This window comes from Syzygium oleosum, unplaced genomic scaffold, assembly GCF_021117445.2.
Source record: "Syzygium oleosum isolate NSW1041296 unplaced genomic scaffold, Sole_v2.1 Sole_v2.50, whole genome shotgun sequence".
Taxonomy (NCBI): domain Eukaryota; kingdom Viridiplantae; phylum Streptophyta; class Magnoliopsida; order Myrtales; family Myrtaceae; genus Syzygium; species Syzygium oleosum.
Window position 1 is genome coordinate 799,673 of NW_026607534.1, and position 129,746 is coordinate 929,418.

Sequence of the window (129,746 nt, forward strand, 5' to 3'; positions counted from 1 at the left end):
CCGATTCGACGAGGGTCCAGCCCTCGCTCCATTCGGCGAGGGCGGCCCTTGCCTAGGTTGCGAGGGTCCAGTCCTCGCCCTCGCCCTCGCTAGCGAGGGATACCACGCCCTTGCCGGCCCTGGCCTGTGGCTGATGACCTGCCACAGCCCCAAGAAGGAGAAGGAAGAAAAAAAAAGGAAAAAAAAGAAAGCATATTGAAAAATTCAAAAAAATATTGAAATATTATTAAAATTTGCCACATCAGCGCCGGTCGTGCCACGTAGGATGGCCGGCGTCCATGTTAGCAATTTCCGGCCTAAACTGGCCATATGGGTTGAATTAGTATCAAATGCAAAAGATTTACGACTAAATTGATCCAATTAAAAAGTTTAAGACTGAATTTGTATCAATATAATAGGTTTATGACTTTTTTGGTACTTTCCCCTGCAAACAGCTAGGTGCCCCTTATAAAATCTAAAAGGAAGTGGCAATCTACCATTGATAGCAAAATTGTTAGTTCATTGGTAACTTACAAATAATTGACTAGACTCACAAATTGCGGGTCACCTTTTACGGCCCTTTCATTTACCATCGATTCCAAATTTGCTGTTCACATTATATATTTACCATACACGGAACAAATTGCTTCAATTTTAGAAATCTGCCAAATCAATATATGGACTCAATGCCAAACTGCTTGAAACATCCTGCAATTTTGTTAGTCCATCCAAGTATATCCGTGTGACGTGCTTCCTACAATCATCCTATAAACATTCGGAAATCGTAATTGATGGTCTCTGCTTTGCAGCAAGAGACGGAGAGTGACAAATGACAATAGACTAACCAAGAGGGCTGGTTACAGGTCGAGAGTTGCAGAATATAATGTACAGCAGTGCTATACAACATGGAGACAACAAAATCTTCACTCTATAAAAGTCCTAGAGGAACAGAATGACAGGCCTTTCTTTCATCAACTAAAAGGACCTTGTTGCGCAGAAGAAAAAATCTGAACTGAACTCATAATAAAACTCTCAGAAATCACAACTGAGGCTGCAAGGTGCGGTGGGCTTGCTTTTCAAGGTTGACAAAAGGGCACTTCAATCCTGTCAAAGGCCCTTCCGTTTCGCTCGAACCACAGCATCCACATAATGCAATGCTGTGTATCACATCACATCTCAGCTTATCAGTAATTTTACCTCAGCTTATCTTCACCAGCGTCCTTGATCTTCTACTCACACATCGTCCTGAAGAAGTTCCAAACCGAACTCACCCTATCCAATCCCGGAGTGATCTGAAGAAATGTTGATTCTGAATTATGAAATAATTATCTATTAGGAACGTGAGCTACCATTCAGCAAATGGACACCTAATAATCTAAATATGTTGAAGTAACACAATCTCCTCAATTGAGTTACCATCAATCAAAGTACCGACTAATCAGTATGACACTAATAGCAAGTAATGGCTCATTCAATCATGGATAGTTGTTGGCATATGACGAATTTCATACTTGCAGGAAAATTACTTATGTATTTACGCATCACATGCATGTTTTCACTTTTAGTTTCATGGAAATCTTAATGTGAACATGATACTATATCATGCAAGGAACTGTGTGCCTAAAAATATACAAATGGGGACGTTTTCAACTGCCAACTTATCAATTCAATATGTTGTGTTACTTATTAACTAAACCATCTTTCAGTTATTAATTGGCTTTCATGTTTCCTCTCACAGTTTTATTTTACACAGTGGATCTGTCTGACTCTATCATGAGAATTAAATTCTCAAAAGAATCCTTGATCATGAACAACTTTGTTAAACAAGTATCCTCAATGAAACATCAAAACAACAAACTTAGACAATTTGGATACGCTTGCTTATGCGATTGGTTCAACAATTACATCTAAAGATAAGATATGATTTTCAAACTGCGTTTAAACACAATTTAGACCACTATGGCATAGTTTGCATGAAATAACAAAAGTTCACTTGGGGCAACTGATTGGGTATGACATGTCTGAACACATCCCTAGTTTTATAGGCACCAGGTTCTCCTAGAAGGTTTGGAGACACAGAGCTATAAAAGTACTAGCATGTACATTCCTATGCCTTGAAAATTTACCAAGTCCTGCTTGGTGAATCCATCAACTTGTAGATCTCTGTTTTTTGCAAATAGTTTTTGCTCTCAACAGAAAAAGAACTGCTATAGTTTTTTTTTTTGGTCAAAATTGCTATAGTTGGTTCATGCTGATGGTTTATAGAACAATGAGGAATCATACAATGCATTAAACCAAATACTTCAATACCAACTACTTCTTCACAGTCCATGTGATGATTATTTCTTGAATCTCATTGTTACCCAGAAGAAGCACAGATTAAGTAGAGTATGACAATGGGAAAGAGAAATGTTGCAGTAAGAAAATAGCAAAAAAAGAAATAAAGAAAAACAACAAAGTTTGAAATATTCAACTTGGAGAGACTGTTGAAAATAAGGTCTACCAATTGTAGTTACAGAGAAAAAGTGCAGTACCTACCTTGGAGAACGAAATAAACTCCAACCTCTTTCAATTGGAATCGAGCAGCTTGCTGTTAAGATCGCAACATGCATCAACCATCACATTGATATTGGTACGGACAATCACAGTGCCCCGAACATGACCCCCCACATCGCAACATGTGTCAACCACCACATTGAATGTTACCAAAGTCTATTTCCTTAATTTCCAGACTTGCGCATTTTGACAAGTCCGGCATCCTGTTAAGAGAATAGCATTTGGACATAGAAAACCTTCTCAATTGTGATGCTCGTTCGAGACCATCAAGGTTCTTAATATTGCAGCGAGATATCTTCAATACTTGCAGGAGCCTCGGGTTTCCAAGACCAAGAATTTCCAATGCATTGCAGTCACAGAGCTCCAATTCTTAAAGAGTTTCCAGATTATAGAAATCCAACCTCTGGATCTGGCAATTCTTGAGAAGCAGTTTTGATAAGCTTGAGGGAAGTTGTGGGAGGTCTAGCAAGTTTATGCAGGACAAATTAAATTTTTTAAGTTGAGTAAGAGCATTAAAATCTTCTGGTAGACTAGTTACATTTGGAAGGCACAGCTTTAGGGTTTCTAAGTTGGATAAACTTGATATCCAGGCAAAGCTTTCAGTTTGGGACAGGTCAGAGGAAGATATCTTCTTCTCATCGGGATCATTAACTAATTCCAAAACTTTCAAATCTCTCAGATATGAAAGACCCTGAACGATCCTCATGATTTTGGTTCCCCAGCGCAAACTCACTAAACTAGATGGAAATTTTGGTAGAATCTGAAGTTCATCAAATTGGAGCAAGTGGATTGTCTAGAGATGAAAAAAGCTGACAAATGCTCTCGGGTAGGCTAAAAATCAGGGTAAATGATAACTTCAAGATTCTCAAAGATGATAACCCCGAAATATCACACGGAATTTTCCCATTCAAAGGGCAGCCAGAAATTGTTATGACTTCCAACTTCTCTAGATTTACATTATCTTTAGGAAACTTTCTTATGTTAGTATTCTTAATTCTTAGCACCTCTACTCTATCCAAATTTTTTTATCGATTCTGGCAATATCTGATTTCTGGTGTTTGACAGATCCATTTTCTGTAGTGACGTAAGCTTCCCAATGGAGTCCGGAAGTGCAGTCATCCGCTGAGAGTCTCTTAAAGACAGCTCCACAAGTCCCTCCAACAACTTAACAGAATTTGGGAGTCCTGTGATAATGGCTTTATCCAATGCAAGATATGACAGGGAACTTAAACAACCAATAGACTCGGATATTTCAGCCAAATTTTTTGCAGCCGGAAGCACTAAGAGTTTTAAGTTGTTGGATAGAACCTCTTAAGAAACGAAGGTGACATATGGAAGTTTCATCAATCAGAAGCTCTTCCAAATTATCCAAGGAACCCATCTCTTCCGGCAGCAGGGCAATCGGAGTGGACTTCATGTTCAAAGACTCTCAAATATTTCAAATTACCAATGGATTTGTCAATAAGTGACAAATGAGAACATCGTTCAAGAATCAGTCTTTCTAATTTGCTACCAGCTGGGAAGCATGGCGTTTTACATAATTGACCGCAACCAGTTAGGTCTATAACTTTCAAGTTGTTTGCCTTCTGTGTAACAAAGACAAAAAAGATTCAGTTTCCATTAGCTATTCATCACAAAAAGTCAAAAAACGGAAATTGTCTTGTACCTCCAGTATTTGTGTTGAACCTTCCCAGTCATCTGCCACTACGCTCCAGGATAGATCAAGAATGACCAAGTTTTCTAGGTTCAAAACAAGAGGCTCAGAGCTCTTATGGCAACCTCGCCAATGAAGCCACCTGAATTCTAAAAGAAAACTAGTGAAGTTTCCTCTCATATTAGTCGATCCAAGTTTAGGAACCTTAAATTCGATAGCACGCCAAATTCCTCAGATGTGAAACAGTCATCAGAACCTTTGTCAAAGGTGAGACCAAGGGCTTGAACATTTCAAGCACCCTACCAATTTGAACATAAAGGTAAATGAATAGGAATTGAACTTTGCCATAGAAATGCCCGTGAAAGTTGAATAAATATGTAAACTGAATGACAATAATAGGAGCTTCAACATATCTGTTATACTTGATGGGGTAGAAACTTTATATGAAATAACAAAGAAGTGATAATTATACAACTTCAACTAATGCCTCCAGAGGTAAAAAAAGTAAAAACCAGCAAAACCATGTTGAGTTGATGGCAACAAGCAAGGATGATCTCCTGCAACGTATAAAATATACAAGGACATCGAAGAGCATCTAAGCCAATCAAAGCACTCTTTGCAAAGACAATAGATGCAAAACCCCAAAGTTGGACAAACGATCTCTCTTATTCATCTTGAACGAGAGACATGACTGTGAGTTAGCATTTTGCTCACATATTGTTATTTTTGCGAAGAAGTTTGAAAAGTAGATCTTCAGAATTGTATCTTGGAAGCAAAGTACAAAGGTCTTACAAGCTCTCCTAGAGCTCAGAATCGAATCTGATTATGTTATGCGCCACCCGATACAGTAAAAGACAGATGCATCAGTTTCTGGAGATTTGAGATTTATTGCAACTTGGAGGTGTTGGAAAAATTGGTCAAATGTCCCAATGCCGAATCGGAAGCTAGTTCTGAGGACCCGGGATTTCCCGTTTGATAGAATGTTGCCCGCTGTTAGAGGTCCTAATGAAGTTCAAAATGGTAGTGGTGTCAAGCTTTATGCTGACGATGCCAAAGTGAGTGAGTTTGCTGTGGATGAAATTCTACTTCTTATCATCAGATATAGCCGAGAAAGTATTCGATCTGCATGATGTGCCCTCAAAGTACATTCTTTTATGTGTACAGGACAGTTGAGAAACAGCTAGAGACATTTTCTCACCGCGAGAGATAGAAGGTACTTATATACTCAAGAAGGTTGTTATATGTATGACGTAATGCTTTGAAATGGTAAGCATAGCTATGATGTCCTCCTTCGTGGCCCAGATTTCGGATATGCTGAACTGGTTTGGCTGGGGTACCTGGGATGCTTTCTATACAGACGTCACAGCTGAGGGTGTGAAGCGAGGATTAGAGAGGCGCTAATGACACGAAATATTATTGAAATCGGTTTACTAAAATAGTGACAAACTTTCAATGGTCATAAATTAGTGGGACTCAGGTACAAGGTGGTTGGCCAGTTTGATTACCCAATACGATTTTAGCATACCACTCTACTTAGTAAACGACCCTTGTTAATTTTCCTTGATATCTCTAGTGGCATTGAATTCAGAGTACAGGTTCTCATGAGTTGAAAGTTATTGACATCAACTTGCAGCTTCAAGAAAGATGGAGTACCTCCCAGGTTTGTCATAATTGATGATGGATGGCAATCTGTTGGCATGGATCCCGCCAGCAAAGACAACACTGCTAAGGAAGTGGCAGAATAATTTTCACTTTCTGCAGTTTTGGCTGCAATGCATTTGGTTGACACTCAGTGTCTTTGTTGTATCAGCTTTGTAAACCGATTAACCATATCAAGAAGAAACATAAGTTCCAGAAAAATGGCCAAGAGGGTAGCAGAGTCGATGATCCGGCATTGGGCCTTTGTCACTTCGTTACTGAAATCAAAGAAAAACATGCCTGGAATTATGCATGTGTTATATATAGATTCTGCCTCAAACTCAGCTCAATTAAGTAGTTGCTCCAAATTCTAATGCCAGAAACTTGTCCCTAAAATTTTAGGGATGCATATGTGCGGCTTGCGGTCACAGGTTACAGGGGTGGAGCCAGGCCTGGTGTTGATGGAATGAACATTATGAGTCCAAGATGGCGTACCCTGTCTCATCTCCAGGAGTTCAATCAAATGAGCCTTGTTATGCTCTCAATAGCATCACTACTATTGGCCTTGGCCTTGTCAATCCTGAGAAAGTTTTCAGCTTTTACAACGAACTCCACTCCTATCTTGCGCTGGTATTGACGGTGTTAAAGTCGATGTTCAGAATATCCTGGAACATCCGGGGCAGGCAATGGTGGAAGAGTGAAACTTGCTAGGTGCGATCCGGTTCGGTCCAATTCCCGGATTGGACCAGGACCGATGCACATGCCTAGAACGGGTAAAAGGTCACAACTCTTGGTGGTCCTTTGACGCTCCCGCAGCCTTCCACTTCCAAACCTCTGAGTTGCGATTTGCTCTGAATTCTTTGCTTGGTGGGAAAAGTGTGGTGCTCCTCGAATTAGCTTATACGTAAAATTGGATCACTATCTTCACATGCTCGGTATCACCAATCACAAATGGCGATCACAACATAACATACAAATTGATTCAACAATTAAAGAGAAGATAATAATCAGTTTCCTAATGGTTTCATACTGATGAAACAGACGGATACATCTGAAATGTTTAGATATTATATGTTGATAACAATGGATCAGAAGGGAAGCCTCACTTCCTTCCTCACATACTTTCTCTTAGGGTACAAGGAAACTTCTGCACAAACTTCGCACTCAATGATAACCTCGGTTGTTCTTACTGACTAATTAAGCTCGCTAGCTGTATCATCACCGAGTTTCTCAGATTCACTGGAAGGATATCAACTTTTAGCTGGAAGAACAAGAACAGTCTTAGAACAAACCAGAAACTGGAATCATGAAACTATCGAGTCATGGAGGAAAAGAAATGCACAGAGAACAGATCTGGCAAACAAATATTCAGATAATTTTCATTTTATGCACACTTCATTAAAAGTATGCCTTCTGTTCTGCACATACTTGAATTGGAGCATGAAGATCAATTTAAAGTAGGATGGACCAATGATTGTGGAAGCTTATCTAAGAAGGAAATTCTGTAATTGCTCTCATTCGCCACAACATCCTCACAGACTTACCTCAAGCACAAGACTGGCCAGGACTTTGCCATTTAACGTGGTGGCATGGGCATCAACTACAGTAATTCCCAGTGATTTCATCCCCTCCATCATCCTAGAAAGCCATCATCCTTGCTTGTTCAACGATAATATCTTGACCAGAAAATCTCGTTTCCCAATCACCTCCACATGCGCCTGAAATCGTTACTTCCACAAAGTCAAGGTCCAATACGAAACTGACACGCTCAGTCCACATTTTATGAGGAACAATGAGATAACAGTTGAGCTACAAGCTTGACTTTGTTCACCTCCGTGTCCGTCTTTGGGTCAAGACAGGAAGACTCTGCGTTATCGCGTAGTCTGGCCAAGCTTTTGCCATGTTCCTCCTTGAGGTTTCTCACCTTCATTTGTAAATCCTTAATGTAATCAACAGCGTCCCCCAGGATTGAATTCTCGTCCATCTAGTCAATACAGGGAAGGATGGATATTCATATTCTTCAAGTAAAATAACAAGCAACATGACTATGAAAGAATTTGTTACTGCATGTAATTCTTAAAAGATGACAATCTTCAAGTGCATGCTTTCCTGAATAAAAAATTGTGCTTGTGTGAAATAGAAATTGATGTTGACCAGAGGAATTCCTCAATACTGCAACACGCAGTGAAAGACTGCATCAAAGAAAACAGCTTTGAATGCCAAACAAATGGATTACTTTCCAGAGTAAAGCAACGAAAGTTCAGTGGACCTTGGATATCTTTGGGACAAGTGAACGGAGAGCATGGATCTGGTCCCTATACATGGTCCTACTCTCCTGCTCTGCGATCAGTCTCTTTGAGCGACATTCACCTCCTTCCTGTTTGCGAATGGCTTTACCCTTCGCAGCCGCAGCACAAACCGAGAAATTTGGCTGTTCCGACAAACTTTTGGAATCTTCGGACCTCGTGGATCCGATAACAGACTGCTTCATCACTCGAGCTTGGGAAAGATATCCCAATGATCCTTCAGGATTTTTGCTACTTCATGTTCCTATCGGAAGTTGTTGTAGTCCAGAGTCCAAACTCGAAAGGTGGGGCGGCAAAAGACAGGAAATCAAGTACTCTTGGATCAGGAATTCGTTGGTCTTTATATCCCAGGGCCTGAGATTCATGGCTTCTTTGAAGAAGTGACCCCAATGAATGATCATTTCTATTATGTGGGGTTCTTCTGGCGTCTGACGAATTTGAAAGTAAATGGTCACATTTGCAACTTTTGAGCAAACAAGTAGAATAACATGCAAGAGCCAATGCTACTTTGGAAGTGCATCTTACAGGCTTTGCGCTGAAGAGCTCAACAATGCCGCTACCAACAGGGACCAGAACGATTGTTCCAGTGCAGTCCTGTCAAAAGTTTCTTCTACTCTTAATTTTCAGATATAATCACACAAAGAAAGGGTAAACCACGTGATGCGAGTAAACACCGGCATGAAAGTTCAAACGCACAATCACATAATTGAATAGATAAATAGTATGAGGCAACAAGAATACACACGTTTCAAGCAATCTAATGCATTGTTCTGTTGATTGAACGTTTATCAAGTTACAGAGCACACAATACTGAGGACTACGAGCTCCAGAGTTGGCAATACAGCATTGTTACTTGACTTGAGATTCACATGTGAAGCTAAATCAAACATTCCCGTGTCCTGACAGTAGGTACTAAATGACAGCAAGGCACCAGAGTATCAACCAAAGGACTAGAGTTCATAAGACAATAATAATAGCCCGATCTTCAGCAATTTTGTCCGAGCAATTCAAGAGGGAGCAATGCGGAAATATGCAATGATCACAAGGAGGAGATTAAGAACGGATCACGTGAATGTCCGCGGCGCTTGTGTTGTGAATCCACTTGGACCGGGTCGAATTCATCACATCTACATAATTCCTGACCAAAGACACCATAAATTTTTCTAATGTTCAGTGACTGAAGAAACTCAATCAAACATTATTGATTCCATTCTTCGTTCCTAAAAATGCAAAGCGACATTTACCAAGAAGTGAGAAGAGTAGGGTAAAAGGTCAGGGCTTTGCAAGCTCTCGTCCTCATCGGGTGCTGATTACCAGGTCTCTGTAAGGCACAGTAGTTAAATGGTCGAGCTGTTCTTCTTGCCCATCCAATCTCCATCCCGCAGCAACACCCAACATTTTCAAAGATCTTACAAAAATAATATAAAAAAATGGGCAATGAAAGGGTAGCCAAAAAAAAAAACTACTTTTTGAATTTATCTAGAACTTTAAGATTTTGCATTTGAGTTAGTAAATGGGTTTAAGACTCATTTTGGCAAGTTTAACGCAAAACACGATGAGTGTGCGTGCATGGAGGAGGTATCGAAACGCTTCCACATGATCAAGTAATCCCATCCCACCAGAGGTCTAAGCTTTTCCACCCATTTCATCGTTGGGAAGAACTATTAAGTACTTCTGCGAAGCTCTCACCGTTCCTTTGTTGTTTGTTGTTTTTTAAGTTGGGGGAGTTCGGAACATTTTATAACAGAAGAGCTTGGTTTTATGTTTTTCCTCTTTATTCTCTCAAGGATATCGGCAAAAGGGGGAAATCTCACAGACACAGCCGCAGGTTGCACTTTCCTTGCTTCTTGTACTTTGAATAAAGTAGTTAGAAAGCTTATGATTGCAAGAAAGGGAGTATAATGTCCTTGTTTTTTAAGACACCTTCCAAAACTTAGAAAGGTAAGTATCGAGAAAGGTTTTCCCATTCCTTTCTAAAGGGTCTTATCTGCAGCACCTGTACCTCTAACTTGAAGCATTGAAATAAAAAAAAATAAAAAAAGATGCTTAAACTCCACCGCCAAGTGTTTAAACAAACAAAAACCTGTGCTAATTTCGGTTGTTAGTCTGGGGTTTGATCTGGCTTATTTCACCGGGTTAGCAGGTCAATCTTAGTTTACCTGCTTTCCAAACCCCAGATTGGTGAACCCATGCCATAGTTACCCCCGAAATTTCCCTGATAAACGTGGCGCACGTATACTAGTTTGGGATACATATGGCACGGATGTACCAGTTTGAAATTTTTTATGACATAAAACTTAGTTTGAAGTAATTGGGGTACATGTGTACTAGTATGGAGTTTCTAGTGTTATTAACCCTAAAAGAATATGTAGAGATTTTGATTCACTTTTTTTTAATATAATTTTACTTGCTGCAAAAGTAATGATAAGAGATTTATGGAATCTGGACACTTGTTTTAAATTCATATTAGATAAGAAATTCGTAGATCACTTATCAATCATCTTGATTGTGGTCAAATGAGATGGTAATCAATGAATCTATCCCATTGATAAGTAATACAACCACCCTAATAGCTTGAGGGGGGTTGTATAGATTTTGAATGTTTGGTAGGGTGGCTGAATAGCATAGAATCTAAGAAATTAACTTCTTAATTAATGCTCTTGTCCTTAAATGAGAGAGGAAAATTTACCAACTCACAAAGAATTAGGATAGTATGAGCAACTATTTTTAATGTTTAACATTCGTCCATTTTCACTATCCACATACAAAATAAGTTACATACCTATTGAATAGTTATAATGTAAAAGAATTCAATTACAAAACCAACTTCAAATGTACATTTTACTCATCCAACGGTGAATGTATATATTGTTTTATACTGACGATTGATCTAATAATTATTCAACTTTGAAATACAACGATTCACTTGCCACAATCATTTTAGCAATTATATAAGATTGAAAGTTTAAAAATTACAGATTAGGCTTAGGCACCACTGGTTTTGGGGAAAAAGAAACTTAGGCTCCTCCTGTAGGCAAAAAGCCCTAGAAGTGACTGCCTCTATAATTGCAATTCATGGCCTAACCTCAATATACGAGCCACTTTAGACAACATAAGTATGATGTATTTATTCTATGACTTTAGACTTTATTAAAGGGTCATTACTATTGTGTCGAATTTTGTCCATATATTTATATAACATTCTTCTCAAAAAGGGTCAGTTGCACGTTGAATAATTTAACAATATGTTTGGTGAGAAGGAATGAGACCAGAAAGAAATCTTTATTCTACTTCTCATTGCCTTAGGGTTCGTCCAATAATACTAAAAAATAATTGTTGAACATTTAAGTATTTAATGTTAAGTGCTGAAAATTTTGAGTACCCAAAATGAAAATAAAACTTTGTTTGAGTATAAATGAAAATAAAATGATAAGCTTTATTACTTGCTATCCAATCTTGAATAGTGAGTATTATTCGAAGGTTTTAGCAATATAATCGGTAAGATTTTGATTTCTATTGAATATTATTATCACGTATTCAACTAAGTAAACCCACTTTCTCAAATTTAAAAAAAAAAAAACCTTCGTTACTTATCTCATTAAGTGATGTTACACTTAAAACAACCAATTTTGTTCAAGAAAGAAATTTAAATAATTATAAAATGAGAGAGTTATATGATTTTGGAAAGTAAAAAATTTGTCGAACTAGTGGAAAATCATATTGACCATTTTAAAGCATGTTTTTTTTTTTGTCAATTTTGTGATACCATCTCATTCGATACATCTCAAAAACAGATATGGAAATCTTATGAAGTGTAAAGAGATAGTGAAGAAGATAAATTAGAAATATAATAAAAGAAAAATGTAGAGATTTGATCTGCTTTTTAAATATAATTTTACTTGTAAAAGTAAATATAGAAAATTTATGGAATACTTGACAATTAATTTGGATTCGAATTTATTGAGTAGAGATTATTTGACTAGTTGTCAATCATTTTGATTATTTGAATGACTTATTGTCAATTACAGTTTCGTCCATCTATAGAATGTGCGGTTAGATTTTTTTTTTTTTGGTCGGTCCTACTCTATCTCTCACTCACGATACACACTCAGACTTGCGCCCCACCTCTTGCAGGGCGTAGGCGTTGAAACCCACATCTTAAACTACGCGGCCCCACCCCTACCCCCTTGCGAAGGTGGGGATTCGAACTCCCCACCTCCCCCTTCGCAAGTGAGAAGGGTGGCCACTGGGGTAAACCCCCAGTGGTTAATGTGCGGTCAGATGACAGAATAGATTTTGAACATTTCTTAGGGTGGTTGTTATGGGATAAAATTAAGAAATTAACATCTTAATTAAGGCTTTGTCCTTGAATGAGAGGGGAAAATTCACCAATTCTAATTAATTAAAACAGTATGAGTAATTTTATTATTGGCTATTTTTCTAATAGAAAGGGAAAGTACCATGAAATTTTGAAATGGTTTTTTTATTAGATTTGTTGTAATAAGATTTTTAAATAGACAGATTAGGCTTAGGCATCACTAGTTTTGGGGAAAAAGGAAGGAATAATAATACAGATTGTTCTTAAACTTTGACCCAATGTGCAATATGGTCTATAAAACTTTTAATTTATTCAAAATCAGTTCCTGAATTTTAGCTCAATGTCAATGCGATCCTTGAACTTTAAATTTGTTTAATGTGGTATATGGTCTTTTGATATATGTTCAATGTAACCCTCGAACTATATGAAACTATTCAATGGTATCATTTTATTAATTCAAATTTAAGAACAATATTGAATATTTTTATATATGTTAGGGATTAAATTCAACGTGTATAAAAAGTTCAAGGACTATATTTAAAAAATTAAAAAATTCAGGGACAATATTGAGCTTCAATTTAAGGACTACATTAAATAAATTAAATATTTAAGGATGACATTTTATATTTGGTGAAAGTTGAGAGATATGTTTAACTTGGCACCTCGAAAGCCCTTGAAGTGGCTGCCTCTATATATAGTCTCGTGAGGACGTCGACGAGACTCCTCACTGCAAATTAAAGCCCTTATACACGAGCCGTTTCGCCCTCAACGAACATCCCATCCATCGAAGCGGTCGAGAGCACCCCGTCGATCTCAAGCCTCAGTCATTTTGCTCAAAACGGAGAATCCCGGATCTACTTCACTTCCTTCCGCAAGCAGCGAACATTCATCGCACGAGAAGATGCGAAGAGACGGCAAAATGTGATGCTACTAACGCGTGTCTCGCTTTTGGGAGTAGTGGATTGGGATTCCCGTTCTGGGCAGAATGTCGGAGCTTCTTCCCTTTTCGGGTCCTGAGGTCGATGGGGCGATCTTTCGAACGCTTTGATGGATGGGTTCTTTCTTGGGGGGCCGAAACTGCTCGGGTGTCGAGGTTAGTCCATGGGTTACAGCGAAAAGGCCTCGCCTCGGCGACCCACATGAGAAATTTCAGCAGGAGGGGAAGAAGCCTGGGGTGATGTTCTCTCAAAGGGAAGCCACTGTTTCGTCAGATCAGTAGCTTTATTTTTGCTGATGGAAGTGTCTTGTGCGACCGCCATTGTTTGCGTCTTTGCCCTTTTCAGCATTTTGTCCCTGGTTCGACCAAAGTTTGCTGGGTCGGATGTCGTTGGGTGTTCGATCGAAATCGTGTAAAAATCTGTAGGGAAAATGACACAAACAGTCCATGAACTTTGGCTCAATGTGCAATGTCGTCCCTAAATTTTTGATACCTGTTCAGTTTAGTCCTTAAAATATATGAAAATGTTCAATATAATCATTCCATTAATTTAAGTTCAAGGATTACATTAAACATGTATAGAACAAATTAAAAGTGCAGGGACCATATTGAACAAATTAAAAGTACAGGGACTACATTTAACAAATTAAAAGTTCATAAATCATCATATTACACATTAAGCCAAACTTCAGGACTGTTGGTATCATTATCCCAAATCTGTAAATGAATACAAGGAATAGGCTGTTGTTGTTCTGCCGAACCTTTCTTGCACATACAAAGCTCCCCTTCTCATATTCAAAATATCGTTTCTTTTACTTTTAAAATTTTTATTAGATCAATTGTTGGTGTAAAATTGATTTTTATATTTCATGTTGGATGAGTGACGATTACCCTTTTCATTTTTTGGTAAAAACCCAATTCATAGGAAGCCCAATAATGAAAGGAGATTGAAATTGGCGCTGTTAATTATAGTGAATCTAGAAAATGTGTAGTCATATTAGAGTAATTCGAGCAATTTCCAAATGAAGCTGTCTATAATCGTTTAAGGATGATCTGACGCACAATTTGATGTATCACATTTAGGACAGGCATGTAAGGGAACTTAACATAATTTTCATTCCACTTGGAAATTCAGAACTACATAACAATCAGAACGCAAATCATTATTTCCAAGAACTTTCTACGAAAGTTGCCATAGGATAACTAAACTAAGAACTAGGTTCATCTTCGAGGTTAATAGGTTCGGCTTGGGAAAACCGGAAGGAATAGGATGAGGCGGCACTGGAGGCAGCGGTGGCGGCGATGAAATGATCGGATAGAAGTATAGTGGACCAAACCAGTGCCCCTCGTGATGTCTTCCAATGTACAGAGCAAAATGCATTATAAAAGCAGTAGACTCATGCGATAACTTTGCCTCTTAGGCCATATTTTCGCAACTCAGACTTAGTCACAACATGCAAGTACTTACTTGATCTTGGCAGAGAAAGCCGCGCATAGGAGAAGTCAAATTGAGAGCACTATTTGCCACATATCTTCACATGGTGGTAATTGAATTGAGAGCTCTATTTGTAGACCCTGGAAAGTCGCAGCTAAAAAGAGACTCTTGTGCATGCAAAAGGGATCTCAAGCCCACCAAAGGTAGTCAAAGCAGATGAGCTCATAAAGAACCTAAATAAGTTCATTCGGAAACATAAATAGAGGAACGGAAGGACATTGAGAATGATCATTTTGGTAACTAAAATCTGTACAAGATACCGCATAATGCTATCACCATACAAGGTCGTATTTACCCAGCCAATCATAACAGGTGGCATGTGTAGAAATTCCAAGGCGAGTCCCCGATTCTAATATCCAGCAAAAATGAAAAATGTAGACTTGTCTCAAACAGGAGGTGAATTGAAGAGCATAATGTGGTTTGAGCGGGGAACTTCAGAATCTCAGATTAGCTCATGAATCCCCCACCGGGAATGTTCGGCAGCCCTTGCGATGAAACAGGTCCCTGTGACATCAACTGTGAACGCCCTGGACCTTGGACATAGCCTTGCCCCATTCCGGTCCCCATCAACTGCTGCGGTGCATGTTGTTGCAGCTGCTGAAGTTGCTGCTGCTGTGGGTGTTGCGGCTGCAGCTGTTGGAGGTGTTGCTGTGGCTGCTGCTGCTGCTGCTGCAGTTGTGGCATCTGCGGCTGGAGCTGCTGCATCTGCTGCTGTTGTTGGGGCAGCATCTGCATCTGTTGGTGCTGGGGCTGCAGCTGTTGAGGCATCTGCTGCTGCTGCATCTGGGTAAGCTGTTGCTGCTGCATCTGCGGATGTGGTGGAGCCTGCAACTGCTGCTGCATCTGCTGCTGTTGTTGCTGCATCTGCTGCTGCTGTTGTTGGCTCGGTATTTGCGGCTTGAACACAACCATATCCTGAACACATTCGGAATCTATGATTCGACACTTCGGAATATTTTTTAGGGGGGAAAAAGGAGTAGTAGTTGCTTAAAAGAAGAATCCCCTCCTTGAATTTTGAAACATTCTTTAAAAATGGGTAGGTAGTTTTGTTTTGTTTTTTTTTTGTTTATTTGGCCACAAATCTAATATATCATACTAAATATATAGTTACAGATCTTTGCAAAAAACAAAAAGAGAACAATTGCTTAAAAGTAGGTATCCCAGTTTCTTTGATATATTAGTATAGCATAGATTATCATTAGTTAATTATAAGAGCCTTCATATAGGCTATGCTACCAAAGACTTTTGGTGCTGGCACAATTTCACTGATATAGATTATGCAGGACCTGTTTATCGGAGTGTTTGAAGAAGAAATCATTTAGTTCTAAGAAGTATGTATGTTGCTTTTAGTCGTGGTATATTTTCATTGCACAAGAAATGATTATACCTACCTTAAATGTTGGGATAATAGATCTCTATCTCTTCCTAACCAATTCTTGAAGACTTTTTCAAGTCTTAATGCCTAGACGTACAACCTCTTTCTGTTTTCTTATGATTTTTATACATCTTTGTAGGTCCAATCCTCCCCCTTCTCCAGCCACTGTATGATTCAACAAATAAATAAAATCTGTGAATTTGTCCCACATCTAACCCCTGTATTTTGTGGTAAGTTGTCATAAGGCTTTCCTTCGAAGAATATTTACAAGTTAATCTTTTAAGCAGTTCAGCGCATTGACTCATTTTCTTTGTTTTCTTCCTCTTCTTTCAAATACATGGGTAGGGCAGAGACTGTATTTATGATAATGACATGTCCGATATATATTAGTTTGACAAATTTGTCTACAGAAATTAACTCTATTTTTTTTTTTTTGGGTCAAAAAATTAAGTCTATGTTTATACAACAGTTTTATCCTTCTCTGTTGTAGAAGTCAATAATATGATTTTATATGTATACATCTACATGCACGCAAGTGCACACACACACATTACAAACATGACTCTACTGATGGCACTATTCTAAGCCAACTGTTTTCTTTGACTCTTTGCTTTTGCTCTTTGCAAAGTAAAGTCAAATAGCATTCTACAATAACTGGAAGTAAATTGTTGTTTGTGACAGATATGTAACTTTCATTCTCTCCTGTTGCAAATAATACTCTTATTGATAAGGAAAAGTCTAATGATAAGCATATTCTTACTTATTGTAATGTTTTCTTGTTATAGTATTTTGACATAACTCTTGAGAATGAACATTTGGCATTAGAAAAAGAGTGATACCTATAATTTTGTCTTTTATTAACCATATAGTAGAACAAGTGCAGAAATATGAAAATATAGGATGGCAGAGAAAATGTAAACTATATAAGGAACTATTACCTTTTTTCTTCCTATAAATTTTACACAGATGAATTTCATTTAAAAGCCATTTCTTAATTGTCCTTGCATTGCGCAGGCAAGAAAACTAGTGTAGAACAAAAACATTTTGTCTGGTCCCATTGATTTGAGCCTGTCGACAGTAGATGGATTCAAGTTCAGACATGACTCACCCCAGGGAAAAGCATTCCAATCAAGCGGCATGCCTTGTCTGACACAGAGAGCAGCAGTGTCTGAGACGGTAATTGAATGACTGCACACTACACAGAGAGAGAGAGAGCCACAAGCTCAAAGTCAGAAGACTGGATCAGGTCAACATTGGAGAGCCTGTTAGTAATGCTGCCTTACACAACCAAGCAGTAGTCAAAGCAATTCTTTCGCACATGCACACTGTTGGAACTGGGAAGCCTGACCCATTTTTACTTGTTTCTTAGAAGAACCGCCTCTTTAACATGTTGCTTTAGATTTACATATCTATAAGTAATGGCCCAAAATAACCTAATTTCATAGGAGCACCATAAGATCATACGTATTTGCCAACAGTGAGGGCTCTGACACTGTGCATGTTCATGTAATTATACCACTTTAATATTTGTATCTATCCACTTTGCAACAAAGATCTATCAAAACTATTACATCAAAAGAATAAAATGAATTCTCCTAGATTACTATTTCATTTCAAGCTCAAATGATCCGCAGTCCGGGCTGCTGACCGGTAGCTGGCACTCGCATATTGGTTCGTCCCATTGTGTATTTGGGCATACAATTCCACATGAAAATAGCCTGGACCCAGTCAACTCTCTTCCCATCTCTCCTCTCACAGCTAATCACTTAATCTGAGCAAGGCCTGGCACCTCCTCACCTACACCTCGGTCTCAGATACCCCTGCTCGTGGCCAACGTTGCTCACGGTCACTCCCACTAGCTGCCTTCCTCGACGACCTCTCTCTATCTAACAGTCGTGTCACTAACAAACATGACCGGTACAGATTCATTGCCAACATGATGCCCCCAGCATGCAGCCATCATTGTGGCCTCAAATCACCACAACTCATTCACACACCATCAATGTCGCACATATCTACGGTCTCTGGAGGTCCACGACCTCAGGTCGGGCTCTATCTGAGGTTATGGACCTCAAATCACTCGATTATAGGACTCAAAGAGGCAACCGTGGGCATGGCGACCAAGAGAGACAGAGAGGGAAGCCTGGAGGGAGGGGGGAAGGGGGGCACGGCTGAGAGCGATCGTGGTGGTGGTTGTGTCGCTTGCCATAGTGGCCGTGTCAAGCTGCCTGCGGAGAAAAAGAGACACTGCGGTGGCTCTGCTCCTGCACGGGTGAAAGGGAGAGGTAGGGGAGCAAGAAGGATGAGAGTAGGGTTTCTTAGTCTTCGTAATTTTAAATCACATGTATGCAGGTTTAGGGAAGTTCATTCCACTAATGAGAAAATGGGCAGCAGCCATGTCTGCAGCTAATTTGTGCCCAAAATCCTTTGCAGTTTTCCGCTTTTTAACTCTCCTTATCTAGCTTGACCTCCTTTATCATTTTCTTTATTAGCACCAGGTGAAGCGGGAATGGGGTTGGGGTTGGGGTTGGGGTTGGGGTTGGGGTTGGGGTTGGGCATAGAAGTAAACATGTAACAAATTGGAGCATTACATACTCCAATTATCACCATATACTCCAAATATGGAGCAGGACAAGCAAAACTACCTTATGCATCGCTCCCTAGCATAGCAATGCTCCATGGATATAAGCATATTAAAGTTGCAGCAGAAGATCATCATACAGGACTTATAACCTATATAAATATACTTCTGGATCTGCTTTCCATCCAAGACCAATGTGTGATACGGTAGAAAAAATAACACTTGCACTATAATACTGACATAGTGGATAGATTAAAAATAATAGAAGGACATAGGGAATCGGTCGACTTACGAGTTTTTTCTCTTGGAGCTGCCCAAGAAAACCATGTTGATTCATTGCCCGAAAAACCAGGAAATCCGCCTTCCCAACGTATTGCCTGCACAAAGTTCTAAGTCAGCAAAGTGCAGCAGTAACCTGCTCGATCCAGTATAAACAATGGCAATGAAAATTCCAGAGGACAAGGTTGGATTTCCATAAGTGGAATTACTTGTTATTCATGTGGTCCTGAGATATTAGACGAACTATCTGCATGGTTGGAGGCCAGTTATCTGCAAGCCTGAAAGAAGCAAAAGAATGCTCATGCAGTGAAAGATTAATCTTGAGACAAAATTAGTGAGATTCAAGATGCAGCTGACAAGAATGAATACGTATCCAGATCTTATCTAAATGACTAAAAACTGGAAAGGCAGATGAAAAACAAAAGCAATTTCACAATACTTGCGTTTTCAAGAAACAAGATATTGGATACAAGCTTTCTCAAAGTGACAATAAGATCACGATCGGCATTTCAATAACTGATTTGACACCATATAAGAGGATTTTATAAGTACTGTCAGATAAACAGCCATCTGGAGAAACAAATGCCACAGCAAATCTTTTGGCATTGCTCCAATCAGTAATTCAGACATGAATGATTAAATGAGAAGATAGTGAGACTGGAAAACTTGATGAAGGGCATCAGGTATATAATGAGAATGCAAAATAAGGTTTCCACAAAAATTATGCTATGTTTGGGAGACCAAAGGGAAAGGATAATGTGATGAAAACCGCCTATAACTATAGAATTTGTCCCTCATTTTCCTACTCACAAAAATTTTAAATTTTCAAAACTTTCCACTCAAATTTTATCCTCCCCACTTTCCCCAGTTCCACAAACATAGCCTTAGTGATCTTCCCCAAAACCACAAGTCCCTATTGCTAGTGCATCCACAATTTTTAGCCATAACTGCACTGCCCCTAATACGCATGTCATTATCCACCACTGCCCCTAATATGCATGTCATCCTCCACCACTGCCCCTAATACGCATGTCAACATATAAAAAAGGAAAAAAAAAAACCATAATAGCATATCCACATTTTTTTAGTGGAGAACTCCAGAGGGCAGAAGAAATGTACATAATCTACACTTATTATATAGCACAAGGAACATGGAATTGCCATTCTATCTCTCCCTGGCTTATGCTACTCTAACCATTCTTATTAGTGTTGGATTTATTTTTATCAGCGTTCGATTTGAAGTGATCATTTACTAGCAATGCACAGGGCACCAAATGGCAGGAGTAAGGCTTCTGGAGGTACATAATTTAATCTACTTTTCTAACCTCCAGTAATCTATCTTCTTTTCTAACCTTCTCTCTGTGATCTTGTCTTGATTTATCATGAAGTTAATTTGGTGAAAGATTCCTTTTAAGTATTCTACCCTACATCTCAATGAGTTCATAACATCAGCTTAAGGCAGACAAGGGAGCCTCAGGGAATTCCAGTTTTCAACACATTTTCTTCAATCTTTAGCTCCCACAAAATCAACCTTTAGATAAGTTTTATGCATAATTTAAGATACTTCTCCCCTCCGAATAATGGAAAAAATATGCCTACTCTTTCTAACAAAGAAAGAGCAAAAGAGTATTTCCTTACAAGGGGTTTATCTTAATGACCTCGGAAGAACGCCATCCATGTCTAATTCTCAATAGACCCTTTATGTAATTGATTGGACCAACTAAGAAAGTTAAAATTAGACATCTGCGTATTGCAGGGAGACAGTGATTTAATTAATACAATTAAAAAAGAATCATCTATCCATTCTCTGTTGTTGTCATAAGTAAACTCATAGACTCAATGAAGCATAATTATAGCAGATATGTTTGTGGAAAAAGGAACAGAAATGCCGGAATCACCAAATGGAGCAGTATTAGACAATTTCTATTTCTAATTTCTAATAAATATAGAAAATTTTAGCTGTTCAAAAACAAAATGCCATATTAAAACGAATTCTTTCTATATTTCCACTCTAAAGGAAAAATAGTTTGAGACTTACGACTCAGAAGCTGATGCACTCCTATAACCCTGCCACAAAACAAGTACAGCATTAAGGATTGCAAAAAATAAATAAATAAATAAACTTAGTAACAAGTAACGGGCAGGAAAAACCATAACGTGGGTGCTCATTTTACACAAACTCATCAGAGATTGAATACATACCTCCAATTTGGTGATTAAGACAGGCTGTCCTTGTCTTTGCCCAGATAAATTTCCCTGCTCACATAATTTCAATGAAGATAAATCTCAGTCAGTGATCTTTGACTTTATAACAGTCAGCATTTTGCAGGGCTAGAGAAATTATTTTGGACAACCAGGTAAATAATAAAAAATAAATAAACAACTGATGAGGACATTCTCTATTCGTACGCACTGGCGACAGAGTATTGGTTTCCTTGCAAAGATCATATTTTTGGCACATTATCAATTGGGCTATCGAGTTTACTTTTGATAACGTGCCACGGTTATAAGAAAAAAGGCTCGGAAAGTTCTGTAAATTTCACTCCACTTAATTAGACCTTTTCATGCACCCAAATGCCCGCAACCCAACCATCTTGGGAGACAAGATTTGAAAAAGAGTTTGGGTAAGAACCTCTGAGAGAACACTAATCTAGGCTAAAGAGGCCAGATGATTTGCTTGGCTAGATTTGGCCACCAATTTTGAGCTAGTCAGCAGCAAGTATTATGCTCAAAGCTCATCCTCTGGAGAGAGTGATATCCATCGCACTTATGAAGAGAGCCCCCATAGAGCTTCTATTCACTCAATCTTAAAAGAAACCATTAACAGATGATTCCCCCAGATAGAGGAGCCAATCATCATACCTATATATTTAGACAACAAATGCAGACCAGACTTTGAATGATTCTTCCCGCTCTATGTTAAAGTGCACGCTATGTGAAAAAAGACCATCATTTGAAACTACCAAAGAAGAGCCATTGTTGACTTGCAGTTCAGAATCATGGCAAACAAAAGGAAAGGTTAGGATCCTAACCGAATCACAGTCAGTTTCTTTTCTAGAGGACTAGTTTTAGGAAAAAGGCTTTTGGATCATATCTGGAGAGGAACAGTGAACCATAAGCTCCAAACACATCGAACAGCAGAACACTAAAGTGGAACTGCGAACAAAAATAGAACAGCCAAGAAAGAGGACCAGTGTAAAACAAAGACCCAATGCCTTATCGTGTTGTAAGCAGATAGAAGACAAAAGTTAAGAATTACAAAGAAGGAATGACATATTGCAGATAAATGATCTTAGTGAGATCGCTAACATGTCATACTCCATATCAGGGATAGCCATCACACAAATTAAATGTACTGACAAAGATAATAATAAAAATACTGATAAAGAAATGAAATGATGATAAAGAGAAATCTCAGCAGCATGCGATGGAAGTTGACCACATGAAATTCATAAACTTGTTGTGAACCAAACAAAAATTAATCAAGAACCTGAGATCATCCAGCAACAATCAATGAAGAATGCAAACTGCAAAAGGTTTGTAATCCCGTTGTCAATATATAATTTCCTAGAAAGAACATATGCTTGAGTTCATACCTCCCAAACTTTCACATATTTAGACTGTGCACTTTGCAAAGCACTTGATGATGGCTGTGACAATGGCATACTTGCTCCTGGATTGTTGTTACCATTAATAGATTGCATGCCAGATTGTCCTTGTGAAGGCATTCCTGGAGTAGGTATCATTGTGCCAGTTCCGGAAGAGGGAGCTGTTGGACCCAGGGCACTCATCATATTAGGATTCATGCCAACTCCATTCTGCACCATTTGTGATCCTGATAGGCTTCCTTGGGTCATGCCCGGAGAAGTTTGACCCATACCAGGACCAACTTGAAGATTGCCAGTTGGTTGGGATATTCCAATGTTTGAATTTCCAGTAATGTTGCTAGTTGCTGGAGCAAATGAACCAAGGCATGGGTTTTGTGCAGTTGGTATGGTCCCCGAGAGAGTGCCAGGACCTGTCACTGAGGTGATGCCCGATTGGGCTGAAGAATACCCTGTTTGAGCTGCAGGCACAGTAGACTGCATCCCAGTAGAAATCATATTTGACATATGCATGGCCATTGGATTTTGACCCATAGATTGAAGCCTTATTGAAGTCCCTCCAGTCAATGCTGCAGAATTGACCACTTGTCGCGCTTGAGAGATGTTGTTTAGTATGCTTGAATTTACAGGACCTCCAGGTCGTTGTGAAATGCCGCCACTCACCACTGGCTTCAAATCCGGTACGCCTTTATTGTTTGTTACCATGTCTTGAGATACAGAAGAAGGTGAGGAAGTCTGCAAGGCAGAGACTCCTTGAGTCGTAGGACGCGGAACTGATGAAATGTGAGAAAAGGTGGGGCCAGCTACCATAGAAGGCACTGTGGTTGGTTCCTGGAAAAGCAACATCTAAGTCCATGCAGCAAAAGACAAAAAGTAACCTTCATTTTGCAGAGGCATTAGCCCCTAACATTTAACTGAAAAGAGATGGGAAGACTCACAACTTTGACAATGGCAGGAGGGCCATTTCCTGCAGAAACTGCTTGTCTGTTCAGTAAGAGTCCATTTACAGCAAACAAATTGTAAGGAAAAATCAAATTACCATTGTGACCTAATTGTCCTGCACTTATAACTCAAAATACAAGCTCATACAGAGAGTAGACTGCATTCCTAACATTAAGATACACCAAAGACATTGCCCCTGGTGACATTGAGCTCCTTTCATCAACTGAAAATCTAGAGAGTTTCGGACTCACTCACTGACAGCGGCTCCTTCCTCATAACTACATTCTGGGCAGGGACAAGTATCACCAGAATTACAGTCTAATTACTGAACAATCCTATAATCTGAGAGAGAGAGAGAGAGAGAGAGAGAGAGAGAGAGAGAGAGAGAGAGAGAGAGAGAGGGAGGGAGGAGAGAGGGATATATGTATAGCAACTTCCGACCTCCAGAAACATAAGCATATTTTTAAGAGTATCGGACTCCTTTATAGACCAATAGTATATCTACTACAGATGCCATGATTCAGGAGTTTGTCCCGAAACATGCAAGCTCTACAAGTGGCTAGGGACATATGGTAATAACAAGCTACAGAAAGAAAAACGCATAAAATAACTAAATCTTCGGCTAATCCAGCAATAAGGCCTCGTAGATGCAAGATAGTATATTTATTCACGATTTATCATCTACTGAACAGACTGCAGTGAATTGTATTACCATAACTTTCATTCTGCTACAAATCTAGTTAAGTATTGTCCAAAGAAAGATAAACAGTTCGAAAAAGGATACTGCGATGGCAATTAAGGTGCATGAGATTATAAAAAAACAAGGGGAAAAAATAATTAAGGAGTGGTAGTCCATAAAACACCTGGTGGAACAGAAGTAGGAGGTTGTGCCGTGACCGAATTAACTGGAGGTGGAGCTGTGTCCATCTTGACAGGACTCTGATTCGAGGGCAAACTAGATGTTCCAGGACGACTCAAAGCTCCCCGCGCCTCAAGGAAATTCTCCGCAATTAATACAAGGAAATGGGGATTCTTTACATTATCAACCGGAGGATCTGCTGCACGTGGATTGCGTTTTCCCTACAATTTTTAATAACTCGTGAGCACCATGAACAAATTCAAATGGGTGGTACAAGCTATAAAGTCAGTAATTTTCTCAACTTCCATAGAGAATGCATGCATGCATTGTAGTGAACATACATTTTGTAACCTATGAGACATCACAATTATCATTGTTGTATGTTTTTGTGTATGTAACTTAGTCACTGTTCATTTCATGGTAAAAGGTGACCTAATTCGAATTCTATAGACCACACTAAAATCCAGGGTCCTTGTCTGAAATCCCATTTTAGCAGCAAAATATGTCCTTCCTAGAACTTGAGAGAGCACCAGTTGAACAAGAAAGAGCTCAGAACAAACAACTATAGCACATCAAATAATAGAAGTAAAGCAACTTCCTTACAGCATTGTAGATTGCCCGAAGTTTTGGAAGCTGCTTTGGGCAAATAACTGAGAGAGAAACACAGCACTGCATCACAGTAAAAGGCCAGTCATATGGGAGTGTATTTTGCTCGGAAGACAACACAAACCCAACCATCGACTACTGAAACTAGAAAAGTACCTGAGGGAAAAATTTCACAACACCCTCAGCATCACATAAAGGTCCTCCAGTGTAAGTTTCAACATATGCTCATTTTCCAGCTGAAAAGTTGGTCGATAAACTGGAGTTGACAAGGGATAAGGATTGGTTGCAGCAACGAGAACACAGTGCCTTTTGCCATCTAGACTTTGTGGAGGTAGGTTTCCGTCCGGAGGAATGGGAAACATCTGAAGAAGAAGAAGATCAGAGTCAACATGAGTCCTCTGGAACCAAACTTAATTTACTTATTGCTCCAAGTATAGCAGATTATATGAATTGTCACTCCTAGTAAACCACAATTACCTACATAACTAAAACATTTGAAGCACAGTAATTACAGATGAACTAATACATTTCAGGGTCACATGGACAACAATGGAACAAAAGTTCGCTAACTATGTCTACCCCCATCCGCATGGCTCCCCTAAAAAAGGGATAGAGAGAGATAAGAAGAAGAAGAAGAAGAAGAAGAAGAAGGCAGAATGAGTAAAAGCTACAAAAACATGAATTGGATTCGCTTGAATGGTACCAATGAAATCGAGTGCTAATTACCATTTCTTATTGAATTAACCAATCAATCAACTTGATATCCAACATTTTTTTTGGATTCAACAATTTTCCATAGCTTTGATCATCTGTACATCTACAGGCATAAAGTCGAGATGAGGCATTCTGTCCAAATTGTATGGCTGCCATAACTCTCAAAGACTTTTTTCCAAAACATAATGTGGGTAGAAGAAGAAGAAGAGCACCAACTACTGAAGGTATAGGTGATAAACAGAAGATAAAGAACCAACTCTATGAACATATCTTACTGAGAAAAAACTGTCTTCAACTTGCATCAGTTGTGCCATTTAGCAGCCAAATATAGACCATGAAATAAATTGCCTGCCATTTAGCAGCCAAATATAGATCATGAAATAAATTGCCTTAGGCTTTATAAAAAATCAATGGCCGGTACAATGAGGCCTAAAAAGTTGTTTCATTCCAGTCAGTGCAAAACTAGGCCATTCACAAGCTCTCCGAACACTCTACATCAGGCTAATATTTGGAGCCCATGCTTAAACCAAACTGATAATCAATCAGCTACATAGCCAGCTTGGGCCCACATATCCAATGAGGTAGTATACTAAATCATTCAAATTAGGTATACACAAGTAGCGCAGTATACCATCAAAGCTTCAGAAAGACCTTCTGCAATAGCAGCATCATTGAAACCACCACCACTAAAAGACATTGCTGAGAGCCAATCTAGGAAACGGCTGACATCTTTTGTCCAGGCACTTCGCTGAACCATGCAAGCTGGAAAAGGATCACAGACAGAAAACCTCTTTTATTTAACTGTACAGAAGGAAAAAAACAACCATCATAAATCACAATAGCAATCACTGAAGTTACTACAAGAAACTTTTCTAGCATTATAATAGCTCCAAAAATACATTTTATCTAGACTTGATAGCCATATTCTCCACTCTCTACAGATCACTTTTGTTGACAAGCCAATGGTTGTCACAAGAATGCAACGCAATGATAAAGCAAGCCATTTGAAACCATTGCTTCAACTGATGCTTATTTTCTTCAATTTCACAATCCGCAGCAGTTTTGACATTAAACTCAATAGTTACGGCAGGTCCACGGAGCATATCTTTTCAGGGAAACGCAATGCCATTTGTTCGACACAGTGTGCGAAAGAACATACCAGACAAATTCCCATGAGAATTGAACATGACCAGAGAGAGATCACAATTGGATTTCTGCAGGGAAACACAAGCCGAGAAAACAGTTTCAGAAATTCCGAAAAATTATGCGGCTGCGATTGGCAACCAAAAACAGGACTCCAGCAGAAGTCACAGTGCCAATTCATCATCACATACAGTACCAGTGCTTCTAAACAAACGCATACCTGTGCGGGCACCTCGTTCCCCACGAAAGCCCTGCGCAAAAACCCATCTCGTCAAATTAAGCACCCGCGATATTGCGATCGACGTAACATTTATCTCAGCTACAAAGCAAATAACGAACTTTTTTCCCAAGTAACGTGGACTCGATTCATCATATAACGAGTGGGATAGAGGAATCATCATCGTTAGTACAAAAGAGGGTGCGCGGATGGACCTGACGATCTTCTCGAGGTAATCGGAAACGACGGTTTTCCAGTACGGCCCCATGGCCGCAGTGCCGTCGACGGCCACGATCAGCGACCTCTCCGTCGACATGGGGATGATCGATCCCTTCGCGAGATCGCCGAGCGCCATATCAGGGCTCAACGATTGCACGACCATCTCTCTCGGGAGGAGGAGGAGCGGGGGAAAAGGCTGAAAGCAAAAATATGCACATAATAAACAAAAGGGGAAACAAGAATATATAGGGTGCGCATGAATACCATTATGTGCCCGGGCGCTATTTCTGAACACAAATGATTTTTTTTTATTCTGCTGGAAACAATTTCGAAGTATTTGAAGGCGTTTGATAAATGTCCAAAATTTCTATTCCTAGAGTAGAAAAGAACGAAATGCGTTTAGTAACTATACAAAATTTCGTTCCCAAATAATATTTTAATAATATTTTGAATTGTTTAAATTTTTTTTTTCTTTTTACTTTCTTCTTTGGCCATGGCGGTCAGCGGTCGGCGACCAGCACGCCCGTGGCCGGCGAGGGCGTCACGGACCTCGCCGGCCGCCGCAGAGGCGGAGGTCGCCCTCGCCGGCGAGGGCGAGGGCTGGACCCTCGCCGCCCGGGCGAGGCGGCCTCGCCCGAGACGGCGAGGCTCGGCCTCGCCCGGATCGGCGAGGCCGAGCCTCGCCGTCGCGACCCACGGCGAGTTCGGCCGCCGTGGGTCACGACGGCGAGGCCGAGCCTCGCCATCTCCGGGCGAGGCTCGGCCTCGCTCGATCCGGCGAGGCCGCTCGCCAGCGGCGAGGTCCGCCTCGCCCTCGCCGGCGAGGCCGTGACGCCCTCGCCGGCCTGGGGCTGGCTGGCGCGGCCGGTCCGGCCGGCCGGCTGGTCGCCGGCGGCCGGCTCACCAAGAACAACACCACAAAATAAGAAAAGAAAAAAAGAAAAAGAAAAAAACGATTCTCAAAATTGTGTCGAGAAACAAGAAGCAACTTTTTTTTACTTCTTGTTTCTCTTCCAAAATTGTTTTTCGGCACAAATTTTTGCAAAAATGTGCCGAGGAATAAAAAGTTTACCAAACGCATTTCTGTTCCCAAACTATTTCTGGGAACAAAAGAACAGAAATTTTCACTATTTGGCACGTTACCAAACGGGCCCATATACACGTAAACAAAAGGGGAAACTTGCGGCCGAGTTAGGGCGACCCCCTGGAGGAAAGACCCCTTCACACTACAGACGGTTCGATTCTCAAAGACTATGAACCGTCGGTTCGATTTTCGTTCCATATCTTGAACTGGTTGAGAACCGAACCGGTTTTGAAACCGGTCCTAAGTCGAGGTATATCTAAATCTATATTAAATAGATCTCACGATTGAATTCTCTCCCTTTTTAGGGGGAAAGACCAATACCCTTATCTAATTGAATTTAAGCTCATGGTGGGAGTAGATGTACGACGACCGGTTTAGCTCCCCAAAACTGAAAATCATTCTTGATGGGTTCGGTTTCCGTTCTATGCCCTGAATCAATTGGTTCTACCCGAAAAAGGCCTGCTCCGCATAGAATCGAGAACCGAAACGGTTTTGAAATCAATCCTAAGTCGAGGTAAATCTAAATTTATATTACGGAGAACTCGCAATTGACTTCCCTCCCCTTTTGCAGGGGAAAGATCGGTACCCTTTATCAATTGGATATTAAGGTAGCGCATGATAACCATTCTGGTTCTGTCCAGAACTGGTTTTCTGTTCCCAGAAATAGCTTTGGACCAGAAACCCGTTTGGTAACGCAATTTCATTTTTCTATTTCTGGAGCAACTTTTTATTCCAGAACCGATTCTGAACCAGAAATCAGAACAAAAAAAAAGTAGGTTTTCTATTTCTAGACAAAAAATGAGAATCATTTCTGAGAGAACTCTTTCTTCAAAACACATGTTCATCTGGAAGTCACGATCTTTGATGTCGGAAAAAAAAGCAAAAAATCAAAAATTTCAAAACTTCATAGAATCGTTTAGAATCTGTGGCTACCCACTTTGAGCGAAATATAAATTTTTTTAGGTGCCAAAAAAAATAAAAAAAATCAAAAAATCAAAAATTTCAAAATTTCACAAAATGGCTTAGAATACATATGGCCACCCACTTTGAGCGAAATTTAATTTTTTTAGATGTTAAAAAAAATAAAAAATAATCAAAAAATTAAATTTTAAAAAATTCACAGAATGTCTTAGAATACCTGTGGCCACCCAATTTGAGCGAAAATTTAATTTTTTTTAGGTGCCGAAAAAAATTAAAAAAGCAAAAAATAAAAAATTTCAAAACTTCATAGAATGGCTTATAGAATACCTGTGGCGATCCACTTTGAGCGAAATTTAAATTTTTTTAGGTGTCGAAAAAAATAAAAATAATAAAAAATTTCAAAACTTCACAGAATGGCTTAGAATACCTGTGGCCATCCACTTTGAACGAAATTTAATTTTTTTAGATGCCAAAAAAATAAAAATAAGCAAAAAAATAAAAATTTCAAAATTTCACAGAATGGCTTAAAATACCTGTGGCCACTCACTTTGAGCGAATTTTTATTTTTTTTAGGTGCCTAAAAAAATAAAAAAGCAAAAAATAAAAAATTTCAAAACTTCACAGAATGGCTTATAGAATACCTGTGGCCATCCACTTTGAGCGAAATTTAAATTTTTTTAGGTGCCTAAAAAAATAAAAAATTTCAAAACTTCACAGAATGGCTTAGAATACCTGTGGCCGTCCACTTTGAACGAAATTTAAATTTTTTTAGATGCCAAAAAAATAAAAACTTCAAAACTTCACAGAATGGCTTAAAATACCTGTGGCCACCCACTTTGAGCGAATTTTTATTTTTTTTAGGTGCCTAAAAAAATAAAAAAAAAACAAAAAATCAAAAATTTTAAAACTTCACAGAATGGCTTAGAATACCTGTGGCCATCCACTTTGAGCGAAATTTTTAATTTTTTTAAGTGCCGAAAAAAATAAAAAAATAAAATATTTCAAAACTTCACAGAATTGCTTAGAATACCTGTGGCCACCCACTTTGAGCGAAATTTAATTTTTTAGGTGCCGGAAAAAAATAAAAATAAGCAAAAAAGCAAAAATTTCAAAACTTCACAGACTGACTTGGAATACCTGTGGCCACCAACTTTGAATGAAATTTTATTTTTTTTAGGTGCCGAAAAAAAGAAAAAAAAGCAAAAAATCAAAAATTTCAAAACTTCACATAATGGCTTAGAATACATGTGGCCATCCACTTTGAGTGAAATTTAATTTTCTAGGTGCCAAAAAAAAATCAAAAATAAAAAAAAAATCAAAAATACCATTTGGGCACCTAAAAAAATTAAATTTCACTCAAAGTGGGTGGCCATAGGTCTTCTAAGCCATTTTGTGAAATTTTGAAATTTTTAATTTTTTTATTTTTTTATTTTTTTCGGCACCTAAAAAAATTTATATTTCGCTCAAAGTGGGTAGCCACAGATTCTAAACCATTCTGTGAAGTTTTGAAACTTTTGATTTTTTGCTTTTTTTCACATCAAAAAATTAAAATTTCACTCAAAGTAGGTGGCCACAGGTATTCTAAGCTATTCTGTGAAGTTTTGAAATTTTTGAGTTTTGAAATTTTTTTGGGCACCTTAAAAAATTTAAATTTCACTCAAAATGGGTGGCCACGTGTATTCTAAACTATTCTGTGAAGTTTTGAAATTTTTGATTTTTTGATTTTTTTTGGGCACCTAAAAAATTTAAATTTTACTAAAAGTGGGTGGCCACAGGTATTTTAAGCCATTCTATGAAGTTTTGAAATTTTTGATTTTTTTTGAAAAAATTCAACAAATTTCCCATTTTCCAGAAATATGAATTTTTTTTTTTTGGAAATTGTGATGAATTTTTCTAGAATTTTTCAATTTTTTTTGGATTTTTTGAATTTTTTTTAGATTTTTAGGAATTTTTTGGATTTTCTAATTATTTTTATTCCATTTCTAAAAAAATGGAATTTTGTTCCTGGAAATAGAATTTTGTGTTGTTTATCAAACGAGTTTTTGTTTCAGGAAATAGAAATTTTGTGCTGCTATCAAACGGGTTTCTGTTCCAGAAATAGAAATTTTTGGTCGTTATCAAACGGGTTTCATTTCTCAGAAACTCATCTTGGAACCAGAAATAGAAAAATCTATTTCTGTTTCAGGAACTCATTCTGGAACAGAATGGTTATCATTCGCTACCTAAGCTGTTCGAGCTCATGGTGGGAGCAGATGATGATTAGAAGTTCAGCTTTTGTTTATGGAGTGTGGCTATGTACTCGACAAATTTATCGAAGTCTAAACTTTAGGAAATCATGTTAACTGACTTTCGCTCTCATCTAGGTTACTGCTGCAGATGATTCACGCTCTGGACAAACCTCCAAATTATTGCCTAGAATATGTTTCAGAAGAAAGGTTTCCCTCGTATGAAGATTTGCAAGATAGATCGCTTTGAGGTAATACCGGTACTTGAGTGTGAAACTTCATAATTTCACGTGTTTAGGATGTGTTTATTTTGGAGAAAACTTCGTGATAAAGGAAAATGATTTCCAGGAAAATGTGTTTCCCATTTTTAGGTTAAGAAATTCATTTTCCTAACTTTATGCATGCATATTTTCTTTGATCATAAATGGTTTTTCATTGATTAATCATTTTGAGCAAACCCAATGCGTGAAAGTTTAGAATACTAATTCACAAAAAATTATTTCACTCAAACAAATGTAACCTTTTCGCGAAAAATATTTTCCTCATTTTTCAGTATTTGGATTGCTTAGGAAAATGAGGCAATGGAAAACATTTTCTAAGTTAGTAGAAAATGTTTTCCTACAAAAACTTAAATTCAGGAAAAATGATTTCCTCTTTAAAATATTGTAAATCATTTTCCAAAATATGACTAGGTATGGACGTTTGTACCAAAAACTATGCACTTAGGCACATGAACCCTAATGCTTGTTCCTTGGCCCTTGGCAATGGGGTTGGGTCCCCAACGCCCTGGCCCGGGTTCATCTAGGCCATGCCCCAGATCCATCGAGGCCAGGCTCGAAACACTAGTGCCCGTACCCAGGACGCTAAGCCTGGAAATATTGAGGCCGAGCCTAGGTTTCAGGCGCTCATGCCCAGATCCATCAAGATTGGGCCTTGGACCCAACGCCCATGCCCATGTCCCCAACTTCCAAGCCCGAGTCCATCGAGGCCGAGCCTGAGACTCCCATGCCCGCGCCCTTGGTCTGGGCGCCGAGGAACGAAGCCTGGCCTCAATGGACTTAGGCATGGGCGCCAAGGTCCCGGGCTCGACCTTAATGGACCTGGGTCCAAGCACAGGGAACCAGGTCTCGAGCATCGGGGTTCGAGACCCAGCCTCAATGGACTCGGGTGCAGGCACTGGTATCGGATCTCGGGCCAAACCTCGATTGACCTAGGCCCGAGTGTTAGGGTCCCGATCCCAAGTACCAAGGACTTAGGTCCGGCCTCTATAGACCGAGGCTTAGGCACCAGGGAGCCAGGCACAAGCATCAGGTTCTCGAGCTCAGTTTCAATGGATCCAAGACTAGTGTCCATAATCGTGCTTGAGAGTTGGGGATCTGGGCTTGAAACCATGGTGCTCATGCCGAATTCCTTGGCTACCCATACTCAAGCCACTAGCGCCCAAATAGTGTACATCTATTTAGGAAAATAATCTCACCAAACGACGAAAAGTATTCTACAATTCATTTTCAAGTCTGAGCCAAATATTGGGAAATGACTGTACTAAAACATTTTTCAGAAATGTCACATTTTTCGCAAAACAAACGGAGACTTAATAATGTATTGCTTTTCCATTTGATGCTCTCACTTTTAGTCAATTAAAAGAACTTCATGTTCTTACTTGGACTTAAGTTAGAAAATCACAGTATCTCGCTCCCCCTTACCCTTCCTCTCCAGGATGAACACGAGGCACCAACCTTAACCAAGAGGTTTCAAGAGTTTTTTGGTTTAATTCAGACTTTAAAAGTCTATTGAAACCTACTTACCAAAAAAAAAAAGTCTATTAAAACCGAGTATACTTGACACGGTTCCTCTAATATAAAGTAGTGCATCCATGTTTAACACAATGCGTTTTGTATATAAAATAAAATAAAACATAAAAGGCCAATCCACCTGTTCTTGAGTTGACTCTAGAACTGGCCAGTCCAATTCTAGGCCAATTGTAGAGTCAACAGGTTCAATTCCCAATTTCAAATATTAGGAGCCAACCTCATAGGGTAGGTTCCATATTCCTAGTCAGAAACTTAAGGCGCGAATGATAATTCTGTTTAAGAAATTAATTTATGGTCAAAAATAGATTTTTCTATTTCTACTCCATGGATGAGTTTTGAGTCAAAATACGCGTTTGATAATGACACAAAATTTCTAATCCTGAAATAGAAATTTATTTGATAACAACACAAAATTTCTCCCTCTCAGGCGGCCGACCCAAGGAGGCGGAGAGCAGGTGGGCAGTGGCAGAGGACAGCAGACTCCGATCGATGGAGGACGGCAGGAGGCGACCAGTGGGCGATGACGAATGGTGATGACGGCGGCAGGAGGCGGTCGGCGGTAGAGGATGGCAGACGGTGGGCGGCAAAGGATGGCAGTGGGCGGTGGCAGGTGGGTGGGTAGCTAGCTAGTGGCGAGGGCGAGTGATGGAAAGAGTTTTATTTTTCATTCCTGTTCCAAAAATAAAAAAGTAGAAAATTTTTACTTCTAATTTATATTCCAAGCCTATTTTTGGAGTAGAAATTTATTCCAGAAATAGAAAAATGACATCACGTTACCAAACAGATTTTATTTCCAAACTTGTTATTGGGAACAAAAAAATAGAGAGATAGAATAGTTATCCTATGCTCCCTTAGCTAACTCTCGTACATATGTTTGTGTTTTAGGGTATATCTAAAATGACAAATAGTTAGTGAGGGCAAGATATGAAGTTCAAAATTTCATTATTATAACCAACAAGCATGAAGCAAAAATTATTCGATATTTGTCTCTAACTTTAAGGGTGCGTTTGGTACAGCATTTGGAATGCTACTTTGGGAATGCAAATGCCTTTGGGTGGAAGCCCTTTAGGAAAAATGCAAATGGCGTTTGGTAAAAACTCATTTGCAAAACTATTTTGACCCAAGTGGTGTTTGGTTAATTTTTTTTACAAATGGGCTTTGAGGGGTTTTTTAAAAAAGGCAAAAATACCCTTCGCCGGCTCCGAGCAAGGGCTACGGCTCCGGCGAAGGGCTACGGCCGCCGGCGAGCAGATCTGCGCGCGGCGGCCGTCGCCCGTCGCCGAGCGACCCGGCAAGGGACGCCGACTCGGGCGACGAGGCTACGAGGTCGCGCGACCCTCGGGCCGACGGCCGCCTGGGTCGCGCGACCCAGGGACGGCCGCCGGGTCGCGACCCAGCCGACGGTCGCTCGAGGTCGCGGGACCCAGCGGCCGCACTGGGCGGTCGCCCGACCCCGAGCGGCCGCGCGCTGGGCGATCGCTCGACCCGGGCGGCCGTCGCACTGGGTCGGGCGACCTCGCCGGACCTTCGCCGTCGCCGGCCCTTTGCCCTCGCCGGAGTTCCTTTGGTGAAGAAGATGAACAGTAACGAGAGGGCAAAGCCGGAATATTGAAATTTGAGTGAGGGTAGTTTGGGAAGTATAAAAATGATTTTGGCATTTGGTTCAAGGCTGAAAGTCCAAAGCTAGTCCTTATCAGCATTGGGCTTTCAGCATTGAAAATGTTAGTTTTGAGCATTTTCAATGCTCAATGCTAACCGTTTGGTTCAGCATTTTTGGGAAGGGGCTTTTGGGGCTGAAAGCCCCTTCCCAATGCTGTACCAAACGCAGCCTAACTCTTTACCAAGGTAGCTTTTGGCTTAAAGTACTTTGTAAAAGATACATAAGTTTGACTCAAAACCAATGCTACTTTGCGAAACTTTGTCAAAGCAATTTGAGAGTCCGTTGCAACGGTGTTTAGGGATAAGTATGGTGGGAAAGACATAGCCTACTTTTATTATTACTTTCATTAAGACCTAACTTTCTTTTATAAAAAACTGACTTTATCCATTGCAAAAACCAATTTTTTTTTAACTTTTGGATGACACTGGTGATAACGCACCAAATCATTTATATTAATATTAATAACAGCAACACAATACGCACTTTGATTATATTCCCTATATTCTCTAGGTAGCAACAAAATTATTTTTGTTGTAGTGAATTCATAGTTTTGTTTTGAGCTACTAATTATATATCATAAGCTAACAAACATTATAGTAAAAAATATCTGTAATATTTTTCTAATTTTGAAAAGTGAAAATTTTATTTCGATCGTTCGTAGATTAAAATTTGCAAAAAGATATGAAAGGTCCTTTTATTATGCAGAGAAAAATAGAGTTAATTTGGAAAAAAATTAGAAACTAATTTACTCATTGTAAGTATACTTAGATACATATTTACACACACACACACACACACACACACACACACACATATATATATATATATATATATATATATGTATGCGTGTGTGCATGAATGCATGCACGTGATATGTACGTATACTATTATCAATAAACTTAAAAAAATTAACTCTATAAAGCAACTAGCTACACTGTTTACACTTAAAAAAATGTACTTCTTATTTTCCTCGAAAAATTTAAGGACGTGAAACTAATGTTTTAAGTTTTCAAAAATTGTCAAAGGACAAGTATCTCTATATATCAATATTTTTATTTTTTCTCTTTTGCTGTGGCAAATTTTAGGTTTTTGTTTAAAAGAAAGTTAAACCACGAAAGTCGCAAGATCAAAGGAAATAAATATGGTAGTGAAATAGTAAAAGTAACTCTAAATAGATCCTTAACGTTATCCATAATCAAGGCCTGGAAACTCACATGCAACCAACATGCAACAAAGAACAACCCATCCACAGCACACAACAATCAAAAACCAAACCGTGTAAAGGATCAATGGGAGTAGAACCAAGCCATTTCTCCTTGCCTTGATGATTCTAGAACCAAGATCCTTCCTCCTTGAGCTGCTAGCGTGTTCTTGAACACAGAAAACAAAGATGAAGAGGGAGAGGGAGGGCAGGCCGAGAGAGAGAATAGAGAGAGGGAGAGAGTTCCTTGGGTGGTTCTTGAAAAATTGAGGGGAAATGAAAGTGGGGGAGCTGGCCGTGGAGTTTGAAATGGGGAGGGTGAGAGAAAAGTGATGACGACTCTTCATCATGAGCCTAGGAAGTGTGCTCAACAAGCTTCTCATCCATGCATGAAGATTCATTGGCTAGAGTGGGCGGCCATGAACACCCCAAAAATTCATTTAATTTTCATGCAAAAATAAACCTAAGTGGCCGGCCATGCAGAGTGCACATTAGGGTTTAGATCGTGTCCTATGTTAATACCCGCACAAAGTATAGGTTAAATACCATAGTCCCTAAATTTCTTAAATGGCCATTAAAAATATGTTAACTAATTAAATTCGTTCATCGGCACCAATATAATCTTCCGTGGCTCACTAATCAATTTAATGAAAATCGGGATGTTACATGTTAGTGTAAAGTAAATTTACATATATATGATGATAAATCGTTCTTTCACTTCATTTGCAGTTAATTTTTTAAATTTGTCTATATATAGATTTCCTTGATGTATTTCCACATATTTCTCTAAATATGTGGATTCAAGTTTTTGTTTTAAGTGATACCAATCTAGATGTTACAGTATCAAGGAAATCTTGCTTTTGTCTTTTACTCCATCTTCTTCATATATTTATTCTTATTTTTCGGCCAATTTCACATACGCTTGTTAAATTATATCCACTGAAGTTTGTTCTGCAACCAAAAAAAGGGGGAGAAAGAGAGAAATTAGTAATCAGTCTTAAACTTATTGTACGGGATGCTAATTCAATCATAACTATTTCAATTTTGTCAATTTTTGTTATAAATCTTTGTGTGAAATTCTAATGTAGTCATTGTCGCGACCTACCTCTCGAGGGCCAAACTCGATAAGGCGGGTTTAGAGGTAAGTGTTCATGAAACTGTCCATACGGCACATCATAAAAAAATGGCTTATCCTTACAGTCCATTATTCATGAACGTGAATCTTCCCTAATTCATACCTCGCGTGACAGCGGATCAATTTTATCTTTTTTAGGAGTCGCCACTAGACTAGGTCGGGGGTCGGCTAGAATACCCAACCAATACGCGGGAATTTCGTATTGGTTTTTGCAAGAACTAGAGATCATGGGTTCGGGGACTAGCTTACGTTAATATTTCTGTTAATGCTCTTTCGATACCGCTAAACTTATCAAGATTGTTATCTAAGTTGTCATGCATTTGTTTTTTTCCCATTTTTACGTCAAAGCCTTAGTCCACTAAGTGATCATGCATCTTGTTTTTGTATTTTCATTTAAGATTCTAAACTAATCATATCTTAGTCTAGAAAAAAAAAGAAACAATCAATTGTATTGAAAGACATTTCGTAAAGTAAACACTCAAAGTATTGAAAAGACGAGCTAATTCTAAGTGCGAGAAAGTAAAACCCGCAACTCGTCGGGTGTTTGTTATAACACAAATTGAAAACCCGAGACATGATCGGGGACGAATGAATTGAATACAAATTGAAATCGGATCGGACATCGGTCTATCGCCACCATCAAGTGAATACAAATTGAGACCGGATTGGACATCGGTCTATCGCCTTAGTCTTTTACAATTTTGGATTATCCTCTCCATGGACCGCCTCTCGAGTGTTGGCGTTTAGATTCACAACATACATTCACGACAAACAATGCACAAAGGAACAACCAAAGAAAAGCAATGGCGCAAACAATTCACTAATCAAACACCGGTCTCGGGGTCGGCCTTTGCTTTACATGCATTTCGATTCACCCATCCTCCTAATCATTTAACATTATTTGATTAATGGTTAACGATAATAGGCTACCATTTGCATTCACAAAACTGCAACTCATATCGATTAATCCCTAAAGTCGGGTTCTGAGTGACCATAATGGGCTACCCGCCGAGCATACATTGGGCCTAACATACATCTAGCAAGCACATGTATAGCAATGAAATAAGTATGCATTCAGGCCCATGGGCCTTATTTCTCAACTAATCAAGCAATGGGAATTGGGCTTCATAAGGAGACTACCTATTCAGTTATTTTCTAATTCAGATTACTTCTGTTCAGATGTGATTAATCCACCTAATGATGTACAAATGAAGTGATTTAGGTATCATTAGAAAGCTTATGTCATGAGGATCAAAAGTCAAGAGGACCATTTTTTCTGATTCCCCGCCGATTTTCTCGAAAATGACAAATTTACATTCGGTGACAGTCTGGACCCGGCTCTGTTAGGGATTTCAAAATAATGGCGGGAAAAAAAACAAACCTTATCAAAACCGCGTGAAAAATTTTATGTAGTTAGGATTCTCCGTGTGTGACAACTTTCATGTTTTGATTTTTTGCTATAAAGTCTTCCAAATTTTTATAAAATTCATTTTTTACCAAGGACTCATTTGCAAATCAAATTTTAACTCGAGAAGACCTTATATGAAATTTTTAGCGAATTGACCTTCTAAAAATTGCTATTAGGCCCTCAAAATTTCCAGTCAACATAATGAGACCCCAAGGAACAACTTTGTAGTTTTGAGTTTTTGCAAAGGAGGACTATAACTTTATCAAATTCGGAGAAACATACTTTGGATTTCAGAGGAATGAAAATCAGATCTGAACACAGATACTGATTGAATCGTGAAAATTCCTTTTGAAGATCCAAATGAACTCCGATCTTGATAAAGTTAGTATCACTGGAAATCTCTTGATCTCAATGTGAACTTTCATGAAGAACATCATTTTCATATTTTGAACAAACGAATTTATAAAAATCAAAGAATACACAAAGGTCAGTCAGAAACTCATCTATCATCAGATCTATACCTAAATGGCGTTGTAAATCGTCCTCTCCTAACATGCTTGGAACTTTATGAAAATTTTATAATAAACAGATTAGGATGTGTTCTATGACTTTCATGAAGAAAGTTTCTTCAAAAAATGATCGTAGAAAATTATAAAAATCGTAGAACAGCATGACGTCAATCAGGAAATCATCAAAACAGAATAGAACATCACATTCCAGATTCTGATCCTAGCTTACGAAGTGATTTTCACCTAGCAAACGAAGTCCGATTAAGGCATGCGACATATCAAATCGAATCTTGAGATGAGTTTTATGATTCTCTAGTTCATCACTTTGCATGATTTCGACCTTTACGAGCTGAAATCAGCATTTCAAACATGCAGGCCTCTCTGTACACGATTTCGCAGAATAACATCCAAATATACCTACCTTGTTCAAGAGTGTTGCTGAGCTCAAACGAGCTATTTTGGCCACCGATGAACTCCGAAATGGTGCCAAATATAGCTCTCGATATCTACGTCACAAGGTAAGAAAATCGGCGTAAGATTGCGATCTAAAGATGAAGAAGTAAAATCAAGCTCAAAGTTGAACTCTGGTGGCTTTTCTGGTGAAAGCTGACCACCACAGCCACGTGAGAACACTGAGGGAAGTTGCTGGAGGCTCGAGATCGCCGGAAGGATCGCCGATCAGCCTATTCAACCTCTTGAACTGGTTGATTCAATCACCGGCGCCTATGCCGGTGATGTTGCCGTGAAGGAGATCATGCCGGACAGAGCAACTCCGGCCACCAGCAAGAACAGCTGGTCTTGCGACCAGCCTTGTGCAACCATGGAGGACAGCGGTGAAGCGGCGACTCGCCGGAAAATGGCCAGCAGGAGGTGGAAAGGCCGGCGGCCGAGAGAGAGAGAGCAAGAGGGAGAGAGATACGTGAGCTAGAGAGAGAGAGAGAGAGAGAGAGAGAGAGAGAGAGAGAGAGAGAGAGAGAGAGGGGAAGAGAGGAGAGAGAATTCAGATCTGAAAATGTGAGACCTTACAAAATTTTGGAGGGAAAAAAGCCTATATACTCCCTTTAACCTTGAATCCTAGCCCTTAGATTGATCCAATGGCCTAGAATGCATCCCTAATGATCAAGAACACTCCTTAAGGGCTAAGGATAGGTGACATGGTATTATGGATGGTTATGATCAATTTTAAATGAATGGCTATGATTGATTTGCTTACCATCTAATTAATTTGCTTAATCCTTAACGAAGGGCGTTTTGGTAATTTCACTTAGGGGCATTTTCGTAATTTTCAGTTAAGGGCATTTTTGTCATTTTTGGGCTCAAAGGGATGTGGCTGGCCTTGGCTGGTCGGAATAGACTGCCGATCGCCGGATTTTTGACCGGAAAATAGCTAATCCGATCATACCGATTCAATTCGAATCAAACCGGGTTGAACCGGTTTGTCCTGAGTTTGGCCGGGTTAAACCGGTTCAATCCTTGGTTCCATTTATTCCAATTTTGTATAATTTGATCTCTATCATGATTAATTGACCCAATTAATATTGAATTCGATTAAATTGGATTGAACCGATTTGAAATTCATGCACAAATTGATCCAATTTAACTTGTTTAGCTCAATTGTTCTTGAATTTGAGTTAATTGCATGGCCAAGCTAGACGAACGAATTTAATTGAAGTCCAATTAGCCAAATTGAGTCTCAATTCATCAAATTGAATATTAGTCTAGAGTGGGTCAAGTTGAATTGCACTAATTGGATCAATTACTCTTAGACTTCTTAATCGTTGGATCACTAAATTGATCAAATTGGCTCAAATTCATGTGAATCTTCCAAATTTGATTTCGAATTTGGATTTCATATAAGAAATTAGGCTCATTCGTGTCTCAATTGCACAAATCATGAACAATTGATCAAAATCATTGATTATGGCCTAAATTGGGGGTTTTTGCGTTTGGCTTGGAATCACAAAATTGGTTCCAAAATTGAAAGTAATACAACCTCTAGATCAAATGTCATGAAGGAACATAACCTAAAAAATGACTAGAAATGAAGTAATTTCATTTTTGGCCAATTTGAACCAAATTCCGCAAATTGGGAAAAAGTTGATTCTAAACCGATTTTTGTAAAATTTCAAATGCCAAAGTCAAATTGAATGTAAAATAAGATGATTTTGGGATTTTTGTATTTTTCAATTTTTTTGGTCAAAGGTTTGACCAAAAGTCAAACCCTAGTTGACCTTTCACTAGGAGCTTGATTTTATGATCAAATCTTTGAATTTTTCTGAAATTTCCACTTCTAAAGTGAAATTGGATTTGAAAGGAATCTTTTTATGCAAAAAGCCCCAATTTGACCCAAGGTTGACTTTTGGTCAAAGGGTTGACCAAAAAGTCAACGCAAAAGTCAACCATTTGACTTTTCGGGTTTTTGCATGAAATGAATAGAAAATTGTTTACAGAAGCTAGGCCAACAAATAAAATTAAAAAACAACACTTTTTGTTCAAGAAACGGGTTTCGTCGCGATCAGAAACCATAATCTCGAATTTTCTACTTTTAATGACGCATCGGCTAAAAATTAGGTGTCAACAGTCCTTCCAACTAATTTCAACCAGTAATTGTTGACATGGCGATATGTTATGTAAGATGACCGGCAATGATTAAACTGTCACATTAGCCATTCGACGAAAATTGATTGGAAAGACTAAATTTGAATATATTGCAAGGTTTATGACTAAGGGTCTGTTTAGTAACGTTTCTGTTTCTTTGTTTTCTGTTCTTTTGTTCCCCGGAATAGAAAAAGAACATAAATCCGTTTAGTAAAAAAAATCTATTTTTTTTTGTTTCTGGAACAAAAAAGTGTTCCTGAAATAGATTTGGAACAGAAACAAGAAGCAAAAAAAATCTGCTTCTTGTTTCTGGAACAAGAAAAAAGAAACGATTTTTTTTCTAGAATCCTCCAAAAACAAGAAACAATCCATCGGCCGCAACCCGCCCACCGCCGCCTCTCGCCGTCCTTCTCCGCCACCTACCGCCCGCCTTCCGCCGTCGCCCGCCGACCAACGCCCGCCAGCCGCCTCCCGGCCGCTTCTTGTCATCGACCACTATTCTTTGCCGCTCGACGCTTGTCGCCACCTGCCACCGGCCGCCGTCCTCCACCGCCGGGCCGCGTGCTCCATCGCTCAACGCGCCCGCCACCCGGCGCCGCCGCCCTCGCCAACCACCCAACTCCGGCGATCACCCACCACTGGTCGCCGTCCTCCGCCGCCGCCAGCCACCCACCACCGGCCACCATCCTCCGCCGCCGGCCATTGTGCTCCACCGCCTAACGCCGGCCACCACCCGGCGCTGGCCGCCCTCGGCCGCCGGCCATCTCCCGCCGGCCGCCGGCCACCTCCCACCCCTAGCCACCCGACGCCGGCGGTCACCCACCATCGGCCGCCATCCTTCGCCACCGGCCGCCGTGCTCCATCGACCGACGATGGCCACCCTCCGCCACCAGCCACCTCCCGCCGCCGCCCCCCGCTGCCGTCACAGCCGCCCGAAGCCACCGTGCTCCGCCGCTGACCGCCGTGCTCCACTGCCTCCCGCCGCCAGCCGCCATCCTCTGCCGCTGCCGACCACCGTCCTCTGCCCCCCACCGCCACCCGCCGTCCTCCGCCGGTAGCCTTGAAGGGAGAAACTCGTCCATGGAATAGAAATGGATCATTCGCGCCCTAAACGCATTTCTATTCTTTTTCTATTCCAGGAATAGAAATTTTGTGCAGTTATTAAACGTTATTTTTTGCTCAGAAACTGTTCCAAGAAATAGAAATAGAAAAACTATTTCTGATCAGAAATTATTTCTGGGAACAGAAACATTACGGCAAAAGTACACTACAAGTGCCATAATTTGTGTATGGCGATCACTTTGGTGCCATAACTTTTTTTCGGATCACTTTGGTGTCAAGTCAGAGGAAAATCGATCACTTTAGTGACTCCGGCCAAAATTCCGGCCAAAAAGCTGACATGGCATTTATATTAAAAAAAATGATCTGACTTATACACGGTGGAAATTATGTGGCTTTTTTTTGAATTTTTTAATTTTTAGAAAAATAATAATAATTAAAATAATTAAACAAAAAAGGTGTTGCAGCAGCGGCGAGGGAGCCCTCGCCGGCAGCTTTGCGTAAGCCACCACCGCCGGAAGGGCCGGCGGTGGTGGGCGCAAAGTGGTCGGTGAGGGTCGCCGCCCTTGGCCGGGTCCGGCGACCCTCGCCTCGCCCGGCGAGGCGGATCCGGCGAGGAGACCTCGCCGTCGCCCGGGTCGCGACGGCGAGGCCCCGCTCGCCGTCAGGGTCGCGACGGCGAGGCCGCGCCCTCGCCAACCCGGGCGAGGCGGGACCTCGCTGTCCGGGCCGGGACGGCGAGGTCCCGCCTCGCCCAAGGAAGGCGAGGCCGACCTCACCGTCGCCTCGGTCGTGACGGCGAGGCGCAGCCGCGCTTCGCTGGGCGAGGCGAGACCTCGCCGTCGCGACCTGGCGACGGCGAGGTCTCGCCTCACGGATCGGCCCTCGCCGGCGAGGCGAGGGTCGCCGGGGGTTGGCGAGGGTTGTCGGGCCCCGGCGACCCTCGCCGACCACTGCGCCCACCACCGCTGGCCCTTCTCGGCGGTGGTGGCTTAGCGGCATCAGCGGCGAGGGCTCCCTCGCCGCTGCTGCAGGGCTTTTTTTTTTTTAAAATTAATTAATTAATTAATTAATTTTAATATAATATTTTAAAAAAATACATGTCAGCGGGCTAAACGGCGTCGTTTTTTATTTTTAATGCTGACTGGATCTCTCCGGCGAGCCGTGTCAGCGCCACATCGAATTTTCGGCGAGCCACGTCAACATTGGCACTAAAGTGATCGATTTTCAAAAAAGTTGGCACCAAAGTGATCCGAAAAAAAGTTATGGCACCAAAGTGATCGCCGTACACAAGTTATGGCACTTGTGGTATACTTTTGCCGAAACATTACTATGCAGACCCTAAATTGACAAAATCAAAAAGTTCAAAATATATGTATAATTGGTTTGGGATTGAGTGGGTACTTTTAAAATAAATAAATAAAAATAGAGAAATCAGGGTTTTTTATTATCGGAAAGTGATACTTTTATTTATAGAAATATAGTTCGAGCCAAAAGAGCCCACTAAAAGGGCATCACTACAAAGCAAAGCCCATAGGGTTTGTGTGTGTGTGGGTTGGGGGGGGGCTCGGCACGAAGAGATCTAGTTGTGTGGAAGACAATGATTCCGATGGGCTTTCGCATCCCAATCAACTATCATATTAGTACTTCTTGGGCCAAATTTTAGCCGCACGGATGGAAGGCTGGCTAGGATAAAGGAGCACTCTAAGATAAGCAAACGAAACTCCGAGTTAAAGTCATGTGTGGAGGTAAGTGCTTGAATCAAATCTAGCCAATCAGATTGGATAGAAATTTTGCTTGGACCTTTCTCTTTCACGAATCTAAGGGCTTCAAGCAAACCGAGAGTTTCGACTTGAGTCGCAAAGGAGGTGTGGACCATCTTTGTAAAACCTACGACGAGATTGCTAGTGTAATCCTGGTAAACACAAGCAATAGCACCATCCATCGTTCCTTTTGCAAGTGAACCATCGACATTGATTTTCAGTTCGTCGTCCACCGATGCAACCTAGGTATGAGAAACAGACAAATGTGCATTTTTTCCTACTTAGGATGCTTGAATGCCCCATCTCTCATAATTTCCTTGAAAAACCTTCGTTGATTCGACTGTGTTACCTGCATTTGGGACATGGCCTCTGAAAATCGCATTGTTACAGGCGACCAATATACACCATAGGACCGACGCTACTGTTTCAAGTGAAAGTAAGCTAGTCGGTTTCTCAATGAAGTTCATTACCCATACATCAAACCGAGTAATCCCCTACATCAAATTATGTAATTGAAGATTAGGGCCTGACCATACTTTCTAGGTCCAGGGATAGAGTAGTAGGGTGTGTTCAATTGTTTCCACTTCACGCCGATAGAGTGCACAAATAGGGTCAGGTAAGATTTTCCGTTTCCATAGATTTTCTGTTGTAGGGATAGCATCGTGACATGTACTCCATAAAAAGATCTTCACTTTAGAATGAATCTTTAAGTTCCATATGGATATCCACAAAACTTGGGTGGCTGAAACGATGATGAGGGTATCCCTGTGTTTGGATTACCTTCAGCTTCCTATCTGAGTAAATTGCAAGCACTCTTCACCGTATAACAGCCTGATTTCACACCTATCCAAAAGAGTTCAGCATTTGCTTCATAGGGTTTGATTGGGATAGTGAGGATTTCCTGCTTAGCCTCATAAGTAAGCTTTGCCATCCCAAGATGGCTTAGCTCCTTTCTCCACATGCTAGAAATCCTTTTGATGGAAGTAAATGCCTTTGAAGAATCTACTCCATAATGCTTCTAGGTATTTGATTAAACGCTGTGCCTGTTTACCTAACATAGCTTTGTTAACGGTGATCAAATCTCTAAAGCCTATATGTGACGTCCCAGAGCATCACATACTAAGGCTTTCTTTAGTCTTTTCACTTATAGCACAAGCGGAAGATAACATTTAAGTTCAGCATTTATAACATGAATTAGACATAAGCAAACACATACAATGTAGCTGAACGGGAATATCTTACTTTCATTTCATTATCTTATTTATGTACACGGGTGGCACCAGCAAAAAACTACCACTGGGACGACCAAAAAGATATAAAACTCCCCGTCGACAACCAAGTGACACTATACATCTGTCACTACCACCAACACCTGTCATCGCAGTTTAGACCAAAAAGAAGAGACTACAGAAACTATGAAATGGCTCTCCATCAGCTTACGTCGTCCCTAAACAGCTACTCCCATCCATCACCTCCGTCGTATGAACTACCGCCATCAGGGTAGGGGATCGGTCTAACCAACCAACCGTCCACAAGCACAAAGACTGAAACGAAACGATATGGGACATGACCTCCTGGGACTCCAACATCAACCCATAACGTCGCAGTGTAGCGCATGAACATAACCGAAGGGAAATCAAGGTCTGTAAACTAGTATAGCTCCCCCTTAAAATCAACGGGAGCACCGTAACGAGCGATAGGTGATACTGGGATCGGAGGCATAACTAAATATCTGCAAAAATAGATATCAACGGGAGTGAGCTAATACTCAACAAGAGATAAGACTAGCTTATTAACCGACCGATCCTACTAACTCTCGATTCCTAGGACACATCTAACATGACATAATTAATGTATCCTATCATAAACGCACACCATCCAAAAGCAATATCCATAATCACATGTATCATGCCAACATACATCATGGTACTAACCATATCAAACGTTCTCAATCAAACTCATTTCTCGATCATTGTTAACACAATATAATAGTAATCTATAAAGGACACTTAACAATTTGCAATAATACCACGAGCACATGCCATATTATTTTAATGTTTCACTTGTTTAGTTTCATGCCCGATTCACAGATTACGCTAGTTATCCACTGGTCCGCTCAAGGCACTCTGGAATACGCCGATTTACTAATTGGTCCGAGTTCTGTGGTTTATTATTTACTTCAAGGCATCGTGATTTGCTAATCACAGCATCCCCGCACTCAGCTCAGGGGCATCCCGACCTCCTACGGGGCATCATCGGCACCAGGCCCGATGGACATCTCTTATGGTGGATTCATATCACACAACTGAAGCACTTTCTTTTATACATGCAGCAACAAAACCATTTCATGCAATACATTTCATCATATCCAGCAAATACATTGAAAAGCATGTGCCATAAAAAGTGATTTAATACCTTAGTATCACACACTAGTCATTCATATCCGAAATTTCCAGAATTTGTCATCACAAAGGTAACCTAATTTTACACCACCATATGACATCATATCAAGGCCATTCATGCCTCATTAGATAGCCCAAAGTGTGGAGGTTTTTATCTCTAGAAGACATTGAATCATGATTCAAACATTTTCACGTAGAAAATAGTGAGTCTTTGCAAATGGTTGAAATTGGGTAGTTTGGTATAGTAAAAGAAATCGGAGCTAAAACCATAGTAAATGACCTCGAAAAATTTTGAGATTTGAATATGTCATAGAAAAGATATTAAATGACGTTTCTCATGAGGAGTACACAGCCTAGATTATTCTGTAACCACAGCTTTTTGTCACTCAAATGCGGACCAAGAGTAGTCCGATGGAACAGAATGTTTGCTTCTAAAAGGATACCCATTTCACAACCCATACCTTCTCAAAACGCTTTGAAATTTTTATATGACATAGACAAAGAAGTCCTCAGAAACTTTTGTGAAGGAAATTTGTTAAGAATCATACTGGAAAAAATTATGGAACATCGAGAAAGTATGAGGGTCACAAAATCTGCAGTTTGGGGCAGTGTAAACCCGGTTGGAAAGTGGATCTTCGTACGACCCAAATCAACTCCAAAAATTCCAGATTTAAAGTATGTTAATCTTGAAGATGTGGTAAACAACTTTTGTGTCGAACATATCCCCAAATTTGACTCACAAAATCTTCCACAAAATTAGAAACAAAAGAGGTATAGTAACTACAAATCTGGGTTTCAAAACCAAACTTCAAGAATTCAAACTAATACCCACAAAACTTTGTTCCACTAAACTCAAATCCATAGGTCTAAACAGACATGCAACAGCCATTTCCACCTCCATTCAACAATAAAAATCCATCTTTCACATATGCAAGTCAATACTAGTGTTTAATACTTACATGCAAAGCCATCCATGGCTAAAAGACACACATGCATGCACTCTACAACTCATAAAATACACATGCACACACATTCTAGGTCTGATTACCCACATGCACGCCCATATGACATCAAAAATCTCACATGCAAGCCCAAAACATCAACCCACAGCACCATACAAGAAAAATCAAGGGCATAGGAAGATCAATTGGCTTAGAAACAAGCCATATCTCGTTGCCTTAGGCTAGCTAGAACCGAAACTCTCCTCACGTGGGTGTTGGCCACGATCTTCAAGCACGAAAATGGGGGAGAATTTAGTTGAAGATGAAGATAGAAGCGGCAGCAAGAGGGACTGAGAGTGAGCTGCCGAGAGAGAGGGTGAGTTGTCGAGAGAGAGAGAGAGAGAGAGAGAGAGAGAGAGAGAGAGAGAGGTGAAAGTGAAAGTGAGAGTGAGAAAATGGGGGGGAGAGAGAGTGATCTGCCGTGAGTTTAAGGGGGGAGAGGGAGAGAGAGAAAATAATGATGAGAGTTGATCTCCCATCATGAAGCTTAAGGAGTGTTGAACAAGCTTTTTGCATGAAACTTGATTGGGCAAGATGACTATGGCCCCGTTTGGTTCAGCTTTGGGAATGGGCTTTTGGCCTCAAAAGCCCATTCCCAAAATGCTGAACCAAGCATTAGCCAAATGTTAGCATTTGGAATGCTGAACCCAAATTTTTTATCCCCAAATTATACTCACTTATTTTGGCTTATTCCGGTTTTGCCCCTCTTGGTACTGTTCATCTTCTTCATGAGGTGGCCGATGAGGACGGCCAACACCGGATCATGCCAGCGAGGTCGCGCGACCCAGGCGACGGCCGCCTGGCGTGGGCAACGACTGCCGGTGGCAGATCTAGCTCGCTGGCGGCCATAGGCCCTCGCCGGCAGCTGTAGGCCTTCACCGGCTCCGGCGAAGGGTAGGATAGGTTTTTTTTTTTTTAATAAAAAAGATAATTCCCAAAGCCCTTTTGCAAAAAAAATTTACCAAACACTACTTGGCCCAAAATAGTATTACAAATGATTTTTTACCAAATGCCATTTGCATTTCCTCAAGGGACTTTAACCTAAAAGTATTTGCATTCTCCCAAGTAGCATTTCCAAAGTTGAACCAAACGGGCCCTATATGTCATCATTAGGAGTCTTAAAAAAATCCATTTATTTGCATGCAATAATACTATTAAGTGACCGGCCATGCTAGGTGTATATTGGTGTCCCAATTGTGTCATTTAATGTCTAAAATACACACATGACCAAAATTTGAAGTCCAATGAATTTCCAAAATTTTCTGATCGCAAATATAATACGTGCATATTTACCAAAATTTCATAAATATCTCAACAATTGTTCAAATAGATCATTGCTATATCTTCTTAATTTCCCTAACCGAGTATATGGATTTTAGGAGGTCACACTATACCTCCTTTGTCTTTCCTGATCTTCAAAGTATCCCACTTTTTCCAATGTAAACCAACCTTTGAATCACTATTTTTCACCAAAAGTTTGCTATTTTCTGCTCAAATTCTTTACAAATGGAAACTGGGATTTTGAAAATGGACATTACATACCGCGGTAGAGCTTGAACTACAGTTTTCAGCAAAATTTCTTTTCCTACCTTAAAGATCAACTTCTCATTCCATCCTTCCAATTTCATGTTTACTCTCCCCAAAATCTAAGCGAACATTTGTTTTTTTGAAGCATCCCAATATGAAGGAATACCTAGATACTTCACTATGTGGCTAATCTCAGGGATCCTCAATTCCCTAGCCATATTATCCCTCACTAATTGAAGACACCCCTTGCTGAAAAAGATACTTGATTTGTTCAGGTTAACCGCTTGTCCGGAAGCATAACAGTACTGGTTAAGGACAACTAAAAAATTCTGGCACTCTATTATCGATCCATCTAAAAAGATGATGGAATCATCTGCAAATAATAAGTGGGATAGGGTTGGACAAGAACTGTGCAGCTTAATTCCCTTTATGCTTTCATTTTCCACTACATTGTCTATTAAAGATGATAGACAATTAGCCACCAGAATAAAGAGGTAAAGTGATAAGGGGTCTCCCTACCTAATGCCTCTTGTAGGAGCGAAAAAAAAGGAAGGGGTTCTCCATTCAACTTTACACTGAAGGAAACTGTGGTGACACATTGCATGATCAATCTAATCCATTTTTCGCCAAAACCCATTTTTAACATGCAAGCTTCGAGAAAGTCCCACTCCACTCTATCATGTGCCCTTTGCATTTCAAGTTTAAGGACAGCTTGGAACTCTTTCTTCCTATTTCGCACCCTCAATTGATGTAGAACCTCTTGCACAATCAAAATGTTGTCCTGAATTTGTCTACTACTCACGAACACACTCTATTTCTCACAAATCAGCTCAGGCAACGAGGGCTTTAGTCTATTTGCCAGTGTCTTGGATATGATTTTATACACAAAATTGCAACGGCTGATGGAGTGGAATTGTTCAAGTTTTTCTAGGTTGGGTGTCTTTGGTACCAATGAAATAAAAGTTTTGTTTAAAGTAGGTTCCATAACACCTGATTGAAAAAAGTTCTTAATGGCCATAAATATATCTTGTTTAATAATAAACCAATGAGATTGAAAGAACATACCATTCAAGCTGTCTGGACTTGGGGCCTTAGGCTCTCATAGTTGGAACACCGCTACCTTAACCTCTCCCACTGTCACATCAGCTACTAGGAGATCGTTCATTTCAGAATTGGATCTATATTTCTTGGGCCTACCGAGGTGTACAAATCTCGGAAATAATTCACAATCATCAGCTGAAGCTAATTCCTCTCCCTTATCCACATACCTTCTATAGATTTTAGTATGAAATTTTATTCCTTTGCCTTCTTTGTATCATTGTTGCATGAAAACATTTTGTGTTTTTGTCCCCCCATTTTAGCCGATTAATCATTGACCTCAGGCCCTAGTACATTTCTTCCTGTCTCTATAACAGTTCTATCTCATCTTTAATGCTTTGAGCCCTGGACTTGTCTTGATCAAGATGAATGTTGTTTGTTAAGATCAGCAATTCCTTCTTGAGGGCCTCAATTTTTCTATTGTTGTTTGCGAACTTCTTTTTACTCCAAGCTATCAAGGCCCTGGTGACCGCTTGTATTTTCTCCTATAAACCTGCATTTTCCACAAGGAGGGATTGCCAAGAATGTTGAACAACATCCTTACACTCATTATCTTCATTCCAGTAAGCTTCAAAATGAAATTCCTTTTTCCTTTTTACTGGTGCTACCAAGCAAACCAACAAAAGGGGGCTATGGTCTAATCCAATCGTAGGAAGGGCAAAAGCTTCAACTTCTGGGAATAGGAGCCTCCATTCTAGATTACAAAGGACTCTATCCAGTTTCTCTTTCACAAGATTTTCCCCTTCCCTATTATTTGCCCACGTATAAGCGCAACCCTTGCTTTCTATTTCAATAAAATAGCAGTCATTCAGACATTCTTGAAAGGCATTGAGGCGATAATACTCAACCATCCTTCTGCCCACTTTCTCCTAATGATATAAAACTTCATTAAAATCCCCTAAACACAACCAGGGAAGAGAGTAACCAAACTAACTTGCCTCAATTTGTCCCAGAGCTTCAGTCTCTCTCGATAACCATTTGGTGCATGGATAAGTGTGATTCTAATCTTATTTCTGCCACTTGCATTCATACAAATCATATTGATATATTGCTGAGAAGCTTCTTAAATGTGCATAGAAACAGAGTCATTCCACAGCACTACTAGACCCCCCGCAATCTCCACTAGGTCAACAACAAAACAATTTTGATAATTCAATTGTCTCTTAATACGAAAGATGATTGGTTCTTTGCTTTTGGTTTCCATTAAGAGCACCAAGTTAGGCCTATCTTGGGCTACAGAGGCCTGTAATGCTTGAACTCTCAAGGGTGTGCCCAACCCCTAACAGTTCCAACAAAACACATTCATACGTAACTCAATGGCTTATTAGGGCTAGTCACCAAAGCCCATTAGTGGGTTCATTAGAAATTCTTATCGGAGTTTCCTATGGCTGTGATTTGTCTAAATAGTTAAGCTCCAAAGGGAGGGAACTATAGGGGTTGTTCCTCTTTAACTTCTTGGCCGAAGGAACCTTTAGGACTCTATTCAGATTAGAAGGACCCTGAACGTTTGACCATACTGAGGCCTGCCCTAAGCAGTCACCATATTGCTTTGCTCCATCATTACTATCCATCCCTTTGCCAAAAAAATCATGTTGCTCCTTTTGTGAATTTGCTTCAGCCAAGACAGCCAAAGCCCTGGATTGATCCAAATTACACCGTGCCCCCTGTTCAATAGGAGCAAGAATCTTTTCTTTTTCATTACAGACCAATTGGGTGCTTTGCAGTGGGGTTTCTTAGATTATTTCATCTTCCTCTAACCCTTCATTGACTACCCCAGCTCCTTCATAGAAGATTTTCCAATAGGGACTTGGTTCCCGAGCTACCGCTTTAAGTTGATGCCCAAATCTACTTGAACTATTCTCTCCAAACTTTGCTTCCTCGTAAGGAACTTCCATGCAGTTTGTTGTGAAATGCCCAATTTTACCACAAGAATAACAAAAGCGAGGTAGTCTCTCATATTTAAAATTCAGCCATACTTTCTCCTCTCCTAGATTAGTCAAAGTCCCTGGGCTTATAGATTCAAAACAATTTTTGCTCTACCCACTCTATGAAACGCAGCTCCTTTTTTTTTTTCTACTTTCACATCCTGAAAGGAGCCCAAATGCTAGGTGACATGAGAAACCATCTTCATTGAGCACCATTCCATAGGAAGCCTATGAACTTGAACCCAAAATGCACAAGAGGAGAACTTATAACAATGAGGGGGTTTGTTTGGTACCCGGGATTGGAGTATCAATAAATTTCTTGCAAATGACCATGGGCTATTTTTTAAGACTCTTTTTATCCTGCTCATTGGTAAATTTGAAAGAGAGAATACCCAATTCATATTGAGTGAGTGTTACCTACTCCACCTTCCATGCTTTCTTCATAGTGTTAAGGAACGCTTGGTAATTGATGGTGGAACTTGTATAGAGTTTTCCAAAAATCGAGTGGCTGCATTCAACCAATTTTTCCTTGGGTACCATCTGTTGCGGAAGCCAAGCGATCGAACAATAAAATTGACAAAATAAGAAAATAAATCGGACACCAGATTTACGTGGTTCGGTCGTAGTGACCTACGTCCACGGGGAGAGCAGCACGGAATTCCACTATAGATCAAGCGATACAACGGAGATTACAACCACACTCGAGTCACTCAAACACTGTCAGTGTTTCCCAAGCCCCAATTACACCCAATAACTCACGCAGTGTTTAGCCCCATAATTCCTCACGAAATAATCTCTCAATCTCGCAAAAGAATTATACACAAATCTTAACACAAGATTTAATCGCTACGAACACTTGAGTTCTTGGTGTAATTCCACGAACAAAATCAACTGCCAAGCACTCGCAAGCAGCGGCGCTTCAAGAAGTTTTCGCTCTTGCTCTGGACATAGGCTTCACGAAAACCACTCTGCTTTCTTCAACTTCTACTTTCCAAAGTGCCCACGATAGAATATAATATATGTGCCCAAGAGTTGACCGAGTCATGGTCTGAATCAAAAGCCACGTTGGACTTTCTTGTTCAAGCCGTAGACTCCAACATCAATTAGGAAAGAATATTTGTTTCCTCCGGCACATATTTGGAAAGTAAATTTCCAATATTTCCTTTTTGCTCAATTTCGGATGTCCGCAAAATATTAATTCGAAATATTCAGATTTTCGCTTTGGGCTTAAACTCGAGACATATTTTCAACAATCTCCACCTTGGCTCGACGTTTGAGCCAAGTAACAATCGCTTCAATAGAATCCGAATTCCGCTACTACTCTCCCACAGCCCCAATGGGCTCAACCGCCACAGACGTCTTTCAAGTCCAAGCCTCGCTTGAACTTCGCCATAGCCGTGGACCTCATCAGAATACCAACTCCACATGCACCTTTAACCGCTTTACAAGGATTTTCCGACACAATCTCCTTAACCGCAGATAAAGCAAAACCATCGTTGCATACATATCTATTCGGAGATCGAATACGCACCTTGTCAATTTCAGCAGTTACAACAACTGGCGATTCTATAGGCTCCACCTCGCTACAAGCATCATCCGTGTCGATTACTTTGCTAGTATCCGCTACCTCAGGAGTTTCTGGTTGCAACTCCACCTCAAGCTGAACACCGCCCAGATCCGTATAAACACTGCTATTAACACTCCTAGCCAGAAGTACTGAAGACTCGTCAAATGTAACTTCTCTGTTGATAATAGATGAATTTAATTCCGGGCACCACAACTTATAGCCCTGCTCACCTTGTGCATAACCTAGGAACATGCACTTCATTGTCCTTCCATCGAGCTTACCATCACTAACTCGAACATAACATGGACAACCAAATATTCTAAGAACAGAATAATCAGCAACGTTACCTGACCGCACTTCTTCGGGAGTCCGACATTCAATCGCAGTCGATGGGGATCTATTCTTCAGGTAGCTCGCCGTACTAAGCGCATCCGCCAGGAATCTCCTAGCCATACCAGCACTAGAGAGCATTTTATGGGCCGTCTCTAGTAATGTTCTGCTCATCAACTCCGCAACATGTTGTGGCTCATTGGCACTAGTGCGGTGTTTCATTATGCCTTCCTTCATGCAGAATTCGTTTAACAGCTTTGAGCAAAACTCCATGCTATTGTCAGTCTGCACCTGCTTGATCTTCTTACCAGTCTCCTTTTCGATCAAAGCTCTCAACTGCCTGATCCTGACAACAGCATCAAACTTGTGCCTTAGCACAAACACCCAAGTCTTCCTAGAGTAGTCATCAACAACTGTTAGCATAAATCTGGCACTCTTCCTTGAAGGAAACCGTGACAACCTGCGAACATTTAAGTGAATTAATTCTGCAATTCCCGTGGTTTCTCTGACAACCGTACTAAACTGCACTTTCCGCCGTTGATTTAAATCACAGCACCTGCATACATTCAGTTCGTTAGCCACATAACCACATAGCAAATTTCTTTCACTTAGAACCTTCAGGCTTCTCTCGCTAATGTGCCCCAAACGCATATGCCACAATTCAGACTCTCGAACCGATGCTTTCGACGTCTCCGCAGCGAATTCCGTCACTGTCTCACCTTGAAGCTCATACAAGCCACTATGCTTGATTCCTTTCATTATCACCATGGCACCTCGAAGAACTTTTAGAACTCCACCTTCTGAATAATATCGACACCCAGCTGAATCCAGGGCACTCAAGGAAATCAGATTTTTCTTCAACTCTGGAACATGCCTCACTCCAGTCAATGTCCACACGATATCATCATGCATTCTAATTCTAACATCACCAACACCAATAACATCGCATTCAGAATTGTTCCCCAACTGCACTTTACTACTATCCGTGCACTGATAAGTAGTAAACCAGTTCCTGTTTGGTGTAGCGTGAAAAGAACAAACCAGAATCCATAATCCATCCGCCAAACGACGAATTATCAGTGACAGACAAGACATAATCAGCATCATCCGAATTACCATCAGCTATAGCTGCAACATCATCTGCAGAATCAACTCTAATTCCCTTACCTTTGTCGTTCTTTAGCTTAAGGCAATCCCTTCTAAGATGCCCCTTCTTGCCACAACTCCAATAGACAACACCACCAGTCCTAGACTGACTTCGTCTATTCGAGTTCATACTACTTCTGCTAACACGTGTACCAGTTCTTCCTCTTTTTTCACTTACTAAAGCATCAGATACATGTTCACCAGATTCTCTTCTACGGATGTCTTCACTCAGAATTAAATCTCGAACACCATCAAACGTCAAACTTGTTGACCCAGAGGAATTACTAACAGCAGTAACAGTAGTATTCCAACTATCAGGCAATGAGGATAACAGAATCAAAGCACGTACCTCATCTTCAAAGTCAATATCAACTGAACTCAATTGACTAACGATCACATTGAATTCATTAACATGATCAGCAACTGACGCACCTTTGCTCATCTTCAAGTTAAACAGACGTCGCATCAAATAGACCTTGTTGATCGCAGAGGGCTTCTCGTACATGTCCGACAGGGCTTTCATCAAACCCGCAGTGGTCTTCTCTTTCACGATGTTAAACGCGACGTTACGTGCCAACGTCAGCCGAATAACACCCAAAGCTCGTCTATCCAGCAATTCCCAATCAGCTTGCTTCATCGTCTCTGGCTTCTCCCCAGATAAGGGTAAGTGCAGTTTCATCTGATATAGATGATCCTCAATCTGCATCTTCCAGAAACCAAAATCTTTCCCATCAAATCTGTCGATTCTCACTTTTCCTTCTTCTATCGCCATCGATTCGCTTCAACTCAGCCAAATCTAGCTCTGATACCAATTGTTGCGGAAGCCAAGCGATCGAACAATAAAATTGACAGAATAAGAAAATAAATCGGACACCAGATTTACGTGGTTCGGTCGTAGTGACCTACATCCACGGGGAGAGCAGCACGGAATTCCACTATAGATCAAGCGATACAACGGAGATTACAACCACACTCGAGTCACTCAAACACTGTCAGTGTTTCCCAAGCCCCAATTACACCCAATAACTCACGCAGTGTTTAGCCCCACAATTCCTCACGAAATAATCTCTCAATCTCGCAAAAGAATTATACACAAATCTTAACACAAGATTTAATCGCTACGAATACTTGAGTTCTTGGTGTAATTCCACGAACACAATCAACTGCCAAGCACTCGCAAGCAGCGGCGCTTCAAGAAGTCTTCGCTCTTGCTCTGGACATAGGCTTCACGAAAACCACTCTGCTTTCTTCAACTTCTACTTTCCAAAGTGCCCACGATAGAATATAATATATGTGCCCAAGAGTTGACCGAGTCATGGTCTGAATCAAAAGCCACGTTGGACTTTCTTGTTCAAGCCGTAGACTCCAACATCAATTAGGAAAGAATATTTGTTTCCTCCGGCACATATTTGGAAAGTAAATTTCCAATATTTCCTTTTTGCTCAATTTCGGATGTCCGCAAAATATTAATTCGAAATATTCAGATTTTCGCTTTGGGCTTAAACTCGAGACATATTTTCAACACCATCAATCTATTAGGGGTGTCTATTTCATGCCAAAGGTTACCCAAACGTCTACACAGCACGGCCAGCCGCGCCTCAGCACTAATTCTGCCATCCCTTGTAGGACTCAGCAAGATTAAAAAGTGGCAATCGCCAAAGAGGACTGCCGCAAACAAGGGGTCCGGAGACCCAGAAAACCCAGAAACCACGACAAAAGAAGGGGTAAAAAAACAAGGGAAGTAGGTGTAGTGGCCACGAAAGGTAAGGTAAAGTGGTAACCAATGGAATAGTAGTGAAGGATTTAGGGTTCAAGGAACGTTAGGACAAGGATGTAGGGCACTATTTTTAGGCAAAGAAATTATGAAATTTGGTACTAAATGCAGTAAATGAGGAAAACAACAATAAGGGTTTATTGGGGGGATCCCAATGACATTTTGAAGCCGAGAAAGGGCAAGATATGCATGAGGAATCTGTAGGACATGGTTACACAGAGATTCTATTGGGAGTCGAGCTACAGTTGAGTATTCGAGAAACTGGGATGGAGTTTGAAACTTAGGGTTTGCTACCATGAAAGATAGAGAGAAGCTTTACCAACGAGAGAGAAAAGGGGAGCTTAAAATTGAGGTCTAGAGAAATGAGGCTGGGCACTCCATAATTGGACATGTTTCCTTGATTTATATTTGTATTACTTTATCCATAGCAAAGCAATCAAGGACGCCATCTACTCATATATTACAGCCTTTGCAGATTTTTTGTTGTTGTTCGAAACATCATTTGCAGATTACTAATTCAAGATTCTTATAATGTTTGTGGCATGCTATTGTGCAGTGGTCATTGTTGCTCAAGGGCTTGTCAAAATAAGGGAAAACAGTCACTAAACTTTGGCTCAATGTGCAATGTGATCCCTGAATTTTTAATTTATTCAATATAGTCCCTGAATTTTAGCATAATATTCAATGTGGTTTCTAAACTTTTAATTTGTTCAATGTGATCCTTGAACTTTTGGTACATGTTTAATATAGTCCCTCAACTATATGAAAATGTTTAATGGAGGGACTACATTGAATATGTACCAAAAGTTTGGAGATGATATTGAACAAATTAAAAATTTAGGGACCACATTGCACATTGGGTTAAAGTTCATGGGTCATATTGAACAAATTAAAAGTTCGGGAACCACATTGTACATTGGACCAAAGTTCATGAACTGTTTGTATCATTTTCCCTCAAAAGAATGCATGCCGATAACATAATATGCTTTTTGATAAAATTGCCACTATAATTAGAGTATGTTCTATATAAGCCTACTTTTATCAATTCGTAGAGTCATGCAATGCATTTTTTACATTCGTCATTTGTCAAGACTCGAGTGAAGATCTATGATTAATTTTCAATGCTGAGCTCTATATAAAATATTCTTATTCACGTGATAGTTTACCTAATATTTGCTGGCGTCGTATAATGTAAAAGGATGATTTCGATATTACATATCATTAGTCCCACATGAAACTAATTCCCACTCATTCAAGGATAAATAATACAAATTGTCCTTGAACTTTGGCTCATGTATAATGTGGTCTATGAACTTTAAGTCTGTTTAATGTGATTCCTAAACTTTAGCCTAATATGCAATGTCATCCCTAAACTTTCAATTTGTTTAGTGTGGCCTCTAGACTTTTGGTACATGTTCAATTTAGTTTTTGAACTATATAAATATGTTCAATGTTATATCATATGAGCATAATTCTCTTGGTTTGTTACCATGATGAAGCATCTAAAAATGACATCAATTTCCAGTGATGGTGGACTCGTTGCTTCAATTGATAATCAATAAATTTTGGGAACATACATCCGAAGGAAAACAAAAATGACGTGGGGGCAAAGAATCACCTCCTTTAAATAATGTATACAACAAGTTGCCTGAACTTCCCACACCTCGTAGAAGTCGAAGAAAGAGTAGAATGGGCGATTTGTGATACAAAGGTATTCAAAGGAAATGCCAAAAGATTCTTGATTAAGGAAGACAGAGCCTGCTGCGGAAGTGGCATTCGTCCAAAATCCACCTGTGCAAAAGGTTTATTCAACTCCTACACAAAAGACAACATTGAACAAACTAAATTGAACATGTACTAAAAGTCCAAGGATCACATTGAACAAATTAAAAGTTCATGGACGAAATTGTACATCGTGCTAAAATTCAAGGACCACATTGAACAAATGTAAAATTTAGAGATCGCTTTGCACATTGAGCCAAAATTCAGGGGCCATTTGTCATTATCCCTTCATTTAATGATTTATATTCCCAAGATTATTCCTATACAAGATTTCTCTTTTATCTTTTCACTTTATTTTTCTTTGTGTTGCTTTTTCTTTATCTTTATTGGGACATAATTTCAAATAAACAGAACAAGTATGGAAGCCATAATTGTAAAGCACCAGCGAATTTATGGAAGCATTGGTTTATACATTCCTCTAAGTCTCGACTACATAACAGCAAATTTGTGCGTAGCATGAGATGGTAATCTGTATAACAAAAATGTACGATCTTAGATGAACAAACATTATGTTCGAGTAGCCCTTATATCTTTTCTCACATATATACATACATACATATATACCCTTATATCTTTTCTCACGTATGTACATACATACATACATATATATATATATGTGATCAATTTGACTTGTATAACTAAACACGTGTTGCCGCGTGGTCATATATGTGAAAAGGTTTCGGCTAGAGTCAACGCAAAGGGGGCACATTACCGCCAATTTCAAAGAGTCAGGGGGAAAAATGCAAAAAGATTGAAACGTAGGGGGAACTTTCCACAATCCCAAAAAAATTCGGGGGCCAAAATGTAATTCTCGCTCGCCATCAACCATGCGTGCGTGGCAGGCAGGAGGGAAACCGAAAAAACAGCAGCTAGGCTGCCACCCGAAGCAGGGTCGAACTTCGAGGTCTCATGTCCTTGTCCGCCGCAAGATGCAGACTCCACGCCCGAGAAACTCTGTATTCCTCCATCTCCAAGGCCTTGTCTTCAGCCCGAAGCTCCACAGAACTGCACAAGGTGCACGCCCTGGTGATCGCCGCGGGCCTCGACCGATCCGCCTCCCTGACCGGCAAGCTCATCAGCAAGTACGCGCTTTTTCGAGCACCCACTTCCTGCATCTCCGTCTTCGACCGCGTCGCGCCCGCCGACAATGTCTACCCGTGGAATTCCATCATCAGAGCGCTCACCCACAACGGCCTTTTCTCCGAAGCCCTCGGCTTCTACGCCAGGATGCGAGACGTCGGTGTTCGACCTGATGCGTACACGTTCCCTTCGGTCATCAATGCCTGTGCGGGCTTGGGTGATGCCCAGATGGGTAAGGTCGTTCACCAGCATGTTTCGGAAGCAGGGTTTGGGTCGGACCTGTACATTGGGAATGCTCTGATTGATATGTACGCTAGGCTTGATGACGTGGGCAGAGCACGCCACGTGTTCGAGGAAATGTCTCACAGGGATGTTGTGTCTTGGAATAGTCTGATATCGGGGTACAGTTCAAATCAGTACTGGAAGGAGGCTTTGTGGTATTATAGCGCGTTGAAATTGGATGGGATGCTGCCGGACTTGTATACTGTGTCCAGCGTTTTACCTGCTTGTGCAGGTTTGGTAGCAGTGAGAGAGGGTCGGATACTTCACGGTTTGGTTGAGAAGATTGGGGTGGATGGAGATGCCATTGTGAGGAACGGACTCCTCTCCATGTACTTCAAGTTTGGCAATGTCACGGATGCTCAGAAAGTTTTTGATGAGATGGTATTTAGAGATATTGTCAGTTGGAACACCCTGGTCTGTGGGTATTGTCAACTGGGATTGTTTGAAGACTCGATCAAATTGTTTAGGGAAATGATCACCACATTTACACCTGATTTATTGACGTTCACCTCTGTTCTCCGTGCTTGTGGACACTTAGGTGACTTAGAATTAGGAACATTTATTCATGATTACTCGGTAAGAAAAGGAATGGATTTTGATACTAGGGCTAACAATATTCTTCTAGATATGTATGCTAAAGGTGGCAATCTGCTTGCTGCGCATCAAGTATTTACTAAGATGAAAGATAGGGATCCTGTATCATGGAATTCCTTGTTAAATGGTTATATCCTACATGGGTCATATTGGGAAGCAATGCGGCTTTTTAAAATGATGAAGATGGAAGATGAACCTGATTCTATTACTCATGTGATGCTCCTATCTCTACCTACTCAGTTTGCAGATATTAAACTGGGGGGAGAAGTCCATTGTCACATAGTAAAGTCAGGATTTACTATGGATTTGCGTGTTTGCAATGCCCTCATAGATATGTATGCCAAATGTAGTAAGTTGGAGGATTCTCTGAGAATTTTTGGGCTCATGGATGTACGTGATATAGTTACTTGGAACACGATTATCTCTGCATGCATCCATCATCAGGATTGTTATGTAGGATTTCAAATGATCAATGCTATGAGAAATGAGGGGCTGGTGCCAGATGAGGCCACATTGTTGGGCATATTACCAATATGTTCCTTACTTGCTGCTAAACAGCAGGGGAAAGAGATACATGGATATATCTTCAGATTGGGGTTCGAATCAAATGTACCGGTAGGAAATGCACTGATTGAGATGTATTCCAAATGTGGCAATTTAAAGAGTGCTGTCGGAGTATTTGAGCTTATGAAAGTAAAAGATGTGGTGACCTGGACTGCATTAATCTCTGCTTATGGGATGTATGGTGAGGGGCAGAAAGCATTGAACGCTTTTGCACAGATGGAAGTTGCTGGCATCCTTCCTGATCATGTTGCTTTTATTGCTATAATTTTTGCTTGTAGCCATTCGGGTTTGGTGGAGGAGGGACTAAATCTATTTGACTGCATGAAGAATAAGTACAATATAGAACCTAGAATGGAACACTATGCTTGCACTGTGGATCTTCTTTCTAGATCAGGGCATTTAAGTAAGGCAGAGGATTTTATCCTCTCAATGCCATTGAAGCCAGATGCAAGCATATGGGGAGCTCTACTTAGTGCTTGTCGTGCAAATGGGAACATGAAAATTGCTGAACAGGTCTCCAAAAGGATTATTGAATTGGATACAGACATGACTGGGTATAATGTTTTAGTTTCAAATGTATATGCCTCGATGGGGAAGTGGGAACACGTAAGATCGGTACGGAAATCAATAAAATCTAAAGGACTTAAAAAAAGTGCCGGCTGTAGCTGGATGGAGATAAAGAAAAGAGTTTATATATTCGGTACAGGGGATAGATTCTTCAAACAATTTGAGGAGGTTTATCAGTTGCTAGATATTCTAGGCAGTTTGATGGCTAAACAAGGCTATGTTCCTGATTTGCAATGTGTCCTGCATGATGTTGACGATGATGAGAAGAGGGACATGCTTTGTGGCCATAGCGAAAGGCTAGCGATAGCATTTGGTTTGCTAAATACAGAACCCGGAAGCCCCTTACAGATAATGAAGAACCTTAGGGTTTGTGCTGATTGCCATACTGTCTCCAAGTATATATCTAATATTGTACAAAGAGAAATTTTAGTGAGAGATTCGAATCGCTTCCATCTCTTCAAAAATGGAGCTTGTAGCTGTGGTGATCGATGGTGAGAGATCTGCTCATTTCGTAAGTTACTTTGCCTGTGTGAGTGAGGATCGATCTTTTAGTGCCATGAATTTTTTTACACAAATCTTCCAGCTGAAGTTTGCCGCTAAGTTTTGATTTATCCACCAATGTTGAAAACCAACATAAGAGAAAGCTCGTATAGTTGGAGAATTGGAGGCAGATAAGAAGAAAAGGTTGGGAGGACTTCCTTTGGCAGATTGCTTATCGGGTTTATCAAGGAGAATATATCCTTGGGAAAGACGGGTGGTGGAGGGGATGGTCATTGAAGAAGCAATGCAGAGACTTTGGGTACAGTGTATGGCATGCAGGTGGGCATGAAAAATGTGCCAGACTTTGAGTTGGAGATTCTCTTCAAGTTTTTCAGTCCCTATGAGATGCAGGCCATGGCAGAGTCCAAAGTGATAGTAATATGGACAGGAAGGTGGGTCAAAGGCTGGAATCTTTTATGGTAAAACAGCTTGTAGCATTGCCAATGTGGATAAGCACTTGAGCAGAAGAATTTGTGGCAAGCACTTACTTCGGAAAAGAGTTCGGACTACTACATCTTATTCATAGTACCTGTATTCTCGGAAATGTTTCCACAAATCATGATTGGCATTTGCAAAAATTCTCATGCTAAACCTTATATAATTGGTGAAAAGGGGGTAAGTTAGGTGAAAGGATTATTCTTCCAACTTAATAAACAGGTTGGGTGAGTGATTCTCCTGTTAAGTACTTTTCTCATGGAGGAGAATGCTGTTGTCTTTACCTTACAGATGGACGAAGCGTCCCCCTGAGATTACTAAACAAAAAAAAAAAAAAAACAACAATCATAGGAGAATTTGGACAAACATTATAACCAGCAAAGAGAAATGGCAAAAGAACATGTAAGAAAACAGACTATCTGTACTTTCTCTGTTACTGAACATGATGTGTAAATTTACTGAAGTGCATTTTGCTTTATCTTCTCTGTGCACTCTGTATGATTTCTTATGTATAATTGAAATAATTAGTCTTTTTTCACAAAACTTTTTATCTCTTCTGCAGCAATTCTATATCCATGAGAAGCACTCAGGCAAAACTAGGCATGTGGATTCACGCATTTGCACCAGTTGGGAAACGGTCCGATTACATGGTCTGCTCTAACACAGTAACTGATGACAGGAGTTTTGTGGATGATTTTTCGAGGACAGATGAGTCGGGTGATATTAGAATCATGGTTATTCGACGTTAGTACACATTATGTTTGAATAGTATATTGAATATGGATTGTAAGTTCTCTTTACACTTTTCATGGGAAAGTTACTGGGACAGCTTGTTCGAGGCCAATAATTCTGACTCTGAACAAGTGTAGTTAAGCTGTATGTAAATGAACATTAACTTTGATTTGAAATCTTTATCAAAAGGATTAAACTACAGTGTGTTTTCTGCTGCAGTAATAACTCAATATTTCTCTGTAGTTTTAGTAAGGAGAAATCTGTGATGACTACTCAGTTTTCTGGTGCAAAATATCTGAGCAGAAGCCTCATCTTTCTGTCCTAGAGACCTGAATAGTCTGAGCAGTAGACTCAATATTCACTTTTGTACACGCGCTTAATGCCTGTTTAACCCTTGTCCTAACTACCAAATCTTTTTATCTTTCTTGCTTTTACTTAAGTATGAAAAGAATTCATTTTAGTCTGTAATATTAGGGGTGAGCATGATGGACCGCTCGAATCAGGACCGGACCGGACTGGCCGGTTTGGTCCAATTCTCGAGAGTATCGGTCTAGTTCCCGATTCCTAAAAGTGGAACCGGTTTCCGGGAGGTCCCGTTCCCAGTTCTAGGGTGGGAACCGGACCGAACCGATAAATACATATTTATTTACTTTTTAAAATTTTCGAAAAAAATAGAAAGCCTAATCTAATTTCCCCAATTCCCTTTTGCCTTTACCAGTTTGCACTTGGCCAGCTTTTATACATGATGCTTGATGCTTTTTAACTCTGGTCCTGCCTCAAGATTATCCAGCATGACTGCCTCTTCTCCAAATTTAGGTTGTGGCATCTCTGTAATGACTCCCTCTTCATCAATTCTGTAGCTATGTCTTCCCTCTATTTCAAAGTACAGATATGTCATTTGTGAACATTGAGCAGCATATGCAGGTCCCTCGTTTCTTCTATCTTTTTCTTGCAGAACTGAATATTGATTTTCAGTTCATTCCAATAAGTGATTGATTCCATTGGAACCGGACCGATGGTGCAGTTCGGTCGACGGTCCCAAGACTAACTAGTCCAGTCCTCGGTCCTAGAATCTAGGAACCGGTCCTCCCGGTCCGGTTCCCGATTCTTGGGTGGGACCGGACTGGACCGGACCGGACCGGGAATCGATCACCCCTATGTAATATTGTTTCCAATAAAATCATTCATAATAATGAAATTGTCTTTGAGTATATTTATTCCATTGATCATCAGTTTTTAACAAATTATACAATATCATTTGAAGCAATTCATCTAAAATTTTATTACCGAGGGGTCAGGCATGTACCAAGCGGTGTATCGAGTCAAATGAAAAAAACTTACAAGTCGATATATGCACGTTTTGAAAGATTTAATTGAGAGAGACATTCCACAATCGATGGACGGAAATAGAAGGGACGTATATTGAATAGTTGAGACGGTATTACAAAAATATGAAAGATCAGTGAATAATCAAGAAGATTCAGAAAAGCCTAATTGCTTGTTGAGATAAACTTTTATTTTACTTTTTCTCTTTAAAATCTTGCGAGGGATTTGTCTTTTCCTTTAACTTGAAAGGGCTGAAATTTATACACATACAAATTATAACCGGTACGTTAATATATAGCTTCTTTTCATAATTTAAAAGTTATTTCAAATTATGGTGGAAAGCGATATTTTTTACTTTTTCCAAAAAGATGAACAAAAAAGATTGCGACATTCTGTCTCCGTGTTTCTTGCTTTCCCAGAAGCAGAACGAATAACACCCGCCCCAAACCTGCCTCCCGCTCCGTAGCCGGACGAAAAAGCAAAGACTCTCTCAACCATCTTTCTTTTCTTCAGCAGGGGTCGCCATCACTCCCTCTCTTCCTACTCTTTCTCTAGGCACTGCTTCTGCTGAAAAAAAGACCAAGATTTCTTCCCTTGTCTTGCTGGGTTCATCTTCCGGCCCGGCAAACACTGACCACAGCTCTCTCTTTCTGGACCTCAAAGTCGCTTTCATGGCCTTTATGTTAAAAGCTCTCGTTTGCGAATGAACTTTTGGGCTTGTGCAGTACCAATCGGTATTAATGCAAAAAACGGGAAAAAGGCTAAAAATTTCATTTTACTATCCATGTACATTTGCATGCACCTTTTTTCTCGGGAATAAGTTCATTTTACTATCCTCTTCTATTCTGTTTAGTGTGTTGATTTCTTTTCTCTTAGTTAGTGCATGACTGATGCAGATAGGGGACTTCAAGTTGTAGGAATAACTTCAAAAGTATGTTGTATCTATTGTGCGGAGATGCCATTACTTTGTAGGCCTCTCTCTTGGTGCAGGAACGGGCCGATAGTTTGGGAACGACCCATGTGGCGATTTAGGCTTCTCTCGATCGCTCACTCGCGCACCCGGATCATATAGAGAATCTAGAGAGAGAAGGTTTGGGAGAGAATGGAAACTATTTCTATTGTTTGGATACTTCAAATGAGGAGCAGAACCCCGTACTTATACAAGAACTCAACAGATTACATCCATTGATCGACTTTTAAACAGGTGGCCGAGATTGCATCCCCGTCCACCAATTACCGGTATTTATGCTGAGAACTCTCTAGAATACGGCACAATTACCGTATCGCCCGTCCCTGAGAATGTTCCAGAAGCTCCATTAGGCTCTAGACGAGTCTTTGTCGATGTTGCACGGTCCTCGGTGCATCAAAATCTCGTGACCGTGACACATGAGTGCCTGTTGTTGCTGTATGCATCTGCCGTAGTATCAGGGGTTGATTGGAACAATTGATCCTAATCTCAACTTTGGGAAAAGAACTTGTTCATATCTGTTGCCAGGTGAGATTTGGAAGGTCCAACTTTGAGTGGTATTGGTGATATCTCTTTGCCTTAATGTTGTTTCCAGATGTGTTGTTTTCTTTTATGCTGCACACAACAAGATTTCATGTCAGCGGTCGCATGATCAGCTGCACCAACGTTTTGTACTTGTCTTTGTGACATTCCTCTCTGTTGTTTTCTTCCCCTTGCTCAGAAACACTTTTTCTTTTGTTAATTTCAATTGCTTGCTACGTATCTCCTTCGGTGATAAAACTATTTTTTACTTACAAGCCAAACTAATTTTAACTTCATTCAGAGAAAGTGGTAAGTCTCCCATGTTATAATCGAATTTAACGAGCTAAATTCTAAAGACACAAAGCACATCTAATTCGTTAGTGATCCATTTCTTATGGCCACTGAAGCAATTTGTAGTAGGAGAACTTGAGACGTCCAAGCTGTAATAACAAACTAGCCTCTTATAGCTGAGATATTAAGGTTTTGATTACAGGTTGCTAGATACAATTTCCGGCAAAGAATACATCAACATCACCTCCTATAGTACGGCTCAAATGATTCACTCCCAGTGGTCTTATTTGTCTTCAACTATGAAGAGAACTATAAACTCTTGATCCCAAGTCCAGTAACATCGATCTCTTCGTGGCAAAATTGTTGGCGCAGGACTTTTGGTCTGCAGACGCATGAGACCTGGCTCCGTGAAATCATTCTCCGCTGATGAGCTTTTGCAGTTGTGGCGCGCGGACCCTTATGACTCGCTCCCATCTTTGGGAGATCACGCGGATCCAATACCTGCACTGTCCGTCGCCTCTTGTCTGTTGAGAAGGAATAATAGAATTATGACCTACCGGGTATTAGGTTTATGGAACAGCAGCTGCCTATACTACGAAATCAATCAAGTAACCCGTTTCTGCTTTTTGATAAAGTTCTTGCATCTTCCTCTTGGTGGCCTGAAACTTCATGTCCGCCACAACTTCGTCCCTGCCCTTGATCCTCTGATTGAACCAAATGAATCAAAGTCAGTTCTTTTAATTGGAAGGATACTGGCATATTAAGTTGGCTTTTCTGCTTACCGCCTGTCGACCGGCAAGTGGTCTTTTGCACCCCTCGACTGATCCGTGTGAGCTTTGTGACTGAAGCATTCTCTCCTTCGCAAACTTCCGTGACACTGTATCGCTTGCTGGGATTGTCCTCGAGTTAGTGTTCGAGCACATATTGGGCTTCACAATGCCCTTGTGCTGGTTCACATTCAGCCTCCGGTTCCTCTTAGCAAGTGTACCGGCCTTCTCTTGTCCCGGTTTCCTGATGTTCTGGTGCTTGACGGAAGATGTTGTTCTGTCTCCAGTTTTGCTAGGATGTACAAAAAAGAATTCAAGCACAAAGTAAAGAAAACTCAGCATATGGGGACTCGATATAAAGTGAAAGAATGTTTGTGCAGTAAATTAATACCAGCAATATCCTCTGTGCCGCGGCAAATATCTTCCACCATAGCCTTCCATTCCCTGCAACGAAAAGAATCAAGCAGTGAGTATGAAACCATCGTGCGCTTTCGGGACCAAATTGTATGAAAAGAACTTATCCTATAATATAATCCAGACACAATGCAAAAAGAACGCTCCATGTGTCGGGCGAGTTGCGCAATTTGCTTTGATCCGTAGTTTCTTCGGAGACTGTTGACGCTTACCCAAATCTTAGTTTTCCGCGAGAAATCGGAGAAATTACATGAATAAGATATAGGTTGTCGATGCAAAAATAATATACCATCAATATAGAATTTCAATCAAACCTCCAATATACCCAAAGTGATGCTCATTGACCGGAGTAGTGCGGAATCAAACTGCCATACCACGAAACAGAAATAGGTCAAATTGCACGCACTAGACAAGATTTTAAGAATGAATAGGACAAGAAACACTTTTAACAATCTATGGACACATTTATCTCCGAAACCCATTTAAATCAAAATCGATGGGTAAATATTGGACAAGAAACAGAAACACGCCAGCCATGGACCAAATTCAGAGTTAGGGCACTGACGTTATGTCGACTATTGTCCAAAACCCGCTTAATCCAATAGAACTTCACAACCTGAGAGGCCTCTTCAATATCATCGCTGAGTGCGTACTTCATGTGCAGCACTACCCGTGTTGCTGTTCGCCTTGGTTTCTTTACTGTTGAGTGCGCAACCACCGCTGACCTCTGTCGTCCGGCGAAAACCCCCCCCCCACACCCCCGCCGTGATAGAAAAAAAAACCCAGCAAGCGAAGCCGGGCAGGAAAAATCGTACTCTTTTTAAAAAAAAAAAAAAAGCCAGTGTCCGTGCGAAATATTCTCCAGAAAAACGCTCGAAGCGCAAGACGAAGGTCAAGAAACTGTGAAAAGAGAGCCAAGATGAGGAGAATTTAAATGACTTTCCTATCTTAGATCATAACACAGCGAAGCCATCTCCACCATTGGATTTCAATGATTATAATGCGGATCGTTTAAGATCCGAAACCGCATCTTTTCTTCTACTAATTTTGAAACATGGTTTGCGGAGTAATTTGTCATATTAATAAGCTAATCATACAATAAGATGCGACTGCAAGCCGTGCAACCACTCTGCTGCCCCATTTATCGAATTCAAGAAGATGGGTGTTAATTTGGAGTAATTATTTGTTGACAAGTTTTGCAAATTTGAATTAAACGAAATTTGCTAGAACCTGATTTGCGAAAATTACTCTTTGTTGTTTTGGGATTTACCAAACCCCTAGAAAACATATAGTATTTGTTATCATGAAAATAATTAATAGGAAAAAGATTATTCGAATTACTGTTTTGTGCGAATGGCTAGAATTGATATGGAACTGACACAGCCGGATCTACCTTTCTCCTAATTTTTCAAGGGAGTAAATATCATCAAATTTTAAATATGTTCTGATGATCTAATCTTATATTTTTATCCAGTGAAGATTTTTAAACTGACCGAGCATCTCCACCTTTATCTTAATTTTTCACCAAATTAACTACCATCAAATGAGAGATATTTTAATAGATAATTTAATAAGGATAATAATCTACTTTACTACGTAATTTCAATTGCTTTTCGGAAAAAAAACCACCAAGAGTTCAAAATTTATATTTATCCAAAACAATATTTAACAAAAGACACAACTAAAGATAAGAGTAAGAGACCATAGACATAAACATAGTCTCTTAAATATCTCCTCTCTTTCTAAAATTAGTTTGGTTGGTTCAAGGACATTAACGGGATGAAATAATGAGAGTACGACCCCGCGAACCAGTTGATTGTCGATTTATTTTTTTGCAATTTGATTTTAATATGAATAATATGTCTAATATTAAGTGAATATATAATTTATTGAATACGAGAAAAAATAATATCGATTCACTTGCGAATATCTTTAATTTAATACATCTACGATCAAATGATATGCTTTTTTCGTATTTATTACGATTATTATTTCAAGATAGTTATATTCAAACTAAATTTTGTGCTTTACAAACGCATCAGAAATAATTAGGAATAAAAATAAATCATTACCTTCAAATGCGATCTTTAGGTTTAAAAGGCCGCAAGCGACAATGTCTACTTACGCATAGCATTTATAAAACGTACTCAAAACTAAGATATCTTTATTATAATTCATGGAAAGTAATGGATGGTAAATTTGTCACAGGTATACCAATTTGAAGTTTTTCATGGTATTAACCCTAAATTAAATTCTCTAAAAATAAAAATATTTAGATTAATTTTGTGATATCACGTCAATGCACCATCCAATCTTATCATCTCACCGCATGACAAACTATCCACATGACAAACTATCAAGGATTGGTCGAGCTCTCGGGTCAATCATTTCCCAAAAAATCAAGCATGCAACGTCTGTGGAGAATATAATTTATTTATTTATCTGGATATTAGGGGCGAAAAGTTTACTAAGGTCTTGCTTCTATAAACATCAATGAGCATATACTAGAAAATTGAAAGGCCACACTACGTCACACGTAGTTGAAAACGATCTTAGCTAAGATTGTTAATATTTGTTAATTACTAGTCCTTTTGGCCATTTATTTCAATTTCTGAGTGGATGTTTCAATGTTGATAGATTCATCTTAGGATATTATCATTCGTGAAGAGCTATTCCTTCATAATTCTGTCTTTTCATATAGAAAAGTAGCCCACTTGGGGTCCTTAATTGGAATTTTCCCAAAAAATAATATCGATTCACTCGCGAATATCTTTAATTTAATACATCTACGATCAAATGATATGCTCTTTTCGTATTTATTACGATTATTATTTCAAGATAGTTATATTCAAACTAAATTTTGTGCTTTACAAACGCATCAGAAATAATTAGGAATAAAAATAAATCATTACCTTCAAATGCGATCTTTAGGTTTAAAAGGCCGCAAGCGACAATATCTACTTATGCATAGCATTTATAAAACGTACTCAAAACTAAGATATCTTTATTATAATTCATGGATATTACATGAATATATTTTCAAGTGTTTCATCGCATCTTCTAATTTAATTCCAATTCACGATTCGATTTAAGGTTGTAATTGACTATTCACATCCAGATTCAATAAACTATATGTCTCTGAGATATCTTTATTACATAAGTAATATCTTCATTACAAGCGAGGTCTGACCCAGCAAATCAAGTGAAACACAAAAGAACTGATTTTTGCTTTCTGTTCCACGTTCGCCAATAATGACTATAAATTAAAGGGTTAAATTCACGAAAAATCTTAAACTGATATACATGTACCACTAATGACTATAAATTAAAGGGTTAAATTCACGAAAAATCTCAAACTGATATACATGTAATAAATTTACCCTAAACTAATTTTTTGACCATAAAAAAACCTCAAACTGGTACATTTGTAACAAATTTACTCTACGTTAAATTGAATTAATACCGAAAAATCACAAACTGGTACACCTGTGATAAACGGAGAGTAAAATCCTAAACTGGTATATCCATTAACTGTTACGTGTCATCTAACTCAGAAATTTGATGGTAAAATTTAACGAAAACTAACGGATGGTAAATTTATCACAGGTGTACCAATTTGAAATTTTTCGTGGTATTAACCCTAAATTAAATTCTCTAAAAATAAAAATATTTAGATTAATTTTGTGATATCACGTCAGTGCACCATCCAATCTTATCATCTCACCGCATGACAAACTATCCACATGACAAACTATCAAGGATTGGTCGAGCTCTTGGGTCGATCATTTCCCAAAAAATCAAGCATGCAACGTCTGTGGAGAATATAATTTATTTATTTATCCGGATATTAGGGGCGAAAAGTTTACTAAGGTCTTGGTTCTATAAACATCAATGAGCATATACTAGAAAATTGAAGGCCACACTACGTCACACGTAGTTGAAAACGATCTTAGCTAAGATTGTTAATGTTTGTTAATTACTAGTCCTTTTGGCCATTTATTTCAATTTCTGAGTAGATGTTTCAATGTTGATAGATTCATCTTAGGATATTATCATTCGTGAAGAGCTATTCCTTCATAATTCTGTCTTTTCATATAGCTTGATGAAATCTACTATGTACACACATCCTTTCAAGCCAATTTCATTCAGGTATCAATGTGCAGATATGCGCACCAGCAATGTTTTCCCTTCAAAACGACGTGGTGCAACTCAACAGCACAATTAAATTGAAATTAGCTAGAGCTGAAGAAGAAATTGGAGCTATTGAGGGTTTGGAGCTACTATGACTTAGTAGGGTTGGGGCAACATAGCTAGTTAAAGTTACTCTCTATGTTGGGCAGTGATGAAATTAGGGCCGACAACTCGTGTTTACGTGGCATATTTAGATTTTATAATTATGCCAAGTTGGATAATTGAGAAACACTCTTATGTTGATTATGCTATAAAACTCATATACGTTAAATTTGCGTCAATCCGTATTTAACACAAGGTAGAGATGATGACAAGAATGGACAGAATGTTACTGGATGCTAAATTTGACACGGTTGTAAAAGATTTTGAATTTTTTTAGACGTTTAAAAATTCGTGTTAAAGTTGCAACAATGGTAGGAGGTTGTGTATTTTTTTTTTTAGACATTCAAAAGCTTGACTTAATTTTGCAGCAACGGCAAAAGGGGGGAAAATTATTCAAAAAGTCATAAATCTATTGCACTTTTGCCAATTGAATTATAAGCCTTTTAATTTTGCCAATTGAGTCTATCTGGCTAATTTTGGCCGAAAATTGCAGACGTCGACACTGGTTATGCTACGTAGGACGACCGGCGCTGATATAGATAATTTTTAATAACATTTTCATGTTTTTATCATTTCTTTTAATTTTTTATTTTCTTTCTCTTTCTTTTTTTTTTCTTTCCTTCTTCCTTCTCTAGCTAGTCCTCGAGCGTCAGCGATAGCCGACAACCAGCCAGAGGCGAGATCAACCTCAACGGCCTCGGGCGAGCCCCACCTGCCCTTGGAGAGGTTGAGCCTTGCCCAGCAATGGCGAGACTCGACCTTGTCGGTTCTTGCCTCTAGTTGGTCATCGGGTCTTGGCGACCGGTTAGAGGAGGAAGACGGAAAGAAAAAAAAAAGAGACAGGATAAAAAAAAAAGGAAAAAGAAAAGAAAAAAATAAAAATTGTAAAAAATAGATTAAAATATTATTAAAAATTATCCACGTCAGGGTGCAGTAGTGGGACGCTAGCGTCTACGTTAGCAATTTTCGACTAAAATTGATCAGTTGGATTCAATTGGTAAATCATGAAAATGATTAGGACTGAATTGATAAAACTGCAATAAGTTTAAGACATTTTAAACAATTTTTCCAGTAAAAGGGTGTGTACCTTTTTGCTAATCAGCCTAAAAAACCGAATGTTTCGCTGGACCGAAGACTTGATAGAAGGTCCCCTCATTTTTCTAATACTATATATTGCATTTCCAAATCAATGTGTATCCTGTAATATGGATGATGTAGCTTAAATTGGAGCCGAGTGTTATTTTGCTGATCCTTTTGGGTGTCTCGTAGATAGTATGCTTCTTAAATAATTGGACTTCTCTAAGTGGATTTAGTCAGTCACTTGTGGCAAAGGTGGAAATTATCATCTCACTAATACATCAAATACCATCTTCTCGGGCGACACCCAATCATTTAACAATAATCGATTCGACATGGGTAAGCCGAGGGGCCGGACATTAGCATGGGTAATTACTAGGACCGATCTCGCCGTCATCTATAAATAGCGGCCGTGGCAAGTCTTCGAGACATAGGGAGACAAGAGTACTCACGCCCTCATTTCTCTCCTTTCTTAAGTTATTTAACTTGGTCGCCGGAGTGCTTATCCGGGGTCTTTCGCCGGACTTTCCCTCGTCCATTTATCTCTTCCGGGCACCGGCGGAGGAAGCCCAGGTTCCTAAAAGTGGGCTCTCTCAAGGGCAGGGAAGAGAGCACGTTAACGTTATCTGAAAGCTTGAATTGAAGAAACTCAAAAGTTGTCATTGGGTGTGAACCGTGAACTAATAAATTGAACTCCGATCCTTCTGACTAGAAGAAAATTTCAGTCCGATCCTTCGGCTGGTTTACGAAGACCTAAACCTTATTGCCTATACCTTTTTTTTAGGGTTAATACCACGAAAAATCCTAAACTTGTATATTTATGACAAATTTACTCCAAATTAATTTTTGATCACCAAAAACTCCAAATTGGTGCAACTGTGACAAATTTACCTTCTGTTAATTTACGTTAAATTTTGCCGTCAAATTACTGAGTTTGATGACACGTGGCAGTTGATGGGTGTACCGGTTTAGGGTTTTAGCTCTCTGTTTGTCACATGTTATGGTATTAATCCAATTTAACAGAGGGTATATTTGTCACAGGTGTACCAGTTTAGGATTTTTGGTAATCAAAAAATTAGTTTGGAGTAAATTTGTCACAGGTGTACCGATTCAGGATTTTTCATGGTATTAACCTTTTTTTTTTGTTGCCTACACCTTTCCAGCAAGACCGTTTCACCATATGATAGAAATAGGGTACTTTTCCACGAGCTGAACCCATCTCATGTCTCCAATTTGTCAAATTGTAGGATTCGCTCCACATGACTATCTAGTACCAATCAATGAAATAAAACCATCATAGGTAAATTCTCTAAACTAAGCCGTTCTTCTAATTTTTCGGCGCACTCGCTTCAAGATTGTTATGATCGCAGCAACATGTCGTAGTTGGGTTGATTTTGTCACGACTCAATGAGATATGTCATGATGTCTTTCCAGTAAGTGGGTCATATCAAGTTGTAATACATTTAACTTTATTGTACTACATTCTATTATGCTAATAAGACTAATAAATTCAATATCAAAGATCGGCCAACCGATTCATGTGTAATTATCACCCACTTGCTTTGGAATCGTCATGACGCATGAGAGTTAAGGGTTGGAAAAATACTTACATGATATCTGATGTTGTAATGCGTTGAAATTAGGTTCAATTTTTCGTGACTTATTATGTTTGTGTACATTCAAAGTTCATAAATTTTCTTGTTCATTTACAATATATCAATCTCCATCGCAGCCGGTGATAAGTTATTTTCGTACTTAAGCAACTTTTACGAACACTAAGACTGTGCAATGCTTAAATACTTACTAAACGACTCAATCCTCATCATTAGTTCTAGCATTAAAAATTTTTGTTACTTATTTCTAGCTTTTAACCGTCCAATCTTATCTTTTATATATTATGCAAAACCAGAGTTTGTATAAAAGTCGGGAAAAGGGTCAAAAAGTCATAAACTTATCGCATTTGTACCAATTTACTTCTAAACCTTTTGGCCTTGTGCCAATTCAGTCATTTCGGCTAATTTTGGCTAGACATTACAGACGTGGACGTCGGTCGACCTATGTGACACCAACGATGACGGCGACCCTTGCCCAGGCAAGGCCAACTCACCTAACCATCGTCTATGGCTAGTCACCAGCAAAAAGAAGAAAAAAGGAAAAAAGAAAAGAAAAAACTAAAAAATATAAAAATATATATATTAAAATATTATTAAAAATTATTCACGTCCGCCAACTGCACGTAGGCTAAATGATGTAAGTAATATCGACCAAAATTAGTGGAAGGACCGAATTGGCACAAAGTCAAACGTTTAAGATTAAATTTGCACAATTAAAAGGTTTAGTTTTAAATTGGCATCAATATAATAGATTTAGGACTTTTTTAATACTTTTCCCTCTAGAAATCTAACACTGCCTTAAAAAAATAACTCTTTTTTAGAAAGAGTAATTACTTTTCAGAGAGATTACGTGCTTTAGGCAAAATTGTCCAAAAAGTCATAAATCTATCGTATAACGATCAATTTAATCCTAAATCTTTCAGTTATGTCATTTTAGTCTTAAACCTCTCGACGATTTACCAATTTAATACAAAATCTTTTCACGATTTGCCAATTTAATGCTTCCAACTAATTTTGGCCGAAAATCGCGGACGTTGACATCAATCTGGCACGTAGGACGGTCAGTACTGACGTGAACACTAGTTTGCATTCTTAAAATGATTTTCTAAATTTTTTATGACTTTTTTTGAATTTCTTCTTATTTTTTCCGTTTTCTTTCCTTTTTTTTTTCTTTCTTCCTCTGCTGGTCACTGAGCCTCAGTGATGGTCAGCGACTAGCAATAGGCAAGGTCTGGTCACCAACCATTGCCAAGGCCCGGTGACCGACGGAGGAAGAAGGAATAAAAATAGAGAGAGAAAACGAAAAGAAAAAAAATCAAAAAATTTACTTAAAAAATCAGAAATTTTTGAAAAAGTGTAAAAGTTGTTTACGTTAGTGCCAGCTGTGCCACATTAACGGTTGGTGTCCACATCAATTATTTCCGACCAAAATCTGCTAGAAGGATTAAATTGGTAAATCGTCTAAAGGTTTATGACCAAATTGGTAAATCGTTTAAAAGTTTAGGACTAAATTGGTAAATTGTCAAAATATTTAGGACCAAATAATTGGCACAATTGAAAGGTTTAATCTAAATTGAGAAATCATAAAAAAGACTAGACTTCAGCTGTCGTACAATAGATTTAAGACTTTTTGAATAATTTTCTCACGTGCTTTAACAACTTATCTATACAATTTTTTTGGCCAACTTTCGACTTATGGTGTCCACCTCCTAAATTACCATCAAACGCTTACAATAAAGTTATGTGTAATTTAGTGAAGCGAAAGAAAGCCTAATGGTGGGCGCTTTCCTTCCCTCAGAGAGGTTCTGGGTTCGAATCCCCGCTCAGTTCCGTAATTTAAGTGGGGGGCCTTGGCGGTGGGTTGCTGGGCTAGTCTCCCCTGAGATATAGGCGCCTCGATTACCTGTGCGGGCTCGTCCCCGGGGAATGGTGGCAGATCCTCGGTTACAAAAAAAAAAAAAAAAGCCTAATGGTGACTTTACGATTACTTGAGAAAAACTAGAACATGAAGGAAATTTAAAAACGTCAAGTCGATTACAACAATTCAAAAATCATGCATGCACCTAGTTTGTGCATGAAGGCTGATATATTTAAGCCAATACACCGTTTTGTCTCGCTTTTTCAGTCTTGGATTAATATCATAAAAAACTCCAAACCGATACATCTGTGATAAATTTACCCCAAACTAATTTTTTGATAACAAAAAATCCTAAATTAGTACACCTGTGACAAATATACCCTCCGTTAGTTTTCGTTAAATTTTACTGTCATATTGGTAAGTTTAAATGACACGTGGCAGTTAATGCATGTATCAATTTGGTGTTTTATCCTCAATTTGTCGCAACTGTACTAGTTTGTGATTTTTTTATTAATCCAATTTAATGGAAGGTAAAATTGTCACAAATGTATCAATTTGGGATTTTTTATGGTTAAAAATTAGTTTTGCCTAAATTTATCATAGTTGTACTAATTTAGGGTTTTTTGGTGGTTAAAAAATTAGTTCGGGATAAATTTATCACAGGTATACTGATTTGGGATTTTTTGTGATATTAACCTTCGGTCTTCGAAAATATCATATATGAAATAATGAAAAAACCTAACAATTACATTCCGGCCACCCCCTTCTTGGACCACTCAAGAACTAACTACCCTCACCAATTTCCACCATTAAAAGGAGTTGCTATCATTTTTCTTTTTAGGGTAACTTTCAATCTATTGTCTTTTTACATATATATTCACTTTTGTACATGAGCCTAATGCCTGTTTAACCCTAGTCCTAACGACCACATCTTTTTTTCTTTCTTGCTTTTACTTAAGTATGAAAAAATTCTTTTTAGTCTGTATATATTGTTTCCAATAAAATCATTTATAATACTCAAATTGTCTTTTATATATATATATATATATATATATATATATATATATATATATATATATATTCCTGATCATCAGTTTTTAACAAATTATATAACATCAATTGAAAAATTCATCTAAAAAATTTATTATAGAGCGGTCGGGCATGTGCCAAGCAATTAGTGTATTGAGTCAAATGCAAATTTTTCGAGTTGATATTAGCACGTTTTGAAGTATTTTTGGGTGTTTCGTGGTAAAAGATATCATTAGGTATCTGCAAGATCTGAAAAAGCTAAAACGTAAAAAACCATTCAAAATGGAAAAATAATAGCAAGTATTTAGTTTAGAGAGACATTTTGTAGTCGATGGGCGAAAATTTGTAGTCGATGGACGGAAATAGAACTGACGTATTTTAAACAGTTAGGATAGAAGGGATATCGCGAAAAATCCAAACTGATACACATGTGATAATTTTACCAAAAACTAATCTTTTAACTACAAAAAACTCCAAACTGCTACACTTGTGACAAGTTTATCTTCTGTCAATTTCCGTTAAATTTCATTGTCAAATTTCTGAGTTGGATGGCATGTGGTAGCTGACGCACATACTAGTTTGGGGTTTTACCCTCTATTTGTCACAGGCGTACTAATTTGTGATTTTTTTTTGTATTAATCAAATTTAACGGATGGTAAATTTGTCACAACTGTACCATTTTGGGGTTTTTGGTAGTAAAAAAATAAGTATGGGTAAAATTATCATATGTATAGCAGTTTGGAATTTTGGTAGTCAAAAAATTAGTTTGTGGTAAATTTGTCACAAGTGTACCGATTTGGTGTTTGTCGTGGTATTAACCTTTACAAAAATGTGAAAGGTCAATCAATAATAAAAAAGATAAAAAAAAATACTCTAATTGCTTGTTTAGATAGATTTTCATTTTACTCTTTTTCCTTAAAATCTTGCGATGGATTTGGTTTTTCCTCAACTCAAAACGCTTGAAACTTTTACATATACAAATGATGACCGGTCTATATATTATATTTATATAGTTTCTTTTCATAATTTCGAAATTATTTCAAATTTCGGTGGAAAGCGATATTTTTTACTTTTTCAAAAAGACAAACAAAAGAATTGCGAGATTCTCCGTCGCCGTGTTTCTTGCTTTCCCAGAAGCACAACGAACAGCACCCGCCGAACCCGCCTCCCGCTCCGTCGTCGCCGGACGAAAAAACCAAATACGCTCTCTCGATCATCTTTCTTCAAGGGTCGCCGCCAGTCTCTCTCCCCTTTCTCACTCCCTAGAGGCACCGCTTCTGCTGAAGAAAGACCAAAATTTCTTTCCTTCTCTTGCTGGGTTCCGGCGAACACTGACCCGCAGCTCGTTCGCCACGAACGAAACAAGTTGCAGAATCGGAAAAACCCTGAGAAGAGGACGGGCGGGCGGGCTCCGTAAGCAAAGAACCTCTGGCCCTTCTTCTTCTCCGGCGAACGAGCAGTTACAGAATCGGAAAATCCCCCCAGAAGAGGACGGGGCTCCGTAAGCAAAGAAGCTCCCTTGCAGAGGGTTCGCCCTTCTTCTTCTTCTTCTTCTCCTCCCATTCTCTCTCTGGACCACGAAGTCGCTTTCCATGACCTCCATGTTCAAAGCTCTCCTCTGCGAATGAACATTCGGGCGCGCGCGTTACCAACCGGTATTAATGCGAAAGACGGGACAAAAAAGGCAAAAAAAAATTGGAAAAAAAAATAGAGGCTTTCTTCCACCGTCCGCTGCGACAGCCGGTGACGGGCAGAGGATGCCGTCAACCGGTTCTCCAGGTTGCCCGGGGATTAGGAGAGGGGACGGACGGACGGACGAGATCGATCCGCTCGGTATCCGACGGCTGTGCTAGGAGGCGGGCCCCACCGGAGGAGCTCAACCCCCGAGGGGGGGGGGGGGGGGGGGGTCGGGTTCGTAGAAATTCTGGCGATTCTCTCTGCGTCATCCATAATAGCACTCACTCACTCGGTCAGCTCTGACTGTCTCTCTCTCTCTCTCTCTCTCTTCGTCGCCATCGCAGGTACAAGGCTCCCGCAGCTCGGCCGCTCTTCTCCGATCGCGGGGCTTAGGGTTTTCTCCGCTCCGTTCTCCGCCGCGGCTCCGGCTGGTAAAATCTCCCGACTCCCTCCCCGATTCCTCTCTTCCGGTGCTGCTGCTTCTGCTCCTGCTTCTTCTGCTCCTGCTCGATGGCTTTTCGCCGGCGGCAATCGCGCCGGAGGTTTCGCGGACTCGCGTCCGCTGCCGAGTCCTGTGATGATGCTCCGTCGTGGTTGTCTCTGTCTATCGGTAGTATCGGATTGGAGCTAGGTGGACTTGTGTTGCTTGGATTTCGAGTGCTTTTTCTTCGTCTGGCTATTGCCCGAGCGTGTTTTTTTGTTTCGTCACAGATTCGATTTTCGTTGTTTTTTTTCCTTTGGCTTTTTGTGCTTTCTGTTCTTCTCTGTTTCGGTCGAGCTTTGTGGCTTTAGTCTGAGTGCGGAAGATGAAATTTTGCAGTGGCTGAGATTTCGTTCCGTCGATTCTTCGCCGGTTTTTGAGTGGGGGCAGTTTCTACTTTCTAGAGTACCTTGAATTGCTTTTGACTATGCTAGAGAACCTTGGTGACCAGGTGGTTTGTGTGTGTTTTTTTCATGGCTTAATGTGGAGTGTTAATTAGCATGATTTAACTTAGTACTTTGTTTGAACGTGGCTGCTGCTGTGAAGGCTTTTGGATGAAATTGAGGCATGCTTTGGAGGAGAAGGGGTACTCCTGAGTAGGAAATAATTTGTGGTGGCAAGGTGGCCTGTGGCTCTACGAAACACAGCTTCCCAGTTTGCAACAACAGTGCCTAAATATACGGATTACCACCAGCAGGTAAAGCCTTTACCGACAACGAAAACCGCAATAATAGCAAATGAAACCACGGTTATGTGAAATTTTGTACTAGTGTTAAAAGTCACCATGTATTATTGTTAGTCAGGGCAACCTTGTTCACCTAGGTGCGTGGTAGAAATCAAAGTGAAAAGATGTGGCAAGCATAAAAACAACTGCAAATAATAATTTGGGAATTCTCGGATATTTTTCCTTTTGTATTTCCTCCGCTTGGTCCTTCTCTCGCTCTCTTATGGTGATCTGTTCTTGAACCAAGATACTGATGCTGATTTTAAGTTGTGTATTATATCTAATGAGTTTAAAGATTCTTGAGCCCTGAAGAAAGAAGATGAGAGATCACATTGCCTACATAACAAGGGACATAAGATTATAATGTGCTTATATATTCTTAGCATACATATATCTGTTTGTCTGTACACAAGTAATGTCTTTAATGTTCACTCATTTTAAATGGTCAATGTGCCTGTGTTTAGGCTTGTATCCTAACTTGTCATATTAATATTGGAACTCACATGGATTTGTCTGTATGATATGCGGAATAACTTATAAATTTTATATAAAAAATTATTTGTCTTCCCATTTTAAATATGGAGTACATCAATTTTAATTACTAAATTATCGTATGCTCTGAAGTTAGCATTAGGTCTCAATTTTGAGAAAGCTTTTGACCAGTTACTATAAGGACACAAACTTTGTGCAGTATAAAGACACAGACTTTCCATATCCATTGTAACTTAAGATGGTGTTTGGAGAATCTGATGTTCGATGGCTTGTCTAATTCAGTAGCTTTCTTGTGGCGTTGCTCTTATTTTGTGCTGATATTACTGGTGGCGTGATACTAAGCTATCTTTTTAAGAATACATGATGATATTGAACTCTGATATGCCAATAATTAGATTTTTTTTTTTGGTTGGAATAATAATTAGACTAGTTCAGTGGCTTTCTTTGTGTCTGTTTGGCCTCTTATCCAGTGACTCTCTTTGTTCTTGGTTGGTGAGGATAGATGATGGACTGTGGCTCGCGTAAGGAAGTACTTGAGATTGTGTCTCCAGAGACCAAGGCCGAGAATTCATGTGGAGCAATCAGTGTATGAAGATGTCACATGCGCAAAATTAACAAAAAGTTAGCTGAGAGGCTCTAGATGTGTGCTTTATCGTAATTAGTTGAATTGGTTGGATACTTGTTAGCCTGCTGTCCAGATAGGGAAGTATTTTGTTAAGATGTACATGTTCAATCTCACTTTTGGTGGAAAGCTAAAACGAATCTACTAGGTTCAATGACAATTAACGACCAAGGCTTTATTTCAGGATACCTCAACTATTTACTTGGAAATGAATATCTCTTGCAACTTAGGACTTTGTACATGTCTGGATTGATGTAAAATAACGGCCGATGTTCTAATATGTACCTTTTAAATGAGAGGATTTGGTGGCAACATTTTGACACAGTATTATGCAGACATGTATTTAGGCTGTGGTTTTTTTAGACGTCAGAATTGTATGTGCCTCCTACATTCTAGATGCTTACATCAGAACTCAGAAGTCCTTTCTTGAAGATGGTTGGGGTCTGTTGGAATTGTTTTTTGATGTATTTATGTCATCTACTTCTCTTGCTCCTGGCTGTAGTAGGTACTCCTGCTTATACATCTGAAGTGAAAATTTTATTTGCGTCATATTTGCCTCAAAGCTCTATCATTAAGTTTGTGTGTGGGGAAAAGGGAGAAGGGAAAAAACTGAAAGGAAGAAGAAGAAGAAAGTGCCTCCTAAAACTTCTATTTCCCTGATTGAGTGTCGGCTCTTTTTGAATGACTTCTACTGTAGTAGAACTTCCTCTTGTCTTATGTGGTGACATGCCCTTATGTGAAGCCTACTAGTTATCAATGCATGGAGGGTGCGTTAGTTCTTCTGCTGATCTCCCGGTGACACGATGCAGATCTGTCTTACGTGAGCCAAGTTTTGGAATTCATTTCTGAATTCTGTTTGCTCAATGTTGATGATTAACCATGTTCTGAGCTCAGTGTACTTCTCAGTCTGTCTTCTTTCTAGTTTTTGGTTCAAGTACTGATCCTATGACAGTGTTTCTTACCGGAAGAAATTAGCGGGATTTTCTCTTACTGCCTTCGAGAACTTATAAGCTTGGCGCGGTGCTTGTTTCATCAGGTACTGTTGACTGATGTAGCTTGTTTTACCGTTGGAACCACTGTTTGGCATGAGCTGCAGTGTTTGCGTGGGCCATCATCATCCCCTTGCGAAATGGGAATGGAAGAAACAGTGGAAGGTGCAAATTCGAAAGGTAATTTAGGGCAAATCACAAGTTCACATAGTGTTAGCTGTATTTAGTATTTAGTGATAGTGTATATCCTTTATAATACAGGAAATATAGGAGTTGTTGATTCGGGGTTCTTTTTTCTCTAGACTTCCTATAATGCTTTCCCTACTTCTTGCAGTAATAATCTCAAGGACAGGGTTTGCAAATTTGCATCATATCTGTTTTTATATATAGAGTTACCCGTGTGAGTGGTGTCAATGCTGTTAATCTTTTAGTAGACTCTTGTTCTTCCCAGTTTTGCAACAAATAACAGTTTCTGCTTTCCCTTTTGAGATATGGAGCCTCCAGCCTCTGAAGCTATTTAAAGTAGGTTGATTGACCCAATTTGACTTGGGGCTGGGCTGCTGGAGTATTCTTTAAACCTGAGTCTGACATGGATGATGGTGGGCATCGCGAAAATGGAAGACACAAAACAGATCAGTATAAAAGTGCTCAGAGCCAGGTATTGAAAGCAAACTTTCATGACGCCTCTTTTATAATGAATTGGCTCTACTACCGAAAAAAAAATAAAATTGGGCTTTGCAAGATTGGTGCTTCTACTCAGTCATCTGCTTTGCGTTGCAGTGGTTGATGCAACATCAGCCTTCAATGAAGCAGATAATGGGTATTATGGCCGAGAGAGATGCAGCTCTTCAAGAAAGAAATTTAGCCCTTTCTGAGAAAAAGGCAGCAATTGCAGAGCGGGACATAGCATTTCATCAAAGAGATATTGCTATTGCTGAAAGAAATAATGCTATCCTAGAACGAGACAACGCCATTGCAACTCTTCAGTATCGAGAAAGCTCCTTGACTAGTGGTAACATTTCCTCATGTCCCCCAGGATGTCAGATTTCTCGAGGCGTGAAGCACATGCACCATCCACAGCAGCAAGTGCATCACGTATCCAGCATGGGTGAAGCTGCTTACGGCACCAGAGATATGCACACAAGTGATGCCCTGCCGATATCCCCAGTTGCATCTGAGGCAACAAGATCACGGCAGACGAAACGGACAAAAGAGGCCAAGGCAATGGCAAATAGTAAGAAAGCTCCAAAAACTCCTAAGAAGGTTAAGAGGGAAACCGATGACCTGAATAAGCTCTTGAACGGAGATGATGGTTATAACAAGCCATTTGGAGTGCCAAAGTCTGACTGGAAGGGTCAGGACCTTGGGCTGAACCAGGTAGCTTTTGATGATTCAACTATGCCTTCCCCTGTATGCTCATGCACTGGACTTGCAAGGCAATGCTATAAATGGGGCAATGGGGGTTGGCAATCTTCGTGTTGCACGACCACCATCTCTATGTATCCCCTGCCGGCTGTGCCAAACAAGCGCCATGCTCGAGTTGGTGGCCGGAAAATGAGTGGAAGTGCTTTTGGCAAGCTGCTGAGCCGCCTTGCAGCAGAAGGCTATGACCTCTCAAGTCCAGTGGATCTAAAGGACCACTGGGCCAAGCATGGAACGAACCGTTACATCACAATCAAGTAGCTGTTAGTGAAGTCTCCAATTTGCAGGAGGAATAAAATGGTGGCACAACTGGTGAATAGGAGGTACATTCCCTTGGTCTTTCTCGTAAAGATATGTGAGGATTCAGTAATTAGCGATAGCCACTAGCGTGAAGCGCAACAATGGTTAGACGACGAACAGATAGGAGATAGTTTGTGTAACATGTTAGACGGAGTCTTTGTGGGGGCACTTTATGATTGTAAAAGTTTCTCTTCACCTCTCTTACCCTTCATGAAACGGGATCCTTGTTATGATGCCTGAAGAGGTGGGATGTCCCCTTGCCCCCAAATATTTTTTAGGCATGCAAAAATTTGCTCTGTAGCCGCCTGGGCTGTAGCTGTAAAATAACTGTAAAGAGTTGAATCTTATGGTTTTGCTGTAACTTTGGAGTAGAAGTGTTGGACTGCGTTCTGTCAAACCATCTGAGGAATTTGGCTTTGTCGGTTTTGGTTGGGTGTGGTTCTGAATCCTTTCGTTGAGTTATGAGCGGTGACTTCAACCTTGAAAAGGCGGTTATGTCATGTTACAAATTGGCTCAGCTTTGGATGTCTGTCTTTGTCTGACTTAACAAATCAGAAGTCTTATGGTTTGTCTTGCGGGACAAGATAAATTTAGACGGACAACTTTCGCGACGAATATAGAATACAAGAGAGATGCCTTTAGGTACTGCCGGTCTTAGTGGATGCAGAATTATCTTTTTCATAGATTGGTGGTAGATTGAATATATCTTGCATACATGGAGGGTTTTTTGCACCAATGTGGTGTTGACTATACAACCCTTTCTCCTATTAACTCATCGAATCTTTATCTTATATACGCAACGTTAATAATGTTACTTAATCGTTGAAAGCAATCAATCATGATAAAGTTAAATGGTAAACCTTATGTGATTCTACTTTTCAAGATTATTATGGAAAAAATTATCCAAAAAATCTTAAACTTATTGCACTTTTGCCAATTCATACTTAAGCCTTTTATTTGTGTCAATTGAGTTTTAAATTTTCACATTTTGTCCATTGAGTCACAATTTTGGTTGGAAATCGCGGATGTAGACGCCGCGTCCTACATGGCACGGCCAATAATTTTTAATAATATTTTAATATATTTTCGAATTTTTAATATTTCTTATTTTTTACTTCTTCTTTTCTTTTCCTTCTTTCTTTTTTTTTTGTTTTTTAATTTTTTTCCTTTTCTCTTCTTTTCTTTTTCCTTTTTCCCTTTTTCTCTCCATTGGCCATCGCCAAGCCTCGTCGATGCCACTGGCCTCAAGTGAGGGCAACCCTTCGCTAGATTGGGCGAGGGCCGTCCTTGTTGGTAGGTGGTGACTCACTCGAGATGCCTAGCGTATGTTTGACAGAATGCTCCTGAGAGGTGTTCGGTTCGAACCTTACTACCATCTTTCATGTTTTGCCTTGTTTTTGGTAAGACTCAAGGCCGAGCGGTATTCGCAATGCTTTTGAGAAATTCATTGAAAAATCTGAGTCGCTATTTGATGATTGGTAACTTTGTTGCTATTCTAAATGCTGATTTCATACAAGAAAAAACTTCAATCTCTCGACTAAATCCAACCATTTCGGTGCATATGAACTGTTCGATGAAATGCCTCCGTAAAATTGTTACTTGTAGATTGAGCATGTTTTTCTTTGAAAAATGCTTCAGCCCTTTTTCATCTAATCTGACCAAGCCCAAACTTTCTAAGGCCTAAACCAGCCCAAAATTTGCCTGTCGTAATTGGGCTGAAGTTTGATGTAAATGAGTTTGGGTCCAACCCAGTTTTAGCAATTGGGCTTCCGTTTGCTCCTTTTCTGAAAAGACTTGAGATTGAGCCCATTTGTGTCCTCAGCCCAAATCAATAAGACCAATGGCAGCCTATATTCTGGCTGGGCACTGGGCCCAGCCCGGGTCCCTGTTTTCTCGATAATAAAAAAAAATATTAAAATAAAAACTAATAATAAATTCCGAGAATAAAAAATTAGAAAATTGCTTAGACAAATAGGCCTTGGTTAGGTTATTAGAATTAGCTTAGTTTCATTTAGTTCATGTACACATGGTTTAGAGTCTTAGTAAGTACCTTTGTTATAGTTTAGTTTTGGGTTAAGGTTAATACCACGAAAAACCCTAAACTGATACATTTATGACAAATTTATCAAAAACTAATTTTTTGACTATCAAAAATCTAAACTGGTACACATATGACAAATTTACCTTAAACTAATTTTTTGATCACTAAAAACCTAAATTTGATACATTTGTGACAAATAATCAAGTTTAGGTGCCGAAATGACACTAGTTAGATAACTAGTTAATCAAGTCTCCGATCCTAGATTTCTAGTTAAGTAGGAAGTGAGGTATACTTTTACACCTCACTTGATTTCTGGCCGACCCCAATAAGTTAGTGGCGACTCTTCATATAAAATTATTACAGGGTTAATGGAATTTAAACAAAAATTCTAACGTCATACGAGGTAAGGATTTGGGAGAACCCATGCCAAGTTTGAAGCCGAGTAGGGACCGTTGGTCCTAACTCGACATTACTTCAAAACCTGTCGTTTTCATCCGATGGAAAAAAAGGTTGCAACAAACTAATATATGGGGAGAAGGCCTGAATTTCAGGTTTGGGATAAATCTAGGCAAAGATCCGTAACACCGATAAAAATCAAGAATATTTTGTTCGAAACTCTTAAAATTTCGGTTTTTCTCTTTCTTATGCTTTTTTTTCTCTGTGTAGGTGTTTTTTTTTTCCAAAGGGAAACAATGTATTCCTTAGAAACCAGTTTTCTCCTGTTTGTGATCTAATTATATCAAATGAAGGATACCAATCTTTTTTTGCTTATACCAATCTGAGTTTATGGAAAGAAGCAGAAATTTCATTTCGTGGAATACTGGAAATTGATAAAATAACTCAAAGGATATATTCATGAGATGTTTTATACCAATCATTCGAATCAAAATGATACACACATTCACAAAAATAGTTAAAAGATCTATTCATAATGTGAAAAGAAACAACAAAACAAGCTCTGATACCAATAAAACATCAATGACCGTTTACTGCATTAGGGATTGGCGTTTCTCTCACGTTGGAAGTTTTTGAATCTTTGCCTCTTCCATTGTCTGTATGTAGACACTCCGGATTAGGACTGATCTGTCATGAAAGACTCGAGCTATTAGCACCCCCAGTGCGTCGACGGGAAAAGTACAAAAGACGTCCACATCTGCGTTTGCCGCGCCACGTAGGACGGTCGGCGTCCACGTCCTCGAGTCCGCCCAAAATTGGATGTATGGACTCAATTGATACAAATATGAAAAAGTTTATGACTAAATTGATCTAATTAAAAGGTTTATAACTGGATTGGTACCGATACAAGAGGTTTTAAGACTTTTTTTGGGCACTTTTCCTGTTCTTCTACCTACTATAAAGATCCTGTAATGCTAGATTACAAACTATTTCCTCTTAAGAAAAGATAGACTTAAAGGTCTATGAAAATATACCTTCGTAGACTTCGGCTTTCCTCTCCAGACAAGCTTATGCTTCTGTGTTACATACCCGTCATCGTTTCGGAGGTTCTTCTATGCTTCTGAAATGCCTCTGCTTCTTGTTGTGGTCATAAACCAGCACTCATATGTCTCATTTTAATCTTACGCCTCCTTGAACTATAGTTTATTTCTAGAAAATTGTATATATTATCCTTCTGAAATAGTGATACTTATGTAAAATTCCTTTTTCATCAAAATAAAAATTTTGAAAGTGAATAATGATACTTAAAGTAAGGGTTTGCTCTAGGCACAAAAGTAAATTTGTTTCATTGATGAAGGCTGCCCAAATTACACGCGAACCATGTCTCCAAATGGTACAAAGAGAGACTCTTCCACAATGCACGAATTGCCATTGAAATCAACAGATTGGAGGGCAACAGAACGACAGCCGTGAACTGTGACGGTGTTAGTTGTAGTAGCGACTGCCTCAACGTGGATCGCCGTCTTCATGCCTTTTTCGCGAAGGTCGGATAACGGACACATGAAATTGGTCGAGCCCGGCATGCTCAGCAGAATGGTTCTCTTGCCTCCGTTGTAGGATTTTAGAGCTTTGCCTCTCCTGCAGCTCACGTAATCTTCTCTCGTTCACCATGTCCACCTTATGGCCTTCCTCGTATTCGAACACTAAAACAAGGATTTTATTTTCAGAGTTCATCTTTTTATTCATTCAAACCCTTGTCTATAATAAAACAGGCGGTCTTTCGATCATTTCTCGGGGAGAATCCTTAGATAGAAGATATTTCTATGTTTTGTTGGTACGAATGCGATGGAACTTTTTTGGCTATTTTTGCACTAAGATAAAGGATTGAACTGCCAGTGAAAGACTTAAGAGCAGACCGATACATCACTTGGAGATGATATGTAGAAGCTATTGTGAATCAAGTAAAAACTTCGAATTTCCAACAAGTTGCCGCCACATCCATTAGGGGTGTCAATGGGTCGGGTCGGGTCGGGTTTTCATGATACCCGACCCGACCCAAATATTAGACATATGTGTTCGACCCGACCCGAAACAAGACCCGAACAAGATAAAGGTACACGATCGGGCCGGGTCATGTCGGGTCGGGTCGGGACGGGTTTTGTGTTTCAAACAATGAATTCAGAGATAGAGATAGAGAGAGAGACGCACATGTCAACATGAAAAGTTGAAAATGTTACGGACCGATAGAAACCAACCCATTTTTCTTTAGAACCATAGCTACAGCAGAATCATTATAAACGCAATGCCATGAGTAACCAGTAGAAGTTCCAAAATTCTCCACTAAACAATCATGTTCATCTCACAAACACGAAAACAACGAAGCCAAATCACACAAGCGCAAAGACCATCGATCACGGAGAAGTGGGCTCACCCTGAGGAGAGGAATGAGGCGGCGATCATTGAGCTCGCAGTAGTCGATCACTCGATCGACCTCCTTCAGAGCGCTCCAACCTTTGGCTATCAGCTCCATGGCCTTCTTGTTCCTGCTGTGCATGCCTCTCTGTGGAGCCAGCAAAGAAAAAGAATGAGGCCGGCGAAGGAATTAAGGCAGAATGTCGACACCCATTTGCGCAGAGAGGATGGTGGAATCACGTACTCGAGGATGGAACATAAACTGACGACTACGACGACGAGGACGACAAGAAAAGGTAAAATTTGAAAAAGGAAAGGAGGAAAGAAGGGTCGTTACATACATGTTGGGAAATCAAAGGGTCAATCTCTGATTCGTGCCCCCGAGACGGCGACGCCTTGGTCATCTTGCGAGGATCGTGAGTCGCCGAGAAGCGATCGCCGCTCAAGAGGTCGTCGCCGATGGCGTCTCTGGACCGCTTGCGGTGGCGGCTCCCAGGGACAAAGACGGCGGCGGCGGCGTTGTTATCGCCGGTCGATGATTTCGCCGCGCAGAACTCAGGGATAATGGGGTATTTCCGGAGGCGGCGGCGCGATGGCCGCGAGATCTGGTCGAGCGGCGTGGTCTCCAGCAGAAGGATGAAATCCTCCGCCGCCTGGCTAGGGTAGAAACAGGTCGTCTCGTTGGTGAGCTTGAGGACGCCGCGGCCGTCGATCTCGGCGACGCCGCTGAGGGTGATGTTGCCGGCGGCGGCGGCACGGTGGAACCCGGGGAAGAAGAAGTCGGTGGTAGTGTCCTGGGAGGAAGAGGGATCTTAAGGGTTTTGGTTATTGTTTGGATTGGCTCATTGTTTGGGTTGGGTTTGGGTACCCAAGCCCAATAGATCCAAACAATACCCAATTCTTTTTACTGTGTTACCAAAATAAGTTGAGACCCAACCCGACCCAATAAGAAAATTTCGTGTTCGGATCGGGTCGGTTCGTATTTCAATTCGGATATTATGTTTGGTTTTGACACCCCTAACATCCATATAAATACTAGTGACATGATGACGTGGTATTATGCGCAGTTAGTCCAATAAAATGCTCTGGCTGATGATTGTCAAGGGTTATTATGCTCACAAGACAAAAGAACGTTCGAAGGTCATTCATTGACGAGGAACTTTTCACCGTCAGCCCAAATCTGATGGTCTCCCCGAGTGCAGCAACCTGTGATCGGGTGTTCCACACAATAGGCCGCCGGAGTGGCTGCAAGCAGAAGAACAAGTAGAGCACTTATGGCCATTTCCATGTTTGAAGTAACTTCTTTCCTAAACATGGGGTAATTTGGGAAATCTTTGCTTCTGAACGACATAAAAAAGGGGAAGCAGATTTTAGTACTCGTTTAGGCTCCATTCGTTTTACAAAAAATAACTTTCAGGAAAATGTTTTCCGGATTTTCTGACGTTCGTTTCACGGAAAATAAACTAGTTATGGAAAGTATTTTCCCTCAATGGAAAAAACCCTTTTAAAAGTGAGGAAAATGTTTTCATCTTTTTGAAAATAGGAAAACATTTTGCCTCTTCCTTCTTTCATCATTCATTTTAGTTATTTTAATTTTTTAATTTTAATTATCATTTTTATTTTTATTTCTTTTCTTCTGTTTTTTTACCGTCTTCCCTGGCCGGTCGTCAGCCACGGTGAAGGCCGTTGACCGGCTGGAGAAGAAGGTTAAAAAACATAAGAAAAAGAAAAAAAAAGGAAAAAAAGGAAAAAGAAAAAAGATAATTTAAAAATCGATTTTAAAAATAAAAAATAAAAAATAAAAAAGTATTAAAAGTAGTGTATGTAGGAAAATTTGATTTGATTTTCCATACCGAATAGCGGAAAATATTTTCCAAATCTTTTTCAGATTTCAACCGAATACCGGACAATTGTGCTATTTTCCTGGAAAATAACTTCTTGGAAAACATTTGAAACGTTATATTTTTCGTGAAACGAATAGAGCCTTAGTGTCAAAGGAGTTCCATAGTTCGCTTGTTTAAGAGAAAATAAATTCTCTTCACGAATGTTCTCCGACGAAATAATTGTGAAAAAAAAAATCAATCTGAATTTCTGTTATTTGGTTGGCACCTGCAATCAAGTTTGTGGTCATGTTAAAGGATTTCTTGAATTGCACTTTGGCACCATGTTAAAGGATTTCTTTACCAAGCCAGAAGCGTTGGGTTTTGGTTTTAAGTATATACATGTCTATTCACACGAGTACACAAAACGTGCAAAGGTAGATCATGGCGAACTTTTCACCGGATGAACTAAGGGTGCGTTTGTTTTGCGAAAAATTAAATGATAAAGGAAAATGATTTCTAGAAATGACATGTGTACACAAAACATGCAAAGGTAGATCATGGCAAACTATTCACTAGATGAACTAAGGGTGCGTTTGTTTTGCGGAAAACTCAACGATAAAGGAAAATGATTTCCCGGAAAGTATTTTCCAAGAAAACAGTTAGTTTTCCTTCGTTTGGTAATATGTAATCGAAATCGTTTTTTGACGTTTGGATTTTATTGGAATATGATTTAAATCTCATGTCTTTATCTCAGACAAAAAAAATCAAAATTTTTAATTATTTGTATTTTGATTATTTTATATTAAAAAATCGAATTTTTAATTATTTTTTTCTTTTCTTTTTCTTCTCTATCCTTTTCTTTCCTTTTCTTTCTCCTCCTTCCTCCGCTGCGACCGGCCGGCGACGACCCCAATTGAGCTCGAGCTCACCGGCCTTTGGCGAGTTGTGAGCCCGAGCTTGCCTGGATCTGGCGAGCTATGAGCTCGTTGAGTGAGCTACAAGTCCGAGCTCGCTTGGATTTGGCTAGCCGCTATCTCGCCGGCCTCGGCTGAGCCCTAGCTCGCCTGGATTTGCCGAGCCTCGAGCTCCCCGGCCTCGGGTGAGGTCGGGGAGAGGTCGAGGCGAGGTCGAGGCGGCGAGGTTGAGGTGAGGTCAAGGCGGTGAGGTTGAGGCGACGAGGTCGGGCCTCGCGCGACGCCGGCAAGCTCGAGCTCGCCAGATCCCGGCGAGGCTCGACCTCGTTGCGTTGAGGCCGGTGATACTCTAGCTCACCGGGATCTGGCGAGCTCGGCTGTCGCTGGCCCGCACTTGAGCTTGGCCGCCGCCAATGCCGGCGACCAGCGGAGGGAGTGTCGTGCCGCCGCCCTCCCTTGGAGCACGCTTGGAGGTACTTTCGTTCATCACGAATGGAAAGGTATCTCATCACTAGATGAACAACGGTCTCTCCTCGACCATACCTAACGAGACAACAAGTATTTGTTTTTCTAATATAGTCTATTTAGTATACATTTCATTTTAGAGTCGCCACTAATCTTTAATGGTAGACTAGAAACCAATCGAGACAGGGGAGATGTGACATCCGCAATTTTCTTCGTAGTTTCTAATATTTAAGATATTTAGTAGTGAGAATTATTAAGTTAAGAAAATTAGTTTAGCAATTGTCGACGGGGACTGATACGCTCCAAATTACGTATCGAATGAATTTCAAGCATTAAAAATTTTATTGAGTTAAGGTGTCACTTCTATACTATACTTTTTATTTATGATTTTAGAGGTTTCAAAATAATTTTCTGATTTACCAGCATTTCAAATGAATATCAATTTCTCCGTTTATTTAACGCAATGTATAATATATACTCAAAATACTTTAATATCTTCCTCTATTCAATTAAATTATGCTTGGAAACCTAAATTTATGACATCATGCATGACCAATAGTTAACCCTAGTAAGTTTTTATCTAGATATAACTATAGTTACTTGTCATTATAGTCTTTAACCCAAGTAAATTAATATAACCCCAAAATGCTTTTAATTATGGTAAAATTTTGAGGCTTCAGAGCACTTCCTCTTATTCTTCTTCTTCTTCACGTGTATCAATCCCTTCTTCTTCTTCTTCTTCTTCTTCTTCTTCTTCTTGTCCTTCTACTTCCCGACCAGATTTTCTTTCGGCTCTCTTTAAAAAAAAATAAAATAAAAATAAATAAATATATATATATACATATCAAAGTTCAAGCTCACTTTCAACCTAGCTTCTTGACAAGGTATATTGTTGAATTTTTCTTTATCAAATATGCTTTGTTGTTTTCACAAGAATAGATTTGTTAATTGTTACTATCTATTTTGTTTTAAAGGTGGTTGGAGGTTTGCTTTGTTGAAGATTTCACTTGGATAAGTGAAAACTCTAAGGCTAAGCTAGAATGACTTATTTAGTGCTCTTGATCTTGGTTGGTTGATTGTTTGTTGTTTAGTTTGGATTTTATGTTATGTGTGAGCAAATTTCAATAGTGTATGTTATACTATTGTGATTGTTGAGCTTGAATTACAAACACTACAAAAAAAGTTGGTTTTAGCCATGAATTTTGCCATGAAAAATTTGGCAAAATTCATCGCTAAACGAATTTGCGACGGAAAAAAATTCGTCGCTAATAGGCCGTCGCAAAATTTTGCGACGGAAAATTTCAATTTTCGTTGCTAATTTGCGACGAAAAAAAATTTGTCACTAATTTTTCGTGGCAAAATTCGTGGCTAATTTGCCACGAAACAAAATTCGTCGCTAATTATTCGTAGCAAAATTCGTGACTAATTTGCCACGAACTGTATTCGTGGCAAAATTCGTCGCTAATTTGCCACGAAGTGTATTCGTGGCAAAATTCATCGCTAATTTGCCACGAACTTTATTCGTGGCAAATTATTCGTGGCAAAATTCGTCGTTAAATATTCGTGGCAAAATTCGTCGCTAATTTGCCACGAACTGTATTCGTGGCAAAATTCGTCGCTATTTTTTTCAAAATTTTTTTTTGTTGGTCGAGAAATTGCGACGAAATATTTTCGTGGCAAAAATTGTTGCTAATTATTCATGGCAAAATTTATCGCTAATTTGCGACGAACACATTTCGTAGCAAAATTCGTGGCTAATTTGCCACCAAATTTTTTTTTTGTCAGTTTTTTGCGACGAACTTATTCGTGGCAAAATTCGTGGGTAATTTAAATTACCCACCAAAATGAATGTATTTCATTTTCTTATTCGATTTTAAATGTAATTTAAAGCAAAATTAATTTCTAGAAATTGTATTTAACATTGATTAAGCACTTAATAACATCAAAATATTATAATAATATGAAAATGAAATACATTCATCTACATTTTCCATGTACTTGAACATATAGCTCAATGTGATCAAACTATTATAATAATATGAAAATGAAATACATTCATCTACATTTTCCATGTACTTGAATATATAGCTCAATGTACTTGAACATCCTTGGCAAATCTCCCCCTCCGCATATCAACACATAGCTCAATGTACTTGAACATAATCTTCTCAAGGGTATTTTGCCATGCTCGGGATCTCTTCGAGGTAATAAGATCGTGAAGTTCCTGCAGAGCATCTTGCTTCTTCTAGGATCCATGCAGAGCATTTTCTGGAATCCAGCAATTGCATCAGTGATAAGAATGCTGGATTGGCAATTTAATATCACTTCATACATTTCATTACATTGGTTCAGGGCACCAAAGGAGACATGATCTCGACCCTCATCTACAATTTTCAGTAGAGGATGGTCCATTACCAGTTTTTATAGGTTCACTGATAGCAAAACATACAATAAGGTCAACAGTGTAAAGATCACTCGCCTATCAAGGAATGCAATCAGACATCCATGAAGATATTTTTAACCCATCTTTGCAAACGCAGGGTGTAGTCCACTGTGAATAAGTCTAATGCATTAGCCATTTAATGGGGAAAAGTGCACAAACAGTACTCGACGTTTTGGTCATTGCAGAATTAAGATTTATTCTGCCATATAGAAGATAGCACACCCAAACAAAAAGAACCAAGATAAGTTACTGCAATATTGTTCTGTAAATTAAAGCTCAAATAAGCTTATGACACCATTGTGAAAATTACACAAAGCATAAACCTCCACGAGGGTAAGAGAGCTCACTCACTTTTATCGTGCAGATGTCCTTAGAAAATTCTGGACATGAATCCATGTGCTTTTTCAAGTCCAAGTCCAAGTACTCAAAAACTAGATATAGACGCCTCTCACTGTGCACTACATCCTGCAACCTGCCACTCATAAGCGTATGAGCTATATTATGATTGAACCATAACAAAGACAAACAGAACTTGCATATTATTTATAGTGAACTAAAAAAAAATTTCATATATAAGCATTGATCAGTCTCCTTCTCTACAAAATCCAGAACTACAGAAAAGCGACCTAGTGAATCAATTTATTGGTATGGACAACATCATGCATTAACAGAAACTACTTGAAGCATCCAAATAGCGTGATTTTTCCATGTCAGACATATTAGCCAGGATAATCCAAGCATCCAAATAGTGTGGTCATAATCGCTTGAATAGTTTATCACGTAATATCTATTTGCTTGCCACCATTCACAAGTGCTGGGTACTATTGCATTATCATGTGTGATCAGCAAGCATGACCAACAACATGGAAATTTAGCAAGCATTTACTAAATAAGATGCAGAGACTCTCCCAATGTAATTCATCAATACGTTACATATTGCAAATAAAAAACTTAAGTAAATGATGACTTCCCTCTTCCAGTTAGCAGAAACTCATACGACATAAATTGCAAGACCTTCTAGGCAAGAATATGTACCAGCTCAATTAGATTTCACAAACATGGACAGACTTGAAATTATAACTTCAAAAATAAAAATAAAAAACTAAGCGTTTATCCTAAGGGTTGGGTGTAACATCTTGCTCCTGATTCCGACACCTAATGTTGTACTTACAGAACAAAGTAAACCATCTTGAAGGATAACTTCCCACGTCTAGCTATACATCTTCAGGATTTTGCAGGAGCACACCCCTTACTTCTGACCTGATAGAAAATTGACGTTACTAGCCATACTGAAGTAGCTCAATCAGTAAAATCAATAAGAATAAACAGCTCAGTATTACCTCCTATGAGCAGGGACAACGCAATTAGTCACTCTTTTTGAGTTTGCATCTTGTGCTACTACTTTCTCTGAAGTTTGATAAGTAAAAAAAATGTAAGGTGGTTAAACTGAACAATAGATCATGAAAAGGCACTGAAAATGTAAAACGAAGCTGTATTTGTCTTTAAAAATGCCCAAACTCTAGTCCACCCAAACTCAGTCAACGTGAATCAGTTATATGTGTCCTTATACATCATCTCGTAAATGAGTCATAATATCCTCCCTTACTTCCTGGTAAACTCATTTTTCCAATGTCACTGCCCAAATGAAATAGCTTCTAGTGGTGCAATCACTGCTTTTTACGAGAATAATATCAAAAGCTCATCCTTCACTTGAAACCACAAGTTAATAGAGACAATTACAAGATCACAGAAAAACCATAATCAATAGCAGCAGTTTGTGCATTGTTATATTCTAAGAATGCAAGATAACAGAGAAGAGAGCCATTACCTGTAGAAGGGTCTGAAGCATCTGTCATGGCCAAAGCGCTTGTTATGGGCAACTTCTGCTTCTTCGAAAATGACTCAAGCTTGTTCTGGATGCTTTCACTCTTCTCCCGACAATAGGAACATACCACAGGATTCAGATCAAGAACATGCATAAAAACACTGAGTGATACTTAAATGATTGGAGCAGGGACATTACTTATAAAAGAGAAATTTGCATCGTCAGTGAGAGAAAAAGTACACAACTATTGAATATCAACAATACATAGAACTATATCCTACCTTTTCAGCAGTTACAGGCTTTGTCAACTGGCGATTGCGTTCTTGTTCTGAAGTGACAAGCAAGAGAATGAGCATCTATCCAACGAAAGCTTCAAAAAAATTAACACATGAAGCACTACCTTTTGCAAGTGAAGTCTGAGTGTTCTTGAGCATCTATCCAACGATTGCTTTGTCCTCTCCATTTTCTTCCTTTTCCCCAGGAAAAAAAAAAGGAAGAACACCCAAGAAAGAACTCACGCCGATTCGAGCCTCGCCCCGCTATTCGCAACAGCATAGAAAAAGGACCAAAATTGCACGTCTATTCTCAAATTGGAGAACTGGGTCATTCATCAAACACTTGCAAAGCACCCTATCCTGACCCATTTACCCTATAAACTCACAAACATCATCTCCATTTCTCGATCAAGACTATACGCAATTCTAACGAAACAAGAGCAACGACAACCATTACAATAATCCGACGATGTATCTATCAGTTGACACGCGAACATACTCGAGAACTTCAATAAGAAGGTCACAAAATCAGAGTAGACGGAACGTACAAATCTCGGAATGGAACCGACGGAACGTATAAATCTCGGAATGGGAACGTACAAATCTCGGAATGGCTGGAAACTATTGAGGCCCTCCTCCCACAGGTAGCCGTTCCTCTCGACGGTGGTGATGTTGCCGCCGACGCGGTCCCTGGCCTCGGTGACGACCACGTCGGGGGCCCTGTCGCGGTGCTTCGTGGCGAGCGCCTAGGCGATGCAGAGCCCGCTGATCCCGCCCCCGACCACCACGCAATCAACCAGTCCCCCGCCGGCGGCCCTCGGCTGGGAGATCGCGGGGCCCTCGGCGACGGAGCACCGGATCCCGGCGGGCGCGCGGGAGGGCTTGTGGGAGCGGAACGGGCGGATGGCGACGGAGGAGGAGGAGGCGACGGCGGCGGTGAGGGTGGCCATCATGGCTGGTGGAGGGGAGGAGGGAGCGACGGAGAGGTGTTTGGCGGAAGTAGAGGTGGCCATGGGCCGGTTTTGGCCAGGAACCGGACCGGAACCGGCCCGGTCAAACCCGGGCCCGGCCCGTTGACCGGGCCCGCGGTTCGGAACCGGAACCGGCCCGTGGCATACGGTCCCGGTTCCTGTTCCAGAAGTTCCGGGCCGGTTTTGCGAAAAAAAAAAAAAAAAAAAAAAAAAAAAAAAAGCTGCAGGCAGGCTGCAGCACAGCCTGCATTGCAGGCCATGCTGCAGCAGCCGCAGCCTGCAGCAGCCCGTTGCGATGCAACGGGCCAACCAACGGCCAAACCCAAAAAAATAAATAAATAAATAAATTTTATCGCATGCGGGGCACTGCTGCGGCCTGCGCCTTGCGGCCCGTTGGGGCAACGGCTACGCCCTAACGGGCGTTTTATAAAAAAAAAAAAACACATAACCGTTGCAATTTTGCAACGGTTATGTTTTATTTTTTTTAATTCTAAATTTTCTTCTATTTTTTTTCTTTAAATTCTCTCAAATTCTCACAATACACACACAATTCTCTCAAATTCTCTTCTCTCAAGTCTCAAATTTTCTCAATACTCGAAATTCTCTCAAATTCTATGAAATTCTCTCAATTTTCTCAATCCACGCAATTCTTTCTTAATTCTCCCAATTAATCTGCTCAATTCTCTCAATCCATTCGAAAAATGGCAAGTGGAAGTCGAGTGCCAACTGGCAAAGGTAAGAATATCGCGACGGAATCCCATCATTCTTTTGATCCTCGTGAATATGCAGATTTTCAAGATGATGAAATCAACATTTTTCACGATGTGGAGCGCGTCCCGACGCAAGAAAGTTTTCATCCTCCTGCTGAAATATCTACAACAAAGGAAGCGGAACGGGAATTTACATCTGACATTTGGAATCACTTCACGAAAATGGAAATGTTTGATATCGGTCAAAAAAGGTATGATATAATTTGTAAATATTGTGAAAAAATATATAAATATACATGTGGACAAGGATATGGAACATTTAAATGACATCTTATGAGCAAACATCCAACCGAAACGGGAATCGATATCGGGCAACAACAAATTTCTGGGTATGTCAATCCTAACACTTCCCCTTTATTTCGTTTTAATGAAAAAACTTATAAGGAAGAATTAGGCAAATTTATTTCCGTTGAGCATTTAGCATTTAATTTTGGAGAAAGATTTGGTTTTAATGAATTTGTACAAAAAGCATGTGCTCCACAAGCAAAACGTGTTCCTAGAAATTCAATTAAACGAGTAATTAAAGATCTTTACAAAAATGGAAAAAATGATTTACAAAACTTTTTATGCAATTTAATGGATGCGTGCATATAGGTAGTGATATTTGGAGTGATCATTGGCAAAATCATTCTTACATGGGCATAACATGTCATTGGATAGATGACGAGTGGACTATTCAAAAAAGAGTTATTGCATTTAGAGTTTTCGATGATCATCATACGGCAGATAATATTTATAGAATAATTAGGCAAGTTTTAGAAGAATATTATTTGCTTAACAAAATTTTTTCAATTGGTTTTGATAATGCCGCAGCAAATACCGCTTCAATTGCCGAGTTAGAAAATATTTGTAAACCCGCTTTTGGCGGAAAATTTTTTCATATTAGATGTGCTTGTCATGTTTTAAATTTATGTATACAAGATGGTTTGAAAACTCTTGATATTTTTCTTCAACCAATAAAAACGGCGATTCAATTTTTATGGAAACATCCCAAAAAAATGAAAGAATGGGGTAGATTTTGTAGAGATAATGGCAAAAAGCCAAAAAGATTTTCCAAGAGATGTTCCAACTCGTTGGAATTCTACTTTCCACTTGCTTAGTGAATCTTTAGCATATAAAGATTTATTATGTGCATTCATTTCTAATAATATACCTGAGATTAATTTATACCCCCAAGAGTGGCATATTTGCCAAAAATTTTTAGATCTTTTAAAGGTTTTTAATGATGCAACTTATACTTTGTCTGGTGTTTATTATCCTACTACACATTTATTTTTAGTAGAGTGTACTAATATTGTCGGAACTTTTGATGAATATGAAAATGATGTTGAATTACAACATACTATAGTTGCAATGAAAATGAAATGGCTTCATTATTATAGTGAAATTCCCATGATTTATTTACTTGCTTGTGTTTTTGATCCGCGTTGCAAATTGGATGGCTTAAATGATTTTTTGCGTGCGTATTATCAATGTTTACATTATGATGTGACAAATGTTACAACCATAGTACGTGAGGTTAAAAACGTAGTAATAGAATTATATAATGAATTTTATACTAAATATAATTTAGGTGATATTAGATCTTCTCAATCTACGGAGATACAAAATGACAGTACAGGTAAAATTAGTAGAGGATACCAACTTTTATTACATAGACAAAAAAACAAAAGGGAGTAATAGGAAATATTTCTGAATTAGAGAGTTATCTAACCATTTTATTTGAGTTTACTGAAGCCGAAGGTGGTACAGATTTTTTTATTTTGGATTGGTGGAAGAGGCACGCAAGCCAATACCCAATCCTTTCTCTTATTGCAAAACAGATTTTTTTCAACCCCTTGTTCCACAGTTGCGGTCGAACAAGCATTCAGTGCCGGAGGTAATATTTTGAACGAACATCGTTCAAGATTAAATCCAGAATCAGTGGAGATGCAAGCTTATGTTGCTGATTGGACGAAGGCTCAAAACCGGCAACAAGAGATAGATCGGAATAATGAATCCGAATTCTTTAACGACGGAGATACTACCGCTACCACTATCGGTACTGGAACGGGTAGTGACGATTGAGGGTAAAAGAACTATTGGAGTTGGCAAATATTTCGGGAACTCTTGTTTCTCATACCGGGTATGCCCACGTGAGCTTAGGGAAACCGAAATATAATCCGATGATATGTGACCTCTGGTCCCCTGCGCACGGAATGCTTAGGTTTTGGGATAATTTTAGGGTATATATATTGTACTCTTTTTTTTAAGATCGTTGTAATGAATTGTAATGTGCTTAATGATAATTTATTAAGTTGAAGCCCTCTCTTTCTCTCTTGTCTTTTTGTCCCCAAATTTGAGTACAATTTACATTTTAATCACAATTTATATTGAATAATGTTCTATCACAAGAATAGTATTTTTTTTAATTTTTTTTATTTTCATTTTTGTTTTTCCTTTTCTGTTTTTCTTCTTTTTCTTTTCCTTTTCCTTTTCTGTTTTTCCTTTTTCTCTTTTGTCTTTTTTCCTCGTTTCTGTTTTTTAAAATTATAATTTATATTTTAATTTTTTTTCTTCCTCCGCGGCCGGCCATGGCCGGGCAGCCGTGCGTGAGGTCGCGTCGGGCGAGGGGGCCCTCGCCGGCGTCGGGCGAGGGCGGCCCTCGCGCTGGGCAGGCGCGGCCGGCTCGCCCGGACGCCGGCGAGGCGAGGCTCGGCCTCGCCGCAACAGGGCGAGGCTCGACCTCGCCGGTGTCGGGCGAGGCCGGCCTCGCCCGGCCGGCCGAGAGCCGCCTCGTCACGGCCCAGCCAGAGGCCGCAGTCTAGAGAGGCCGGCGACCTCCGCGCCGGCCCCGGCTATGGCCGGCCGTGGAGGAAGAAAAAAAAAAGAAAAGGAAAAGGAAAAGAAAAAAAACAGAAAAAAATAGGAACCGGCCCGGAACCGGAACCGCCCCTGGCGGTTCCGGTTCACACTTGGCCACGAACCGGAACCGGTCGGTTCCGAACCGTGGCCACCTCTAGGCGGAAGGGGGGGATCCGAGGAATAACAGAGAGAGAGAGAGAGAAAAATTGGGGTGAGGGCGGGCAAATTTGAGAGAGGGCGGGGAGCAAAATTAGGGAATTTTGCCACGGACATAAGAGTTCGTCGCTAAACAAAGCCGCGGACTTACCAACGAAATTAAAAAGAATCGGGAAAGTGGAGCAAGAGTTTATTTTCGTGGCTAAATCCGTGACTAATTAGTCACGGATTTAGCCACGAATTTAAAAAAAATGCCCACACACGCCTAAGTCATTTTTTTTAAAATTCGTGGCTAAATCCGTGACAAATTTGCCACGGATGAAATTCGTGGCTAAATCCGTGGCAAATTTGCAACGGATTTAGCTACGAATTTAATTTATACTTGCATATATATGAAATTCGTGGCTAAATCCATAGTAAATTTGCCACGGATTTAGCCACGAATTTCATTTTTACTAGCCTTTAACGAAATTTGTGACTAAATCCATGGCAAATTTGCCAAATTTGCCACGAATTTGAAAAAAAATGAATTAGGCGTGTGTGAGCATTTTTTTATGAAATTCGTGGCTAAATCCGTGGCAAATTTGCCACGGATTTAGCCACGAATTTCGTTAAAGGCTAGTAAAAATGAAATAGGCGTTTGTGGGCATTTTTTATGAAATTCGTGGCTAAATCCGTGGCAAATTTGCCACGGATTTAGCCACGAATTTCATAAAAAATGAATTGCGGGCATTTTTTTTTAAAATTCGTGGCAAATTTGCCACGGATTTAACCACAAATTTCATAAAAAATGCCCACACACACCTAATTCATTTTTTTTCAAATTCGTGGCTAAATCCGTGGCAAATTTGCCACGAATTTAGCCACGAATTTCGTTAAAGGCTAGTAAAAATGAAATTCGTGGCTAAATCCATGGCAAATTTGCCACGGATTTAGCCACGAATTTAAAAAAAATGAATTAGGCTTGTGTAGGCATTTTTTTATGAAATTCGTGGCTAAATCTGTGGCAAATTTGACACGGATTTAGCCACGAATTTCATATATAGGCAAGTAGAAATTAAATTCGTGGCTAAATCCGCGGCAAATTTGCCACCGATTTAGCCACGAATTTCATAAAAAATGAATTGCGGGCATTTTTTTAAAATTCGTGGTTAAATTCGTGGCAAATTTGCCACGGATTTAGCCACGAATTTTAATAAAAATGACTTAAGCGTGTGTGGGCATTTTTTTGAAATTCGTGGCTAAATTCGTTGCAAATTTACCATGGATTTAGCCCTGAATTTCATTTTTACTAGCATTTAACGAAATTCGTAGCTAAATCCGTAGCAAATTTACCATGGATTTAGCCACGAATTTGAAAAAAAATGAATTTGGGCATTTTTTATGAAATTCGTGGCAAATTTGCCACGGAATTAGCCACGAATTTCATAAAAAAATGAATTGCGGGCATTTTTTTTTTAAATCCACGGATTTAGTCACGAATTTTAAAAAAATGACTTAGGCGTGTGTGGGCATTTTTTACGAAATTCGTGGCAAAATCCGTGGCAAATTTCATTTCCACCAGCCTATAATGAAATTCATGGTTAAATCCGTGGCAAACTTGCCACGGATTTAGCCACGAATTTTTTAAAAAAAAAAAGCCCACAATTCATTTTTTTTCAAATTCATGGCTAAATCCGTGGCAAATTTGCCACAGATTTAGCCACGAATTTCATTTCTACTAGCCCACACACGCCTAATTCATTTTTTTTCCCGACAATAACGTTTCAGTAACAATAATAGCAATAATAATAATCAACAACAACAACACAACAACAACAACAACAACAAACAACAATAATAATAATAATAATAATAATAACAATAACAACAACAACAACAACAACAATACTAATAATTACGACAACAACAATAATAATAAATATGACAACAACAATAAACTCTTGTCATAATAATAATAATAATAATAATTATGACATAATTAGTAAAAAGTCTCAAAAATCTAAATCTTCATCTTCACCTTCGTCTTCATCTTGATCTTCATCTTCTTATTGAGCATCATCGTCATCATCATCATCATCATCCTCATCATCCTCTGTCTCAAAATCAGATTCTGCAACACCTTCTAAATTTGATTCGCGAATTTCAGTTAGATCTACATCTATCATTGCTCCACATGGATCTCGTAGAGTTGGAATGTTATATTACTCAGTTTGAACCGTGTTACAAACTTCCTCTTGTTGATATGCTGTATCCTTCCAGTGTTCCTCGATTTTTCTTCGTGCTTTGATTTTACATACAGCCAACCAATCAATTTTGTCACGTTTCAAACTAGGATATGATGCATAATATACTTGAATTGCTTGTTGTGCCAACACAAATGGTTCATATTTCATATACATTTTCTTGTGATTTATTTCAACCAAATTAAACTTCGTATGCACCTTCATTCCTTTGACGGGGTCGAACCACATGCACTTAAATAACACAACCCGCATTAATGGTCCGGGGTACTCTATCTCCATGATTTCATCCAACAAGCCATAAAAATCATTTTTTGAACTGCCACCATTGGATAATCGAACACACACACCACTATTCATTGTGGCTTTTCCTATTCCATATTCTTGAGTGTGAAAATTATACCCGTTTATGAAATATGCTGGCCAAGTTCGTACTCTTGACTTTGGACCCCATGACAGATAATATAGCAATCCTTGCTCTTCAACTTGATCATGATTACTGTGAACCTAAGGTCACACACAAAAAGTCAATAATATATATTTAAATGATGTATAAAATATTAATAACTTGGTTTTGGTCCATAGGCAACTTACATATGTTTTGAACCATGCTGCAAATTGTTCATCGCACAAACGGTCAAACTCATTTGGTGGTAGTCCATACATTGAAGTTTGAAAAATCCTATTAACAATTTACATTTATATATTAGTAAATATTTGACACGCAATACATATATTAGCGACGAATTTATTTTTCGTTGCAAATTACGTCGCAAAATTAGCGACGAAAAAAAATAAGTCGCTAACTCCGTCGCAAATTAGCAACAAATACTTTTTCGTCGCAAATTCCGTTGCAAATTAGCGACAGATTTTTTTCGTGGAAAATTCCGTCGCAAATTAGCGACGACATTTTTTTCCGTCGAAAATTAGCAACGGAAAAAAAATTCGTCGCAAATTTGCGATGAATTTTTTTTCGTGGCAAATTCCTTCGCAAATTAGCGACGACATTTTTTTTCGTCTCAAATTAGCAACGGAAAAAAAATTCGTCGCTAATTCCGTTGCAAATTAGCCACGAATTTTTTTTCGTGGCAAATTCCGTTGCAAATTAGCCATGGAATTTTGTCCGTCGCAAAATTCGTCGCAAATTCCGTCGCTAATTAGCGACGAAAAATTATTCGTCGCTAATTTTCGTGGCTAAATCCTTATTTTTTTGTAGTGAAAATTCTCTACATGCCTAGATGTCTTTGAGAGATTATTAGTATGTTTTGTTGCATCTTGAATGAGAAATGTGGGAAAATGATAAAATTAGGCATAAAAGGGTATTTTGGTAAATTTTGTTGTCTTGGTAAAGAAGAATTTCAAATTTTACAGAATAAAGAGAGGCTATGAACAGTATTAATTTATGATTTTTAATGTTAATTAGTGGGTTATTAAGTTTTATTAATTAAAGGAAATCAAACCGGTTGAAAAAAATGAGTTTATGAGCTTTAGGGGCAAATTTGTACTTCCGCCAAAGTTGAGGGGCGAATCTGTAAAAAATGGAAGTTCTGGGGACTGATTACAGCATGTGGAATCTCATTTTGATAAGTGGTTAAGTTAGTTTTTAGATATAATTTTTTAATTAGGTCATATGTTTAATTATGTAAAATTGGAGCAATTTGTAATAATTAATTAAAAGTGGGCAGTTTTGAAAATTTTGTAAATATGTGGTGTCTATAGTGTAATTAAAATGTTTGTGTGTTTTAAAGCACAAAAATATTATCAGTTAGTTTTTAATTTAATTATTATGACTTGATTGGTTGAAAATCGAAAATTAGGGGTAAAATTATAAAATGAGAAATTTTACTAGGATAATTTTCTAATTTCAAGAATTAGGAATCATAGAAATGATCGCTTTTATATGTGGTAAAAGCGAGCTTGATCAAGAGGGATTAAGATAAATAAATAAAAAATTAGATAAGATACTAAATTATGGAGTAGTAGTATTTAAATGTTATAGAACTTGCAAAAGTGCTCTTCTAAATTGATATTGGCTTGGTGAAAAAGAAAAGGAAAGTTCTCATGTTGAAAGGTGCATAATTAATTGATTGTCTTGTACATTATGTGAATTGTAAATAAATGGACATGTCGTTGTTTGCGATTGTAATTATGAAAATATGTGATATGTTTTGCATTGTAATTAATTACGTATGTCTTTAATGTTAAGTAATGAAGACCATTGCCACGGCCTATTCGCCACCGAGCGAATTCTGTTGTATGAGCTATGGATAAGACTCTAGAGTCAGCAAGATGTTCTACTGTATAAAACGGTTCTCTACAAGGTTGAAATGATATGAATCCTATGATGACATGGCTCTTGTGGTCATGGTATGACATGGCTTTGCCATGGTATGATGTTAAGAAACGACCATAATCACGTGGATATACAGTGGTGTATTTATCCTCACTAATAAAGAGGACACCCGTGATGAATGGGCTGAGGCGTGGCAAAGGGTATGAATGATTCTGTCCCCCATGATTTGGTGGTGATGATGCCTCGTTAGTCGAGATGTCTCGTGAATCGAGATGGGTCCTGACCAATGACAAATATGAATCGATGAGATATTATGTGATATATATGATATATAATATGCCATCCATTTTCACATGAATGATTGATTTTATGCAGTATTATTGTTGTTTCACTGACATGTCATGATTGGAAGAGTAATATCATTATTCATGTATTTTGTACTGTCTTGGACTCATAATTATTGTTGATACTAGGTTGAGTGGTGAGTGAATCTTCTATCTTAGACTTAGAGATTTCAATTACTGGGCTCGGCTCACTCTTTATTTTTCATATATGTAGGATGGATCCCTCACCGCCGCCGCGGTTTGGAGCTCCTATGTTTTTTGATTATAATTATGAAGATGTTGTTGTACCTGGATCACCGGTGGTTTATACTAGGTGTACGACCGTTTTATGGGTCGACGTGGGGTTACCATAATATATAATCCATAGTTATGTAGCTTGGTATGTGAATATCGAGGGCGAGTTAGTTGGACCGCTTAGAGGCTTCGATGGTCCTCTAGGGTTTGGCGACGATGGCATGTCGTCGGGTGAAGTCGTTGACCCGTAGTTGTTGGTCCGTCAGTGTACAGGCAAGCTTTTGGGCGAAGTAGTTAAGTGCTGAAGTTAGGCGACTCTGATCTTTCCCAGTAATGATGTATTTTGTTTTTTGGCGAATGTTGTATTGTAAAATTGATGTTAATATTTATAAAAAGATGCATATGTATTTTAGTATACATGTTTGGGAATGGTGTGAATGCCTTATTATGCTTCCGCATGTTTTAATAATTATAAATAAAAAAAAATTTGATAAAGACACGTATCGCACGTGACGTTCTGGGGTGTCACAGGAGAGCCATCTCGATTTCTATGAACCAGAGATATCATGGGTAGGGGGACTTGGTTACGTAATGACTTCGATGTCGAAATCCCTAACGCCCTTTTGGTACCTAACTCTATTTGAAGTGTCTAGTGTAGCATGCAATTTCTCGAGACTTATCCGCTAATCCTAACCATCCTAAACAAGGAGGAATCAACCAATCATGAAAAGCACAATCAATTCAAATCACAAACAACAATTCTAATATCATCCCTAAAAAAGGAAAATCAATCAAAACAATCAAGGTCTAGTGAAGCCCTAAAGGCTTGTTCATATTTAGGGGTTGTGCTTTTTTTAGGGGTTTTAGGGTCTTTTAGGGGTTAAGCCCCTTTTAGGGTTTTTTAGGGGTTAAGCCCCTTTTTAACCCTAAACTAGGAAATTTTCCAAAATAACAACTTGTGCATCCCTAAAAATTCTAATATCATTCAAAAGGGGTGGCCACAAGTGTCCTGAGCCATTTTGCAATTTTTTGAATTTTTTTTTGAAAAATTCTTTATTTGATTTTCCTACTTCCAGAAGTCTATATTTTCCATTTTTTTATTTTCTGAATTTTTCTATTTTTTATTTTTATTTTTTAAATTTTTCCATTTTTATGAATTTTCTAAGATTTTCTCAAATTTTTTTTATGTTTTTATGTATTTTTTATGAATTTTTCTAATTTCTAATAATTTTCGAAATTTCTAATTTTCTGAATTTTTTTTTATTTTTTTCCTATTTTTTCTAAAATTTTCTGACTTTTTTCTTTTTAAAATTATTTTTATGATTTTTTCTTTTCGTTTTTCATTTTTTATTATTTATGTCCCTGAGAATAAATCGGACCGGTTCAAACCGGCTCAACTGTGTTGGACCAGCTTGATTGGTCTTCGGTCATCCTCCGGCGAGGATGGTGCCAAAATAGTGCTGTTTCACTATTTCTTCTCTCAGGCATTTTATCAAACACTTTGAGTTCACTTGAGCTTAATATTCATTTTCCTCACCGTGACTTTGGTCCTCTCTCAGATGACCTTCGCCGGCGCTCCGGCCACCACCAATGATCCTAAGGCATTGCCCCATCACCCTTTACCTACTAGTCACCACCAGACCACCGCCGGCCGCTAGTTGGCTGGCGGTTTCTAGGCTAGAAAGACTAGGCCCGAAGCTATCCTAACAAGAACAATCCTACTAACTACAACAAATCTTGAACTAACCAATCAATTTAGCAATCAAAACATGGATTTACACATCAAAAGGATCATAGAGGACTAACTTGGACGGCCATTGGCCGTAGGAATGTACTCCGGCGAAGTTCAGAAGCTCCGATGAAGATGGTTATGGGGGCCGACTCGATGAATGTGCAAAAATACGATCCGAAATGCATAGAACAAGCAAACAATTGATTAGAAATGCAAACATGGATCCAATAATCACTAAAACAGCAAGCAAATCACTGAATCAATCAAGTAATGGTTCGGTCAATCACTTGGGCATTTTAACAAACAGTTGGTATACGGGTGGGAAGGAAGTTTACCTTCGTCGCTGGCGATCAAAACGGAAATTTCGATTCACCGGGAGGCTATGGCTTGGTTCTCCTACACCTGCTCTATCAACCTCAGGGTTTGACCTAGCCGGGAAATTCCCCGATGTGGAGATCAGAGCCGAGTTTCAGGCGTTCCTGATCAGACTTCCGCTGGGTGAATGAAGGAGGAGGTCACCTAAATGGATGATTTGCCAGCGCCCTTTCCCATCGGGATGGCGCATGTCACTCGGCTAGGGGGACCTCAACTCTTTGCTGCTCTCGATTTCTCTCTCTCTAGTTTTCTCTCTCTCTCTCTCTCTCTTTGGAATTTTCACAAACAACTTCTCTGCCCTCTCCCCTTTCTCCCGCCTCTTTTGTTCTCTTCCCTGGGCTGTTCCCGGCCTCTAACCAACTCCATAGGCCGTTATAACGAATCTCCGGTGATAGCTGGCTGTCCATCGTTGTTTTTCACGTGCTTATGTGGGAGATTTCAGTCGGTGAATAGGAGGGCCAACTCAGCTTTTCCTTCCATTTCCCGTGCGTTCTTGAGTCGGGTGAGGAAGAAGCTAACTCGGGTCGAGTCGGGTTGGATCTGACCGACTTGGCAGACCCGGATTGGTCTAAAATTGCAAATTGGACCCAATTTTGACCCCAAATTTCAATTCCTTGACACTTTTATTTCAAAATATGGGATCACTTTGAATTTTTTTCTCAATTAAGCTAAAAAACCCTAAATTTGAATTTGGGTCAAATAGGTTTTCACTCAATTGGAGGTCTAAATCACCTAATTTTGCTAATTTAAAGTCAAAATTGGATTCTCCACGGTTGATTACCCTTAGGGAAGGTATCAGCTTTACTCAAATATGACCAATTGAATGAAATCCCCAATTTGAGTCATAAAATCCCTAATTTCAAATTAAATTTGAGGCGTTTTTTGGTATTTTCATCAAATTGTGAAATTGGACCAACCAATATGAAATTCAAGGTCCCATAATGAATTGTTGTGAAGACACTATAGCCTAAAAATGCCTAGAAATGATTTAATTGGATTTTTTGTTCAATTAGGATATGAAATTACCCAAATTTGGGGAACACATATCCTTAAATGAAATTTTGTAAAATTGAAGCCGTGGGATTGAAATTTGAATTAAATAAGACTAATGACTATTTTTGGAAAATTTTTGGACTTCATTTAGTATTTTTCTTGATTTTCCTCCCATTTTTGACCAAAAGAAATTAAGGAAAAATTGAAGAAAAATCTAAAAAAATTATTTTTTTGTTTAGAAATAGGTTCCTAAGTATGGCCAAGGTTCATAATTCTAATTTTATGATTTTTATGTAAAATTGAAAATTTGACCAAAATATCAAGTGTTAACAACTGTACCTCTTTGAGAGTAAGCTCGTTTGAGGTTGATCTCGAAGATAAGGTGACACCTGAATTCCAGTCGACTCAATTGAAAAGACAAATGAAACTTTCACAACAATTGATCAGGGATCTTGCTTAAAAATTCTTGTCCCAATCCAATTTTTCACTTTGGTGCTTTTGATGAACTTCTTATGACTGAGGGAGAGGAAGGAACTTACCTGCTTATTTGCAATTTTCATTTATGAGAGATTTATTGCTGATTATTTCAGAGAGTATAGAATGATGATAGTGATGGACAAAACTCTGGGCTTGAAAACGTGGTTTAAGGATAAACCCATTAACCTTGTGGTTTAAGGATAAGCCCACTAACTTTGTGGAAAATCGGGATTTAAGGAAAGACTCAGATTCGTTTGAAAAATCAGGGTTTAAAGAAAGACCCGGAACCGTTTGAAAAATCGGGATTTAAGGAAAGACCAAGAACCATTTGAAAAATTAGGGTTTAAGGAAAGACCCGGAATCGTTTGAAAAATCGGAGTTTAAGGAAAGATCCGGAACCATTTGAAAAATCGGGATTTAAGAAAGAGCCGTAACCGTTTGAAAAATCGGGGTTTAAGGAAAGACCCAGAACCGTTTGAAAAGTCGGGGTTTAACGAAAGACTTGGAATTGTTTGAAAATTCGGGGTTTAAGGAAAGACCCAGAACCGTTTGAAAAGTTAGGGTTTAAGGAAAGACCCGGAACCATTTGAAAAATCGGGATATTTGAATGTTTTACATTTTGATGTCAAAACACGCATTTCTTGTATTAATGCATTTAGACAATCAAACTTCCTTAAAAAGGATGTATCTGAGTAAATAACTTGAAATTTCTCAAGAAATGCTTAAGATCATCGATTGGAAGACCTTCATTAGAAATGATTTATCTCAATCTATGAATTGGGCTTTCATTTTCATCCGTTGATACAGAAATCACTTTATATCTCTCAATCTATCTCTCATAACCAATCCTCAGGTATTCAGAGATATTCGCAATGTATACAATCTGATTGATCCGATAAAGTCTTTTTGAAGGATCGTAATGTAAGCTTGGTCAAAGGCTATTCTAAGGATAGGCATTTTGAGGCCAAGAAGGAATTTCATCATCTTCTGATTTGCTTCGGGTCTACATGTTAAGAACCTTGAGGATAAGATAAGACAAGATTGCCCACACTTCTTTAAGCGATGGCTTCTGATATGAAATCATACTTTCGCTCTCAACATCTCAATCTGAAAAGTCTTTGGGGAGAGGTTGTAATGTCGGTATTGGGTATGCTCAAAAGGCTTATTTGTTTTTAGATTCAGGTTTTTTGTAAAATTGGTGATCCTCTTGGCATCACCACCTTTTGTTTTGTTCACTAGGGATCTTTTATCTTTTCATGACCATAAGAGTTCTCTAGATGCTCACTATGGTCTTTTCTTTTCAACTTCTAACTATTGTGATCTTTGATCTTTCCATAACTTTTGTTTTTAATATTCTTCTTTTGAATACTTTTTCTTCTTTTCTTTGCTCACTTTTCACTGGGCATCAGCCTTACTTTTACCAGGCACACTGCTTTTTCATGTCCTTAATTCTCATCACATGTACACTTTTGAATCTTTTAGCTTTCGACCTTTTGAGCTCTAAGGACTCTTTGTCATGCCTTAAAGTGGATCACATGCTATTCCCCAATGTGAGGAGGTAATCACCAATTTGGGTTTGAAATGAATATACAAGCTTAATTGGGCTTTGCAAAGGATAATGTGTTTGGGATGAGAAATGAAATGCTCTTGTTCCTTTTGGGATGTTTTTGAGCTTCTGTCACGCCCCGAACCCTACGGCGCGCGACAACCCCTTCGTCGGTCGTATTGGTGCAACGTCCCAGTACGCGTCGCCGACCCAAAACCCAACACAGAGAACAATGCACATGCGGAAGCAACATAAATACCCGTACAATATAAAACAACATGACCAAGGATAACAGTAGATACAATAAATATAGCTTGCACAATTCAATGCACACTTGCACACGTGCACACGTGCCAACTTTCCATTTAATCACCGGCCCGCGTAAAACGCATAAGGTCTATCGCTTTTCGATCGATCTCCGGCCCGCGTAAAACACATCAGGCTCATGACACAACCCGCGTGTGGGACGCCTCAGGTTGGCCATCTTTCGGTAATCCGGGCATCGTCCCGCGTTAAATGCCTCAGGACGGGTTCATTACCCCGCGTAAACGACGCCTCAGGGTTTATGTGATCACATGAGCGTAATCCACCAATTATTATTTGAACCTCGCGTAACACGCATCAGAGCGATTTAGGTGATCACATGCTCAAATAATGCCACAACATGCTCAATTCACATCTTAACATGCCCAATGAATCAATTCAATCACAATAGCCACGGCACATAATTGACCCACAAAAATCACACAATCAAGCCATTAAAATTTGCTCGAGTCTAGGGTCCTCAATGCCTCTCATCAATCGGCCACACTAGCACTCAACATGGCATTGCATAATTAAGCACAATTCACACACAAATCAGCCACCACATAGGCAAATCAAGGCACACTCGGCGATTCACAATTAATCCTCAGTTTCGTCGAACAAGGCCCGATAAATTCCACCATGGCAAGCCACTAATCAGTCCACTCTAGGCCACTAAACCACTTCCAAATCATCACATTAGGCCATTAAATCACCACAAATCAGCCACTACTCAGCCCGTACATTACACCCATTTTAATCCACATAATTATCCAAACTAAGTCCGCAATGCTCAGCCAACAACCAGCCCATTCTAGGCCACCAAACCACATTTAAATCATCACATTAGGCCATTAAATCACCACAAATCAGCCACTACTCAGCCCGCACATTGCACCCATTTTAATCCACATAATTGTCCAAACCAAGTCTGCAATGCTCAGCCAACAACCAGCCCATTCTAGACCACCAAACCACATTTAAATCATCACACTAAACCACCAAAATAGCCACAAAGTCAGCCCTAATCATCCTCCACTAATTAACCCCTAAAATACCCTAATAACCCATAAAATTTGTCTAAAGTGCACATAAGCCTAATTAAGGGTTAGGGTTTCCACTCACTACGTTTAAGGCTTCAAATGGGGGTTGGACAAGGAGAGAAACGGGCCGAACAGCAGCTGGATCAAACCGGTTCAGCGGCGGCGCTCCCACGTACTCACGGCGGCGCTCGGCGGTGAACGGCGGGCGATGGTGCTCCGACTGGGCTGGGCGGTGAAGGGGGAGATTATGGTGACGGTGGTGGTGACAGCGAAAATGGGAGAGAGAAAGGAGGGGGTGAGACGGTGAGGGGTGGTGCAAGGTGGGGCGTGGACGGCGGCGGGCGGTGCTCGGCACCGGCGGACGACGGCGGCTTGGGGGCTGCTCCGGCGATTCCTCACGTGGCCAAGGGAGAGGAAATGAAGAGAGTGAGGCATGAGAGAGAGAGGAGTTGGCCGGTTGGTGATGGAGAGAGAGAGAGAGAGAGAGAGAGAGAGAGAGAGAGAGAGAGAGAGAGAGATTTTATCCAAAATGGGTTGGTGGGGGTTGGTGGCCTACCCCACTCAAAATGTCTACCCTACCCACTCCACTCACAAGATGATCCAAGGGCCACAATTTGAAGATCAATCACATCCATTCAAGATCAATGGCCAAGATGGGTTCTAGACCAAAATATCCAAGGGCACTTTGGGGAATGAGCAAGAGTGATGGGAGCACCAATGTCCAATGAATTTTGGCACAATAGGGTTGAATAAAATCAATTAAAAACCTCTAAAATTCGGAATTAATACTTAGGGCCTAGGGGCAAATTGGTAATTTTTCACTCCCGGTCCGAAATTTCATTTTTCGACTATACCTATCCCAAATATAATTGGCCACACTAATACGACGTTGTCCTTGCAAAATAGTCGCGTACGTCCATGAAATTTGACACTCAAGTCCGGACTCAGTTCCACGATCAATTTCGCTCAAATGCGATTTTAGCGTCTCTTACTAACGGGCGGCTGTTTAGGAGTTACGCGTATCGACTTAGGATTACTCGAGTCGTGACGGTCTCGATTTCCAAGATAACGAGAGGATTTATCGCTAGTTCCGAGGGTCGCAATCGTTCGGAATAAGATTTAGATTGTTTGCCACGCGTACTCTCGGTCGTGCGGAATCACCCGCGTTTCGACCGTATGTCGTTGGTCAAACCAAATCCGTCTCCTCCTTAGATTGGCCCACGTTGGCCCAAAATATTTCCTCGTCGTTTCTTGAAATCGGGTTCGTTTCACGGTCGAGTTCTTAGGTCCACGTACCGTTTTCCTAGTTAGCCTTTCCCTATTGGTCAGTATCCTGAGAAGGATCCGTTCCGGGCGAGACTTACTAAAATGAAATGAGAAATATACATCTATTTCATTGATCACGAAAGTGGATCGAATTCAGGATGTTACAATTCTTCCCCCTTTACAAAAATTTCGTCCTCGAAATTTACAATCCAAACCCGACTGCTCAAACAAATGGGGGTGCTGACGTCGCATTGCTTCTTCACTTTCCCAGGTGGCACCTTCTGTTCCATGATGTTCCCAAACTACTTTGACCATCGGGATCGTCTTATTTCGCAGCACTCGATCCTTTCTATCTTCAATCCTCACTAGCCTCTCCACGTACGACACCCTGTCGTCCACGTCTATTTCTTCATATCTCAGCACGTAGGTCGGATCCGGCTCATACTTTCTCAACATCGACAAGTGGAACACATTATGCACTTGAGACAAATTAGGCGGCAAGGCGAGTCTATAGGCCAGGTCTCCAATCTTTTCCAAAACCTCAAATGGACCTACATACCTCGGACTTAGCTTTCCTTTCTTGCCAAATCGGGACAGTCCTTTCATTGGCGACACCTTGAGAAATACATGATCACCAACTTGAAACTCCAAGGGTCTCCGTCTTCGATCGGCATAACTTTTCTGACGGCTCTGAGCTGTCTTTAACCTATCCCAAATTATCTCGACTGCCTCAACTGTTTGTTGTACCAACTCTGGACCCGTTATACTTCTTTCCCCAACTTCATCCCAGCACACTGGTGTTCTGTACGCTCTTTTGCTTCTGCTTCCTCGTTCTGCTTCTTCTTGCTGCCACCGCCGACCGGACCAGCTGGTGTTGGACCAGCCACCACCGTGCACCGTCCTTCCTCGCCGCTTTTGTTTCTGCTTCGCTGCTGCTGCTTCTTCTTCGCTTCCTCTTCTTGTTCTGCTTCTCGTATCTAGCGAGCGACCATCCTTTTCCTCACCGGACCAGCCACCACCGAAGCCAACACCACCCCTCACCGTGACCACCAGTTTGTGCTCACCTCAGCCGTGGACCTCCGTGACCGGAGCCACCATCGTTCTTCCCATCCGGCTGCCAGAACAGCAGCTGCTTGCTGGGCTGATCTTGCTGGTTTTAAGCTTAGGCTCCAAGTAAGTACTCCCTAAGCCTTAATTAGGATTATGAGTTATCAATGACATGTTTAGGGGCTTATTAGGGGTTGATTAGAGTTGGTTTGATGGCTGGTTGTGCTTGATTGATGATTTGTAGCTACTGAGATGTTTCTCGGAATTGATTGCTGAGGTGCCCTGTTGTTTTGTTATTTTTGTGGAGATCAATGTGAACCGAATTTGAGGAAGCATTCTCGTGGAAGTTGACCCTAACATCTTGAAGTATGTCATATATTAAATCTGAAATTTTTAGAGATCGTTTTGGGGTATTTGGGAGTCTATTTTCAGATCGTCACCACTCTGCTGGATTTACTGTTCACCCGACCGGCGTGTCTTTCTGAATTTTTATAAAATTTTCCATACCACTTTTCAACAAAATTCCTTCATGAAAGTTGTCAAGGACATTTGTTTCTATGATATATAAAAATTTCAGAGTTTTCCAAGAAGATTTGGGTATTGATTGAAATAGATTTTGAAGGCCGAACGGCCTGCCCTGGTGGGCTAATTTTCGATCTGATTTTGGATGACAAAAATAGATGTTTATAGTTGGAATTGGATTTCGTGTCCTTCATGAAAAATGTTATCAAGATGTTTCAAATTACATATCCAAAATTCATAATTTTTAGAGTTGAGTTACTATTTATTTCAAAGAGTTTAGGGTACTGCGCAATTGCCAATTTTAAGCCCGATTCTGTGCAAATTTGATTTCTCTCTCCCAGGAACTTTTTGATGTTGTTATTGCATATGAGGGTGTGGCTGGTTGTGAGTTGAGCATGAATTGGGTGACAATTGGCTAATCGAGAGATGAGAATTGGTGTGAGTGCTGAATGCTCGTGTGATCCCATAATACCCTGAGGCGTGTTACGCGGGGTTTAAGATGAGAATTGGTTGAGTGATTGAATGCACGTATGCTCACTTAATACCCTGAGGTATTTTACGCGGGGTTATTGTTGACACTTGATTTTTAGCTCATTTTTTTTTCATATTTTCAAAAATCTCAAAATTAGGACTAGGAATCTTGGCCAAGCCTAGAAACCTACTTCAAAACCAAAAAATAATTTTTTTGACATTTTTCTACATTTTCCCTTAATTTCTTTTAGTCAAAATAAGCGAGAAAATCAAGAAAAATAGCAAATGGAATCAGAAAATTACATAAAAATAGTCATTAGTCTTATTTTAAATCCAATTTCATGAATATATCATCAATTTTGAAAAATCTGAATCGGGTATATGTTTTTCCCAAAACTGGGCAAAATTAAATCCGAATTGAACCAAAAATGCAATTAAATTTTTTCTAGTCATTTTTAAGTCATAATGTCTTCACAACAAATGATTCTGGGACCTTGAATTACATAATGGTCGGTCCAATTGCACAATTTGACATAAAAATAAAAAATCCCCAAAATTTAATTGAAAATTAAGAATTTTGAGCCCAAATTGGGAATCGTGCCCAATATGAAATTATCGAACCATGAGGCCATTATTTCTAGGGTTAATCAGATTGGGTAATTCAATTTTAGCATCAATTTTTCCTAATCAGGTCATTAGGACATCAAATTGAATAAAAACCTATTAACCCGAATACAAAAATGTGAAAATCTTGAACACAATTATAACAAAATTGGGAAAAATCATATATTTGGGTTCGGAATATGATTGGGAATTCAATTTCGGGGTTTAATTTTGAAAATTGGGTCAAATTTGAGTTTGATTTGCGAATTTATATCAACCCTGGTCTGCCGGGTCAACCGGGTCAACCCGACTCACAATAAAACCCAGGAAAAAAAACCGAATTAAACCCAAGACTTCATGAGCTTCTCCCGGTCAATCTAGCACGTTTAAATTGACTTGGCCAGCCGGAGAATCTCCAGGTGGCACCAGTGAATTAATCCCAACTGATTATAAGTCGGTTCTAACTGAATTTGGGCGGGGAATCGAGCTACAAAAAATGGAAAAAAACTGAACATTGCGAGGAGGAAGTATTCGGTGAAATGCCAGAGAGAGAGAGGAGAGAGAAACAGGCGAAAACAAAGAGGAAAAGTTAGAGAGAGAGGGTCTGAGGTTCCCACTCGAGTGTCCGACGCCGCCCTAGACGGCGGAGCACCGACGAATCGGAGTTTGGCCGAAACCTCCCCTTCACTGTTCCAGTCGGATCGGCTGGTCTTGAAGGTCTGAAATCAAGGCTTTTCCGGTCAATCCAGATCTCTACCGGCGAGGCCAAGACCACCAGGTAGAAGTGCAAGTGTCAGGGAACAACCCTATATGCGCAAATCAGTTCGAAAATTTCTTCTGATAATCAAACGAAGAAGGTAAAAACTGATCACAGTCACGGTTTCACCAAATTTCCAGAAAATGAGTTGTTGTTCAAGATTACCACTTATGTAATTTCCTTGATGATTATGAGTTCTTTTATGTCTGAAACAAGTTTTCTAATCATTTTTTTGTTGATTGATTGCATTTTGGTGGATAAACTTGCATAAACCGAACAGGTTGTTCATGAACCATCTCGCCGGAGTTCATCCAACCATCACCGGAGCATTGCTGTGGCCGTAGGGCCATTCAAGTTAGCCTCCTTGACTTTGTTTGATGTTTTGTTAATCATTAGAAGCGATCTAGACGGCTAGGGCGGGTATGATAATGGTTTGAAATCTGGAAATGTTATTTTAGGTCAGTGTTAGGTTAGGTTGTTCTAATCGGTTTTTCGCCGGCCGGCGAAGGTCCGACGGCAAGGTGATTAGGTTAGTTTGATTGGGGATGACATGGTCTTCACATTGGATCAACCAGAATGGTAATGAACCCGTCGGAAGGTCGCCGGAAATCGATCCAAACCGGCGGCGTCGAAAACACTAAACTTGAAATTGTTCACACCAGGTGTTCGGGGAAATGCCCCAATGGAAAAAGTCTAAAACGGTGCCGTTTTGGGCACCGTATCCGTCGGAGAAGACAATCGGCGACTGGCGACCGGCGCCAATGACGCCCGGTTCGGCTTGCCGAACCGGGTTGAACCGGGCCGGTCCGATTCGTTTCCAGGCGGGAAATTTTAAAATATATAATAAATAATAAAAAATCTAAAAAAATTCATAAAAATCCATAAAAACATAAAAAAATTCATAAAAATAAAAAAATTAGAAAAATTAAAAAAAATTGGAAATTCGAAAAATTCCAGAAAAAATGGAAAATTCACAGAAAAATAAAAAAATTTCAGAAAATTCATAAAAATACAAAAAATTCAGAAAATACAAATAAAAAATGTGAAAAATTTAGAAAATCAATAAAAAAATTGAAAAATTCATAAAAATTTTCGGAAAATCATAAAAGTCAATTCTCGGTTAATAAAATTTTCGAAAAAAAAATTCAAAATTTTTTAAAATTCACAGAATGGTCCAAAAACACCGTGGCCAACCATAAAAAGTGAGATTTGAATTTTTGAAAGTGCCCAAGTGGCATTTTTAGAAAATCCCAAATTCAGGGGTTATAACCCCTAAAAAACCCTAAAACCCTAAAAAAAAAATGTGAATCATGAAATGAATACGCTTCTAGAGCTTCATTAGGGTTTGGATGTTTTGATTGATTTTCATTTTTAGAGACCATTTAGGACTGATTGATCTGATTGACATTAATTGTACATTTAATACCTGATTATTTCTTCCTGCGATTAGAATCGATAGAATTAGTGGGTAAGCCTCGGAAATTTGCATGACACGTTAGACATCGTATCGTTCTTAGGTACCGAAAGGGCATTAGGGATCTCGATTCGGGATCAATAATGTAACCAAGTCCCCGTACTCATAATCTCTGGTTCATAGAATCGTGGTATTTCTCCCGTATCTCGATTAGGTTTCTAGTCTACCTACCAATAATGACTAGTGGCGACTCCAAAATCACAAACTTAGATTAAATAGAAAATTACCATCTGCTGTCACATGAGGTATGGTCTGGGAGAGACCCTTACACGGAAATACCTTCTTAGCGCGCAAATTTCGAAAGCTCCAAAAAAAGCGCGGCGGGACAGGCTTGGCGACTCCGCTGGAGAGTTACCGTTTTTTAAGTGAACTTAGGCCTAGATAGAACGATATGCTTGTGTTTTGTGTTTGCAAGGATCCTAGGTACGTCCCGCTAACGATAGTGTTAAATGGTTTTGCAGGCGGGTGGTATAAGGGGTGTAGTCTTTGCTAACCTTTGTTTTGCAGGATGGTGTTGGGATTGAATATGTTTTGAATGAATTTTAGAAGTGTTGTTTGGTTATTAATTGCTATGCATGCCTTTAAGTTGCTTTAGTACTACACCATTAGCACACACCACCCGTGGCCCAACCCCGGCTACATTTAAGATTACCCTTAGGAGGTATGTGTTTAGGCGAAACTATGAGCCGATTGCTCATGGGATCGTTTAAATGCAATACCGATCACTGAGGTGGAATAATATTTCATTACTTTGAGCCGATTGCCTATTAGAATGGAATCCCTTATCCATTAAGGTGATGACCTTGAGCCTTTAGCATATTCTTACCTTTTAGGCGTCAAAACTTCACTGGTTGCATTCGCTTGTCTTTGTGGTTGGTATACCTAAAACCAAACAAAATATCATGGTAAGCAAGTATCGTTCCATTCCATTCTTTTACAATTATGCATGTTAGTTAGCACATTTTTAAAAAATGCCTAAATGACATTCAATGCTTGGTCTAAATGTCCTTTCATTTTAGAATGCATAATTAGGGCGTCATACTCCATTTGACCATTCTTTCATTTTTAGATGAAATGTATAGGTCCATGGCGGATTTTCCATTCAATTCAAGTGCTTATTTGTTCATTTCAATGTATTCGAAGTTGTAAACCATAGTTTAGGACTTTATGGTCTAAATGGAGTATGACAGAATGGGCATTTACATCACACATTGAATTTGTCCATAATCTCAACTATATGCTCTTTTAAGGTTTAAACGGACTCAAAATGACATTTGCATTACTTTCGAGGCATGCAAGTGTACTTTACCTCTGTTTTACCTCAAAAGGACATATGATTGAAATGGAGGCATTAAAATTGATTCGTAATCCATGGTGATTAATAACAAATCTTTTTGCATGATTAGGCTCAATGGGAAAACTAGACATCCAAGTAATTCCCATTCCTCGGAAGGAACTCGTTGCTTGGTGGAAAGGCATGTCGAAGGACAACCAAACTTATGTCCAAGAAAGGCTTGGATACCTTCTCGAACTTATGCATGTGGAACATCAAGTTAGCTTAGTCCAAGCTTTGGCGCATTTTTGGGAAATTTCCACCGCCACATTCCAACTTGGAGAACATTAATTGGTACCAACATTAGAAGAATATCAAGCCACTATTGAAATTAATTCTAAATCTAGGGTCGTAGAGCCACCCGTTAGACTTAATCCTGTGAGCCTTTTAGCCGAATTCCTTAACCTCAAAACTTCCAAAATCGAAAAGTTAATCAAATCAAACACGGGTAGATTTCCATTATCCTTCCTAGTAGACAACTTTTCAAAACTTCCTAGGGAAATGGGAAACACTTCAGCCCGGGTATTCATTCTAGCTTTCTTCGGCTTTATTCTATTCCCCGTGTCCAGAACGGGATTAGACCCTTTAGTCGCTGTGATCACAAGACAAGCATGTCTTAAGTGGGATTTCTCTAATATGCTTCTTGCCCAAACCATCATTCCCTTAAACACATACCAAAATCGTGGGAGGGGTATCTTTCAAGCTTCTACTGGTCTTTTGTCATTATGGTTCAGTCGTTTCATGAACATTCGCGAAATTTGTTTGGCGATAAATCCAATTGAACGATATATTCATCTCCAAAGAAAATTACCCAAACAATCTTTCTTAGATTGGGCCAATTTCATTAGAGCCTTAACTCTTGATCAAATCCAATGGCGGATCAATTGGCCAAAGATTAGCAAGGCAAAGATTACAAGCCGAGAGGGAAATGCGGTACCATTGCTTGGTTTGAGTGGAGGAGCAGCTTATTGTCCTTTAAGGGTTATTAGACAATTCGGGATACTTCAGCAAGTACCACTGGTATGGAATCCCGAAGAGTTCACCTTTGACATCCCAAGTGGAACTATACCCGAAGAGAAGAAGAATATCCTTTAAGCCAAAATTCACAAGATCATCCTATCTTTGGATAACCCACTCGAACAAATAATCGAATGGCCAAAAAGCTTGGAAGAAGACATGAAGATTCGCATGGCCTCTAAAGAATACATCAAATGGATAGAAAATAAGCGTCCAATTGATGTTGAGCCATATGTCCTGTTGAGCGTGGTACCAGATCCTGTAGATGAGTATGTCCTAGAATACATTGTTCCAAGCATGCTCAGAGTGGAACCCTAGTCCCTGAAGAGGTCGTGATTGATATCGAAGAATGGGAATCTCGAGCCAAGGAATAGGAAGAATACCAAAAGGCGGAAGCTGTCTTAGCTAGCAAGAAGCCTAGGATTGGATGATTTAGATTCCCATTTGAGTTTAAAATCATAATGTCAAACAATTTCAAATTTTATATGCAATGATGGATTGATCATTTTCTAAACATGCATAGATAATTTCAGATAACGATTTCAAAACATAAAGGAATCACCAATGATAGATAATTCTTTGAATTGTATGATTTTTTAAGAAAGACATTGATGAAGAATTTTATACAAGGTTAAGACTTGTATGGAATTTCTTATCTTTGGCAATCTCATGAAACCATACAATTAAAAGGATGTAGGGTTTCATGATCATTTTGCTATGCTAATATCGGGTCTTTTTATAAAGCAGGTTGTTTAGCGACGGAAGGTAAAAGACCTCGGACTTGATTATAAGTTAGAATGGCGGAAGAAGAAACCTATGCTCGACTAGCTGAAGTCGAGAATCAAATGACCCAAATGGTCGCAATGATGGCAGAAATGAAGGCTTTTATTCTTACATCCCGTGGACAATATCCTACTACTCCAAATGTGGGAACTTCAAATGCAACCGAAACACCGATTGAAGACCCAGTCAAAATCAAAGAACCGGTTCAAGAAAATCCTCCAAAGACTATGCTTGAGATGATAAATTTGGAAGAGGATGATCAAATCAAGAAAACATCCAAAGCAAAGGATGAAGAAGAGGCCAAGAGATTGGCCAAAATTGAAGAATGCTTAGCAAGTCAAGGCCATGAGCTTCAAAGGTTTGACAAGTTCTCGCCGTACGCAAAGGTGGTTGTTCCAGAAAACTATAAGGAACCAGAGTTCGTGAGCAAGTATGATGGCACTGGTTGTCCCAAAAGCCATTTGAAGTATTATCTCCGTAAGATGGCGAGATATTCAGACAACACGCTACTTCTTATTAGCACATTTCAAGATAGTTTGAGAGGAGCGGCCCTCGCATGGTACACAGCTCTCGACATAAAAGACTTCACTAAATGGGATCATTTGACAGGAGAATTTCTTCGCCAGTGCAAGTTTAATGTTGAAGTACTCCCAACTAGAGAGGATCTTGTCAGAACCGAGAAACGGAAGAATGAAGGGTTCAGAGCCTATGCTCAGAGATGGAAAGCTGTTGCCTCATAAGTAAAGCCCGCCATAAGTGAAAACAAGCTCTTTGAGCTCTTTCTAAAATCATTGCCAACTGAGTATTATGACAAGCTTCATGTATCAGGCTGTCAAACATTCACCATGTTGGTAAAGGTTGGTGAGAGAATTGAATGGGGATTGAAAGAAAAGAAGGCTCAATAAACAGCAGCACGAAGGCCTTACCCTAAGAAAAAAGACAAAGAGCCCATCCGAGAAGTGGCTATGGTTTCTAGCCCAAATACTCATCAAGCATCATTTCCAAAACAATCAAATGTTGCTTGGAAAAACCCAAAGCAGTTCGAGCCAAAGAAAATACCCATGAGGTAATACACACTGTTGTCCCGACCCTTATCAAAGCTATTACCAATGCTTCTAGAAAGGCATTTGGTGGCCAAGGAAATACCGAGAGACAATCCTGCAAGATTTTCTTGGTACGATGAATCAAAAACCTGCACCTATCACATGGGAGAAAGGGGACATGATGTAGATAATTGTCTCACTCTAAAATACAAGGTTCAACAGCTCATTGACAAGAAGATATTGAACTTCCAAGAGCCTGAGCCAAATGTAGATCAGAATCCTCTTCCTGAGCACAATATAGTAAACATGATCAAGGATGAAGAAACAGTGATCGAGTCTGACGATGAAGATGAATATGAAATTAAGATTAAAGCTTCTCGATTAGGAGATTCCCGCTTTCGTCAAGAAGTACTCCTAAAAGGCGAGATCGTAGATAACTTGGGAGAAGACTCTGGAAAATATAACTTCCAAGTGAAATATACCCCACCTCTATGGACATTCACAGATGAAGTAATTGTGCCTGATGGTTGGGGTGGTATGGACGATAAAACCAGTCTTGAGGAGAAAGCCCTATCTAAGAAGGAAATGTTCCAAGATAAAACAAATGTGGATGAAAAAGAGAAAGAAAAAGTTTGACAAGGTGAAAGGTGTTTCACCCAGAAATCATCCGTTGAAGGCGAAACCGTAGACTTACTCGGTCAAGACAGCGGTAAATACAATTACCGTGTCAAATATACTCCACCACCATGGGCGTTCAAAAATGAAGACATTGTACCGGACGGATGGGGTGGCATGGACGAGGTCCCGATCAGCCAACTAAATCTTGAGGAGAATGAAGATCGGGAAGAGAAAAAGAAGAAGAAGACTTGCCGAGGTGATAGGCGATTTGTTCGAAAAGCATGAAGACAAGGTGAAGTTGTTGATTTTTTGGGACAAGATAGTGGCCGGTATAATTACCCTGTCAAATATACACCTCCTTCATGGGCATTCAAGAACGAAACGATCACACCTGATGGCTGGGGTGGAATGGATGCTGACGAAGCCAATAGAAGCATGGTATCCATGATTACACCATTTCTAATCAAGCTTGATGAGGTAGATAAATATAAGGATGAGGAAGGTCCTGTCAAACCAATCACTATCCAACTTCCTATTGATCAGCTAAGGATCAAAGAAGAAGAAACATGACCTGTGATTATCACTTTCCCTCAAACTGTGTACCTTGGGATTATTCTCCTAAAGAAGTCGATGTCATAACCCGATCAGGGAGATGCAATGTCCCGAAGAAAAGTGAGCACGAAAAGAAAGGAGTAACCGAAGAAGATGTCAAACAGTTGCTTTCGGTCATAAAGACGATCGAATTTGAAGTAATTAAACAGCTAAGAAAGATGCCGGCACAGATTTCTCTGTTGGATGTCTTCAAGACTTCAGAAAGCCACAAAATGATGCTTATAAAGCTTCTCAACGAAGTACACGTCCTAGAGACAATTAATGAAGTACAATTGGAAGACTTTGTTGGCACTATTCTTCTGAAAGACCAAATTGCTTTCTTCGATGAAGATTTCCCAATTGACGGGTGTTCCCATAATAAAGCCCTGTATATCGTCGTCAAATGCCGGGGCAAGGAGGTGTCACGGGTGCTGATCGATAATGGTTCCGCATTTAATTTGTGTCCACTAAGCACACTGCATCGCTTGGGGATTAGCAAAGAGCTCATTAAATCTTCTAAGGTAACTGTGCGTTCGTTTGATGGAATGAAGAAAGACATTATTGGCGATATTGAGCTCGAGGTGAACATAGGCCCTGTGCCTTTCCTGATTGACTTCCAAGTAGTAGATATTCCGAGGACTTTCAACTTGTTACTCGGAAGACCTTGGATTCATATGGCTGGTGCCATTCCTTCAAGTCTCCATTAGAAAGTCGGGTTCGTCATTAATGGCAAGATGATCACTGTACACGGGGAGACAGATTTCACCACTTACAAAGAGAGTGCAATACCGTATGTCGAACCCGAAGTGAAAGAAGAACCAAGCTATCATTCCTTTGAAATGATCTCAATGGTGCAAATTCCTGCCGGTTGCATCATAAAATCCCCGGAGTTCTCAACACCATCCATTATGTCTGGAAGGGTGTTATGCCAGTATGGATTTACTCCCGGTAATGGTCTTGGATCCCAATCCCAAGGAATCAAAGAACCTATCACTCCGCTTGTTACAAGAATGAAACATGGAGTAGGTTATATTCCAGATAACTCCAAAGATCACTATGGAGGCCAAGACCGAGGTCGAAAGAACCTTGGAGTCCGTAGAAGCCGAGGTGATCGCATCATTAATCCATCCATATGGAAGGGTAAAGTTAAAGAGCTTCCGTATCATCAGATCCCCATCAAGGAAACTTTTCCTGGACCTTCCAAGCTACTTCAAGAAGAAGACTTACATGCAGAGGAAAAATCTATTCTGCCAGGTTTATTCGAAGAGAATACCATCAACGTTATCATAACTGAGGCAAAAGATACCTACGCACTGGAGTAGGAAGATTCTCTTGAACTTTTGCTACTAGCTTTTTCCATTGCATTTTGTTGATTACCATTTCAAGTTTCTTGTGATTTCATTTGCAATTTTAGTTCAGTTGCAATTTACATTCCTTTTGATATAGATGTAATCTCGTTTTTCAATTCAATAAAAATGGTCAAATGTTTTGTTAAGGACATGTAGAAACAAAACCAAACCTATGATGAACATTATCCTCATTCGTGGGGCTTGAGGCTTTAGGTTTCTATATTGCTCCTTATTGCGAAAATGATTTTAAGAGCAAGGAAGTTTGATGATATGAAGACTGGCTCTGTCTTTTTATTCTTTCAAAATTAGTTTCAAAATGAATTTCCAAAAGGGTTTTTCATAGGACCATGTGCGTTACTTAATTCGTATGCAATTACTAATCGTGTTTGTTACATGTCAGGCATGAGCATTCGCATATCCATAATAGGTTTATATGTGGCCCAAATCTTTCCGAGGAGATCACTTGCGATATTGAAGAGGATAATGAGGATGAGGAATGGGTCAGAAAGGAATAGATTCGTCATGAAGAATCAAAGCCACTCACGTTAGAGAAAAGAATCACTATTAATCTGGGTAATGAAGAGAATCCCAAAGAAGTTAAGATTGAAGAAAGTCTTTCCTCAGCAGAAGCAGAAAGAATTACATATTTGCTCAGAGAATATCTAGATATATTCGCATGGTCTTATGTTGACATGCCAGGCCTTGATCAAAGCATAGTTGAACATGCTTTGCCAATTGATCCAAGTATTCCACCAAAGAAGCAAAAACTGAGGCGAACGAAGCCGGACTTGGCAAAGAAAATAGAAGAAGTGATGAAATTGCTCAAAGTTGGTTTCATTGAAGTAGTAGCATATCCAGAATGGGTTGCCAATATAGTACCCGTAATGAAGAAAGATGGTCGAGTACGGGTGTGCGTTGATTATCGCGACTTAAATAAAGCAAGCCCTAAGGATGATTTCCCGCTTCCACATATCGATGTATTAGTGGATAGCACTGCTGGGTTTGAAATATTTTCATTCATAGATGATTTTTCAGGATATAATCAAATCCTCATGAAGAAAGAGGATAAGGCGAAGACGTCCTTCATAACACCATGGGGCACATTTTGTTACAAGGTGATGCCTTTCGGTTTAAAAAATGCCGGTGCCACATATCAAAGGGCAATGGTAACTTTGTTCCATGACATGATGCACAAAGAAATTGAGGTATATGTGGACGACATGATTGCAAATCCAGACAAGGAGAAGATCATGTTGAGGTGTTTCGCAAATTGTTCGAAAGACTTAGAAAATACAAGTTGCGGTTGAACCCCGGCAAGTATGTATTTGGGGCAAAATCCGGCAAACTGCTAGGGTTTGTGGTCAGTAGCAGGGGCATCGAAATAGATCCCTTCAAGATCAAGGCAATATACGACTTAAAAACTCCTTCTACGGTAAAAGAAGTGAGAAGCTTCTTGGGGCGATTAAATTACATTGCCCATTTCATCTATCAGCTTTCTGAGACTGCTAAACCATTCTTCAAATTGTTGAAATAAAATGCCAAAGTGAAGTGGGATGCAGAATGTCAACAAGCCTTTGACAAGATCAAAGAATATCTGGTATGCCCGCCAGTGTTGGTACCACCAATCCTTGGAGTTCCGCTGATCTTATATTTGACGATTCACTATGAGTCGTTAGGAGCGGTGCTTGTACAAAGAAGGCCAAATGATGGTAAAGAACAAGCCATTTATTACTTGAGCAAGAAGTTCACAACATCAGAAATGAATTACCCGGCAGTCGAGAAGACGTGCGTTGCATTGATTTGGGTATTACACAGATTAAGACAATACACCCTTCATCACCAAATTTTGCTAGTGATTGAGAATGATCCGATCAAGTACCTTCTTGAGAAATCCTCCTTGGTCGAGAAATTGGCAAAGTGGCAAGTCTTGTTATCTGAATTTGACGTCAGAAGTTCATCCCAAAAGTCAATCAAAGGACGAGCAATAGCAGATATGTTGGCAGAAAATTCGCAGAATATTGCCAGTCCTAAAGAACAACTTGATGATCGTATATTAACACAGGCCGATAATAAATGGACAATGTATTTTGATGGTGCAACTAACTTATTTGGATCAGGAATAGGGGCAGTACTGATCTCCCCAGAAGGCCAACACTATCCAGTATCTGTGAAATTGGTATTTCCATGCACCAATAACGTCGCTGAATACGAGGCATGCATTCTTGGCTTACAACTAGCCCTTTCAATGAAGGTACAAAGGTTGCAAGTATATGGAAATTCTATGTTCATCATATTGCAAACAACTGGTGAATGGCAAACTCGAGATGCCAAGCTAATTCCTTATCACAGATACTTAGAAGAGATGATAGAAAACTTCGAAGAAGTAACATACGATTATCTCCCAAGAGCTCAGAATCATTTTGCAGATGCTCTTGCAACTTTGTCATCCTTACTACAAGCTGAAGATGGTATGGATATAAAACCATTGAGAATCAATATTCTCGAACAACCAGCTCATTGCATGATGGTTCAGGTAGAATTTGATAATGAACCATGGTATCATGACATCAAAAGATATCTTCAATCGGGAGAGTTTCCTGAAGAAAGCCAATTAAGTGACAGAAAATTTATAAGGAAGATAGCCAACAAATTCTTCCTCAGTGGTCAAATCCTCTACAAGAAATCATTTGATTCAACCCTACTAAGATGTGTGGATGCCACAGAAGCTGAACAGATCATGAAAGAAATTCACGAAGGTGAATGTGGACCGCACATGAATGGACATCTTCTAGCCCGAAAAATTATGAGGTTGGGCTACTATTGGATGACAATGGAATCAGATTGCATCCAACACGTGAGATGTTGTCATCAATGTCAAGTTTATGGAGACAAAATCAATGCACCGCCAAACGAGCTACATCAAATGTCCGAGCCATGGCCATTTTCA

General features: G+C 39.6%; 6 protein-coding genes and 1 long non-coding RNA gene across 19 annotated transcripts; 2 read left to right on the forward strand and 5 right to left on the reverse strand.

The window, feature by feature from the left end:
* Nucleotides 1-3,362: 3,362 nt before the first annotated feature.
* LOC115664777 (uncharacterized) lies at nt 3,363-9,544 on the reverse strand. Of its 6 annotated transcripts, none has more exons than XR_008815518.1 (9): nt 9,378-9,544; nt 9,202-9,271; nt 8,659-8,727; nt 8,064-8,561; nt 7,659-7,811; nt 6,323-7,545; nt 5,843-6,105; nt 4,202-4,488; nt 3,363-4,121 (listed from the first exon to the last, which is right to left on the reverse strand). XR_008815518.1 is itself a non-coding variant. In XM_056307122.1 (5 exons), the coding sequence occupies exons 1-4, from the start codon at nt 9,509-9,511 to the stop codon at nt 8,370-8,372; spliced, it is 465 nt and encodes a 154-aa protein (XP_056163097.1). In that variant the 5' UTR covers nt 9,512-9,544; the 3' UTR covers nt 6,799-7,545; nt 7,659-8,369. The 6 variants fall into 6 exon arrangements, 1 of the variants encoding a protein (XP_056163097.1); XR_008815520.1 differs by having other exon boundaries at nt 6,323-7,066; nt 7,372-7,545; nt 7,659-8,561; XR_008815519.1 differs by having other exon boundaries at nt 6,323-7,088; nt 7,372-7,545; nt 7,659-8,561.
* A 5,570-nt stretch (nt 9,545-15,114) lies between these two features.
* On the reverse strand, nt 15,115-27,617 carry LOC115664482 (mediator of RNA polymerase II transcription subunit 25). Its single transcript, XM_030586408.2, is given in 16 exon segments — nt 15,115-15,798; nt 17,367-17,453; nt 19,132-19,216; nt 19,328-19,396; nt 21,157-21,185; nt 21,321-21,374; nt 22,715-23,554; nt 23,662-23,729; nt 24,529-24,745; nt 25,128-25,193; nt 25,287-25,349; nt 25,352-25,492; nt 26,476-26,606; nt 27,004-27,058; nt 27,208-27,238; nt 27,420-27,617. Coding segments are annotated over 16 exon segments (2,571 nt in total). The 5' UTR covers nt 27,587-27,617; the 3' UTR covers nt 15,115-15,330.
* A 32,571-nt stretch (nt 27,618-60,188) lies between these two features.
* LOC115662117 (pentatricopeptide repeat-containing protein At3g03580) lies at nt 60,189-64,356 on the forward strand. 2 transcript variants are annotated; one of them, XM_056307165.1, is made up of 2 exons: nt 60,189-63,860; nt 63,974-64,356. In XM_056307165.1, the coding sequence occupies exon 1, from the start codon at nt 60,259-60,261 to the stop codon at nt 62,929-62,931; it is 2,673 nt and encodes an 890-aa protein (XP_056163140.1). In that variant the 5' UTR covers nt 60,189-60,258; the 3' UTR covers nt 62,932-63,860; nt 63,974-64,356. The 2 variants fall into 2 exon arrangements, with proteins under 2 accessions (XP_056163140.1, XP_030440159.2); XM_030584299.2 differs by having other exon boundaries at nt 60,189-63,813.
* Nucleotides 64,357-67,681: 3,325 nt separating this feature from the next.
* Nucleotides 67,682-69,179, reverse strand: LOC115662120 (uncharacterized). Of its 4 annotated transcripts, none has more exons than XM_056307096.1 (5): nt 69,047-69,179; nt 68,745-68,795; nt 68,408-68,460; nt 68,032-68,308; nt 67,682-67,953 (listed from the first exon to the last, which is right to left on the reverse strand). In XM_056307096.1, exons 1-5 carry the CDS (start codon nt 69,086-69,088, stop codon nt 67,837-67,839), a joined length of 540 nt encoding a protein of 179 aa, XP_056163071.1. In that variant the 5' UTR covers nt 69,089-69,179; the 3' UTR covers nt 67,682-67,836. The 4 variants fall into 4 exon arrangements, with proteins under 4 accessions (XP_056163071.1, XP_056163070.1, XP_056163072.1 ...); XM_056307095.1 differs by having other exon boundaries at nt 68,996-69,179; XM_056307097.1 differs by lacking the exon at nt 68,745-68,795.
* An 11,070-nt stretch (nt 69,180-80,249) lies between these two features.
* Nucleotides 80,250-85,404, forward strand: LOC115662119 (protein BASIC PENTACYSTEINE6). 4 transcript variants are annotated; one of them, XM_056307125.1, is made up of 6 exons: nt 80,250-80,408; nt 81,005-81,155; nt 83,333-83,465; nt 83,620-83,685; nt 83,775-83,943; nt 84,066-85,404. In XM_056307125.1, exons 5-6 carry the CDS (start codon nt 83,875-83,877, stop codon nt 84,966-84,968), a joined length of 972 nt encoding a protein of 323 aa, XP_056163100.1. In that variant the 5' UTR covers nt 80,250-80,408; nt 81,005-81,155; nt 83,333-83,465; nt 83,620-83,685; nt 83,775-83,874; the 3' UTR covers nt 84,969-85,404. The 4 variants fall into 4 exon arrangements, with proteins under 4 accessions (XP_056163100.1, XP_056163101.1, XP_030440162.1 ...); XM_056307126.1 differs by having other exon boundaries at nt 83,783-83,943; XM_030584302.2 differs by lacking the exon at nt 83,620-83,685.
* Nucleotides 85,405-89,708: 4,304 nt separating this feature from the next.
* On the reverse strand, nt 89,709-93,080 carry LOC130136780 (uncharacterized). The gene is made up of 3 exons (XM_056307113.1): nt 92,952-93,080; nt 90,198-90,650; nt 89,709-90,004 (listed from the first exon to the last, which is right to left on the reverse strand). The coding sequence occupies exons 1-3, from the start codon at nt 93,078-93,080 to the stop codon at nt 89,804-89,806; spliced, it is 783 nt and encodes a 260-aa protein (XP_056163088.1). The 3' UTR covers nt 89,709-89,803.
* Nucleotides 93,081-104,352: 11,272 nt separating this feature from the next.
* Nucleotides 104,353-105,268, reverse strand: LOC130136810 (uncharacterized). Its single transcript, XR_008815537.1, has 3 exons — nt 105,180-105,268; nt 104,989-105,092; nt 104,353-104,626 (listed from the first exon to the last, which is right to left on the reverse strand). It is a non-coding gene; the product is annotated as an uncharacterized LOC130136810 (long non-coding RNA).
* Between the last annotated feature and the right edge of the window lie 24,478 nt (nt 105,269-129,746).

Bases quoted from the DNA above. Each gene is read 5' to 3' on its own strand.
- LOC115664777 (XM_056307122.1), bottom strand. From the start codon at position 9,511: ATGGAGATTGGATGGGCAAGAAGAACAGCTCGACCATTTAACTACTGT. The intron at 9,272-9,377 runs GTAAATGTCGCT...GTCTTTGGTCAG, and splicing joins CCTACTCTTCTCACTTCTTG to GAATTATGTAGATGTGATGA. The intron at 8,562-8,658 runs GTAAGATGCACT...CAAATTCGTCAG, and splicing joins AGCTCTTCAGCGCAAAGCCT to ACGCCAGAAGAACCCCACAT.
- LOC115662117 (XM_056307165.1), top strand. From the start codon at position 60,259: ATGTCCTTGTCCGCCGCAAGATGCAGACTCCACGCCCGAGAAACTCTG.
- LOC115662120 (XM_056307094.1), bottom strand. From the start codon at position 68,912: ATGGGTTTCGGAGATAAATGTGTCCATAGATTGTTAAAAGTGTTTCTT. The intron at 68,309-68,407 runs GTATTAATTTAC...TGTACATCCTAG, and splicing joins CGGCACAGAGGATATTGCTG to CAAAACTGGAGACAGAACAA. The intron at 67,954-68,031 runs GTAAGCAGAAAA...TGGTTCAATCAG, and splicing joins CACTTGCCGGTCGACAGGCG to AGGATCAAGGGCAGGGACGA.
- LOC115662119 (XM_056307125.1), top strand. From the start codon at position 83,875: ATGGATGATGGTGGGCATCGCGAAAATGGAAGACACAAAACAGATCAG. The intron at 83,944-84,065 runs GTATTGAAAGCA...TTTGCGTTGCAG, and splicing joins ATAAAAGTGCTCAGAGCCAG to TGGTTGATGCAACATCAGCC.
- LOC130136780 (XM_056307113.1), bottom strand. From the start codon at position 93,080: ATGAACGAAAGTACCTCCAAGCGTGCTCCAAGGGAGGGCGGCGGCACG. The intron at 90,651-92,951 runs GTGAGCTAGAGT...TCTTCCTCCCAG, and splicing joins GCCGAGCTCGCCAGATCCCG to GACACTACCACCGACTTCTT. The intron at 90,005-90,197 runs GTATGTAACGAC...CTGGCTCCACAG, and splicing joins ACCCTTTGATTTCCCAACAT to AGAGGCATGCACAGCAGGAA.